Raw genomic sequence first — 144,179 nt, 5'->3', positions numbered from 1 at the left:
TAGTAGTAGTAATCTTTAATGAGGATACCAACATCACAGTAGAGTGGTTGTTGAGATCCGCCTTCTTGGTTTTTGTGAGTTTTGTAAAATCTCAGAAAAACACTAAAAGCTGATAAGAAAGATAGAGTCTAAAGGAGTAAAAGCTACAGCAAGAAAGTTAATATATTGAGTTTTGTTTTAAAAGCTGAACAAAAAACGAGTGACACAAAACTCCCAGATGCATTTTAGGAAAATTCATCAAATTTGGGGTTCATTGATTCAACAACATTAAAGTTACAAGCGGTGAAAGTTGCGAAGGGTCTAAAACGACTTTCTCACCCGCATTCCGGTCTGAATAGGGTTAAAATAAAACTGGATCCAAACACGTGCTTTACTTCTTACAATACCTCTTCCTGTTGAATCAGATAATGGTATAATTAATACCCCAAGCAACGAACAACGTTTAATTTAGTCACACCTGGGAAAAACTAATGCATCTACTGGAAAGCCCGATTTCCTTGGTCTGAAGAATTTCAAAGTATTGTTAGTTTTTCTGGATGAGATGCTTGTCCACTGCACGTAATCCTCAAGCATTTTTGTGTGCTACCCTTCAGTATGCCCGTTCTCATTTACACCCTTAACAAGTTGCAGAAAGGAGACGTAATGTATTATTGTCTTGCTATAGAGTGTTCTCATTGTCACGCAGTAAAAGGTAAAATCAAAAACCATTCAATGGATAAAGTCAAGAAATTGAGATATTATAGACGATAAATAAACAAGACAGGTCTCCAAGTTTAAGGTGTGTGCGTTGTTCCAAAGTTGAGATATTCGTCGAAATGTTCCGCGCAAAATGGAGCCGCCATGTTGGTGGACCTCCTTAGTCCTCCAATATGGCGGCCGGAAAATAGTGTAAACATCTGGAACTTACTTTGGCTACCTAGTCGACTGATTATCTGAACCGAACCAGAAAACATTTACACGAGCACTTTTCCTAATACATTAAAAACTCGCGTGTAAGAACCTAGGGATTTAAGAACCTTCAGGCAGAAATTTGCTTTTTTAATACCCCAAAATATAAGAACCTGTTTAGCCAAACAAATTCCAACAGGTTCTTATATGTGGGGTTTAACTATTTAATTTATATATTTTTTTTACCAAAAACAAAAAGGTGATCGAGAGTTTAGAAAATTGAATTGTTAAATGAAACTCAAAATGCACAATGTATGTTAAATTTGAACTGTTGTTATGAAACAATTATTGCTACAATTTACAGAATGTATCATTTCTATGTAATCTTGGTCTTGGTTCAAATGCTCCATGCATGTATCCTCTTGCAGTTTGATCATTGTTTTAATATAACAATATAATATCAATTAATGTTGTTGGACTTTTGGCAACATGGGTATATTAATGAATATTTATAATGAAGAACAGACCAGATTTTATACTATTTTCTGATAATCAACAACAATGTCAACTCTGTAGAAATTAAGAAGCTAATTAAGAACCTACTTAGCCTAAACTTTTCAATAAGTACCCCATAATACAAGAACCTGTTTTGCCAAACTCTGAAAAAAGTAGGTTCTTACACGCGGGTTTTTAATGTACTTTAACTCCTAAAATGGCTAAAAACCACGGGATAAGTGTATATTTTTCGACAAACGCGATCTTAGCTTCATGTCACGCACCGCCATAACTCCCAAATTCAAAATGCGCTGGTTTCCAAACGAAGGACGCTATTGAGCTGGAAAGTTATAAACAGATGTAAGGATAAAACCTTTAGTGGCTCTTTAGTTTTGGATTTGAGAATTTGATGACACACTCTATTACTACCATTTTTACAAGTCTTTTTTCCAGTAGTGTTATGGCTGCATTCGCATCTTTCATTGTGTCTACATTAAATTGGTACTGTTGGACAGTTATCACCACGGAACACTCTATTACTGTTTTGCTCAAGATAAAACACAGTACCCTCAACGACTCAAACTCAGACCGCTTAGCCGACTCAAGTGACCAGACAACGAGCAACCTGTAAGTCGATCGAGTCTTCCTTGTGTCATAGTTGACGGTGAACTAACTTAAGTTTACTGACGCTATCCTAAGCGCGCGGGAGTTTCATAATGACCTCAAGGAGGCTAAGAGGCTAGCCGTTTCACTTGACAACAGAACATCTATGTAGGTGTTAGCGTAGTTTAAGTAAGAAAATTAATAGCGCTTTTGATGCATATATCAACTGCAACATATCAACTGCAACATATCAACTGCAACATATCAACTGCTTTAATTGATAACTTTATCAGCGATTTTCTGTTTGTGGACACAAAATTTGTGAGAGAGAGAATTGTTATTATTTACAGCGAGAAGCAAGAGTTAGGACGGCTTAGGATGAAACATATTTTTCCAAGTAAATCCCTTGTTTATTATTTATTAATCAACCCGCGGCAAAATTTTCATTTTTTTCACTGAAGTTTCTATCCATTTATAATTTCACAAATAATCAACTCCCAATATTACTTTTATTCTGATTTTCTACTGCTAAAGTTCCCCTAAGGTCAATTCGTGACAATTCTAGTGATGCCGATTACATTAATTGTGCTGCGTTTCAAGACTTCTCCCTCTAAGCATCTCGCTTGATGGCGACCTTGACGTACTTGATTCCAACTTTCTCTCCTTTACCACTTTTATAGACTTCAAGGGAGAGTCCCTTACTAAACATTAGCCGGTTGTTGTAGCCAGCGGTCCTCACAAAGCGTCCGTCATGCGCAAGGTAGCACGAGCCCCAGCGTTCATCCAGCTTGAGAGTGAAGACAAACTGACCGGGGTAGAAAGAGTCGCTGGGTTTAGGGAAAACCGGTTCACGTCGAGCAGATGTCAAAGTAGGGCCAGAAAACCCTTCCAATCCGTAGCATGATTGATGATGTAATTCCCCTTGTCAGTTGTTTTAAACCCAATAAATCTGGTACCGTCTGACACGCCATATCTGATATCGCTGTCATGCCCTTGTCCAATGCTGACGTCATGTGCAACTGTGATTTCTACGGTCAGCGGAGTTGAATCCTTACAGACACCGGCGGGAATCATGGGAACCTTGAGAAGAGCGGCGTTTACTATTGAGCTTGCGTTGAATGTAAGTTGGTGAGCGGCAATTGTACGAGAACTGTCAATGTAGGATGCATGCGCTTCCAACCAAGAAGGAGTCATGGTTTGACGGTAAATCAGTTTTTCCAAAAATACGTCATTAAAAAAGTAATCAAGACTCTTAAAACTAGTTATAGCCTAGCTCCAGTGCGCCCAACGAAGCACCATGGGTGAGAGTTCTTTTTTTTTCCTGTAGATAAGTATTTTAAATGGCGTATGACGTGCAAGTAGTTTTCCATCAGACATAACTAAAATAGGTAATATTGAAATCACTAGCCTCCGAGGAAATCACGTGACTCACCTGTACATTACAGGAATCCGCTGAACATACTGATTGAACACAACATGAAAGAGCGACCTAAGCGACAAGAAAGTAAACAATTAGTCATTTAATATTGAGAGCTGGATAGTAAACGAAAGTTTGGGTGACGGTGTGCGACCCACTTCTTGAAACCTTCGCCTTTGGTTTCACACTAAAAGATGTCATTTTCTTTCCCTGTTTGAAGCTAAGCCTAGTAATTGTTACCTATTATTGACCAAATTCTACCCAGGAATTACGGTCGAACCTCTATTGATTGATTCTGTTTTGTTTTATTCCTCTATTAAAAGGCCACGAAGATTTGAAGTTGAACGTTTTTGGCCAGATGAAGGTAAAAGAATGGCAATGTGAAATACTTTAAAAACACATTTTCAGCAGTATTTAATTGAAGCAATCACAAAACAAAGTCTTGAAGCGTTTTAGTTTGTTTGTGCAGCACACAAGCCAGTGTTGGGTTGACAGACTCGTCGAGTCTGTACACGTAATTGTTTCTTTGGCTTTTGCTAACGTTATGGACAAAAAACCATCACTGTTCTACTTTTTCTCCTCTTGCATTTGTTTGCACGTATATTTGATAAACTGAAAACTGGACCACGCCCAACGTTGTTTTCGGGTGAACCTCTATTAAACGGCCACCCCTATTAAGCAGCCAGTTGTCTCATCCCCGAGAGTGGCCGCTTTAAAACAGAGGCTTAAATGTATGTCCTTTTGCGCAATTATTTAAGCAGGGCCTTTAATGAGATTAATGAAACCAAACTTTTCAATAGACGAATAGTAACAAGGATAAAAATATCTTCTTCTGAGACAAACCTATAAAAGTCCAAATGTTGATTCAATGACTGTACTAGTTCGTACCAAAATGTCTGCTAGGCTAAGTGCTCAGCTTGCTGCTAAAATCTCATTCTTAGTTTCAGTGTTCTCCTGACAACTCATAGCAAAGGTTCTTAAATGAAAGAGGAAACTGGTATTGACATTAACTCACATTGCACATCACCAGGCAAAGGGACAGCATATTCACACGATATTGAGCCATCTTTCAAGATCGATATTCTCTGACCTGTGAGGGATGAACATCGAAAATGCGGCATGGATGTATCACAGACGCTTGCAGTAAACATGAATGCTTTGGCATGACTGGTTATTATCCCAAATTTCTCGTATGCATGTTTTCACGGCATGTCCTAACGGGAAGTGTTCAAAAAACTGCGAGGCAAATATTTCTGATGAAAAAGGTCCCACAAAACAGTAATCTTCACCTACGCATTCGCAGGAATTTTTATGGAATAAAACTGAGATTTCTGTTAGATGTCTAAATCACTTACCGTTCAGTGTCTTCAATACGCCTGTGCCTTGTTCGAAAGAGCAGGAAATCAACAGCTAAATGTTAAAAAAGAAGATGATAATCAAAAACAATAATAAGCGTTATTAGAAACATATAGGGCACTGCAAGCTTACAACAGAGACTTCTGCAAAGCCTACTTGTGTCTGTTAGCGCCAGTTGATCTGTGTTACGAGGATTTTTGCAAGGAAATGATTAATAATAGACTAACATTCCTATTTTATTTTGTCTGTGAACTCACAGTCGTGTTTACTCAGTCTAGTTTACTGAGGCATAACTGCAATTGAGTGTGATTCTCCCTGACTAAACAAACGCGACTGCTATCACATCAAAACTAATGGGTAACAAGGTACGATTTGTTTATTTAAGACTAAGTTCAGTCAAATAATTCCTTTTTGCATATTCAAAAATATATGAAGTAGGTCGAACTGGAGAAAAATAATCAAAATTAAAACGTTTCCAAACTTTGTTGTTTACACGGAAGATTAAATGTTGTTGTCATAAGTTAAGCAACAAATTAAACTGCAGAACATTTTTGACATCTCTGGAAACTTTGCTCCTGTATTTAAACCTTCATAATTGCTTTTAAGGATGAGTTTAAAACTGACAAAGTGTGTTTATAAACCTGAATCTACACTGACCAAATTGTTCAAAGCCATGGAAGATCGCTTGCTTAACCTTATTCCGGTTGGGCTTTTCTTCTAACTTATACGACCCGAAGTTCTGGTAAATTTTTCCCCCGTTTTATTTTAATTTTTATCTATAGATACCCAGACGAGAGATAAAGATTGTGTTCTTCATTCCGTTAGACAATTTTCAATTCATGAAGAAACAAATAGAAATCAAAGACAAAGGGCTTTTAAAAGTCCGAACTGGCCGCTAGTTCATTCCTTTTGTGTCGTGGGGTAGGTATTTGATCAATTCCTTTTGGATGTTCTAATTGGATATATATATATTTTATTCACGAAAACGTTTTTGCAAATGCAGAAAGTATCCTTAGACCAATGTAAAAGCTTTTATAATGAGTTAACAGAAAATGGTCTAATTATTAGGGATATTGATTTTTTGGAATGGTTTGTTTCGTTACTAATGGCGTATGAATTCAGCTGACCTTCCTCTCAAAGTAAACACTATTCTAAGCACGTCCGCCCCAGCCGAGCTTCAGGGAGAATACGAATATTGTAGTATCCCTGTAAATTTTGGATAATAGTAGGAGTTATAATTGTGATTTCTTTCCCTGATCCTCTAGCCCTCGGACGTACAAGCTGTCGTGAAGACGACATCTGATCAGCAGTCTTGGATCCGCCATCTTAATTGGGTCCGCCATCTTAAATTTCACTAATTTCTTAAAAAGTCCAGAAATAACGGAAATCAGCAATCAAAAATTTAGCCAAAATGCTTATAAAATTTAGACATTTAAGAATTTCTGCAATTTAATGAAGAGAACTGGAAAAAAATAGAGAATTATGTCAAAAAAAGTTGATTTTTGGGCAGACCTACATCATGTTTGAGATTACCATGGCAATGTCATAAATAGTAGACACAAAAAATGACAGATCATAATGTCTGCGAAGGATGAATAAACAGCTACTGAAAATTTCAGCGTCTTAGAGTGAATCGACTTTTCACAACTCGGAACAAACCTTATTGGGGTGGAGGGTTGGTATCCAGAACTTTTCTCCCCTTGTACGTCCAAGGGCTAAAAGAACAAAATGACGAGATTTTCTTTCTTTCCGTTATTAACCTTAATTGAATATGTGTGCTTTCTCAGCGTTCTTCCAATTATAAGATGAAGCTTCAACTGGACAGAGCAAAACAAGGGATATATGTCTAAAGTACTGCACGAGTGTACCTCGAACTCGGAAACTGTCATCAATGTAGAGCAGTCAGACGGGAAAGTTATAAAGAGATAAATTTAATTGCAACTTGCTGAACAATCAATGCAATACTTTGGACATAGAGCCCTTTTTTCCCCTGAAGAGTTAAAGCCTCATCTTATTTTTGAAAGGCCGTTGAGAAAACACAAATATTCGTTAATATAAAAGTTGAGAATAGACAAAAGAAAAGAGGAAATCTCGTCATTTTGGTCCTTTTAGCCCTTGCACTACATGGGAAGCAGGGGTGGATGCCCGCCCCCCCCCCTCCCCCCTCACCCCCATAAGGTTTTTATTGAAGTTGTGAAAAGGCGACTTACTCTAAGATGATGAAACTTTCCGTAGATGTTCATTCATTCTTGAAGGACATTTTGATATGTCATTAGTGTGTCTACGATTTTTGACGTTTCCATGGTAACTGCATACTTCATGTAGGTCTGGTCAAACATCAACTTTCTTCACATGATTCTCTTTCTTTTTCAATTATAACAATCATAATAATAATAAAGATCTTTCAACAGGGAGCCCACTTCACATACATGTGGTTTTCAGTGGGGCCCGGCAAAAATAAGTTCTCTTCATTAAATGCAGAAATTCTTAAATTTCTACATTCAAAAAGCATTTTGGCTTGATTCTTAAGTACTGATTTCCCGTATCTCTTGACATTTTAAGAAAATAGTGAAATATCAAGATGGCTGATCTAAGATGGCGGATCCAAGACTGCGGATCAAATGACGTCTTCACGACAGCTTGTACGTGCGAGGATTATAGGGTAGGGAAAGAAATCACAAGTATAACCTCTGCTATTTTTTAACATTTTTTAGGTATGACATATTATTCATATTCTCCCTGAAGCTCAGCTGGTGCGGACGTGCTTAGTATAATGTTTACAGGAGAAGGGATACGTCGAGAAGAAGTGTAGCTGAATTCATACACCATGAGCAACAAAACAAACCATTCCAGCAATTCAATGTCCCTAATAATTGAAAAAAGTTTGTCTTAACTCATTTTAAAAGCTTTCCTATTGGTCTAAACATACTTTCCAGATTTGCAAAACCGTCTTCCTGAAAAAGAATCTATATATCCAAAAAGTACATCCAAAATTGATCAAATACACCACAAGACAAAAGGAACTAATGCTACCAGGCTTTGAAAAATTTGTTCAGTGTAGATTCAGGTTTATAAACACACTTTGTAAGTTTCAAATCCATCCCTAAAAGCAATTATGAATGTTTAAATACAGGCGCAAAGTTCTCAAAGATGTCAGAAAAAGTTCTGGCAGTTTAATTTGCTGCTTAACTTATGACAATAACAGTTAATTTTCCGTATATACAACAAAGTTTGGAAACGTTTTAGTTTTGATTATTTTTCTTCAGTTCGACCTACCACGTATAGTTTTCAATGAACAAATAAAGGAATCATTTAACTGAACTTAATATTAAATAACCAAATTGTTCCCTGTTACCCATTGATTTCGAAGAGATAGCAGTCTCGTTTGTTAATTTATTGAGCGAGAATCACACTCAGTTGCAGTTATACTACAGTAAACTAGACTGAGCAAACACAACTGAGCGGTGATAGACAAATTAAAAAACGAGTGTTAGTCCGGCTATTGTGAATCATTTCCTTGCAAAAATCCGCGTAACACAGATTAACTGGTGCTCGACGATAAATTCACTTCTTTTCTTACAGACACAAGTAGGTTTTGCGAATCGAAAGTTTCTGTTTTTACCCTTTTAACGACCCATTTAGCTGTTGTCTTCTTGCTCTTTCGAATAAGCCGTTGACGTATTGAAGACACTGAAAGATAAGTGATTTAGACATCTAAACAGCAGCCTCAAGTTTTTTCCAGTAAAAAATTCCGGCGAATGCGTAGGTAAAGGGTACTGTTCCATGGGACCTTTAGCATCAGGAATTACTTGCCTCCGAGTTTGTTTGTTTGTTTGTTTGTTTTACCACACTTGCCATTAAGACCTGCAGAGAACACTGGCGTAAGAGAACTCGGGACAATAACACGCAAAAGTGTTCTTGTTAACTGGTAGCGTCTATGATATATTCATGTAGCAATTATACTTTCTGTTTGTCCCTCGCAGTTCGGACTATATCGACAGATTGCTCAATATCGTGTGAATATGCAGATTTTACTGCTGCTGTTTCAATGCCTGCGGATTAGCAGCCGCGTCTTAAAAATTTTTAAAAACGTTTGTTATGTGTCAGCTGCAGGAGCACCCAACGTCGGTTTGTCTCAAATTGTTCATACTAAAACGCTGTTTTAGTACTTTTAAAGCTCTGTGGGTTAATTTAAAGCCGAGATACATTAGTTTTTATTTATTTAGTCATATTAGAGCTTGTCCTGTCGAATTTATTAGGACTTTTAAGTCAATTTCCCGAAAGCCTTAGGTCGTATTGCCTTGCCGAAAACATCACTCACTCACTAACTCAATCCTCCTTGTTCCTGATGGAAAATAGGTCGTCAACTAGTGCCCGCCACCTGACCCTATTTTGAGCAGTGCGCTTTACTTCCTGCTTGCAGGAAACAACACATGAGCGGTACCCGAACCGTCTCTCTTCTTACCAATCCCAAAACAAAATGCATCAATTGTCTCATATCACGAAAGTACGAGGTAAGAGCTCCCCAGAGAAAATCCGAGAGGTTATTAACTAAATCAAAAGACCTACCGAACAGATATTTTACCGAAACGATCGATCCGCTGGGTACCTCTGATGAGTTGGTATTAGAACACTGGAACTAAGAAAGAACAAGATTCCAAAAACTAGCTTAGAACTTAGTCTAGGCAGGAATTTTGGATGATCTGGTACAGTGATGGAATCAACCTTTGGTCATTCATTGAAAGAAAACTACGCTATACTAAGGACGATCGTGATGAATGTCCGGGGGTCTTGCCTTGTATTTGAACCCTCGGACGTACAAGCCAATTCATACCCCCAACATGGTACCAAGGGGGATGGGTGGATGGAACCCCTCCCCTGGGTTTTCGTTCAGCGAGATAAGGTAATTACATTGATTCCGGATAGCCCTGAGATTGCTCTACAAGATGATACCAGCTTTGTTGATTATGACGTCATTTGACTAGCCATCTTAGATCCGCTATCTTGGATTTCACTATTAGCTACTATTTTCCTTAAAAATTCAAGAAATAACGGAACTTAATACAAAATCAAGCCAGAATAGTTATGAAATGTACAAATTCTTAAATATTTGCAATTTGATGAAGAAAGCTGGAGGAAAAAATACAGAAGGATTAATGAACAGCTACTGAAAGTTTCAACCCCTTAGAGTAAATAGTCTTTTCAAAACTCTGAAATTAACTTATGGGGGGTGGCATCTACCCTTCCCCCCTAAACAGTTATGTGCGGCGCCAAAGCGCCTGGCTTTTTAGCCGTTTTGGTCTGAAATAGGGTATCGATTTTTAACATTTTGAAATAGAGTATGGTTTGTACGCCTTAGTCAGCTTTATGTGTAAGTCTCGGAAGAAGATATTTGTATCCTTGTTGATATTCGTCTTATGAAAGATGCGTTTTTATCAATCTTATTTGAGGGCCTTCTAAAATAATTACGCAAAAGGTTCCTGAGTAGAATTTGGTCTGAAATAGGTATCAATTACTAGGTTAAGCCAGAGATAGGGTAATTAAAATAGCATCTTTTAGTCTGAAACTGAAGGCAAATGTTTCAAGAAGCGGCTCACACTCCCCTAAGTAAATGTTTGTGGAGTATCCCCTGTCATTATTCAACGACTAATTGTTTACTTTCTTTTTATTTAGGTCGCTCTTTCCTGTTGTGAGCAGTCGGTACGTTCAGCGGATTTCTGTAATGTAAAGGTGAGTCAAGTGCTCGGACACTCGTGATTTCAATTACCTATTCTAGTTATGTCTGATGGAAAACTACCTGCAAGTTTTCGCTATTAATTTTTACCCATGATACTCCGCTAAGCGAGCTGAAGCTCCGCTATAGCTTAACTCTAAGAGTCGATCTTGATTACTTTTTTAATAACGTTTTCAGGAAAACTTGATTTACCATCAAACCATGACTCCTTCTTGGTTGGAGACGCATGCGTCCTACATTGACAGTTCTCGTACAGTTACCGCTGACCAACTTACATTCAACACAGGCTCAATAAGAAACGCCGCTCTTCTCAAAGTTTCCATGATTCCCGCCGGCGCCTGTAAGGATGACAGTAGAAATCACTGTTGCAAATGACGTCAGTATTGAACAAGGGCCTGACAGTGATATCAGATATGGTGTGTCAGACGGTACCAGATTTTTCGGGTTTCACACGACTGACAAGGGGAATTACGGTGATCATTCTCCATGTTATGGAATGGAACGTGTGTCTGGCTCTACTTTGACCCCAACAAGATACGAACCGAATAAACCTAAACCCAGCGACTCTTTATACCCCGGTCAGTTTGTCTTCACTCTCAAGCTGGATGAACGCTAGGGCTCCTGCTACACAGCGCATGACGGAGTGGCGTCCATTAATCTATTATCAGCCAATGAAATACAGGATATGTCTGCCTTGAAATGGGTTTTTTTTTTGCGACTTTTGTGTACTTGCGAGGAAACTTGCGTGTCCGTTTGGCCACCCAACGCAATTATCTACCTCCTAAGTTCAACTTGCAGCTACTTGCGACCGCTTGCGAGTCCGTTTGGCTCGGGTTTTATGGTAAAAAATAGGACGATTGACAACTGTAAAAACAAGGTATTCCCTGACCAGTATTACCTGATCATATCATGGGCTCAAGCTTTAAGCTTATCTAGGTCACATGTTTTTTTTTTTAGTTGACCTATGACCGAGTGCTGGTTTTCGACTGGATGGCGAGCTCATGTCAGGTTAGCTGGTTGTAAACAGGGCCGGGTTGTTCGGAAGCGGGTTAACGCTAACCTAGGATTAAAAGTTAACCGAAGTATAGATTTTTCTTCAATACAAATGCTTTTCACTACTTTTGTTTTGTGTATTATAAGATTATTCAACTCAAAACAAAAGGCCAAACAACATACAGAAAACCTCACCGCAACTTACAAACTGAAATCAAAATTTTCGCTTATCCTGGGTTAACATAATCGGGCTTTGAGCAACTTGGCCCGAAAGTTCCGCTTTTAGGCTTGGCTAAATTGGACTACGAGTAGTACTTCTTTCGCTTAGTCCGTCGAGCGAGACCGTAAATAAACCGCGAGGAGATATTGCCGCGTGAAATCCTGGGGGCGAGGTGCGAATTTATATTATGAATGATCATATATTAGAGCTGCGGAGATTTTTTCAGGCTTTAATTTCACAACTACTTGAGTTGTGTGCATAACTGCGGTGATCAATCATGCCTTCGTTTCTTTTTGGGTTAATTAATAAATTGATTTCACATGGCGTCATTCCCGTTTTCACCTTCCGTCCGCTAATACAGTGTCGGAAGCTCCAGCGGAAATAACCCCGAGGGCTTCCGGAGTGCTCATGGAATGCCCTTAGGAGTTTACGAGTTTTAATCGGAAAGCTCGAGAGCTTTACGGAGATTTCATGAAAACAAGTCCCCAAACGAGGAAGTAGGCATTCCACCGACTTGAGAGTGATTACATGATTCCAGGATGACATTTTATACCGCTCAGAGATCATCACTATTTTCTCTAAAGGCTTGTCATTCAAGTACACCATACTGGCGTATTTTTGTTTGGAAGTCAATCACACATCTAGTTTAGTCTGTGCGCACACAGAAAAAATCTCTTTGGACATTCTCTAGCATTTATCATTTGGAGGCAAACCAAAAGGTGGTACTCTGAACGGTCTAAATTAAGATGGACAGCTCAAGAAATTAGCTTCGGCAAACACAACAATAATAGATTTTATTCAAGCCAAGCTGGACAATGACATACATCTTAATTTTTCCCTAAACGAGTACGGTAATCCCTACTTTTTTGAATCAGTACCTTAAAATAAAAATTAAAATAATTAAAAAAAAAAAAACCATGTAAATAAACGTTAAAAACTCTGGTTGATATATACTATTTTTTTTTTTAAGCTTTCGAATTGACACCATTGAATATCACTAGATTCACTTTTTCTCTCTGAATAAAAATCAGCCTTTAGGTAAGTGTTCATAATGCGAATAGTATTTTTGTTCCCAACTAACAAAAATAAAGACAATAGTGGAGTTGCTTGGGCTTCTTCTGATACTTAACTCGAGAATTTTGGGCTTAATATGATGAGGCACAGAATATTTTGTTCGATATGAGACAACTATTATCGTACTTGGTGACAGCCATCGAAGAGTAATTTGTCAGACGCGAGCGACCTATTTTCAGTCCAAAATTAAAAGCTTGGATTCACAAAGTGTTTTATATTTCATGTTCCGATCTTTGAATTGTAACTCAATTTTCGTGAATATTTACTGTCTTCTCCAGTAGTGAGAAACGTTGTTCGACTTCATTGCCTTTCCTGTTAACAAGCATTTCATTTCAGGACAGTACAGTTTTCCCTCCCGCTGAATCCTGATTGGCCAATTCAAATTTCAGGCGCATCGGCTGTATGCAAAGTTGCCAAGGTTGGCCCGTCAGCTCAAAAGCGGTTCTCAACATGGCACCGTGTAGGCGTTCAATTTTATACAAAGGCATCCATCTAAATCTTCGGCAAAATGATGACCGAGATGAGGGGGGCTTTAGGTCAACATTCTCCTACAAAATAAGTACTTTATTTACACCGTTTTTTACAGTCTGAGATATTTCAATAGCTTTGGTCAACATTGAGCTGGTTAACTCAGAAATGGTGAAAATTCTACGAGAAAACGTTTAAGACCTCAAGTTCCAAGAAATCAAACGACAAAAGAGAACTCAGGTTAAAAAAATTCGTATCAGACTGGCCAGAATTTTACTACAACAGCGTTATCTTGAAAAGAAAAGTTACTTCCGGTTTACCGGGGAACCGGAAAGCCGGAAAGAACTGTCGTGACAGTCTTACTCCGCGTCACGTATTTTGCGAAGCGAACCTCGGCCTCATGCAACAAACCTAGATCAGCTGGAATATTTCTGGTCTTTTTGTTCTGCGATTTTCTCGGCTACAGTGTGATGAGCAGTTTCGAAATGCACGTGAACTTTACATATGGTGAAGTGAACCAGCTCAGAGAGGAAGCAACTTCAATGCATCAACAGAGAACATAACTCGACATCGCCAGGACGAGATCTGTTCTCTGTTGATGCATTGGAATCTGTAAACTCTGCGAGTTCCTTGTGCGTTTAGTGATGCTAGCTGTTTATGTATATCTAGAAAACATGGCGTCCAGCACGCACCCAGTTCTACATTTAAAAGTCGTCATCGCCAGATGGTAGTGTAAATACAGTGTAAATAGCGGAGCGGAGCTCCAAAGCTTGGGGAATTTGATACTTAAGTTATCAATAGTAATAGAATAGTGCCAAAATAAAATTATAAGTATCTAATTGGCAGACGTTTCGGGCCTTGCCCCTCTTCAGTTCGAAGTGTTGAATGTGACACGTCATCGAAGAAATAAACAATTAGACACGCGACTCTAAGGGATAGGTGAAAGCGTGCGCGCGTCTAGCTGTTTAAGGACCTTCGAGCTAATTGTTTCTGCGCATCCTTACTGCGCTCGGAAATTCACACGCCACCTCATGCATCAAGTGCGCCAAGTAATAAATTGGGCAATGATAGGGCAGATGCCCATTGCTATAGCTTTGCCTGGATTAAACGATCTTGGAAATTCGGTGACCTCTATTTTTCTAATGATGTATCGTTTTCTCTACCGATGAAAATTTATCGATTAGAAGTTTGAATTTTTTGTAAAATGCACCATCGAATTCCGTCTTTTAGCTCTTCGTTTATCTGTGAAGCGGTTTCATATGTCTCTTGAAGGGTTAAGTTTTGTGAAAACGTTGTTAACATTTGGAATTATTTACGCAAGACCCACTTGTACAAAATATGACCAAGATCGTTGGCCTCCGTGGACTCACCTTCGATGTTTTTAAATATAAACCCCTGTAGCTCATGCTTTTTGCATTTCTCACACAAGTTACTCATTATCTGACTGCGGTAAAATCTTAACAAAAAACACGATCGACTGGAAGATTTTCGCGCGAAATTCCTTAAAAAATGAATTCCACGTTTAGTCCGTGCGGCCTAAAGGTGTCAAGGCGAAAAATTAGCGAATTCCATCGAGGCGTCTGGCATTGTTTGTACCTCTGCTCTGTTTCCTCAATATAAAAAAATTCGACAACCGAGAAAAAAAAAAATGGAAATTTGTCATAACAATAGAAATTTTAGGAAACGTAAGGTGAACCTGAAAAAGTTTTCACTTTCTAAATTAGAATGGTTTGGTTTTTGAAAGTAAAGTACACAGGTATAAAATTAAGCTTCCCGGTGCAATGGTGACAACAGTTTCTTTTAAAATAACTACTAACAAAATCAGGGAGAGCAACATATCGTCTATCAAGGAAATGAATTATTTCGTCAATATTATGTTTATTCAAAATAAAATCGGTGTGTTCAGAAATATTTTGCGCCCTTTTGTTAACGGCAAACATCACCTTGGTTTGACATTCTGCGAGTTTAATTCAAAATACACTGAAATATATACTTTAAACAGTTTCTTGGAATGCATAGTGGTTATTTTAAATAAAACTAGTAAGTGATACCTTATTGTTTCGTGTAGAGAACATCTAATGATTAAGCATTAGACGAACACTCAAGCTTAAAGCTCAATTTTATGTTTTCCAAACGTTAGGATCAACAAATAAAAACAATTTAATACACCTTGATTGAAGTTATTTTTAAATTTATTATATTTTATTGTAACCATTGTTAGTTTGGAACTGGTTAACACCATTAAACAATGGACTGCAATTAAACACAATTTTGATAACATTTTACGTGTCAGGTCTAATCAACAGAATGCCTGGAGACAAAGAATAATTCCCTTAGCAACACATTACAAACTTGCCTAACCGACCTGATAAGGTAACCTTTTGTCCTCATTTGTTTAAAATCCTGGAGTCTTATCATAATTGTTGTGCTCAACATTAACCTTATAATTTGAATTTGGGTATGCAAAAACATTTGTTAGGTACGGATACTCTTTAAAGTTGATTTAAAGTTCCTTAAATTTCTTTTTTATGACGAATTTTCAGTGTTTCTCGTTCGATGAAAATTTTTTTATTAAGTTGATTGTTAGAGGCCTACCCAAGACAATTGTAGTTGGGCATGCACTGATTCAAAGCTTCACAGGTGCAAACAAGTTCTAGCAATTGTGAAATGAGTTTCAATTGCACTTGTTTTTTTGTTTTTTTGTTGTTTTTTTTATCGAAATTACAGCTGTCAATTTCAAATTTATTTGTTTCAAGTTTACGACTTCTTAAAAGGAAGCAATGTTACAGATAACATTTAGTTCTCACAGAGAGCTAGGCTGTTAGGAAGGTTTCGGTCATCGTGGAAGACTGTCAGCAAAAGACGATACATCCAAAGAGAAGACTCAGCCCAGTAAATTTATTGTTAGCTTCTATTTGTTATCATGATCTTTGTCTGTGATTTCATGCACCTACCCCAGACAAGTTTAGGTAAAAATTTTCTTTGTGAAAGTCCTTCCCTATTGTTTCCTAGAATAATAAGGCCTGAAATATTTTAGTTCTTGAGTAAGGATTTCGAGCCAAAACCGCTAGCCGCAAATTCCTTCCAGAAACTAAAGAAATTAATTCAAGAGAGCCTGTCGCGGAATTTAAATCCACCGCCGTTTTACCTTATGTCCAAGGAGTTTCGGAGTCTCTCCGCCGCTGCCTAGAACAGCAAGGCACTCGCGCCGTCTTTAATTCCAACACGACACTTCGGTCACACTTAGTGCGACCAAAGGACACCGTCAACTCGGCTAAGCAACATGGTGTTGTCTATAGGATTCCCTGTGAGTGCGGCAAAGTCTACATCGGGGAAACAGGGGGATCTATGCAGGAGAGGATCAGAGAACACGACAGGGCTATACGACTCACCCGTACCCAAACCTCCGCCGTTTCTGAACACACCCACGAGACCGGCCACTATCCTATCTGCAATGAGGTCAAGTTTATTGATCGCGATCCTCACTGGTACACACGTAGGGTCAAGGAAGCTATTCACATAAGACTTCACCCTAATAACATCAACAGGGATAGTGGAATTGAGATTCCTGAAGCATGGATACCCACGATCAAGAAACACAACAACAGGAGAACGGTACAACAGCGGACCACTGAGGGAACAGCTACTTGCCAGAACAATGGAACAATAGGAGGATCGAAATGCACCAATTACAGCCGACCTTTGTGATATAAATGATACCGTGCAATCAGTCCACCTTATCGCCTGAAGAAGACTAGCAGTAAGCAGTCGAAACGTCGCGATCTACATCTCAAGTGACTACATCGTGAGACAAACGATAATACACTTTATTATTGTATCTACTACGATGAATAACAACAACCTTTTCCTCGAAATTAATTCAGTGTTTCTAAGTGAAGTTTTCTCAAGCACAGAGCAAACAAAAGAATGCATACAAATTTAACTTTATTCAAACTTATAAAATTTTTAAGAACAAGGTTAAGTAACAGAGCGCGAACTAGCGATTGCGCTAATCACAAACCGACCACTTTGAATAGTTTAGAACAATTGCATTTCATCGTCTATGGCAAATTCCCTTTGCTTTAATTAGCTCGTGGAGATAAACTGATTGTGCAGTAAAAGTTGTCTGAACTCTGCAAGTGGCCAGAAGTAAAAGAGTTCATTTCAGTGCCATTGTCATTTTCAGTTTTAGAACCAGTCACGTGCAGCAAAGAAGAGAGAAGGCAAGGATCGCCAAACATTCTAACATGAAGACTACAAAATAGCGTAGTCATCAATGTTTCTCTAATAGGCATTGCCTATAGTGGAACCCCGTTGATAGGGTCACCAACAGGCCATGAAAATATGGTCGTATTAACAGGGTACGGCCAAATTAAGTTTCATGGTTGGTCTAAACCGAGCGAAGTCTTAACAAATGTACTACAATTGCGCTTCTAGACAACAGTCCTTTTATAAGCATACGGAATGCAGATATACTTTTTAAAAATCGAAACTTCACTCACTACATGTAATATTAACATTGGAAAGGTGAACATAACTGGCTTTAATTGCCGTATAAACTGGATAAAATTATGAACGATTATACAGGTTGGGATTTCAGGATGTGGCTTTTGGTCTTATTAACGTCGTGGCCGCATTAATGGGGTTTTGTTATTAGAAAATGTATGGGCGTTTCGCTGGAAGAAAAAAAGTGGCCATAATAACGACGTAACTGTGTTAACGCGGTGATCGTAAGGCGGGTGTAAACAATGTGTGAATGTCTGGGCTGGCCTTGTCCAGCCACATTTATTCTTTTGCTTTTCGAGACACCAATCTTGCCACTTTGTGTCCTTGCGCTCCGAAACACGTGATGTGGCCACGCGTGTTTCGGGGCGCAAGTGAGTTCAAAGTACGGAACTTGATATAGTGAACTGGGGTCATTTTGCAATTTATGTGCGTTGGCTGTTGGGCTGACGTTACATATCTTCGCTACACAGTGCTGACGAGCCCCAAGAAGGGCGAAACAGCTGTCCACTGTTGCGATCCTTCTTTATCGGTTCTTGTCATGTTGGTGTCTCGAAACATTTTTGACGAGGTATCAGTCTTGCAGTCTATTGTTTGTCTTCATACATTTTTTTGGCTGATCAGATCTCCTGTAGATCCTACGTTGGCAGCGTTTATCGTATGCAGTTTCTGGTTTCTCAAAGAATAGAGTTGACGAGGTTACGTAATTAACAATGAGCGATTACATAACACGACGTGAAAAAAACTAATCTACATTTAATCTGCACGGAAAAAGTACGCAAAAATGAACTAATAAATGCAGAAACTAAACCGAACGCGGCTAGAAATGTTTTGATTTGATAGAAACAAAGGCAAAGCAAACAATAGGCGACGAAATAGAAAACAATTAACTCTCGTGGGTATAGCGGGGTTCCACGGTATATAGGAACCTGTTCAGAGCGATTTCACGTAAAGGCGTGTCAGGTTACGCAGAGATAGATACATATACAGCGTGGAAAACAGTAAGTCAGTTTTTTGGTATTTTCTATATTAAAACTGCCTCTTTAACAATCATCAGTTTGTTTCCAACATAAACCGAAATCGTTGTTGAAACAACTTTCGGTAAGTTTGTTGAACTTCATGTCATTTGTAATGAATGTTCTGTGGTCTTATTATTGTTGTCTAGGATGAACATGGACCGCCTCAGTTTTATCTTCTCCTTGCTGCTAATCGTTTCCGCGGTTACTACTACCACCTTTGGATCTGTGATCAAACCAAACAACCCAAATGGAGAGGTAAAGAAAGAATTGACTGATGTTATTGCCATTGATCAAACTTTCTGATGTGAAGTTTATATGAAATAAATCATATATGAACTGCGGTTGTAGATGAAAGTGAAGACTGATCATCGCAGTAAATTTTCCAATTTAAGCAATTGGAAAGAAGAAGCCTGAAAAAAATCAGGGCTTCTACGGGATTCGAACCCGTGACCTCCGCGATACCGGTGCGATGCTCTACCAACTGAGCTATGAAGCCACACATTGGGAGCGAGCTCAGTTGGTAGAGCATCGCACCGGTATCGCGGAGGTCACGGGTTCGAATCCCGTAGAAGCCCTGATTTTTTTCAGGCTTCTTCTTTCCAATTGCTTAAATTGGAAAATTTACTGCGATGATCAGTCTTCACTTTGATTAAACTTTCTGTTTGCAACCGTAAATGGCGTCTATCGTAAAATTGCTGTGACATTTGTGGTCCGGTTTACGCCAGGAATAAAATTCGATTTTTAACGCGAACATGAAAAATGGAAAAGCGCATGAAAATTAGCTTTTGCAACTCGAGGTGCCTTTTAGAATCCAATATTTATGCTGAGACCTAGCCTATCAACAGGCTTCCGGCGAGCGAGCGTCCCGCCCCGATCGCCTTGCTCTCCAGATTCTTCAGTTTTGCGCTCGCCCGCTCGCATTGCTCGTCGAATTTGTTTTTCTGTACTTGCCGGGAGCCTGTTTGTAAGCTAGCTGAGACCCTGCCATACCTAAACACTTTTGCAAGCAAGTCAAATTGAAACGGCCAAAATTTCATTGAAAAACGCCTTTGCATGTGTTAGACACTAAGAATTAGCCGCAGAAAGTCCTTGGATATATTTCGCTCCACATGGGAACTAGAAGAACTGCCCGGCGGCCGCGAAAGCAAGATACATAATAACAACTTTTATTGGATATTTGTAGCTGTCCATTAGAAAAGAAGAATAAAGTAAACAAATACATTGTAAATATTAAATCAGAAAGTGAAAACTTGAATTCAGGTTACTAAAAATGATAATTGATTATAATAATGTTGGCATTAGTATTTATGACAACACCATTGATAAATATAATAATTGCAACAATAACAATAATTACGATGACGGTGATGATGTTGTTGCTGATGTTTTTTGTGCATTGTAAACTGATTCAACTATGTTGTCATGATAAGGTGAGAATTAACCATACAAGCCAGAGGACGGTTAAATTTTGGCATAAAACATTCCTAAATAACAATGTGTCAAGAGACCGTTTTGAAACATTGCTGATTGTTGTTGTAACATTTTAGCTTTTTTTTTTCTTTACAAAGCGGGAAGCTGAGGCATTGTTGGCAGATGCTGGTTTGACCGACTTCCCTGAAATGGTTCCCAATCGCCAGGTAAAAAGAAATTATTGTTTTTTTTTTTTTTCTGTAAAATCCAACTGAATAATAATAATAGTAACAACAACAATAATAATAATAGTAATAGTAATTTATATATATAAAAAAAGTAAAACATGTTTCCGTATCTAATCATGATATCATGGTTACTACAACTAATATTAATACTACTATCATCATCATAACATTAATTAACATATTCCATACAAATTGGTATATACAAGGTAAAAGTAAGTAAAAGAAATAAACTATTAAAACCTATTTCAACAGTGTTTACATAATGGCTCCCTGGGTTTCAACGTCAATATCGGTATATTACAAGGTAAAAGTAAATAAAAGAAATATTAAGACCTATTTCAACAGTGTTTACATAATGGTTCCCTCCTGGGTTTCAACGTCAATATCAATGTTCTTAAACTCACAAAAGGCTTTCCTTCTAGCTCTTGAACCTCTTTGGCAGATTAGTGCGGATCTTAGTAAAGCAAAGGATGTCCTTGCTCTTATCCAGGAGATTGTTTTAGCATAATGTTCTCCTTTCTTGATGGAGATCAGCTGCGCCAGTCTGGAATGGTATTGCAAGCACTCGTTTCCCATGCCGCCTGTTGACGTGAAAATAAGGGGAGTTAAAGTTCCTTGTTCGATATCCAAGACCCTCCTCGCATAAAGGCGCTTCTTCTCGTTCTCATGATTGCGGTATATCTGTTGGAACTCTAGGTCCCTATACGAATCAGCATTAGGGTGACAAACCCTAATGCTAATATAATAATAATAATAATAATAATAATAATAATAATACTGATAATAATACTTCATTTATATAGCGCACACATACATTTTTTTCCCCACGCCCTTTACAAAACTATCCCTAAAAACTACAATTTTACTCTAAGAAACTTAAAAACTAAACAAAAAACCCTCTCCCTTTGGGTTGTTTGGTTTGTTTTCCTTTTTCCTACATAGGAACTGGAGGCCCTTTTGGAGCGATCTCATAACACTGAAGTTAAACTGCCAAAGGACTTGGAAGACCAAGACAGCGAAAAGTCTAAGCGCAAAGGTAAATCATCTTTAGGAATCGGTCTTAGAAAAAAACAAAAACAAATCAAAAACAAACAAACAGAACATATCAAAACGTAAAGCATATACACAGAACATTATAGGAATTAAAACTTTACTAGTTGGTGCAACTCTAGTTGAGTTAGCCCTCTAAAGATGGCAAACGTTTGCCGCCACTCGTCAAAATCAGGAGCTGTTGGTATAGCAAGTAGATCTTTAGATCGGTGACTTCAGTGGTAAGGTTTTAAAAACATTTCGGTTGTGAGACTAACTTGCTTATTTCATTTCAGTTGCTGCAGGAACGGTTATTGAAGGTGCTCAGCTTACAATCAATCTGTTGAAAGACGTCTTAAATGTCCTCGCTAACGTGAAACGCAAATGCGCGATTGGCGTTGACAACGAAAGTGGACTTCGTTGGCAGCAAGGCTCTTTCTACTTCTATTCTGGCACTGCGAATGAAAACTTGCCTTATTCTGTGGATAACGGTGAGAAGTGAATCTAGCATTTAGGGAGGCTCGCTTAGGCCTTGCCACAAATATTTGGATATGTTTTTGGATATTTAGAATTTTCCTAGATTTCTAGAAACATTAAGATATTTAGAAAAGTTAGGCCAATTTAAAAATATTGATACCTATTTTGGCTTAGCCCTGTGTTTTCCTCGCTTTTCCATTGAAACAAGACTAAATTTTATGCCAGAAACAATACAGCTTAGCGATTTCCCAGTTGAAAAATGTTTTCCATATCACTAAAAGCGCTAAAGGAACAAATTTTAAAAATGGCGGAAGCTGGTAACATCGAAGCACCTGAATCTTCTTCTTTAACTCCTTCCACTTAAAGAGATTTTAGAAATTTCGGCCGGCCTAAGAGATTTAAAATCGGAATGTTTTTTTTTACGATAAAAAATAGATTTTTTAGAGGAGTTTTCAAGATATTTAGAAAATGTTTGATATTTAGAAGATTTTTTGAGAATTTCTGGGAAGATATTTAGTCGATTTTCTGCTTAGTTTTTGTTTCACTGAGAAGATATATCAAACACTCGAGACAGTGTTTCATCGGCTATCCAAACACCTCGAATTTCGTCAAAAATACTCCGCTGCGCGTCGTATTTTCGACTGTCTTCTCGGTGTTTGAATAACCCGATGAAACACTGTTTCTCGTGTTTGATATATTACTTGAACTTCAACACAATATGACCAGCAAGAACGTTTCACCTTGTTAAACATATACGTATATTTTTTTTCTGAGAAGACTCTTGCGCAAACATCCTTCACCATTTCGCACCATGCTTAATGTGTGATGTAATTTTCTAAGTAATATCCCCATTTTTCAGAATTGGAGTCTCTCTAAAAGGGCCCAGATTCATAACTAAGAAAGAAATTAAGACGGATTCCGCTCAAAGTTCAAGCAATAAGTGCAAAATTTATTGACTAAAAATCTACCCATAGCACGGTAACTTTTTGAATACTATTTAAAACATCTCACTGTAATTCATTTCTCTAGATGACCCCGCGATTAAATCTTCAAGCATTCTCGAGAAATTTAATGTCGAACCTCGTAAAAATACTTAAAGCGCGTGTTATTGCGTTTTAAACTAACGCGAAACGTCCGTTTTAATTGAAATATGGATAATTAACTTCAAGTCCAGTTTTGTCTTGCGGGGTCAACTTGAGAGCTATTACCATGCCATGAAGTTTTTTTGGTAACTTAATTTTTGCCATTATTGCTTGATTGTTCTGCGGAAATCACCTTAAAACCCTTGTCAGGAAAGCGCTGATCAAAAACAAATAACTCGGCACATAGTTTTTCGTTCAGGGGTCTTAATATTAATTTTCTATTTAAAAATGCGTTCAAAATTTCAAAAGGAAGACGCAAGTTTGACTTAAGAAAACATGTTTCGGACACTTCAGTATTCATAATTAGCTTTTTTTTGTTAACATCTTTACATTAGGTCTTACAAAGTTGCAAACGCCTTTGGAAAACATGTTTTCTAAATATTAAATTGAATTGTGTGTCGTGATTTTTAAATGTTTACATTTTTTCTAATACTACGAAATTTCAAATATTTTCAAATGTACGAGTACTGGAGCATCGATAAAGTTTGTACTTGTCATGTGTGGCTTGCAGAAGGCCTAGGGCTATATTTTCTAGGGTGGTGGTTTATTATCTTATAATTGATCTCACAGGTCAGTTATTTGCCTCGGCCTTCGGCGTTGGCAAATAATCGATCTGCTTGCCACTCGCAGATCACGATGTTTTGCGATAGCCGAGTTTAAAACGTGTAAAATTGTTTGTCTGTTTCTTTTATTCTATTTTCCATAGCGTGCGCTGTTGTTTACGGACCTCGCAAAACGTCTGGACCAGTCGCAACGGGAGCTGTCGGAGTCCTTGCCTACTACATTCCAAGCATCGACAAAACACTTGCTGTGATGTTCTCTGTTCCGTTTGATTATAACTTTTACCAGAACTGGTGGAATGCTAAGCTGTACCCTGGAAACCAAAGGGCCAACTATGATCAGTACTATGATTTGTATTATGATGCAAACCCCTTCAAGGCAAATGGTTGGCATGACAGATCCCTCGGTTCTGATCTGAAATTTCGCGGCTCTATGTCCAATTCTGGTAAAGCTACCTTGGAAATTCATGTTCTTAAAAAATGAGCAACTGGCATGTAAACTAAGAATGCGTGCACAACTTAATCGCATGACCGGTTTTTTTTTTTTTCCTGTGGTGCTTAGTATTGAAGATTTGAAATGAAAAATAAACGAGTGGGAAAAAGAAACTGTTTTATTGTTTTTCAAAAGTTGACCTACACTAAGGAGCTCAATGAGCTAGTCAGGAGAATTCCTCTTAAAGGGCTGATGGCCTCCTCCTTTTAACATGTCAACCCTGTTTGCTACGTAAGGTATTATGGTAGGTGGATTTTTACCAAAAATGCGAAAAATCTCTGTTTGGCTGTTCAAATTGAGAAGACTGAGATAAATATTTTGCAAAAAGAATTGAATGGGGGAAAACGCTTTTTTCACTTTTTGAGTTAAAGCAAAAACTATCTTTTAATATCATTAACCCCTTACAGCGCGTCGACACCTCTAATTAAAATTCATCGCCAGTTGTCACATATAATGCGAATCCTCCGTAGGAAAAAGATGGCGACTGCTAAATTTACCCATAGTTCTTAGCGCACGAAAATGTTGACAAAGCTCATAAAAACGTACAGAAACGTTATAAAATCTTCAAGCATAGGCTACTTAATATCCTTCGTACAGAGACAAATATTGTAAAAATTTGGCTCTCTTTGTGCCCTTGAGGCTGTGTTAGGTTCGCAGGGCATTGTGGTAAAATGTACAGCCGCCATCTTTCTTCCTACGCTGGATTGCGGTGTGGTATTTCATTTGTGCACGCGAAATGTTCTCAATCTGGTTGTTTCATCACAAGTTGGCTTTCGTTCTTGTCAAATTTTCTTTATGTCAGGATGAAAAATTCTTGCCCATTTTCGTCTTCGAAGAAGCTGAAGAGACGAAAATCTGGTGGAACCCACAGGTTCAGCGTCGAACAAGATCTTTGGCTCCGAGCGACCGTACTGTAACCAAGAAGAACGGTTGAAGGACCTCGAGGACACTAGTCTTGCCAATGAAGCTAAAGGACAAAGTACAACAAGTGCTAGCGGCACGAAATTGTTTTAGAACGGACGCGATTCCGAAACTTCCACAACGATAGAGTAGAGCGCAGATGTAGATGTAGACAATGTAGACCTCGAGATTTCCTCTTTTTCATGCTTTTTGGCTTCACGAGGCATGGTTTCAAAAAATGTCTGGAGAACGAAGGAGCCTAAACTTAAGCAACATAATACCAATGCCGCCGACGAAATCTTTTAAGTAAAAGTAATCACGGCAGTTTAACTTTTAGTAGGTCGCTTCTCGGACGATTTCACTGCGACGGGTTTCCGCACCAGAATATTAGTCGTCTGTTTATTTCAAGTTGTCATAACTCATTGTTGTGGTAAACTGACCCATGTCGACATCTGTCAGTGCGGAGGGGATTTTTAACACCTATTCATATCAATCTCATAAAAGGTTTTTCGTATTTTTCTCGATGAAATAAAACTGCATATAAGGATGAACATTTTTAGTTCGTTTACGCGCGTCTTCCGATGGAATTGGCTGAAAATCGACAGGTATGTTCTAGGATACCTCCTTCGAAAAAGGGTGTCGGGCTTTGTGTAATTTAGCTTCCGTTTCAAAGTTATGCCTCTTAAGTAGAAGGAAACGTCCGCATTGAAAATATCAAAGTTTAGGAGGGTGTAGGAAAAAAACCAAACCACATCTGGAAAATCGCAGACACCTTTTTGAGGGTGATGTGTGAGAAAACATTTCCGATGTAAATCGCGCCGCTCCGATCATTCACGCGCGGAAGCGAACCAGTTTAAGCGAAGCAATGTTTCTGGGTATTTCTTTTAATGTCACTGCGACAAAAACTTTTTAGAAAATTTCAAAGATACGATTTTATACCATAACTATTAAGCTTTCAGAAAATGTATAGGTTGATGGAGTTTTCTTTCATTCAAGCGCCAGCGTAAGAGTGCGATTTCCAAACACTATCAATCCACCTACCATGATACCTTAATTTCCATATCATGTGTTAGGTATAATATTTTGGTTTGATTTTATTTCTTTTGCCAAAGTTCTTTAATTTCCTTTCTTCTCTCTAATTCTTTTAACCCTCGGAGGTAATACTCTTTACCCTCGGACGTACAAGGCGGAGGAGGGGGGGGGCTGGCATCAACCCCCCCCCTGTAAGGCTTTACCAAAGTTTTGAAAACACAATTTACTCTAAAGGGCTGAAACGTTCAGTAGCTGTTCCTTCATTCACTACAGAAATTTTGATGTGTCATTTGTGTGTCCATCATTTTTGGGCGAGGAAATGTAAAAGGAACAGGGATGCTCGTCGTACCTTTTGAGAGTTAAAAAAGCAGTTTTGGTATTTCTTAGAGTGTTTGGCCTTAAAAGGTCCAGAGTGAAAGCTTTTGCGGCACTTTTTAGGGAATTGAGCCGAGATACGTCGGTGCCAATTATGTGTTGTTTTAGAATTGGCACCTCTTAGGGGTGAAATAATTTCAAGCAGTCTCCTGAAACCCCTTAGGCGTTCTTTTTGAAATTTCTGTAACCAGCGAACAGGCTCCCGGTGAGTCCGAACGAAACGAGGGAGCCTGTAGACATTCTATTGATGCCGCCGTTTTATGATACCAGCTCCTGGTATCATGATATAATTGGTTAAATCTCTGATTGTTGACATCTCTGAGATGAATATTTGACAGATCTTTGTAAAATTATACGACTCCAACGGTTCCTTACAATAGTGCGTTTGCCGTTCTCTTTTAAGTTTCGGTCTCTCGACCTCTCGTTATTTGACAACTGATTTTGAAGGATACCTTATAGACCCTTTTCATAAATGGCTGCCAATTATAAATTCTTTTGTAAGTATTAAAATTAGCCTGACCAACCTCGTTTTTGAGTTGCTAATTCAAAAGAATTTTTACTCCCAAACGAGTTTAGTGAGGCTAATTTAAATGCATACAAAATAATTTTAAATTGGCAGCCATTTATGAAAAGGGTCTATGCTCTGTTACGAGGAGGAATTTTAAGTAAAAGCTAGTGGAGTGGAACCGTTTGGCGAAACGACTTCGGTGGTATAGGCGAAACGACTTCGACATAGGCGAATCGACTTGTAGGCGAAACGACCGGTTACTGGTCAAAGGCATGGTTTCCGGACTTTCCACTGTTATCGGCACGTCGCTTCGTAGAGTTTGACACCTCTATCATGCGCTTATAATTAGCTTAGCCTCATTTCAGTTTTGGAAAATATGTTTTAAGCTCTCTAAGTATTGGCTGTAGAGGGACAAAGATAAGTTTGAAATATTCCGTGAACATGTTGCTTACTTGCACTCTATATTATGACGCCCCGCCCGGCTGTTTGATTAGGTCGATTAGAACTGTTTCCAAGTACTGAAACTGTAGCTTCTTGACAGGTCTAATTGTCTCATTGGCTGAATTGTCACAGGCTAATCACCAAGGGCGGATAGGCACATCAAAAAGAAAGTCTACAGGCTCCCCTGTCCCCGCCCCGATCGCTTTGCTCGCCGAGCTTTTTTTTTCGTCCTCGCCGGGAGCCTGTTCGCAGGCTAAAATTTCCGACGAACAGCCCCGTCTTTTTTATATGGGAGTCTCCCACCCAGGCTTTGATCCTTTGATTGCGAGGTCAATTTTAATTACATCCAGGAGCCATAATCGGTGACGGAGACCGTAAGCGCGCGCTATTTCTAGTATTGGGGCTGTCTCTATGATATGGGACAATTTTTCTAGTTTTAGAACAAATTACGCCATCATGTGCGACACACGCGTGTACAATGCTACGAGGATTTTTGCGGATGTAGCACTGGGAGATGGTGTCCGAAATTCCCGAAATGTTTGATACTTTTGGCCCACAAATCAATACGTTCATGTCTGTTGAATTTTTGCCTCAGTATTTTCGTCGTAAGCTGCTCCAGTTTGAGTGAAGTAAGACAGTGTCGAATTTAGTTATGTTCCACTCAAAAAGTTGTGTTCCGCTGCTTCTTTTACAAGAGCTCCACATTACTCCATTCTAAGTTTCACATATGTTGAAGATTAACAGCTTGTCCATAAGACAGCAAAAAACCGATTGGATATATTTGGATATAGCACCGTTTCAGGACTTCAAAGTTTCTCTCCTCTTGCCACACGCTTGCGAGGATTTCGCCAGAGTCTATCGCGTCTATCTCTAGTTTTGAAATATGTTTAAGGTTGATAAATGTTTGAGAACATATTAAAACTTAGCTCAAAATATGCGAATACAGCAGAAATAATCAGCAAAGTTACGATGACGCTTTCTTTAATCAACTCGAATAACGATTTCGATTTCGTTGGTTGAGTTATCAAAACTCCTTGTCTATTTTATTTTGGCAGTGTAAAATTTCACTAGGTTGTAAAAGAAATGCACATAATGTTAGGAGCCTTTTGGCGTTGGTGAAAATTGTTGCAACTTCTCAGCACAAAAGACAACGAAAGAAATCTTTGTCAAGATTTGTTGACAATTGAAAACACCGACTCGGATTTGGAAGTACACGAGCTGCACTATGCAAATTAGCTACTTATGTAGGCGTCTGACTTTCCTTTCAAAACCTTTTGCAAACTCGCCATACAAACAGAACAATAAGAAACTATCAAAACCAGGGTTTGGTTATGATTAAGCATTGTTTGGGAAACTCACAAATTAACTCGATACCAGAGTAAAGTGTTTTCTTGCATGACTTTTCTTTCCAGAACCAAACGCAAAATCTTACTCGTACAACTAGCGCGAGCAGATATTGTTCATTCGCAGCGCGAAATTGAAGTCATGCTTTCGACCCTGAAAAACTCACCTTTTTCATTAGCTCAGAGCATAAAAATACATCTAAGAGCCCTGGTTCTTATTCCCTGCCTTATTTCCTGCCATCGCTGTGATAAATCTGCGGGAGAATCTCGCAACTCTCACCATTCAGTTGATCACACAACGTGACAACACCCACGCGAGAGCCCTCGACATGTGCGTGGATCCGCGCAGATATATGACGTCAGGATGGCGCAATTTGTTCTGAAAATAAAAAAAAATTGACCGGTATCATAGGTGCGCGCGGATCCTAAGACTTACGGTCTCCGTCCCCGATTATGGCTCCTGTTACATCCTGATGCTAACGATAAACACAGACAAACAGCAAACAAAGGTTTCTTTTCCTTTAGCGATGCTTAGCGAAGGGCAAACACAGCGAAATAACCAATACGCTGGAGAAAACTGTTCTGGATCGAAGTTTTGCCGCGAAAAATTAAAACAAAAATAGTGACACAAAAAAAATTTTGAGATTGTCTTAAATTTTACTAAATTCCACACATGGAAACTTATTTTTATATGGATCACGCAAGAAAGGCTTGCGTTACACCTTGTCCAAATTTGGTAACTGAGTCACAAAAGTATTGAAAATCACGTGATTTCTGAGAAAAATGAGTCATATTTGGAGTGTTGTTTTGCGAAGAAACTCTTTATGTGCCGGTGGATCTTTTTGTCACGATTTTGACAAGAAAGCGTGAGAAAGACTTTTAAAACTTATGTGGCCACTGAAATACAATATGATCTTAGAACTCTGAATTCTTAAAACTGTTCTTGCCACTAGATCGGTCTTGCGCCTGTTTTGAAGATGGCTGTCTTTTATTGCGCCTCGTACAAGCCACAATTTGCTCAAAATACTGCTGTGTTAAGGCGTTGTATGCCAATGACATCAGGCACTGCTATTTGAGCTTTTAGAAATGTTTACGGACTTGTTTCTGGGCCCATCTACCAGTAGCTTGCCATTTTTTTTGGATTTTCTTGCATAACAGCTTGAAATAACTTTGTTGGGTTGCTTTGTGGCCCTTCAGTAATAGCATCACAAAGTGAATCTTTGATTCTCTAAACCGCTGATGTATCACGGGATTATAGTGCTGTTTAAATGGATTATCGCTCCTTCCTCATGCCATCTCGTTGAATTCATGAAAATATCCACAAACATGCAACGATATTCTTCGCACAACAACACTAGTCTAACACTACGTTGTCGATGTAAGCCATAACAATTTTTATCTTAGAAATCGCGCAATTTTCCATACTTTTGCGATTCAGTCCGCAAATTTAGATACGCTTTAACGCAAGCCTTCTTTGCGTGATCTATATGAAAATAATTTTCCATGTGTGGAATTTAATAAGGTTTAAGACAACCAAAAAATTATTTGCATCGCTTTGCTTGTTTTAATTTTTTATTGTAAAACGGCGATCCAGAACAATTTTGTGCAGCGTACTAGGTTATTTACCGTTTACACGGATAAAACGGTTCGTCATCTGTTTGCGCAAATGGTAAGCAAAAATCCCCTAATTTTGAATTCCGTACGTATTGGGTATTTACAGGAGCCATAATCGGGGACGGAGACCGTAAGCGCTCGCCATTTCTAGTATTGGGGTTGTCCCTATGATATGGGACAATAATTCTATTTTTAGAACAAATTGCGCGTACATGCTGCGAGAATTTTTGCGGATGTCGCGCGGGGGAAATGGCGTCCGAAATTCCCGAAATTTTTCATGTTTTTGGCCCACAACTCAACACGTTTACGTCCGTTGGAATTTTGCTTAAGTATTTTCGTCGTAAGCTGCTCCAGTTTGAGTGAAGTAAGACAGTGTCGAATTTAGGTATGTTCCGCTGTAAGCTTATATATATCGCCGACCTAGTTGTGTTCCGACGGATGCTTCTTTTACATGAGCTGTATATTACTCCACTTTAAATTTCACATATGTTGAAGGTTAACCGCTTTTCCATTACACAGCAAAAAACTAGGTGGTTATATTTAGATATAGCAGAGCTTCAGGACTTCATAGTTTCCTAGTTCCTCTTGCCACACGCTTGCGAGGAATTTGTCAGTCTATCGCGACCGAAAAGTAGAACAAAATAATTGCTAGTTTGAGTTTCGCTTGAATTGTAAGCAACGCTTGATGTTTCATCAAGGCCCAATAACTTTACGCCCGTAGATACTGCTCAGTTTTATTCGTGTAAAAATCCAGTAAATTCTCTGTTGTCGATGAATGAGAGCGCCCGCCGATGCGTGTTTTGTACAGTCAGTAAACATGACAAATTGTACTTCCGCCGCACTTTCGTGTGAAAGCGTACATCGAACTCAAACAATAACTCTACAGTTTTTAAATATGTTTAAGATTGATAAATGTTTGAGAACATATTAAAAGCTAAGCTGAAAATGTGTGAATAAAGCAGAAATAATCAGCAAAGTTACGATGACGCTTTCTTTAATCAACTTGGAATAACGATTTCGATTTGGTTGATCGAGTTATCAAAACTCCTTGTCTATTTTCATTTTCGCAGTGTAAAACTTCACCATGCTTATGTTAAAGAAACAAGCCTTTTTTACGTTCGTGAAATTTGTTACAGCATCTCAGCACAAAAGATAACGAAAGAAATCTTTGTCAAGATTTGTTGACAATTGAAAACACCGACTTGGACTTGAAAGTGCACGAGCTGCACTATGCAAATGAGCTAATTGTACGCGTCAGACTTTCCTTTCGGTCAAAAACTTTTGCAAACTCACCAAACAAGCGGAAACAATAAACCATCAAAACAGGTTTTTGTTATGACGAACCATTGTCTGAGAAGCTCACAAATTAACTCGATACCAGAGTAGAGAGTTTTCTTGTTATATTCTTAAGCCAGAAAAAACGCAAAAACATACGCGTAAGCTTACAACTAGCGTGAGCAGATCTTATTATTCATTCCCAGCGCGAGATTGAAGTCTTGTTTTCGACCCTGAAAAACCCACCTTTTCCGTTAGCTCAGAGCATAAAACTACATATAAGTGCCCTGGTTCGTATTCCCTGCCTTATTCCCTGCCATCGCTGTGAAAAATACGCAAGAGAATCTCTCAACTCTCACCATTTGATCACGCAAGGTGACAACATCCACGCGAGAGCCCCCGACATGTGCGTGAATCCGCGCGGATATATGACGTCAGGATGGCGCAATTTGTTCTAAAAATAGAAAAATTGTCCCATATCATAGGTGCGCGCGAATCCCGAGACTTACGGTCTCCGTCCCCGATCATGGCTCCTGGTATTTACCATTAACTCGGCAAGTCTTAATTTACCAAGAGAGTCTAGACTGGTTCGACCTGCTCATCACAATTCCACAACTTGTAAATGGTAAGCACATTTTTCATTCGGACATTTCGTTTGGAAATTTTGAACTAGTAACTTTCGAAATGTTTTGCTTATTTGGAAAATTTTCCGGTCGGTAGAGCCAAATTTGTGTTACGTACCACTTACATTCTGACCGAAATTTTCGGAAGTTTTTGTTAAATGGTATACAATCATAATTAGACTGTATTGATATAAAATCAATTAGCATTTTTTGAATCAATTTTTGCGGAATAAACATGAAATAAAATCGTTTTAATTTAGCAAGAGATTAAACACAATATGAATCAAGCTGTTTGCACGCTGCTCTGTAGTGTGTGTACTTTAGCTTATTGTAAACATTTTGCTCGAGAATAAATTGAGCAAGTTTATTATTCTTTTTCTTTGTTTCCTGACTCTATTGCGATCCTCTGGCAATCGGGTTTTTGGTTGGCTCTTTAAGAATCAAGCGGAATCAGGCAATTTTTGCCCTTCAGTTCGATCCTGAACCTGGTTCTATTGCTCGGCGTGGTAAGCCAATTAAGATGAAGACAGTCATAAGACAACAGCAATTGGTCTTAAAAGTTGTACATTATCAAATACAATCTGGTGCTAATTATAAACACAGTTATCTAAAAAAAAATTGCGAACACATGATATGGTTTTGATTTAGGAATCAGTAGGCTAAAGGGATGAAAACAAAACATTAGATTTTATATGGAAGGAACCGGTTCGGTGCAACTGTTGATTCAAATGACCGCCCACAAATTCACTACGAATAATATTATAAACTATAGGTACAACTGCTAAAAAGAATGATAAAGTTGTTCCGTCGAAAAACAAAACTTGTTGCTGTCGAATATTCGGGCCCGAAGTCGCCCGAAAATGGCCTGTCGTATCCGACTATCCCGAAGTATTCTGTAAGTCTATTCACGACGGCTTGCGGAGAAGTATTCAATTTCTGCAGCCATGGCTCTGATTGGAGTTTAATTTTTTCTTGTTTTTAGATCGCTAATTCCCGTTGTCTGCATACCTCATGCTCACCAGACTACTGTGAACCACAGGTAGGTTACGTTGGCTTGCCAGACAAATGTTTCTTGAACTCAGCTGACAGCTAAACATTTAAAAAAAAAAATGTATTAAAGTTTTGTTGTCTGTACTGGGCGGCATATCTGGATTTTGTATTTGACACTCTCCCACCCAGAAAATAAGTCTTCATTGTGAATTGATGAGTTTTTTCACAAGCTTGTTTTGTAGGAGAAATTGATTTACCATCAGACTATGACTCCATCGTGGCTGGAGGCGCATGCGTCCTACATTGACAGTTCTCGCACAGTTACCGCTCATCAATTAACATTCAACGCTGGCTCAGTAAGTGACGCAGCTCTCCTAAAGATTCCCATGATTCCAGCTGGTGTGATGAGAAATTCATTTCCGCTGACCGTAGACATCAAAGTCGCGCATGACGTCAGCATTGGCCAAGGAACTGACAGCGATATCAAATATGGCGTGTCAGACGGTACCAGATTTATCGGCTTTGGAACATGTGACAAAGGAAATTATGGAATTAATTCTCCATGCTATGGATTGGAAGGCTTGTCTGGCTCTACTTTGACCTCTCTTCGATAGGAGTCAGTTACCCCTAAACCCAGCGAGTCCTTCTACCCCGGTCAGTTTGTCTTCACTCTCAAGTTGGATGAACGCTGGCATGGGGCTCCTGCTACACTGCGCATGATGGAGGTTTCGTGAGGAGCGCTGGCTACAACAACCGACTGATGCTCAGCAAGGGACTCACTCTCGAGGTTTACAAGGGTAGTGCAGGAGAGAGGGTTGGGATCAGGTACATCAAGGTCGCTGTCAAGCAAGACGCCTAGGGGGAGAAATCCTCAAACACAGCGCACTTAAGGGAACCGTAACAGTAGAAAAAGGAAACACGAGCAATACTGGGAGTTTCAAAGAAATTTCAATCATTGTATGTTTTTAGTTGGTTACTAAATAAAAACGGGACTAAGAGAAATTTGTTGGTCATTTTATGTATTATCTATGATCAAACATTGTCAGTCCACAAACTCAAAACCAATATTTTGCAATACACAATAAAGAGAAATTTGTTGGTCATTTTATGTATTATCTATGATCAAACATTGTCAGTCCACAAACTCAAAACCAATATTTTGCAATACACCATAAAGAGAAATTTCTTGGTCATTGTTTTTTTACGCTGTATATAATCGATCAGTATCAGACGCAAATCGTCCCATTTCTTTTGATGTGCACGCATCGTCATTTTACAGTTATCAGCTAGCGAAAAAATCTTTCCAATCTGGACAAACATGCTCTTGCGTCTTCTTGGTCAAAAAAAGCACCGTTAAAAGTTAAGCAGCGGAAAATAGGAGCAAAGTCGATATCACTCGTTTATGGAATCGAACACCCGCGGTATTGGGATAAGTTTTAGGAAGAACACTGCCTAGTTTTGAATTTTAAAAAGCCAGGTTTTTTGACAGTTCACACTTTCATCTTTAGCTGCAAAATAATTTACGGACTGAGTTGATTATGAAGTGAAATCATGGATTCAGTGAACTCCTTACATAAGGCCAGTGCGCCTGAAATTTGAATTGAGCAATCAGGATTCAGCAGTTGCTAAAAATTTACTGTCTTGACGTCAAAAGCATGTTATAAGATAGGCGTTGAAGTCGGGCAACTTTTCTCACTGGAGACGGCATTTAATAACCACGAAACGCAGCTAAGGGATATATATATAATTTACATCCGATTGTAACAAGTACAAAAACACACACACAAGAAAAAGGTAAAAAAATATAAACAAAACATTTTGTGTCTTCAAGTTTTTTGTTTGGCGCCAAAATTCGATATTCCGCGGTTCCCCAACTCGCTCTTCGAAAACTGTTACCAGGTAGGATATATAACTTGCAAAAATCTTGGACGATTTTAATTTCGAAGAAAAACGATGTCCCCCCCTCCCCTCCCCCCAAAAAAACTCTGTCTGAAACTTTTAAGCGCCCGAAATTTCAAGCGTCCGAGATACTTACAGTACAGTATAAAACTATGAAGTAGCTCCAAGGCTATAATTACGGCGTCGTCGTTACTAAAGCCGTAAATTCCTTCCATTATCTAGGCTAAATTTTCCCGTAAAAAAATAATTTTAACGTCACGTTACATGGAAAAGCGAAGTGAATCCTTAGTTCGCTGGCCTTTTGTGCTCTTAAGAAGAACAAGAAGTTCAACGCTAAAAGATTTAAAACGCATTTAAAAAAGCGAACGAGGTTTCGGCGCTACCTTGCGCCATTATCAAGTCAAAAAGTGACTTAAAAGATATTTATTGAGTGTTTTTAAGTGAAGTTTTCTAAAGTACAGAGCAAACGAAAGAACGCAAACAAATTTAACTTTATTCAAGCCTCAAGGTTAAGTTACAAAGCGCGAACTAGCGTTGGCACTAGTCACGAACCGACCACTTTGAATAATTTAGAACAATTGCATTTTATCGCCTACGTCAAGTTTCCTTTGCATTAATTAGCTCGCGGAGATAAACTAGTGTTCAACAAACGTTGTTTGAACTGTGCAAATAGCCAGAAGTAAAACATTTCATTTCAGTGCCGGGATGTCATTTTCAGTTTCAGAACCAGTCCCGTGCGAGAAGGCAAGGATCGCCAAGCATTCTAACATGAAGACTACAAAATAGCGTAGCCGTCAATTTTCCTATAATTGACTTTGCCTATGTTGGAACCCCATTAATACGGTCACCAGCTGGGACAACAACGGCTGAAAACAATTCAAAAAACTACGACGCTATATACGGAATTTTGAGCAAAAGAAGAGACTTGATGAGGTGACGTAATTAACAATAAGGGATTACATAACACGACGTGAAAAAAATTAATCTACATTTAATCTGCACGGAAAAAGTACGCAAAAATGAACTAACAAATGCAGAAACTGAACCGAACGCAGCTAGAAATATTTTGAATTGATAGAAACAAAGGCAAAGCAAAAAATAGGCGACGAAATAGAAAACAATTAACTCTCGTGGGTATAGCGAGGTTCCGCGGTATATAAAAACCTGTTTAGAGCGATTTCACGTAAAGGCGTATCAGGTTACGCGGAGATAGATACATATACAGCGCGGAAAACAGTAAGTCAGTTTTTTGTTATTTTCCACGTTTAAACTGCCTCTTTAACAATCATCACTTTGTTTCCAACATAAACCGAAATCGTTGTTGAAACAACTTTCGGTAAGTTTGTTGAACTTCTTGTCATTGGTAATGAATGTTCTGTGGTCTTATTATTGTTTTCTAGGTTGAACATGGACCACCTCATCAGTTTTATCTTCTCCTTGCTGTTAATCGTTTCGGTTACTACTACTAGCTTTGGATCTGCGATCAAACCAAACAACCCAAATGGAGAGGTAAAGAAAGAGTTGACTTATGTTATTGCCTCTGATCAAACTTTCTGTTTGCAACCCTGAATGGCGTTTCTCTTAAAATTGCTATGGCATTTGAAGTCCGTTTTACGCCTTGAATAAAATTAGAATTTAAAAGCGAGCATGAAAAACGGAAAAGCGCATGAAAATTAGCTTTTGCAACTCGAAGTGCCATTTAGAATCTGAAGTTTATGCCGAGACCTAGCCTGCGAGCAGGCTCCCGGCGACCGAGCGTCCCGCCCCGATCGCCTTGCTCTCCGAATTCTCCAGTTTCGCACTCGTCCGCTCGCTTTGCTCGCAGAATATTTTTTCCGTCCCCGCCGGGAGCCTGTTGGCAGACGAGCTGAGACCTTGTCATACCTATACACTTTTCCAAGAAAGTTGAATTGAAACGTCCACAATTTCATTCAAATACACTAAGTTTACATGTCGAATGAATTTATTTATATTTTTAACACTTGACAGAGGGTGAAAAACGTCTTTGTGTGTGTTAAACACTAAAAAGGCCTTGGAAATATGTTTTCTTTACATAGCAACTAATAGAACTGCACAAAAGCAAGGTAGTAACAACTTTTATTGGATATTTGTCGCTGTCCATTAGAAAAAAAAAAAAAGAATAAAGTGAACAAATACATCGTAAATATTAAATCAGAGAGTTAAAACGAAAATCCAGGTTACTGAAAACAATAAACGATTATAATAATGTTGACATTGTTATTCATGACAACACCATTGATAATTATAATAATTATAACAATAACAATAATTACGATGATGTTGCTGCTGATGTTTTTTGTGCATTGTAAACTGATTCAACTATGTTGTCATGATAAGGTGTGAATTAACCATACCAGCCAGAGGACGGTTAAATTTTGGCATAAAACATTCCTAAATAACAATGTGTCAAGCGACAGTTTTGAAACATTGCTGATTGTTGTTCTAACATTTTAGCTTTTTTCTTCTTTACAAAGCGGGAAGTTGAGGCATTGTTGGCAGATGCTGGTTTAAGCGACTTCCCTGAAATGGTTCCCAATCGCCAGGTAAAAAGAAATTATTGTTTTTTTTTTTCTGTAAAATCCAACTGAATGATAATAATAGTAACAACAACAACAACAACAACAACAATAATAATAATAATAATAATGATAATAATAGTTCATTTATATAGCGCAGACATCCATTTATTGGCCGACGCCCTTTACAAAACTATCCCTAAAAACTACACTGTTACTCTTAGAAACTTAAAAACTAAAAAAATCCCTCTCCCTTTGGGTTGTTTGGTTTGTTTTCCTTTTTCCGGCATAGGAACTGGAGGCCCTTTTGGAGCGATCTCATAACACTGAAGTTAAACTGCCGAAGGACTTGGAAGACCAAGACAGCGAAAAGTCTAAGCGCAAAGGTAAATCATCTTTAGGAATCGGTCTTAGAAAAACAAAACAAAACAAAACAAAACAAAAACAAACAAACAAACAAAACATATCAAAACGTTAAGCATATACACAGAACATTACAGGAGTAAAAACTTTACCAGTTGGTACAATTCTAGTTGAGTTAGCCCTCTAAAGATGGCAAAGGTTTGCCGCCACTCGTCAAAATCAGGAACTGTTGGTATAGCAAGTAGATCTCTAGATCGGTGACTTCAGTGGTAAGGTTTTAAAAACATTTCGGTTGTGAAACTAACTTGCTAATTTCATTTCAGTTGCTGCAGGAACGGTTATTGAAGGTGCTCAACTTACAATCAATCTGTTGAAAGACGTCCTAAATGTTCTCGCTAACGTGAAACGTAAGTGCGCCATTGGCGTTGACAACGAAAGTGGACTTCCTTGGCAGCAAGGCTCTTTCTACTTCTATTCTGGCACTGCGGATGAAAACTTGCCTTATTCTGTGGATAACGGTAAGAAGTGAATCTAGCATTTACAGAGGCTCGCTTAGGCCTTGCCACAAATATCTGGATATGTTTTTGGATATTTAGAATTTTCCGAGATTTTAGAAACATTAAGATATTTAGAAAAGTTAGGCAAATTTAAAAATATTGATACCTATTTTGGCTTAGCCCTGTGTTTTCCTCGCTTTCCCATTGAAACAAGACCAAATTTTATGCCAGAAACAATACAGTTCAGCGATTTACCCCTTGAAAAATGTATTCCATATCACAAAAGCGCTAAAGGAACAAATTTTAAAAATGGCGGAAGCTGGTAACATCGAAGCACCTGAATCTTCTCCTTCAACTCCGTCCACTGAAAGAGATTTTAGAAAGTTTGGCTGGGCTAAGGGATTTAAAATCGGAATTTTTTTTACGATAAAAAATGAGAGATTTTTCAGAGGAGTTTTCAAGATATTTAAAAAGCGTTTGATATTTAGGAGATTTTTTGAGAATTTCTGGGAAGATATTTAGGCGATTTTTCTGCTTAGTTTTTGTTTCACTGAGAAGATATATCAAACACTCGAGACAGTGTTTCATCGGCTATCCAAACACCTCGAATTTCGTCAAAAATACTCCGCTGCGCGTCGTATTTCAACTCTCTTCTCGGTGTTTCAATATCCCGATGAAACACTGTTTCTCGTGTTTGATATATTACTTGAACTTGACTAACACAATATGAGCAACACCAACGTTTCACCTTGTTAAACATATATGTATATTTTTTTTTCTGAGAAGACTCTTGCGCAAACATCCTTCACCATTTCGCGCCATGCTTAATGTGTGATGTAACTTTCTAAGTAATATCCCCATTTTTCAGAATTGGAGTCTCTTTAAAAGGGCCCAGATTCATAACTAAGAAAGAAATTAAGACGGATTCCGCTCAAAGTTCAAGCAATAAGTGCAAAATTTATTTACTAAAAATCTACCCATAGCACGGTAACTTTTTGAATACTATTTACAACATCTCGCTGTAATTCATTTCTCTAGATGACCCCGCGATTAAATCTTCAAGCATTCTCGAGAAATTTAATGTCGAACCTCGTAAAAATGCTTAAAGCGCGTGTTATTGCGTTTTAAACTAACGCGAAACGTCCGTTTTAATTGAAATATGGATAATTAACTTCAAGTCCAGTTTTGTCTTGCGGGGTCAACTTGAGAGCTAAGGTTTCGATAAGATCTTCCTACCTTTATTCAAAATATTGCCATTATTGCTTGAATGTTCTGCGGAAATCACCTTAAAACCCTTGTCAGGAAAGCGCAGATCAAAAACAAATAACTCGGCACATAGTTTTTCGTTCAGGGGTCTTAATATTAATTTTCTATTTAAAAATGCGTTCAAAATTTCAAAAGGAAGACGCAAGTTTGACTTAAGAAAACATGTTTCGGACACTTCAATATTCATAATTAGCTTTTTTTGTTAACATCTTTACATTAGGGCTTAGAAAGTTGCAAACGCCTTTGGAAAACATGTTTTCTAAATATTAAATTGAATTGTGTCGTGATTTTTAAATGTTTACATTTTTTCTAATACTACGAAATTTCAAATATTTTCAAATGTACGAGTACTGCAGCATCGATAAAGTTTGTACTTGTCATGTGTGGCTTGCAGAAGTCCTAGGGCTATATTTTCTAGGGTGGTGGTTTATTATCTTATAATTGATCTCACAGGTCAGTTATTTGCCTCGGCCTTCGGCGTTGGCAAATAATCAATCTGCTTGCCACTCGCAGATCACGATGTTTTGCGATAGCCGAGTTTAAAACCTGTAAATTGTTTGTCTGTTTCTTTTATTCTATTTTCCATAACGCGCGCTGTTGTTTACGGACCTCGCAAAACGTCTGGACCAGTCGCAACGGGAGCTGTCGGAGTCTTTGCCTACTACATTCCAAGCATCGACAAAACACTTGCTGTGATGTTCTCTGTTCCGTTTGATTATAACTTTTACCAGAACTGGTGGAATGCTAAGCTGTACCCTGGAAACCAAAGGGCCAACTATGATCAGTACTATGATTTGTATTATGATGCAAATCCCTTCAAAGCAAATGGTTGGCATGACAGATCCCTCGGTTCTGGTCTGAAATTTCGCGGCTCTATGTCCAATTCTGGTAAAGCTACCTTGGAAATTCATGTTCTTAAAAAATGAGCAACTGGCATGTAAACTAAAAATGCGTGCACAACTTAATCGCATGACCGATTTTTTTTTTTTTTTTTTCCTGTGGTGCTTAGTATTGAAGATTTGAAATGAAAAATAAACGAGTGGGAAAAAGAAACTGTTTTATTGTTTTTCATAAGTTGACCTACACTAAGGAGCTCAATGAGCTAGTCAGGAGCATTCCTCTTAAAGGGCTGATGGCCTCCTCCTTTTAACATGTCAACCCTGTTTGCTACGTAAGGTATTATGGTAGGTGGATTTTTACCAAAAATGCGAAAAATCTCTGTTTGGCTGTTCAAATTGAGAAGACTGAGATAAATATTTTGCAAAAAGAATTGAATGGGGGAAAACGCTTTTTTCACTTTTTGAGTTAAAGCAAAAACTATCTTTGAATATCATTAACCCCTTACAGCGCGTCGACACCTCTAATTAAAATTCACCGCCAGTTGTCACATATAATGCGAATCCTCCATAGGAAAAAGATGGCGACTGCTAAATTTACCCATAGCTCTTAGCGCACGAAAATGTTGACAAAGCTCATAAAAACGTACAGAAACGTTATAAAATCTTCAAGCATAGGCTACTTAATATCCTTCGTACAGAGACAAATATTGTAAAAATTTGGCTTTCTTTGTGCCCTTAAGGCTGTGGTAGGTTCGCAGGGCATTGTGGTGAAATGTACAGCCGCCATCTTTTTTCCTACGGTGGATTGCGGTGTGGTATTTCATTTGTGCACGCGAAATGTTCTCAATCTGGTTGTTTCATCACAAGTTGGCTTTCGTTCTTGTCAAATTTTCTTTATGTCAGGATGAAAAATTCTTGCCCATTTTCGTCTTCGAGGAAGCTGAAGAGACGAAAATCTGGTGGAACCCACAGGTTCAGCGTCGAACAAGATCTTTGGCTCCGAGCGACCGTACCGTAACCAAGAAGAACGGTTGAAGGAACTCGAGGACACTAGTCTTGCCAATGAAGCTAAAGGACAAAGTACAACAAGTGCTAGCGGCACGAAATTGTTTTAGAACGGACGCGATTCCGAAACTTCCACAACGATAGAGTAGAGCGCAGATGTAGATGTAGACAATGTAGACCTCGAGATTTCCTCTTTTTCATGCTTTTTGGCTTCACGAGTCATGGTTTCAAAAAATGTCTGGAGAACGAAGGAGCCTAAACTTAAGCAACATAATACCAATGCCGCCGACGAAATCTTTTAAGTAAAAGTAATCACGGCAGTTTAACTTTTAGTAGGTCGCTTCTCGGACGATTTCACTGCGACGGGTTTCCGCCCCAGAATATTAGTCGTCTGTTTATTTCAAGTTGTCATAACTCATTGTTGTGGTAAACTGACCCATGTCGACATCTGTCAGTGCGGAGGGGATTTTTAACACCTATTCACATCAATCTCATAAAAGGTTTTTCGTATTTTTCTCGATGAAATAAAACTGCATATAAGGATGAACATTTTTAGTTCGTTTACGCGCGTCTTCCGATGGAATTGGCTGAAAATAGGCAGGTATGTTCTAGGATACCTCCTTCGAAAAAGGGTGTCGGGCTTTGTGTAATTTCGCTTCCGTTTCAAAGTTATGCCTCTTAAGTAGAAGGAAACGTCCGCATTGAAAATATCAAAGTTTAGGAGGGTGTAGGAAAAAGCCAAACCACATCTGGAAAATCGCAGACACCTTTTTGAGGGTGATGTGTGAGAAAACATTTCCGATGTAAATCGCGCCGCTCCGATCATTCACGCGCGGAAGCGAACCAGTTTAAGCGAAGCAATGTTTCTGGGTATTTCTTTTAATGTCACTGCGACAAAAACTTTTTAGAAAATTTCAAAGATACGATTTTATACCATAACTATTAAACTTTCAGAAAATGTATAGGTTGATGGAGTTTTCTTTCATTCAAGCGCCAGCGTAAGAGCGCGATTTCCAAACACTATCAATCCACCTACCATGATACCTTAATTTTCACATCATGTGTTAGGTATAATATTTTGGTTTGATTTTGTTTCTTTTGCCAAAGTTCTTTAATTTCCTTTCTTCTCTCTAATTCTTTTAACCCTCGGAGGTAATACTCTTTACCCTCGGACGTACAAGGGGGGGGGGGGCTGACATCAACCACACCCCCCCCCCCCATAGAGGGCTTTACCAAAGTTTTTAAAACACAATTTACTCTAAAGGGCTGAAACGTTCAGTAGCTGTTCCTTCATTCACTGCAGAAATTTTGATGTGTCAATTGTGTGTCCATCATTTTTGGGCGAGGAAATGTAAAAGGAACAGGGATGGTCGTCGTAGCTTTTGGGAGTTAAAAAAGCAGTTTTGGTATTTCTTAGGGTGTTTGGCCTTAAAAGGTCCAGAGTGAAAGCTTTTGCGGCACCTTTTAGGGAATTGAGCCGAAAAACGTCGGTGCCAGTTATGTGTTGTTTTAGAATTGGCACCTCTTAGGGGTGAAATAATTTCAAGCCACATCCACAAAACAGGATCCTGAAACCCCTTAGGCGTTCTTTTTGAAATTTCCGTAACCTGCGAACAGGCTCCCGGTGAGTCCGAACGAAACGAGGGAGCCTGTAGACATTCTATTGATGCCGCCGTTTTATGGTACCAGCTCCTGGTATCATGATATGATTGGTTAAATCGCTGATTGTTGAAATCTTTGAGATGAATATTTGACAGATCTTTGTAAAATTACACGACTCCAACGGTTCCTTACAATAGTGCGTTTGCCGTTCTCTTTTAAGTTTCGGTCTCTCGACCTCTCGTTATTTCACAAGTGATTTTGAAGGATGAGGAGGAATTTTAAGTAAAAGCTAGTGGAGTGGAGCCGTTTGGCGAAACGACTTCGGTGGTGTAGGCGAAACGACTTCGACACAAGCGAATCGACTTCTAGGCGAAACGACCGGTTACTGGTCAAAGGCATGGTTTCCGGACTTTCCACTGTTATTGGCACGTCGCTTCGTAGAGTTTGACACCTCTATCATGTGCTTATAATTTCCTTAGGCTCATTTCAGTTTTGGAAAATGTGTTTTAAGCTCTCTAAGTATTGGCTCTAGAGGGACAAAGATAAGTTTGAAATATTCCGTGAACATGTTGCTTACTTGCACTCTATATTATGACGCCCCGCCCGGCTATTTGATTAGGTCGATTAGAACTGTTTCCAAGTACTGAAACTGTAGCTTCTTGACAGGTCTAATTGCCTCATTGACTGAATTGTCACAGGCTAATCACCAAGGGCGGATAGGCACATCAAAAAGAAAGTCTACAGGCTCCCCTGTCCCCGCCCCGATCGCTTCCCTCTCCGAATTCTTAAGTTTCGCGCTCGTCGAGCTTTCTTTTCGACCTCGCCGGGAGCCTGTTCGCAGGCTAAAATTTCCGACGAACAGCCCCGTCTTTTTTATATGGGAGTCTCCCACCCAGGCTTTGATCCTTTGATTGTGAGGTCAATTTTAATTACATCCAGGAGCCATAATCGGGGACGGAGACCGTAAGCGCGTGCTACTTCTAGTATTGGGGCTGTCTCTATGATATGGGACAATTTTTCTATTTTTAGAACAAATTACGCCATCATGTGCGACACACGCGTGTACAATGCTACGAGGATTTTTGCGGATGTAGCGCGGGGAAATGGTGTCCGAAATTCCCGAAATGTTTGATGCTTTTGGCCCACAAATCAATACGTTCATGTCTGTTGGATTTTTGCTTAAGTATTTTCGTCGTAAGCTGCTCCAGTTTGAGTGAAGTAAGACAGTGTCGAATTTAGTTATGTCCCACTCAAAAAGTTGTGTTCCGCTGCTTCTTTTACAAGAGCTCCACATTACTCCATTCTAAGTTTCACATATGTTGAAGATTAACAGCTTGTCCATAAGACAGCAAAAAACCGGTTGGATATATTTGGATATAGCACCGTTTCAGGACTTCAAAGTTTCCCTCCTCTTGCCACACGCTTGCGAGGATTTCGCCAGAGTCTATCGCGACCGAAAAGTAAAAAAAAATAATGTCAAGTTTGAGTTTCGCCTGACTTGTAAGCAACGCTTGATGTTTTATCAAGGCCCAATAAGTGACAATAACGTTTACGTCTGTAGATGCTGCTCAGTTTTGTTTGTGTAAAAATCCAATTGTCTATTGTCGATCAATAAGAGCGCCCGCCGATGCGTGTTTTGTACAGTCGGTAAAACATGACAAATTGGACTTCCGCACTTTCGTGTGAAAACGTACATCGAACTCATATAATATCTCTAGTTTTGAAATATGTTTAAGGTGATAAATGTTTGAGAACATATTAAAAGCTTAGCTCAAAATATGCGAATACAGCAGAAATAATCAGCAAAGTGACGATGACGCTTTCTTTAATCAACTCGAATAACGATTTCGATTTCGTTGGTTGAGTTATCAAAACTCCTTGTCTATTTTATTTTGGCAGTGTAAAATTTCACTAGGTTGTAAAAGAAATGCACATAATGTTAGGAGCCTTTTGGCGTCGGTGAAAATTGTTGTAACTTCTCAGCACAAAAGACAACGAAAGAAATCTTTGTCAAGATTTGTTGACAATTGAAAACACCGACTCGGATTTGGAAGTACACGAGCTGCACTATGCAAATTAGCTACTTATGTACGCGTCTGACTTTCCTTTCAAAAACTTTTGCAAACTCGCCATACAAACAGAACAATAAGAAACTATCAAAAACAGGGTTTGGTTATGATTAAGCATTGTTTGGGAAACTCACAAATTAACTCGATACCAGAGTAAAGTGTTTTCTTGCATAACTTTTCTTCCCAGAACCAAACGCAAAATCTTACTCGTACAACTAGCGCGAGCAGATATTGTTCATTCGCAGCGCGAAATTGAAGTCATGCTTTCGAGCCTGAAAAACTCACCTTTTTCATTAGCTCAGAGCATAAAAATACATCTAAGAGCCCTGGTTCTTATTCCCTGCCTTATTTCCTGCCATCGCTGTGATAAATCTGCAGGAGAATCTCGCAACTCTCACCATTCAGTTGATCACACAACGTGACAACACCCACGCGAGAGCCCTCGACATGTGCGTGGATCCGCGCAGATATATGACGTCAGGATGGCGCAATTTGTTCTAAAAATAAAAAAAAATTAACCGGTATCATAGGTGCGCGCGGATCCTAAGACTTACGGTCTCCGTCCCCGATTATGGCTCCTGTTACATCCTGATATTAACGATAAACACAGAAAAACAGCAAACAAAGGTTTCTTTTCCTTTAGCGATGGTTAGCGAAGAGCAAACACAGCGAAATAACCAGTACGCTGGACAAAACTGTTCTGGATCGACGTTTTGCCGCGAAAAATTAAAACAAACATAGTGACACAAAAAAAATTTGAGATTGTCTTAAACTTTACTAAATTCCACACATGGAAACTTATTTTTATATGGATCACGCACGAAAGGCTTGCGTTACACCTTGTCCAAATTTGGTAACTGAGTCACAAAAGTATTGAAAATCACGTGATTTCTGAGAAAAATGAGTCATATTTGGAGTGTTGTTTTGCGAAGAAACTCTTTATGTGCCGGTGGATCTTTTTGTCACGATTTTGACAAGAAAGCATGAGAAAGACTCTTAAAACTTATTTGGCCACTGAAATACAATATGATCTTAGAACTCTGAAACTGTTCTTGCCACTAGATCGGTCTTGCGCCTGTTTTGACGATGGCTGTCTTTTATTGCGCTTCGTACAAGCCACAATTTGCTCAAAATTATGCCGTGTTAAGGCGTTGTCGGCCAATAACAATAGGCACTGCTATTTGAGCTTTTAGAAATGTTTACGGGCTTGTTTCTGGGCCCATCTACCAGTAGCTTGCCATTTGTTCGGATTTTCCTGCATAACAGCTTGAAATAACTTTGTTGGGTTGCTTTGTGGCCCTTCAGTAATAGCATCGCAAAGTGAATCTTTGATTCTCTATACCGCTGATGTATCACCGGGTTATAGTGCTGTTTAAATGGATTATCGCTCCTTCCTCATGCCATCTCGTCGAATTCATGAAAATATCCACAAACACGCAACGATATTCTTCGCATAACAACACTACGACGTCGATGTAAACCATAACAATTTTTATCTTAGAAATCACGCAATTTTCCATGCTTTTGTGATTCAGTCCGCAAATTTAGATACGCTTTAAATAAACGCAAGCCTCCCTTGAGTGATCTATGTGAAAATAATTTTCCGTGTGTGGAATTTAATAAGGTTTAAGACAACCAAAACAGTTTTGTCCAGCGTACTAGGTTATTTAGGTACTAGGTTATTTACCGTTTACACGGATAAAACGGTTCGTCATCTGTTTGCGCAAATGGTAAGCAAAAATCCCCTAATTTTGAATTCCGTACGTGTTGGGTATTTACCATTAACTCGGCAAGTCTTAATTTACCAAGAGAGTCTAGACTAGTTCAACCTGCTCATCACAATTCCACAACTTGTAAATGGTGAGCACATTTTTCATTCGGGCATTTCGTTTGGAAATTTTGAACTAGGAACTTTCGAAATGTTTCGCTTATTTGGAAAATTTTCCAGTCGGTAGAGCCAAATTTGTGTTACGCAGCATTTACATTCTGACCGAAATTTCCGGAAGTTTTTGTTAAATGGTATACAATCATAATTAGACTGTATTGATATAAAATCAATTAGCATGTTTTGAATCAATTTTTGCGGAATAAATATGAAATAAAATCGTTTTAATTTAGTAAGAGATTAAACACAATATGAATCAAGCTGTTTGCACGCTGCTCTGTAGTGTGTGTACTTTAGCTTATTGTAAACATTTTGCTCGAGAATAAATTGAGCAAGTTTATTATTCCTTTTCTTTGTTTCCTGACTCTATTGCGATCTACTGGCAATCGGGTTTTTGGTTGGCTCTTTAAGAATCAAGCGGAATCATGCAATTTTCACCCTTCAGTTCGATCCTGAACCTGGTTCTATTGCTCGGCGTGGTAAGTCAATTAAGATGAAGACAGTCACAAGACAACTGCAATTAGTCTTAAAAGTTGTACATTATCAAATACAATCTGGTGCTAATTATAAACACAGTTATCTAAAAAAAAATTGCGAACACATGATATGGTTTTGATTTAGGAATCAGTAGGCTAAAGGGATGAAAACGAAACATTAGATTTTAAATGGAAGGAACCGATTCGGTACTGACTGTTGATTTCAAACGACTGCCCACAAATTCACTACGAATAATATTATAAACTATAGGTACAACTGCTAAAAAGAATGATAACGTTGTTCCGTTGAAAAACAAAACTTGTTGCTGTCGAATATTCGGGAAAGAAGTCGCCCGAAAATGGCCTGGCGTATCCGACTATCCCGAATTATTAAATTCTCAGCCTCGGATAATGCAATTCTAGCTTTCTGATTGGTTCACTGGATCTCGGTTACCAGCCATTATACCTGCGTTTGACCTTATATGGAAATGAAAGCGGCAAATGTCGCTCGGCATGAGCTTTTTCGCGTGAAGCGAAGTTCGTCGACAAAAAAAATGGATGAAAAAAAAGCACATTCGGTGAGCTATCTACACAGGAAATACGGGAAATTATGGACAATGCCGTCCCAGTAACAACAAAAAAGCCACAAAGCTCGAGATAAGATTATTTAACGGTACGTATACGTTAAGTTTCCCTTAAAGTTGCAAAATTAAAATACGACCGGCGAGATTTTACGCATTCATGAAGATTATGTAACAAAAACAAATTTTACCTGAACAGAATGGCTTGCTAGTCCTGGTGACACCAAATTTTCGGAACCGATATAAGAAATGTCAAAAGAAGAACTGAATGTTGAGTTGAAGTGTTTTTACTCGTCTGCGAGGAAGAAAGATGACACGTATTGCAAAAGTTCATTGATTAAATCCATTAAAGCCGCCAGTTGATCATTTCCTTCGCACGCCGTCGCACAACAAACCGTTTTCCATTATCTCTGACCAGGTAAATAAATTATTAGAGCATATGCATTTGTAAAAGGCCGCAGGAAAACAGGTATAATTGCCGGCGTAGTCCATAAGAAACCAGTTTCCAATGAGCAGATGAGGAAACTGTTCCACTAAGCAAGCTCGGATCGGCCGAGAGCAAGAATCCCGAACAGCTACAGAGGACGACCTAGTTTTATCTCAGTCTCTTTTTTGGCCGACGACGACGAGAGAATCAACGACAGCTAGCGCCAACAATTCTGTCCTTGCGAAAAACACCTCAAGGAGTTGAGTGTTTTGAGCTGAACCGAAGTAAGCCCGGTTCTTTACCAGCCACGAAAAACCACCAGGGTGGCCTCGGAGATTCTGAAGATGAATCTGACGCTAAGATAGTTTCTGTCCTTGATTCTAAAACTGACCAACAGTGAGCTCCACACATACAGCTCGAAATGCCAAGGCTTTTAAAGCAAGGGAATCCTGAGAGAGATCTTGTCTAGAATAATTTTGGCACAACGTCTGTGTCACATGGCGATCAAAGTTTTCCGCAGCATTATTACAATGGCAATGTGCAAGTGCACAATTATTTGGCTCTTCTCCATGACTCGAACTTGAACGCTTTTCAAACTTTCTGACCAAGGTTATATCTCCTTCATTTGATAGACGTTTCTTGAATTCTACTTGATTGTAATTTCATTCAGCAAATTCGCTTGCTTCGCTCTCAAATTTTTCATTCAACTAATTTTACAAACGGCGCGCATGTCATGTGATTTCCCACTTGTTGTTGTTTTTGTCACATCGACTTCCGGTCGTTTTGTAAAATTAAAATCCAATAAAATTAAGCTATATTTCCAAGAATACAAACGCACCGAATTTAATAAAACAATTATTCCATTCGCGCTTGTTGGATATGAGATTGGTTATGGCCAACTCAGCCCTACGGGCCTCGTTGGCTATTTACCATCTCATATCCAACGCGCGCTCATGGAATAATTGTTAAGTATTCTGTCAGTCTATTCACGAAGGCTTGCGGCGAAGTATTCAATTTCTGTAGCCATGGCTCTGATTGGAGTTTAATTTTTTCTTGTTTTTAGATCGCTAATTCCTGTTGTCTGCATACCTCATGCTCACCAGACTACTGTGAGCCACAGGTAGGTTACGTTGGCTTGCCAGACAAATGTTTCTTGAACTCAGCTGACAGCTAAACATTTAAAAAATATATATTAAAGTTTTGTTCTCTCTACTGGACGGCATATCTGGATTTTGTATTTGACACTCTCCCACAAAGAAAATAAGTCTTCATTGTGAATTGATGAGTATTTTCACAAACTTGTTTTTAGGAGAAATTGATTTACCATCAGACTATGACTCCATCATGGCTGGAGGCGCATGCGTCCTACATTGACAGTTCTCGCACAATTACCGCTCATCAATTAAGATTCAACGCTGGCTCAGTAAGTGACGCAGCTCTCCTAAAGGTTCCCATGATTCCAGCTGGTGTGATGAGAGATTCATTTCCGCTGACCGTAGACATCACAGTCGGGCATGACGTCAGCATTGGCCAAAGAACTGATAGCGATATCAAATATGGCGTGTCAGACGGTACCAGATTTATCGGCTTTGGAACATGTGACAAGGGAAATTATGGAACTAATTCTCCATGCTATGGATTGGAAGGCTTGTCTGGCTCTACTTTGACCTCTCCCTAAACCCAGCGACTCCTTCTACCCCGGTCAGTATGTCTTCACTATCAAGTTGGATGAACGCTGGGGCTCCTGCTACACTGCGCATGACGGAGGTTCCGTGAGGACCGCTGGCTACAACAACCGACTGATGCTCAGCAAGGGACTCACTCTCGAGGTTTACAAGAGTGATGCAGGAGAGAGGGTTGGGATCAGGTACATCAAGGTCGCTGTCAAGCAAGACGCCTAGGAAGAGAAATCCTCAAACACAGCGCACTTAAGGGAACCATGGCAGTAGAAAAAGGAAAGACGAGCAATACTGGGAGTTTCAAAGAAATTTCAATCATTGCATGTTTTTAGTTGGTTAGTAAATAAAAACGGGACTAAGAGAAATTTGTTGGTCATTTTCTGTGTTATATATGATCAATCATTGTCAGTCTAAAAACTTAAGACCGACATTTTACAATGCACAATAAATAAAAAGCCTTTCAATCTGGACAAACACGTTCTTAAGAATTGGGCAGCTGAAAAAACACAGCAAAGTCGATGCCACTTGTTTATGGAACGCCCGTCGGGAATAAGGACTAATTTATGGAGGAATAATACTGTGTTACTGAGTTTCAAGCAAGCCATGTTTTTTCACAGTCTACACCAGTCAGTGTCAGTTTAACAAATGGATTGCATGAGGTAAAAATGTGGTAAGAACAAAACAATGACACATGAGCCATTAGACGAGTGTGTAACTGATGTTTCCAAGCCCGTTTTGACCCCTAGTGTGATCTATTACTAAATCGGCCGAGCGTAAGGCAAATGGAATCTACTGGTCTTACATGATAAAGAAAAAATGTTAATGACGTCATCTTTACGTCTGTCCTGTAATAGCTTATAAGTACTGAGAACCAGTCAAAATGTGAGCGTTATTTGACTTTTTATATAATTCAAGATAAGTTATAGACTGAGTTGTTTGTGCCGGAATACATAGACTCAGTTAATTGGAATTGCTACCAAGAAAGTGTGACAAGACGCGGTGAAAGGCGGTTGTCTTAGCAAACTAGTGTTTTGACAGCCTGTGTTACTCGGCGTGGTAAGTCAATTAAGATGAAGGTCGCAAGACAACTGCGATTGCTATTAAAAGATCTACATTATCACATACAATCTGGTGCTAATTATAAACACAGTTATCTAAAAAAGAAATTTTGCGAACATATGAGTTTTGATTTAGGAATGAGTAGGCTACAGAAATAAAAACGAAACATTAGGTTTCAAATGGAAGGAACCGATTCGGTACAACTGTTGATTCAAATGACCGCCCACAAATTCACTACGAATAATATTATAAACCATAGGTACAACTGCTAAAAAGAATGATAACGTTGTTCCGTTGAAAAACAAAACTTGTTGCTGTCGAATATTCGGGCCCGAAGTCGCCCGAAAATGGCCTGGGGTATCCGACTATCTCGAAGTATTCTGTCAGTCTATTCACGACGGCTTGCGGCGAAGTATTCAATTTCTGCAGCCCTGGCTCTGATTGGAGTTTAATTTTTTCTTGTTTTTAGATCGCTAATTCCCGTTGTCTGCATACCTCATGCTCACCAGACTACTGTGAGCCACAGGTAGGTTACGTTGGCTTGCCAGACAAATGTTTCTTGAACTCAGCTGACAGCTAAACATTTAAAAAGAATATATTAAAGTTTTGTTCTCTCTACTGGGCGGCATATCTGGATTTTGTATTTGACACTCTCCCACAAAGAAAATAAGTCTTCATTGTGAATTGATGAGTATTTTCACAAACTTGTTTTGTAGGAGAAATTGATTTACCATCAGACTATGCCTCCATCATGGCTGGAGGCGCATGCGTCCTACGTTGACAGTTCTCGCACAATTACCGCTCATCAATTAAGATTCAACGCTGGCTCAGTAAGTGACGCAGCTCTCCTAAAGGTTCCCATGATTCCAGCTGGTGTGATGAGAGATTCATTTTCGCTGACCGTAGACATCACAGTCGGGCATGACGTCAGCATTGGCCAAAGAACTGACAGCGATATCAAATATGGCGTGTCAGACGGTACCAGATTTATCGGCTTTGGAACATGTGACAAGGGAAATTATGGAACTAATTCTCCATGCTATGGATTGGAAGGCTTGTCCGGCTCTACTTTGACCTCTCTTCGATACGAGTCAGTTATCCCTAAACCCAGTGACTCCTTCTACCCCGGTCAGTATGTCTTCACTATCAAGTTGGATGAACGCTGGGGCTCCTGCTACACTGCGCATGACGGAGGCTACGTGAGGACCGCTGGCTACAACAACCGACTGATGCTCGGCCAGGGACTCACTCTCGAGGTTTACAAGAGTAATGCGGGAGAGAGGGTTGGGATCAGGTACATCAAGGTCGCTGTCAAGCAAGACGCCTAGGAAGAGAAGTCCTCAAACACAGCACACATAAGGGAACCATAGCAGTAGAAAAAGGAAACACGAGCAATACTGGGAGTTTCAAAGAAATTTCAATCATTGCATGTTTTTAGTTGGTTACTAAATAAAAACGGGACTAAGAGAAATTTGTTGGTCATTTTATGTATTATACATGATCAATCATTGTCAGTCCACAAACTCAAAACCAATATTTTGCAATACACAATAAAGAAAAATTTGTTGGTCATTTTTTTTTAACGCTCTATATAATCGATCAGTATCAGACGCAAATCGTCCCATTTCTTTTGATGTGCACGCATCGTCATTTTACAGTTATCAGTTAGCAAAAAAATCTTTCCAATCTGGACAAACATGCTCTTACGTCTTCTTGGTCAAAAAAAGCACCGTTAAAAGTTAAGCAGCGGAAAATAGGAGGAAAGTCGATATCACTCGTTTATGGAATCGAACACCCGCGGTATTACGATAAGTTTTAGGAAGAACACTGGCTATTTTTGAATTTTAAAAAGCCAGGTTTTTGACAGTTTACACTTTCATCTTTAGCTACAAAATAATTTACAGACTGAGTTGATGATGAAGTGAAATCATGGATTCAGTGAACTCCTTACATACGTCCAGTGCGCCTGAAATTTGAATTGACCAATCAGGATTCAGCAGTTGCTAAAAATTTACTGTTATGACGTCAAAAGCATGTTATAAGATAGGCGTTGAAGTCGGGCAACTTTTCTCACTGGAGACGGCATTTAATAACCACGAAACGCAGCTAAGGGATATATATATAATTCACATCCGATTGTAAAAAGTACAAACACACACACACACACAAAAAGTAAAAAAAAAAAAAAAATGAAACATTCTGTGTCTTCAAGTTTTTTGTTTGGCGCCAAAATCCAATCTTCCGCGGTTCCCCAACTCGCTCTTCGAAAACTGTTACCAGGTAGGATATATTACTTGCAAAAATCTTGGACGATTTTAATTTCGAAGAAAGCGATGTCCCCCCCCAAAAAAATAAACTCCTTCTGAAACTTTTAAGCGTCCGAAATTTCAAGCGTCCGAAATACTTACAGTACAGTATAAAACTATGAAGTAGCTCCAAGGCTATAATTACGGCGTCGTCGTTACTAAAGCCGTAAATTCCTTCCATTATCTAGGCTAAATTTTCCCGTAAAAAAAAAAAAAATTTAACGTCACGTTACACGGAAAAGCGAAGTGAATCCTCAGTTCGCTGGCGTTTTGTGCTCTTAAGAAGAACAAGAAGTTCAACGCTAAAAGATTTAAAACGCATTTAAAAAAGCGAATGAGGTTTCGGCGCTACCTTGCGGCATTATCAAGTTAAAAAGTGACTTGAAAAATATTCATTCATTGTTTTTAAGTGAAGTTTTCTAAAGTACAGAGCAAACGAAAGAACGCAAACAGATTTAACTTTATTCAAGCCTCAAGGTTAAGTTACAAAGCGCGAACTAGCGTTGGTACTAATCACAAACCGACCACTTTGAATAATTTAGAACAATTGCATTACATCGCCTACGTCAAGTTTCCTTTGCATTAATTAGCTCATGGAGATAAACTAGTGTGCAATAAACGTTTTTTGAACTGTGCAAATAGCCAGAAGTAAAACATTTCATTTCAGTGCCGGGATGTCATTTTCAGTTTTAGAACCTTTCACGTGCGAGAAGGCAAGGATCGCCGAGCATTCTAATATGAAGACTACAAAATAGCGTAGCCGTCAATTTTTCTCTAATGGACTTTGCCTATGTTGGAACGCCATTAATACGGTCACCAGCTGGGATAACAACGACTGAAAACAATTCAAAAAACTACAACGCTATAAACAGAATTTTTAGCAAAACAAGAGACTTGATGAGGTTACGTAATTAACAATAAGGGATTACATAACACGACGTGAAAAAAACTAATCTACATTTAATCTGCACGAAAAAAGTACGCAAAAATGAACTAATAAATGCAGAAACTGAACCGAACGTAGCTAGCAATATTTTGAATTGACAGAAACAAAGGCAAAGCAAGAAATAGGCGACGAAATAGAAAACAATTAACTCTCGTATAGCGGGGTTCCACGGTATATAGGAACCTGTTCAGAGCGATTTCACGTAAAGGGGTATCAGGTTATGCAGAGATAGATACATATACAGCGTGGAAAACAGTAAGTCAGTTTTTCGGTATTTTCTACATTTAAACTGGCTCTTTAACAATCATCAGTTTGTTTCCAGCATAAACCGAAATCGTTGTTGAAGCAACTTTCGGTAAGTTTGTTGAACTTCTTGTCATTGGTAATGAATGTTCTGTGGTCTTATTATTGTTGTCTAGGTTGAACATGGACCACCTCAGTTTTATCTTCTCCTTGCTGTTAATTGTTTCGGTTACTACTACTAGCTTTGGATCTGCGATCAAACCAAACAACCCAAATGGAGAGGTAAAGAAAGAATTGACTTATGTTATTGCCTTTGATCAAACTTTCTGTTTGCAACCCTAAATGGCGTCTATCGTAAAATTGCTATGGCATTTGTGGTCCGTTTTACGCCATGAATGAAATTCGAATTTTAACACGAGCATGGAAAATGGAAAAGCGCATGAAAATGAGCTTTTGCAACTAGAGGAGCCATTCACAATCCAAAATTTATGCTAGGACCTAGCCTGTGAACAGGCTCCCGGCGACCGAGCGTCGCGTCCCGATCACCTTGCTCTCCAAATTCTTCAGTTTTGCGCTTGTCCGCTGGACTTGCTCGTCGAATTTGTTTTTCTGTCCTTGCCGGGAACCTGTTGGTAGGCTAGCTGAGACCCTGCCATACGTAAACACTTTTGCAAGAAAGTCAAATTAAAACGGCCACAATTTCATTGAAACACACCTTTGCATGTGTTAGCCACTAAGAAATAGCCGCAGTAAGTCGTTGGATATATTTCGCTCCACATAGGAACTAGAAGAACTGCCCGGCGGCCGCGAAAGCAAGGTACGTAATGAAAACTTTTATTGGATATTTGTAGCTGTCCATTAGAAAAGAAGAATAAATTAAACAAATACATTGTAAATATTGAATAAGAAAGTGAAAACTTGAATTCAGGTTACTTAAAATGATAATCGATTATAATAATGTTGACATTAGTATCCATGACAACACCATTGATAATTATAATTGTAACACTAACAATAATTACGATTATGGTGATGATGTCGTTGCTGATGTTTTTTGTGCATTGCAAACTGATTCAACTATGTCGTCATGATAAGGTGAGAATTAGAACATACAGGCCAGAGGACGGTTAAATTTTGGCATAAAACATTCCTAAATAACAATGTGTCAAAAGACCGTTTTGAAACATTGCTGATTGTTGTTCGAAAATTTTAGCTTTTGTTTTTTTCTTTACAAAGCGGAAAGCTGAGGCATTGTTGGGAGACGCTGGTTTGACCGACTTCCCTGAAATGGTTCCCAACCGCCAGGTAAAAAGAAATTATTGTTTTTTTTTCTGTAAAATCCAGCTTAATAATAATAATAGTAACAACAACAACAACAACAACAACAGCAATAATGATAGTAATAGTAATAGTAATGGTAATAATAATAATAATAATGATAATGATAATAATAATAATAGTTCATTTATATAGCGCACACATCCATTTTTTGTCCGACGCCCTTTACAAAACTATCCCTAAAAACTACAATTTTACTTTAAGAAACTTAAAAACTGAAAATAAAACCTCTCCCTTTGGGTTTTTTGGTTTGTTTTCCTTTTTCCTACATAGGAACTGGATGCCCTTTTGGAGCGATCTTATAACACTGAAGTTAAACTGCAGAAGGACTTGGAAGACCAAGACAGCGAAAAGTCCAAGCGCAAAGGTAAAGGATCTTTAGGAATCGCTCTTAGAAAACAAAACAAAACAAAACAAAACAAAACAAAACAAAACAAAAACAAACAAACAAACAAAACATATCAAAACGTAAAGCATATACACAGAACATTACAGGAATTAAAACTTTACCAGTTGGTGCAACTCTGGTTTGACTTAGCCCTCTAAACATAGCAAAGGTTTGCCGCCACTCGTCAAAATCAGGAGCTGTTGCTATAGCAAGTAGATCTCTAGATCGGTGACTTCAGTGATAAGGTTTTAAAAACATTTCGGTTGTCAAACTAACTTGCTTATTTCATTTCAGTTGCTGCAGGAACGGTTATTGAAGGTGCTCAGCTTACAATCAATCTGTTGAAAGACGTCCTAAATGTCCTCGCTAACGTGAAACGCGATTGGCGTTGACAACGAAAGTGGACTTCGTTGGCAGCAAGGCTCTTCCTACTTCTATTCTGGCACTGCGGATGAAAACTTGCCTTATTCTGTGGATAACGGTAAGAAGTGAATATAGCATGTAAAGAGGCTCGCTTAGGCCTTGCCACAAATATCTGGATATGTTTTTGGATGTTTAGAACTTTGCGAGATTTTTAGAAACATTAAGATATTTAGAAAAGCTAGGCATATCTAAAAATACTCATACCTATTTTTGGCTTAGCCTTATGTTTTCCTCGCTTTTCCATTGAAACAAGACTAAATTTTATGCCGGAAACAATACAGTTCAGCTATTTTCCACTTGAAAAACGTATTCCATACCACTAAAAGCGCTAAAGGGACAAATTTTAAACTGAAATGGCGGAAGCTGGTAACATCGAGGAACCTGAATCTTCTTTTTCAACTCCTTCCACTGAAAGAGATTTGAGAAACTTCGGCCGGCCTAAGGGATTCAAGATCGGTGCGTTTTTCATGATAAAAAATAAGAGATTTTTTAGAGTAGTTTTCAAGATATTTAGAAAATGTTTGATATTAGGAGATTTTTGAGAATTTCTGGGAAGATATTTAGGCGATTTTACGTGTTATTTGTAGAAAGGCCTATAGGCTCTCTTGTGAAGTAGTAACCATGCTTGAACTTGACCAACACAATATGACCAACATGAACGTGTCACCTTGTTACACATATCTATCTATCTATCGATCGATCGATCGATTTTTTTTGAGAATATTCTTGCGCAAACATCCTTCGCCTTTTCGAGCCATGCTTATTGTGTGATGTAATTTTCGAAGTGATATCCCCATTTTCCAGAATTGGGGTCTCTTTAAAAGGGCCGAGAGTCATAACTAAGAAAGAAATTAAGGCGGATTCCGCTCAAAGTTCAAGCAATAAGTGCAAAAATGATTTACTAAAAATCTACTTACAGCACGGTAACTTTTTCAATACTATTTAAAACATCTCACCGTAATTCATTTCTCTAGGTCACCCCGCGATTAAACCTCCAAGCATTCTCGAGAAATTTAATGTCAAACCTCGTAAGAATGCTTAAAGCGTGTGTTATTGTGTTTTACACTAACGCGAAACGTCCGTTTTAATTGAAATACGTTTATTCAAAATATTACAATTTCATGAGGTTTTTTTGGTAACTTAATTTTTGCCATTATTGCTCGAATGTTCTGCAGAAATCATCTTAAAACCCTTGTCAGTAAAGCGAAGATCAAAAACAAATAACTCGGCACAGAGTTTTTCGTTCAGGGGTATTAATATTAATTTTCTGTTTAAAAATGCGGTCAACATTTGAAAAACAAGACACAACGTGTGACTTAAGAAAACACGTTTCGGACACTTAAGTATTCATAATTAGCATTTTTCTTTATTAACATCTTTACATTAGGGCTTACAAAGTTGCAAACGTCTTTGAATTGACGATGGAAAACATGTTTTCTAAATTTTAAATCGAATTGTGTCGTGATTTTTAAATGTTTAACATTTTTTCTAATACCACGAAATTTCAAATATTCTCAAATGTTTGAATACTGGAGTATCGATAAAGTTTGCACGTGTCTTGTGTAGCTTGCAGAAGGCGTAAGGTTATATTTTCTAGGGTCGTGGCCTATTATCTTATAATTGATCTCACAGATCAATCATTTGCCTCGGCCTTTGGCGTTGGCAAATAATCGATCTGCTTGCCACTCACAAATCGCGATATTTTGCGATAGCCGAGTTTAAAATGTGTAAATTGTTTGTCTGTTTCTTTTATTCTATTTTCCACAGCGCGCGCTGTTGTTTACGGACCTCGCAAAACGTCCGGACCAGTCGCAACGGGAGCTGTCGGAGTCCTTGCCTACTACATTCCAAGCATCGACAAAACACTTGCTGTGATGTTCTCTGTTCCGTTTGATTATAACTTTTACCAGAACTGGTGGAATGCTAAGTTGTACTCTGGAAACCAAAGGGCCAACTATGATCAGTACTATGATTTGTATTATGATGCAAACCCCTTCAAGGCAAATGGTTGGCATGACAGATCCCTCGGTTCTGGTCTGAAATTTCGCGGCTCTATGTCCAACTCTGGTAAAGCTACCTTGGAAATTCATGTCCTTAAAGAATGAGCAACTGCCATGTAAACCAAGCATGCTTGCACAACTTAATCGCATAACCGATTTTTTTTCCTGTGGTGCTTAGTATTGAAGAGTTGAAATGAAAAATAAACGTGTGGGAAAAAGAAACTGTTTTATTGTTTTTCACAATTGAACCTACACTAAGGAGCTTAATGGCTAGTCGGGAACTCCTCTCAAAGGGTCGATGGCTTCCTTCTTTTAACATGTCAACCCTGTTCGCTACTTAATTTCCATATCATGTGTTAGGTATAATATTTTGGTTTGATTTTGTTTATTTTCCCGAATTTATTTAATTTCCTTTTTTTCACTAATTCTCTTAACCATCGGAGGTAATACTCTTAACCCTCGGACGTACAAGGCGAATGGCATCCACCCCTCCCCCCATAAGATTTTTTCAAAGTTCTGAAAAGAGGATTTACTCTAAAGAGCTAAAACTTTCAGCAGCTGTTTCATCATTCTATGGAGGAATTTTGATGTGCCATGGCAACCAACAAATCTCATGTACGTCGGGCCAAAAATCAAATTTTGAGATAAATCTGTATTTTTCCCCTTTTCCTCACCAAATAGCAGAAATTCATGAATTTGCACATTTCATGAGCATTCTAGCTTGATTTTGTGTTAATTTTCGTTATTTCTTTACCTTTTAAGAAAATAGTGAAATCCAAGATGGCGGACCCAAGATGGCGGTTCAAATGACGTCAGATGACGTTATAACCAGTAAAAATGGTGTCGTCTTGTAGAACAAGCTTAGGGCTATCTAATCATTGTAAAGTCAGTTTGCTCTCTCTTAACAAACCGAAAACCCAGAGGAAGGTTCTCTCTAACCCACCCCCCTCCCTCCCCTGTCCCAACCCCTTATACCACGCTGAGTGTATGAGTTAGTTTGTACGTCCGAGGGTTTAAGTAATAGTAGCTCGCCCAGAACAAAGGTGAAGAATACAAACTTTGGTTCATGTCTGGGTATTAGTGAATCAGAACTTAAATTTAAATAAGAAAGGGACAGAATATGACACTATATTGCGCGACACTATATATCATAATATACATGTATAATATAAACTCACCAGCTCTAAAAACGTTTCCATATCTCGACTGCAGGATTATGATAGAATTGTGACGTACACTGTTCGGGGGATTCACTGCGGTATGTTTTTGTGACTTTTCGAGAGTTTACTGAAGAAGACATGTAGAACTGTTGCGGAAGTTCGATTTGAGTCTTCGGAGGCTGTCAAAATAATAGCTTGTGAATACACACAACTCCCAGATACATTTTAGGAAAATTCATCAAATTTGAGGTTCATTGATTCAACAACATTAAAGTTACAAGGGGTGAAAGTTGCAGAGGGTCTAAAAAGATTTTCCCACCCGCACTCCGGTCTGAATACGGTTAAAATAAAACTGGACCCAAACACGTGCTTTACTTCTTACAATATCTCTTCCTGTTGAATCAGATAATGGTATAATTAATACCCCAAGCAACGTACAACGTTTAATTTAGTCATACCTGGGAAAAACTAATGCATGTATTTGATAGCCCGATCTCTTTGGTCTAAAGAATCTCAAAGTATTGTTAGTTTTTCTGGATGAGATGCTTGTCCACTGCACGTAATCCTCAAGCATTTTGGTGTGCTACCCTTCAGTATGCCTGTTCTCATTTGCACCCTTAACAAGTGGCAGAAAGGAGACGTAATGTATTATTGTCTTGCTATAGAGTGTGTTCATTGTCACGCAATAAAAAGTAAAATCAAAAACCATTCAATGGATAAAGTCAAGAAAATGAGATATTATAGACGATAAATAAACAAGACAGTTCTCCAAGTTTAAGGTGTGTGCGTTGTTCCAAAGTTGAGATATTCGTCGAGATGTTCCGCGCAAAATGGAGCCGCCATGTTGGTGGACCTCCTTAGTCCTCCAATATGGCGGCCGGAAAATAGTGTAAACATCTGGAACTTACTTTGGCTACCTAGTCGACTGATTATCTGAACCGAACCAGAAAACATTTACACGAGCACTTTCCTAATACTTTAACTCCTAAAATGGCTAAAAATCACGAGATAAGTGTATATTTTTCGACAAACGCGTGCTTCATGTCACGCACCGCCATAACTCCGAACCCCCAAAATGCGCTGGTTTCCAAACGAAGGACGCTATTAAGCTGGAAAGTTGTAAACAGATATAAATTTAGTACCTCTTATGCCTGATGAGGATAAAACCTTTAGTGGCTCTTTAGTTTTGGATTTGAGAATGTGATGACACACTCTATTACTACCATTTTTACAGGTCCTTTTTTCAGTAGTGTTATGGCTGCATTCGCATCTTTCATCGTGTCTACATTAAATTGCTATTGTTGGACACTTATTACCACGGAACACTCTATTACTGTTTTGCTCAAGATAAAACACAGTACCTTCAACGACGCAAACTCAGACCGCTTAGTCGACTCACGTTACCATACAACGAGCAACCTGTAAGTCTACCGAGTCTTCCTTGTGTCATAGTTGACAGTGAACTAACTTAATTTTACTGAGCTATCCTAAGCGCGCGGGAGTTTCATAATGATCTCAAGGAGGCTAAGAGGCTAGCCGTTTCACTTAACAACAGAAAATCTATGTAGGTGTTAGCGTAGTTTTAGTAAGAAAATTAATAGCGCTTTTGATACATATATCAACTGCAACATATCAACTCCTTTTTATAACTTTATCAGTGATTTTCTGTTTGTGGACACAAAATTTTCCTGCTCGTGGTCGTGGTTGTGATCTCCCCAGTCAAAACATCGCTTTCTAGTATTGTTATTAAACTGAACGGAGAGAGAGAGAGAGAGAGAGAGAGAGAGAGAGAGAGATGTTATTATTTACAGTGAGAAGCAAGAGTTAGGACGGCTTAGGATGAAACATATTTTTCCAAGTAAATCCCTTGTTTATTATTTATCAATCAACCCGGGGCGAAATTTTCATTTTTTTCACTGAAGTTTCCATCAATTTATAATTTCACAAATAATCAACTCCCAATATTACTTTTATTCTGACTTTCTACTGCTAAAGTTCCCTTAAGGTCAATTCGTGACAATTCTAGTGATGCCGATTACATTAATTGTGCTGCTTTTCAAGATTTCTCCCTCTAAGCATCTCGCTTGATTGCGACCTTGACGTACTTGATTCCAACTTTCTCTTCTTTATCACTTTTATAGACTTCAAGGGAGAGTCCCTTACTAAACATTAGCCGGTTGTTGTAGCCAGCGGTCCTCACAAAGCCTCCGTCATGCGCAAGGTAGCACGAGCCCCAGCGTTCATCCAGCTTGAGAGTGAAGACAAACTGACCGGGGTAGAAAGAGTCGCTGGGTTTAGGGAGAACCGGTTCACGTCGAGCAGATGTCAAAGTAGGGCCAGAAAACCCTTCCAATCCGTAGCATGGAGAATGATTGATGTAATTCCCCTTGTCAGTTGTTTCAAACCCAATAAATCTAGTACCGTCTGACACGCCATATCTGATATCGCTGTCATGCCCTTGTCCAATGCTGACGTCATGTGCAACTGTGATTTCTACGGTCAGCGGAATTGAATCCTTACAGGCACCGGCGGGAATCATAGGAACCTTGAGAAGAGCGGCTTCTGCTATTGAGCCTGCGTTGAATGTAAGTTGGTGAGCGGCAATTGTACGAGAACTGTCAATGTAGGACGCATGCGCTTCCAACCAAGAAGGAGTCATGGTTTGATGGTAAATCAGTTTTTCCTAAAATACGTCATTAAAAAAGTAATCAAGACTCTTAAAATTTAGTTATAGCCGAGCTCCAGTGCGCCCAACGAAGCACCATGGGGAGAGTTTTTTTTGTTTTTTGCTATAGATAAGTATTTTAAATGGCGTATGACGTGCAAGTAGTTTTCCATCAGACATAACTAAAATAGGTAATGTTGAAATTACTAGCCTCCGAGGAAACCACGTGACTCACCTGTACATTACAGGAATCCGCTGAACATACTGATTGAACACAACAAGAAAGAGCGACCTAAGCGACAAGAAAGTAAACAATTAGTCATTTAATATTGAGAGCTGGGTAATACACAAAAGTTTGGGTGGCTGTGTGCGACCCACTTCTTGAAACCTTCGCCTTTGGTTTCACACCAAAAGATGTCATTTTCTTTCCCTGTTTGACGCTTAGCTTAGTAATTGTTATCTATTATAGACCAAATTCTATCCAGGAATTATGGTCGAACCTCTATTAATTGATTCTGTTTTGTTTTATTCCTCTATTAAACGGCCAGGAAAATTTGAAGTTGGACGTTCTTGGCCAGATGAAGGTAAAAGAATGGCAATCTGAAATACCGTAAAAACACATTTTCAGCAGTATTTAATTGAAGCAATCACAAAACAAAGTCTTGAAGCGTTTTAGTTTGTTTGTGCAGCACACAAGCCAGTGTTGGGTTGACAGACTCGTCGAGTCTGTACACGTAATTGTTTCTTTGGCTTTTGCTAACGTTATGGACAAAACACCATCATTGTTCTACTTTTTCTCCTCTTGCATTTGTTTGCACTTATATTTGATAAACTGAAAACTGACCACGCCCAACGTTGTTTTCGGGTGAACCTCTATTAAACGGCCACCTCTATTAAGCAGCCAGTTGTCTGATCCCCGAGAGTGGCCGCTTTAAAACAGAGGCTTAAATGTATGCCCTTTTGCGCAATTATTTGAGCAGGGCCTTTAATGAGATTAATGAAACCAAACTTTTCAAGAGACGAATGGTAACAAGGATAAAAATATCTTCTTCTGAGACAAACCTATAAAAGTCCAAATGTTGATTCAATGACTGAACTAGTTCGTACCAAAATGTCTGCTCAGCTTGCTGCTAAAATCTCGTTCTTAGTTTCAGTGTTCTCCTGACAACTCATAGCAAAGGTTCTTAAATGAAAGAGGAAGCTGGTATTGAAATTAACTCACATTGCACATCACCAGGCAAAGAGACAGCAGCAGTAACATCTGCATATTCACACGATATTGAGCCATCTTTCAAGATCGATATTCTTTGACCGCTAGTTCATTCCTTTTGTGTCGTGGGGTAGGTATTTGATCAATTCCTTTTGGTTGTTCTAATTGGATATATATATTTTTTATTCACGAAAACGTTTTTGCAAATGCAGAAAGTATCCTTAGACCAATGTAAAAGCTTTTATAATGAGTTAACAGAAAATGGTCTAATTATCAGGGATATTGATTTTTTGGAATGGTTTGTTTCGTTACTAATGGCGTATGAATTCAGCTGACCTTCCTCTCAAAGTAAACACTATTCTAAGCACGTCCGCCCCAGCCGAGCTTCAGCGAGAATATGAATATTGCAGTATCCCTGTAAATTTTGGATAATAGTAGGAGTTATAATTGTGATTTCTTTCCCTGATCCTCTAGCCCTCGGACGTACAAGCTGTCGTGAAGACGACATCTGATCAGCAGTCTTGGATCCGCCATCTTAATTGGGTCCGCCATCTTAAATTTCACTAATTTCTTAAAAAGTCCAGAAATAACGGAAATCAGCAATCAAAAATTTAGCCAAAATGCTTATAAAATTTAGACATTTAAGAATTTCTGCAATTTAATGAAGAGAACTGGAAAAAAATAGAGAATTATGTCAAAAAAAGTTGATTTTTGGGCAGACCTACATCATGTTTGAGATTACCATGGCAATGTCATAAATCGTAGACACAAAAAATGACAGATCATAATGTCTGCGAAGGATGAATGAGCAGCTACTGAAAATTTCAGCGTCTTAGAGTGAATCGACTTTTCACAACTCGGAACAAACCTTATTGGGGTGGAGGGTTGGTATCCAGAACTTTTCTCCCCTTGTACGTCCAAGGGCTAAAAGAACAAAATGACGAGATTTTCTTTCTTTCCGTTATTAACCTTAATTGAATATGTGTGCTTTCTCAGCGTTCTTCCAATTATAAGATGAAGCTTCAACTGGACAGGGCAAAACAAGGGATATATGTCTAAAGTACTGCATGAGTGTACCTCGACCTCGGAAACTGTCATCAATGTAGAGCAGTCAGTCGGGAAAGTTATAAAGAGATAAATTTAATTGCAACTTGCTGAACAATCAATGCAGTACTTTGGACATAGAGCCCTTTTTTCCCCTGAAGAGTTAAAGCTTCATCTTATTTTTGGAAGGCCGTTGAGAAAACACAAATATTCGTTAATATAAAAGTTGAGAATAGACAAAAGAAAAGAGGAAATCTCGTCATTTTGGTCTTTTTAGCCCTTGCACTACATGGGAAGCAGGGGTGGATGTCCCCGCGGCCCCCCCCCCCCCACCTCCCCCCTCACCCCCATAAGGTTTTTATTGAAGTTGTGAAAAGACGATTTACTCTAAGATGATGAAACTTTCCGTAGATGTCCATTCATTCTTGAAGGACATTTTGATATGTCATTAGTGTGTCTACGATTTTTGACGTTTCCATGGTAACTGCATACTTCATGTAGGTCTGGTCAAACATCAACTTTCTTCACATGATTCTCTTTCTTTTTCAATTATAACAATCATAATAATAATAAAGATCTTTCAACAGGGAGCCCACTTCACATACATGTGGTTTTCAGTAGGGCCCTGCAAAAATAAGTTCTCTTCATTAAATGCAGAAATTCTTAAATTTCTACATTCAAAAAGCGTTTTGGCTTGATTCTTAAGTACTGATTTCCCGTATCTCTTGAAATTTTAAGAAAATAGTGAAATTCAAGATGGCTGATCTAAGATGGCGGATCCAAGACTGCGGATCAAATGACGTCTTCACGACAGCTTGTACGTGCGAGGATTACAGGGTAGGGAAAGAAATCACAAGTATAACCTCTGCTATTTTTTAACATTTTTTAGGTATGATATATTATTCATATTCTCCTTGAAGCTCAGCTGGGGCGGACGTGCTTAGTATAATGTTTACAGGAGAAGGGATACGTTGAGAAGAAGTGTTGCTGAATTCATACACCATGAGCAACAAAACAAACCATTCCAGCAATTCAATGTCCCTAATAATTGAAAACATTTTGTCTTAACTCATTTTAAAAGCTTTCCTATTGGTCTAAACATACTTTCCAGATTTGCAAAACCATCTTACTCAAAAAGAATCTATATATCCAAAAAGTACATCCAAAATTGATCAAATACACCACAAGACAAAAGGAACTAATGCTAACAGGCTTTGAAAAATTTGTTTAGTGTAGATTCAGGTTTATAAACACACTTTGTAAGTTTCAAGTTCATCCCTAAAAGCAATTTTGAATGTTTAAATACAGACGCAAAGTTCTGAAAGATGTCAGAAAAATTTCTGGCAGTTTAATTTGCTGCTTAACTTATGACAATAACAGTTAATTTTCCGTATATACAACAAAGTTTGGAAACGTTTTAGTTTTGGTTATTTTTCTTCAGTTCGACCTACCACGTATAGTTTTCAATGAACAAATAAAGCAATCATTTAACTGAACTTAATATTAAATAAACAAATTGTTCCCTGTTACCCATTGATTTCGAAGAGATAGCAGTCTCGTTTGTTAATTTATTCAGCGAGAATCACACTCAGTTGCAGTTATACCACAGTAAACTAGACTGAGCAAACACAACTGAGCGGTGATAGACAAATTAAAAAACGAATGTTAGTCCGGCTATTGTGAATCATTTCCTTGCAAAGGTCCGCGTAACACAGATTAACTGGCGCTCGACGATAAATTCACTTCTTTTCTTACAGACACAAGTAGGTTTTGCGAATCGAAAGTTTCTGTTTTTACCCTTTTAACGACCCATTTAGCTGTTGTCTTCTTGCTCTTTCGAATAAGCCGTTGACGTATTGAAGACACTGAAAGGTAAGTGATTTAGACATCTAAACAGCAGCCTCAAGTTTTTTCCAGTAAAAAATTCCGGCGAATGCGTAGGTAAAGGGTACTGTTCCATGGGACCTTTTGCATCAGGAATTACTTGCCTCCGAGTTTGTTTGTTTGTTTGTTTGTTTTACCACACTTGCCATTAAGACCTGCTGAGAACACTGGCGTAAGAGAACTCGGGACAATAACACGCAAAAGTGTTCTTGTTAACTGGTCGCGTCTATGATATATTCATGTAGCAATTATACTTTCTGTTTGTCCCTCGCAGTTCGGACTATATCGACTGATCGCTCAATATCGTGTGAATATGCAGATTTTACTGCTGCTGTTTCAATGCCTGCGGATTAGCAGCCGCGTCTTAAAAATTTTTAAAAACGTTTGTTATGTGTCAGCTGCAGGAGCACCCAACGTCGGTTTGTCTCAAATTGTTCATACTAAAACGCTGTTTTAGTACTTTTAAAGCTCTGTGGGTTAATTTAAGGCCGAGATACATTAGTTTTTATTTGTTTAGTCATATTAGAGCTTGTCCTGTCGAATTTATTAGGACTTTTAAGTCAATTTCCCGAAAGCCTTAGGTCGTATTGCCTTGCCGAAAACATGACTCACTCACTAACTCAATCCTCCTTGTTCCTGATGGAAAATAGGTCGTCAACTAGCGCCCGCCACCTGACCCTATTTTGAGCAGTGCGCTTCACTTTCTGCTTGCAGAAAACAACAGATGAGCGGTACCCGAACCGTCTCTTTTCTTACCAGTCCCAAAACAAAATGCATCAATTGTCTCAAATCACGAAAGTACGAGGTAAGAGCTCCCCAGAGAAAATCCGAGAGGTTATTAACTAAATCAAAAGACCTACCGAACAGATATTTTACCGAAACGATCGATCCGCTGGGTACCTCTGATGAGTTGGTATTAGAACACTGGAACTAAGAAAGAACAAGATTCCAAAAACTAGCTTAGAACTTAGTCTAGGCAGGAATTTTGGATGATCTGGTACAGTGACGGAATCAACCTTTGGTCATTCATTGAAAGAAAACTACGCTATACTAGGGACGATCGTGATGAATGTCTGGGGGTCTTGCCTTGTATGTGGACCCTCGGACGTACAAGCCAATTCATACCCCCAACATGGTACCAAGGGGGATGGGTGGATGGAACCCCTCCCCTGGGTTTTCGTTCAGCGAGATAAGGTAATTACATTGATTCCGGATAGCCCTGAGATTGCTCTACAAGATGATACCAGCTTTGTTGATTATGACGTCATTTGACTAGCCATCTTAGATCCACTATCTTGGATTTCACTATTAGCCACTATTTTCCTTAAAAATTCAAGAAAAAACGGAACTTAATACAAAATCAAGCCAGAATAGTTACGAAATGTACAAATTCGTAAATATTTGCAATTTGATGAAGAAAGCTGGAGGAAAAAATACAGAAGGATTAATGAACAGCTACTGAAAGTTTCAACCCCTTAGAGTAAATAGTCTTTTCAAAACTCTGAAATTAACTTATGGAGGGTGGCATCTACCCTTCCCCCCTAAACAGTTATGTGCGGCGCCAAAGCGCCTGGCTTTTTAGCCGTTTTGGTCTGAAATAGGGTATCGATTTTTAACATTTTGAAATAGAGTATGGTTTGTACGCCTTAGTCAGCTTTATGTGTAAGTCTTGGAAGAAGATATTTTTATCCTTGTTGATATTCGTCTTATGAAAGATGCGTTTTTATCAATCTTATTTGAGGGCCTTCTAAAATAATTACGCAAAAGGTTCCTGAGTAGAATTTGGTCTGAAATAGGTATCAATTACTAGGTTAAGCCAGAGATAGGGTAATTAAAATAGCATCTTTTAGTCTGAAACTGAAGGCAAATGTTTCAAGAAGCGGCTCACACTCCCCTAAGTAAATGTTTGTGGAGTATCCCCTGTCATTATTCAACGACTAATTGTTTACTTTCTTTTTATTTAGGTCGCTCTTTCCTGTTGTGAGCAGTCGGTACGTTCAGCGAATTTCTGTAATGTAAAGGTGAGTCGAGTGGTTTGCTCGGACGCTCGTGATTTCAATTACCTATTCTAGTTATGTCTGATGGAAAACTACCTGCAAGTTATTCGCTATTAATTTTTACCCGTGGTACTCCGCTGAGCGAACTGAAGCTCCGCTATAGCTTAACTTTAGGAGTCGATCTTGATTACTTTGTTAATGACGTTTTCAGGAAAACTTGATTTACCATCAAACCATGACTCCTTCTTTGTTGGAGACGCATGCGTCCTACATTGACAGTTCTCGTACAGTTACCGCTGATCAACTTACATTCAACGCAGGCTCAATAAGAAACGCCGCTCTTCTCAAAGTTTCTATGATTCCCGCCGGCGCCTGTAAGGATGACCGTAGAAATCACTGTTGCAAATGACGTCAGTATTGGACAAGGGCCCGACAGTGATATCAGATATGGTGTGTCAGACGGTACCAGATTTTTCGGGTTTCACACAACTGACAAGGGGAATTATGGCGATCATTCTCCATGTTATGGAATGGAAGGTGTGTCTGGCTCTACTTTGACTCCAACAAGATACGAACCGAATAAACCTAAGCCCAGCGACTCTTTCTACCCCGGTCAGTTTGTTTTCACTCTCAAGCTGGATGAACGCCGGGGCTCCTGCTACACAGCGCATGACGGAGTGGCGTCCATTAATCTATTATCAGCCAATGAAATACAGGATATGTCTGCCTTGAAATGGGTTTTTTTTTTTTGCGACTTTTGTGTACTTGCGAGGAAACTTGCGTGTCCGTTTGGCCACCCAACGCAATTATCTACCTCCTAAGTTCAACTTGCAGCTACTTGCGACCGCTTGCGAGTCCGTTTGGCTCGGGTTTTATGGTAAAAAATAGGACGATTGACAACTGTAAAAACAAGGTATTCCCTGACCAGTATTACCTGATCATATCATGGGCTCAAGCTTTAAGCTTATCTAGGTCACACGTTTTTTTTTTTAGTTGACCTATGACCGAGTGCTGGTTTTCGACTGGATGGCGAGCTCATGTCAGGTTAGCTGGTTGTAAACAGGGCCGGGTTGTTCGGAAGCGGGTTAACGCTAACCTAGGATTAAAAGTTAACCGAAGTATAGATTTTTCTTCAATACAAATGCTTTTCACTACTTTTGTTTTGTGTATTATAAGATTATTCAACTCAAAACAAAAGGCCAAACAACATACAGAAAACCTCACCACAACTTACAAACTGAAATCAAAATTTTCGCTTATCCTGGGTTAACATAATCGGGCTTTGAGCAACTTGGCCCGAAAGTTCCGCTTTTAGGCTTGGCTAAATTGGACTACGAGTAGTACTTCTTTCGCTTAGTCCGTCGAGCGAGACCGTAAATAAACCGCGAGGAGATATTGCCGCGTGAAATCCTGGGGGCGAGGTGCGAATTTATATTATGAATGATCATATATTAGAGCTGCGGAGATTTTTTCAGGCTTTAATTTCACAACTACTTGAGTTGTGTGCATAACTGCGGTGATCAATCATGCCTTCGTTTCTTTTTGGGTTAATTAATAAATTGATTTCACATGGCGTCATTCCCGTTTTCACCTTCCGTCCGCTAATACAGTGTCGGAAGCTCCAGCGGAAATAACCCCGAGGGCTTCCGGAGTGCTCATGGAATGCCCTTAGGAGTTTACGAGTTTTAATCGGAAAGCTCGAGAGCTTTACGGAGATTTCATGAAAACAAGTCCCCAAACGAGGAAGTAGGCATTCCACCGACTTGAGAGTGATTACATGATTCCAGGATGACATTTTATACCGCTCAGAGATCATCACTATTTTCTCTAAAGGCTTGTCATTCAAGTACACCATACTGGCGTATTTTTGTTTGGATGTCAATCACACATCTAGTTTAGTCTGTGCGCACACAGAAAAAATCTCTTTGGACATTCTCTAGCATTTATTATTTGGAGGCAAACCAAAAGGTGGTACTCTGAACGGTCTAAATTAAGATGGACAGCTCAAGAAATTAGCTTCGGCAAACACAACAATAATAGATTTTATTCAAGCCAAGCTGGACAATGACATACATCTTAATTTTTCCCTAAACGAGTACGGTAATCCCTACTTTTTTGAATCAGTAACTTAAAATAAAAATTAAAATTAAAAAAAAAAAAAAAAAGCCATGTAAATAAACGTTAAAAACTCTGGTTGATATATACTATTTTTTTGTTTTAAGCTTTCGAATTGACACCATTGAATATCACTAGATTCACTTTTTCTCTCTGAATAAAAATCAGCCTTTAGGTAAGTGTTCATAATGCGAATAGTATTTTTGTTCCCAACTAACAAAAATAAAGACAATACTGGAGTTGCTTGGGCCTCTTCTGATACTTAACTCGAGAATTTTGGGCTTAATATGATGAGGCACAGAATATTTTGTTCGATATGAGACAACTATTATCGTACTTGGTGACAGCCATCGAAGAGTAATTTGTCAGACGCGAGCGACCTATTTTCAGTCCAAAATTAAAAGCTTGGATTCACAAAGTGTTTTATATTTCATGTTCCGATCTTTGAATTGTAACTCAATTTTCGTGAATATTTACTGTCTTCTCCAGTAGTGAGAAACGTTGCTCGACTTCATTGCCTTTCCTGTTAACAAGCATTTCATTTCAGGACAGTACAGTTTTCCCTCCCGCTGAATCCTGATTGGCCAATTCAAATTTCAGGCGCATCGGCTGTATGCAAGGTTGCCAAGGTTGGCCCGTCAGCTCAAAAGCGGTTCTCAACATGGCACCGTGTAGGCGTTCAATTTTATACAAAGGCATCCATCTAAATCTTCGGCAAAATGATGACCGAGATGAGGGGGGCTTTAGGTCAACATTCTCCTACAAAATAAGTACTTTATTTACACCGTTTTTTACAGTCTGAGATATTTCAATAGCTTTGGTCAACATTGAGCTGGTTAACTCAGAAATGGTGAAAATTCTACGAGAAAACGTTTAAGACCTCAAGTTCCAAGAAATCAAACGACAAAAGAGAACTCAGGTTAAAAAAATTCATATCAGACTGGCCAGAATTTTACTACAACAGCGTTATCTTGAAAAGAAAAGTTACTTCCGGTTTACCGGGGAACCGGAAAGCCGGAAAGAACTGTCGTGACAGTCTTACTCCGCGTCACGTATTTTGCGAAGCGAACCTCGGCCTCATGCAACAAACCTAGATCAGCTGGAATATTTCAGGTCTTTTTGTTCTGCGATTTTCTCGGCTACAGTGTGATGAGCAGTTTCGAAATGCACGTGAACTTTACATATGGTGAAGTGAACCAGCTCAGAGAGGAAGCAACTTCAATGCATCAACAGAGAACATAACTCGACATCGCCAGGACGAGATGTGTTCTCTGTTGATGCATTGGAATCTGTAAACTCTGCGAGTTCCTTGTGCGTTTAGTGATGCTAGCTGTTTATGTATATCTAGAAAACATGGCGTCCAGCACGCACCCAGTTCTACATTTAAAAGTCGTCATCGCCAGATGGTAGTGTAAATACAGTGTAAATAGCGGAGCGGAGCTCCAAAGCTTGGGGAATTTGATACTTAAGTTATCAATAGTAATAGAATAGTGCCAAAATAAAATTATAAGTATCTAATTGGCAGACGTTTCGGGCCTTGCCCCTCTTCAGTTCGAAGTGTTGAATGTGACACGTCATCGAAGAAATAAACAATTAGACACGCGACTCTAAGGGATAGGTGAAAGCGTGCGCGCGTCTAGCTGTTTAAGGACCTTCGAGCTAATTGTTTCTGCGCATCCTTACTGCGCTCGGAAATTCACACGCCACCTCATGCATCAAGTGCGCCAAGTAATAAATTGGGCAATGATAGGGCAGATGCCCATTGCTATAGCTTTGCCTGGATTAAACGATCTTGGAAATTCGGTGACCCCTATTTTTCTAATGATGTATCGTTTTCTCTACCGATTAAAATTTATCGATTAGAAGTTTGAATTTTTTGTAAAATGCACCATCGAATTCCGTCTTTTAGCTCTTCGTTTATCTGTGAAGCGGTTTCATATGTCTCTTGAAGGGTTAAGTTTTGTGAAAACGTTGTTAACATTTGGAATTATTTACGCAAGACCCACTTGTACAAAATATGACCAAGATCGTTGGCCTCCGTGGACTCACCTTCGATGTTTTTAAATATAAACCCCTGTAGCTCATGCTTTTTGCATTTCTCACACAAGTTACTCATTATCTGACTGCGGTAAAATCTTAACAAAAAACACGATCGACTGGAAGATTTTCGCGCGAAATTCCTTAAAAAATGAATTCCACGTTTAGTCCGTGCGGCCTAAAGGTGTCAAGGCGAAAAATTAGCGAATTCCGTCGAGGCGTCTGGCATTGTTTGTACCTCTGCTCTGTTTCCTCAATATAAAAAAATTCGACAACCGAGAAAAAAAAAATGGAAATTTGTCATAACAATAGAAATTTTAGGAAACGTAAGGTGAACCTGAAAAAGTTTTCACTTTCTAAATTAGAATGGTTTGGTTTTTGAAAGTAAAGTACACAGGTATAAAATTAAGCTTCCCGGTGCAATGGTGACAACAGTTTCTTTTAAAATAACTACTAACAAAATCAGGGAGAGCAACATATCGTCTATCAAGGAAATGAATTATTTCGTCAATATTATGTTGATTCAAAATAAAGTCGGTGTGTTCAGAAATATTTTGCGCCCTTTTGTTAACGGCAAACATCACCTTGGTTTGACATTCTGCGAGTTTAATTCAAAATACACTGAAATATATACTTTAAATAGTTTCTTGGAATGCATAGTGGTTATTTTAAATAAAACTAGTAAGTGATAACTTATTGTTTCGTGTAGAGAACATCTAATGATTAAGCATTAGACGAACACTCAAGCTTAAAGCTCAATTTTATGTTTTCCAAACGTTAGGATCAACAAATAAAAACAATTTAATACACCTTGATTGAAGTTATTTTTAAATTTATTATATTTTATTGTAACCATTGTTAGTTTGGAACTGGTTAACACCATTAAACAATGGACTGCAATTAAACACAATTTTGATAACATTTTACGTGTCAGGTCTAATCAACAGAATGCCTGGAGACAAAGAATAATTCCCTTAGCAACACATTACAAACTTGCCTAACCGACCTGATAAGGTAACCTTTTGTCCTCATTTGTTTAAAATCCTGGAGTCTTATCATAATTGTTGTGCTCAACATTAACCTTATAATTTGAATTTGGGTATGCAAAAACGTTTGTTAGGTACGGATACTCTTTAAAGTTGATTTAAAGTTCCTTAAATTTCTTTTTTATGACGAATTTTCAGTGTTTCTCGTTCGATGAAAATTTTTTTATTAAGTTGATTCTTAGAGGCCTACCCAAGACAATTGTAGTTGGGCATGCACTGATTCAAAGCTTCACAGGTGCAAACAAGTTCTAGCAATTGTGAAATGAGTTTCAATTGCACTTGTTTTTTTGTTTTTTTGTTGTTTTTTTTTTATCGAAATTACAGCTGTCAATTTCAAATTTATTTGTTTCAAGTTTACGACTTCTTAAAAGGAAGCAATGTTACAGATAACATTTAGTTCTCACAGAGAGCTAGGCTGTTAGGAAGGTTTCGGTCATCGTGGAAGACTGTCAGCAAAAGACGATACATCCAAAGAGAAGACTCAGCCCAGTAAATTTATTGTTAGCTTCTATTTGTTATCATGATCTTTGTCTGTGATTTCATGCACCCACCCCAGACAAGTTTAGGTAAAAATTTTCTTTGTGAAAGTCCTTCCCTATTGTTTCCTAGAATAATAAGGCCTAAAATATTTTAGTTCTTGAGTAAGGATTTCGAGCCAAAACCGCTAGCCGCAAATTCCTTCCAGAAACTAAAGAAATTAATTCAAGAGAGCCTGTCGCGGAATTTAAATCCACCGCCGTTTTACCTTATGTCCAAGGAGTTTCGGAGTCTCTCCGCCGCTGCCTAGAACAGCAAGGCACTCGCACCGTCTTTAATTCCAACACGACACTTCGGTCACACTTAGTGCGACCAAAGGACACCGTCAACTCGGCTAAGCAACATGGTGTTGTCTATAGGATTCCCTGTGAGTGCGGCAAAGTCTACATCGGGGAAACAGGGGGATCTATGCAGGAGAGGATCAGAGAACACGACAGGGCTATACGACTCACCCGTACCCAAACCTCCGCCGTTTCTGAACACACCCACGAGACCGGCCACTATCCTATCTGCAATGAGGTCAAGTTTATTGATCGCGATCCTCACTGGTACACACGTAGGGTCAAGGAAGCTATTCACATAAGACTTCACCCTAATAACATCAACAGGGATAGTGGAATTGAGATTCCTGAAGCATGGATACCCACGATCAAGAAACACAACAACAGGAGAACGGTACAACAGCGGACCACTGAGGGAACAGCTACTTGCCAGAACAATGGAACAATAGGAGGATCGAAATGCACCAATTACAGCCGACCTTTGTGATATAAATGATACCGTGCAATCAGTCCACCTTATCGCCTGAAGAAGACTAGCAGTAAGCAGTCGAAACGTCGCGATCTACATCTCAAGTGACTACATCGTGAGACAAACGATAATACACTTTATTATTGTATCTACTACGATGAATAACAACAACCTTTTCCTCGAAATTAATTCAGTGTTTCTAAGTGAAGTTTTCTCAAGCACAGAGCAAACAAAAGAATGCATACAAATTTAACTTTATTCAAACTTATAAAATTTTTAAGAACAAGGTTAAGTAACAGAGCGCGAACTAGCGATTGCGCTAATCACAAACCGACCACTTTGAATAGTTTAGAACAATTGCATTTCATCGTCTATGGCAAATTCCCTTTGCTTTAATTAGCTCGTGGAGATAAACTGATTGTGCAGTAAAAGTTGTCTGAACTCTGCAAGTGGCCAGAAGTAAAAGAGTTCATTTCAGTGCCATTGTCATTTTCAGTTTTAGAACCAGTCACGTGCAGCAAAGAAGAGAGAAGGCAAGGATCGCCAAACATTCTAACATGAAGACTACAAAATAGCGTAGTCATCAATGTTTCTCTAATAGGCATTGCCTATAGTGGAACCCCGTTGATAGGGTCACCAACAGGCCATGAAAATATGGTCGTATTAACAGGGTACGGCCAAATTAAGTTTCATGGTTGGTCTAAACCGAGCGAAGTCTTAACAAATGTACTACAATTGCGCTTCTAGACAACAGTCCTTTTATAAGCATACGGAATGCAGATATACTTTTTAAAAATCGAAACTTCACTCACTACATGTAATATTAACATTGGAAAGGTGAACATAACTGGCTTTAATTGCCGTATAAACTGGATAAAATTATGAACGATTATACAGGTTGGGATTTCAGGATGTGGCTTTTCGTCTTATTAACGTCGTGGCCGCATTAATGGGGTTTTGTTATTAGAAAATGTATGGGCGTTTCGCTGGAAGAAAAAAAGTGGCCATAATAACGACGTAACTGTGTTAACGCGGTGATCGTAAGGCGGGTGTAAACAATGTGTGAATGTCTGGGCTGGCCTTGTCCAGCCACATTTATTCTTTTGCTTTTCGAGACACCAATCTTGCCACTTTGTGTCCTTGCGCTCCGAAACACGTGATGTGGCCACGCGTGTTTCGGGGCGCAAGTGAGTTCAAAGTACGGAACTTGATATAGTGAACTGGGGTCATTTTGCAATTTATGTGCGTTGGCTGTTGGGCTGACGTTACATATCTTCGCTACACAGTGCTGACGAGCCCCAAGAAGGGCGAAACAGCTGTCCACTGTTGCGATCCTTCTTTATCGGTTCTTGTCATGTTGGTGTCTCGAAACATTTTTGACGAGGTATCAGTCTTGCAGTCTATTGTTTGTCTTCATACATTTTTTTGGCTGATCAGATCTCCTGTAGATCCTACGTTGGCAGCGTTTATCGTATGCAGTTTCTGGTTTCTCAAAGAATAGAGTTGACGAGGTTACGTAATTAACAATGAGCGATTACATAACACGACGTGAAAAAAACTAATCTGCATTTAATCTGCACGGAAAAAGTACGCAAAAATGAACTAATAAATGCAGAAACTAAACCGAACGCGGCTAGAAATGTTTTGATTTGATAGAAACAAAGGCAAAGCAAACAATAGGCGACGAAATAGAAAACAATTAACTCTCGTGGGTATAGCGGGGTTCCACGGTATATAGGAACCTGTTCAGAGCGATTTCACGTAAAGGCGTATCAGGTTACGCAGAGATAGATACATACACAGCGTGGAAAACAGTAAGTCAGTTTTTTGGTATTTTCTATATTAAAACTGCCTCTTTAACAATCATCAGTTTGTTTCCAACATAAACCGAAATCGTTGTTGAAACAACTTTCGGTAAGTTTGTTGAACTTCATGTCATTGGTAATGAATGTTCTGTGGTCTTATTATTGTTGTCTAGGATGAACATGGACCGCCTCAGTTTTATCTTCTCCTTGCTGCTAATCGTTTCCGCGGTTACTACTACCACCTTTGGATCTGTGATCAAACCAAACAACCCAAATGGAGAGGTAAAGAAAGAATTGACTGATGTTATTGCCATTGATCAAACTTTCTGATGTGAAGTTTATATGAAATAAATCATATATGAACTGCGGTTGTAGATGAAAGTGAAGACTGATCATCGCAGTAAATTTTCCAATTTAAGCAATTGGAAAGAAGAAGCCTGAAATAAAATAAGGGCTTCTACGGGATTCGAACCCGTGACCTCCGCGATACCGGTGCGATGCTCTACCAACTGAGCTATGAAGCCACACATTGGGAGCGAGGTCAATTTATTGAGTTCATATCTTCCCGTGAGGAGTGAAATGATGTGAAGTTTATATGAAATAAATCATATATGAACTGCGGTTGTAGATGAAAGTGAAGACTGATCATCGCAGTAAATTTTCCAATTTAAGCAATTGGAAAGAAGAAGCCTGAAATAAAATAAGGGCTTCTACGGGATTCGAACCCGTGACCTCCGCGATACCGGTGCGATGCTCTACCAACTGAGCTATGAAGCCACACATTGGGAGCGAGCTCAGTTGGTAGAGCATCGCACCGGTATCGCGGAGGTCACGGGTTCGAATCCCGTAGAAGCCCTGATTTTTTTCAGGCTTCTTCTTTCCAATTGCTTAAATTGGAAAATTTACTGCGATGATCAGTCTTCACTTTGATTAAACTTTCTGTTTGCAACCGTAAATGGCGTCTATCGTAAAATTGCTGTGACATTTGTGGTCCGGTTTACGCCAGGAATAAAATTCGATTTTTAACGCGAACATGAAAAATGGAAAAGCGCATGAAAATTAGCTTTTGCAACTCGAGGTGCCTTTTAGAATCCAATATTTATGCTGAGACCTAGCCTATCAACAGGCTTCCGGCGAGCGAGCGTCCCGCCCCGATCGCCTTGCTCTCCAGATTCTTCAGTTTTGCGCTCGCCCGCTCGCATTGCTCGTCGAATTTGTTTTTCTGTACTTGCCGGGAGCCTGTTTGTAAGCTAGCTGAGACCCTGCCATACCTAAACACTTTTGCAAGCAAGTCAAATTGAAACGGCCAAAATTTCATTGAAAAACGCCTTTGCATGTGTTAGACACTAAGAATTAGCCGCAGAAAATCCTTGGATATATTTCGCTCCACATGGGAACTAGAAGAACTGCCCGGCGGCCGCGAAAGCAAGATACATAATAACAACTTTTATTGGATATTTGTAGCTGTCCATTAGAAAAGAAGAATAAAGTAAACAAATACATTGTAAATATTAAATCAGAAAGTGAAAACTTGAATTCAGGTTACTAAAAATGATAATTGATTATAATAATGTTGGCATTAGTATTTATGACAACACCATTGATAAATATAATAATTGCAACAATAACAATAATTACGATGACGGTGATGATGTTGTTGCTGATGTTTTTTGTGCATTGTAAACTGATTCAACTATGTTGTCATGATAAGGTGAGAATTAACCATACAAGCCAGAGGACGGTTAAATTTTGGCATAAAACATTCCTAAATAACAATGTGTCAAGAGACCGTTTTGAAACATTGCTGATTGTTGTTGTAACATTTTAGCTTTTTTTTTTCTTTACAAAGCGGGAAGCTGAGGCATTGTTGGCAGATGCTGGTTTGACCGACTTCCCTGAAATGGTTCCCAATCGCCAGGTAAAAAGAAATTATTATTATTTTTTTTTTTCTGTAAAATCCAACTGAATAATAATAATAGTAACAACAACAATAATAATAATTGTAATAGTAATTTATATATATAAAAAAAGTAAAACATGTTTCCGTATCTAATCATGATATCATGGTTACTACAACTAATATTAATACTACTATCATCATCATAACATTAATTAACATATTCCATACAAATTGGTATATACAAGGTAAAAGTAAGTAAAAGAAATAAACTATTAAAACCTATTTCAACAGTGTTTACATAATGGCTCCCTGGGTTTCAACGTCAATATCGGTATATTACAAGGTAAAAGTAAATAAAAGAAATAAACTATTAAGACCTATTTCAACAGTGTTTACATAATGGTTCCCTCCTGGGTTTCAACGTCAATATCAATGTTCTTAAACTCACAAAAGGCTTTCCTTCTAGCTCTTGAACCTCTTTGGCAGATTAGTGCGGATCTTAGTAAAGCAAAGGATGTCCTTGCTCTTATCCAGGAGATTGTTTTAGCATAATGTTCTCCTTTCTTGATGGAGATCAGCTGCGCCAGTCTGGAATGGTATTGCAAGCACTCGTTTCCCATGCCGCCTGTTGACGTGAAAATAAGGGGAGTTAAAGTTCCTTGTTCGATATCCAAGACCCTCCGCGCATAAAGGCGCTTCTTCTCGTTCTCATGATTGCGGTATATCTGTTGGAACTCTAGGTCCCTATACGAATCAGCATTAGGGTGACAAACCCTAATGCTAATATAATAATAATAATAATAATAATAATAATAATAATAATACTGATAATAATACTTCATTTATATAGCGCACACATACATTTTTTTCCCCACGCCCTTTACAAAACTATCCCTAAAAACTACAATTTTACTCTAAGAAACTTAAAAACTAAACAAAAAACCCTCTCCCTTTGGGTTGTTTGGTTTGTTTTCCTTTTTCCTACATAGGAACTGGAGGCCCTTTTGGAGCGATCTCATAACACTGAAGTTAAACTGCCAAAGGACTTGGAAGACCAAGACAGCGAAAAGTCTAAGCGCAAAGGTAAATCATCTTTAGGAATCGGTCTTAGAAAAAAACAAAAACAAATCAAAAACAAACAAACAGAACATATCAAAACGTAAAGCATATACACAGAACATTACAGGAATTAAAACTTTACTAGTTGGTGCAACTCTAGTTGAGTTAGCCCTCTAAAGATGGCAAAGGTTTACCGCCACTCGTCAAAATCAGGAGCTGTTGGTATAGCAAGTAGATCTTTAGATCGGTGACTTCAGTGGTAAGGTTTTAAAAACATTTCGGTTGTGAGACTAACTTGCTTATTTCATTTCAGTTGCTGCAGGAACGGTTATTGAAGGTGCTCAGCTTACAATCAATCTGTTGAAAGACGTCTTAAATGTCCTCGCTAACGTGAAACGCAAATGCGCGATTGGCGTTGACAACGAAAGTGGACTTCCTTGGCAGCAAGGCTCTTTCTACTTCTATTCTGGCACTGCGGATGAAAACTTGCCTTATTCTGTGGATAACGGTGAGAAGTGAATCTAGCATTTAGGGAGGCTCGCTTAGGCCTTGCCACAAATATTTGGATATGTTTTTGGATATTTAGAATTTTCCTAGATTTCTAGAAACATTAAGATATTTAGAAAAGTTAGGCCAATTTAAAAATATTGATACCTATTTTGGCTTAGCGCTGTGTTTTCCTCGCTTTTCCATTGAAACAAGACTAAATTTTATGCCAGAAACAATACAGCTTAGCGATTTCCCAGTTGAAAAATGTTTTCCATATCACTAAAAGCGCTAAAGGAACAAATTTTAAAAATGGCGGAAGCTGGTAACATCGAAGCACCTGAATCTTCTTCTTTAACTCCTTCCACTTAAAGAGATTTTAGAAATTTCGGCCGGCCTAAGAGATTTAAAATCGGAATGTTTTTTTTTACGATAAAAAATAGATTTTTTAGAGGAGTTTTCAAGATATTTAGAAAATGTTTGATATTTAGAAGATTTTTTGAGAATTTCTGGGAAGATATTTAGTCGATTTTCTGCTTAGTTTTTGTTTCACTGAGAAGATATATCAAACACTCGAGACAGTGTTTCATCGGCTATCCAAACACCTCGAATTTCGTCAAAAATACTCCGCTGCGCGTCGTATTTTCGACTGTCTTCTCGGTGTTTGAATAACCCGATGAAACACTGTTTCTCGTGTTTGATATATTACTTGAACTTCAACACAATATGACCAGCAAGAACGTTTCACCTTGTTAAACATATACGTATATTTTTTTCTTAGAGGATTCTTGCGCAAACATCCTTCACCTTTTCGCGCCATGCTTAATGTGTGATGTAATTTTCTGTGATATCCCCATTTTTCAGAATTGGGGTCTCTTTAAAAGGGCCCAGATTCATAACTAAGAAAGAAATTAAGACGGATTCCGCTCAAAGTTCAAGCAATAAGTGCAAAATTTATTTACTAAAACTCTACCTATAGCACGGTAACTTTTTGAATACTATTTAAAACATCTCACTGTAATTCATTTCTCTAGATGACCCCGCGATTAAATCTTCAAACATTTTCGAGAAATTGAATGTCAAACCTCGTAAAAATGCTTAAAGCGCGTGTTATTGCGTTTTAAACTAACGCGAAACGTCCGTTTTAATTGAAATATGGATAATTAACTTCAAGTCCAGTTTTGTCTTGCGGGGTCAGCTTGAAAGCTAAGGTCTCGATAAGATCTTCCTACCTTTATTCAAAATATTACCATGCCATGAAGTGTTTTTGGTAACTTAATTTTTGCCATTATTGCTTGAATGTTCTGCGGAAATCATCTTGAAACCCTTGTCGGGAAAGCGCAGATCAAAAACAAATAACTCGGCACATAGTTTTTCGTTCAGGGGTCTTAATATTAATTTTCTATTTAAAAATGCGTTCAAAACTTCAAAAGGAAGACGCAACGTTTGACTTAAGAAAACATGTTTCGGACACTTCAGTATTCATAATTAGCTTTTTTTTGTTAACATCTTTACATTAGGGCTTACAAAGTTGCAAACGCCTTTGGAAAACATGTTTTCTAAATATTAAATTGAATTGTGTCGTGATTTTTAAATGTTTACTTTTTTTCTAATACTGCGAAATTTCAAATATTTTCAAATGTATAAGTACTGGAGCATCGATAAAGTTGGTACGTGTCTTGTGTGGCTTGCAGAAGGCGTAGGGTTATATTTTCTAGGGTGGTGGTTTATTTTCTTACAACTGATCTCAAAGATCAATTATTTGCCTCGGCCTTCGGTGTTGGCAAATAATCGATCTGCTTGCCACTCACAAATCGCGATATTTTGCGATAGCCGAGTTTAAAATGTGTAAATTGCTTGTCTGTTTCTTTTATTCTATTTTCCACAGCATGCGCTGTTGTTTACGGACCTCGCAAAACGTCTGGACCAGTCGCAACGGGAGCTGTCGGAGTCCTTGCCTACTACATTCCAAGCATCGACAAAACACTTGCTGTGATGTTCTCTGTTCCGTTTGATTATAACTTTTACCAGAACTGGTGGAATGCTAAGCTGTACCCTGGAAACCAAAGGGCCAACTATGATCAGTACTATGATTTGTATTATGATGCAAACCCCTTCAAAGCAAATGGTTGGCATGACAGATCCCTCGGTTCTGGTCTGAAATTTCGCGACTCTATGTCCAATTCTGGTAAAGCTACCTTGGAAATTCATGTTCTTAAAAAATGAGCAACTGGCATGTAAACTAAGAATGCGTGCACAACTTAATCGCATGACCGATTTTTTTTTTTTTTCCTGTGGTGCTTAGTATTGAAGATTTGAAATGAAAAATAAACGAGTGGGAAAAAGAAACTGTTTTATTGTTTTTCATAAGTTGACCTACACTAAGGAGCTCAATGAGCTAGTCAGGAGAATTCCTCTTAAAGGGCTGATGGCCTCCTCCTTTTAACATGTCAACCCTGTTTGCTACGTAAAGTATTATGGTAGGTGGATTTTTACGAAAAATGCGAAAAATCTCTGTTTGGCTGTTCAAATTGAGAAGACTGAGATAAATATTTTGCGAAAAGAATTGAATGGGGGAAAACGCTTTTTTCACTTTTTGAGTTAAAGCAAAAACTATCTTTGAATATCATTAACCCCTTACAGCGCGTCGACACCTCTAATTAAAATTCACCGCCAGTTGTCACATATAATGCGAATCCTCCGTAGGAAAAAGATGGCGACTGCTAAATTTACCCATAGTTCTTAGCGCACGAAAATGTTGACAAAGCTCATAAAAACGTACAGAAACATTATAAAATCTTCAAGCATAGGCTACTTAATATCCTTCGTACAGAGACAAATATTGTAAAAATTTGGCTTTCTTTGTGCCCTTAAGGCTGTGTTAGGTTCGCAGGGCATTGTGGTAAAATGTACAGCCGCCATCTTTTTTCCTACGGTGGATTGCGGTGTGGTATTTCATTTGTGCACGCGAAATGTTCTCAATCTGGTTGTTTCATCACAAGTTGGCTTTCGTTCTTGTCAAATTTTCTTTATGTCAGGATGAAAAATTCTTGCCCATTTTCGTCTTCGAGGAAGCTGAAGAGACGAAAATCTGGTGGAACCCACAGGTTCAGCGTCGAACAAGATCTTTGGCTCCGAGCGACCGTACTGTAACCAAGAAGAACGGTTGAAGGAACTCGAGGACACTAGTCTTGCCAATGAAGCTAAAGGACAAAGTACAACAAGTGCTAGCGGCACGAAATTGTTTTAGAACGGACGCGATTCCGAAACTTCCACAACGATAGAGTAGAGCGCAGATGTAGATGTAGACAATGTAGACCTCGAGATTTCCTCTTTTTCATGCTTTTTGGCTTCACGAGGCATGGTTTCAAAAAATGTCTGGAGAACGAAGGAGCCTAAACTTAAGCAACATAATACCAATGCCGCCGACGAAATCTTTTAAGTAAAAGTAATCACGGCAGTTTAACTTTTAGTAGGTCGCTTCTCGGACGATTTCACTGCGACGGGTTTCCGCACCAGAATATTAGTCGTCTGTTTATTTCAAGTTGTCATAACTCATTGTTGTGGTAAACTGACCCATGTCGACATCTGTCAGTGCGGAGGGGATTTTTAACACCTATTCATATCAATCTCATAAAAGGTTTTTCGTATTTTTCTCGATGAAATAAAACTGCATGTAAGGATGAACATTTTTAGTTCGTTTACGCGCGTCTTCCGATGGAATTGGCTGAAAATCGGCAGGTATGTTCTAGGATACCTCCTTCGAAAAAGGGTGTCGGGCTTTGTGTAATTTCGCTTCCGTTTCAAAGTTATGCCTCTTAAGTAGAAGGAAACGTCCGCATTGAAAATATCAAAGTTTAGGAGGGTGTAGGAAAAAAACCAAACCACATCTGGAAAATCGCAGACACATTTTGGAGGGTGATGTGTGAGAAAACATTTCCGATGTAAATCGCGCCGCTCCGATCATTCACGCGCGGAAGCGAACCAGTTTAAGCGAAGCAATGTTTCTGGGTATTTCTTTTAATGTCACTGCGACAAAAACTTTTTAGAAAATTTCAAAGATACGATTTTATACCATAACTATTAAGCTTTCAGAAAATGTATAGGTTGATGGAGTTTTCTTTCATTCAAGCGCCAGCGTAAGAGCGCGATTTCCAAACACTATCAATCCACCTACCATGATACCTTAATTTCCATATCATGTGTTAGGTATAATATTTTGGTTTGATTTTGTTTCTTTTGCCAAAGTTCTTTAATTTCCTTTCTTCTCTCTAATTCTTTTAACTCTCGGAGGTAATACTCTTTACCCTCGGACGTACAAGGCGGAGGAGGAGGGGGGGGGGGGGGGCTGGCATCAACCCCCCCCCCCTTGTAAGGCTTTACCAAAGTTTTGAAAACACAATTTACTCTAAAGGGCTGAAACGTTCAGTAGCTGTTCCTTCATTCACTACAGAAATTTTGATGTGTCAATTGTGTGTCCATCATTTTTGGGCGGGGAAATGTAAAAGGAACAGGGATGCTCGTCGTACCTTTTGGGAGTTAAAAGAGCAGTTTTGGTATTTCTTAGGGTGTTTGGCCTTAAAAGGTCCAGAGTGAAAGCTTTTGCGGCACCTTTTAGGGAATTGAGCCGAAAAACGTCGGTGTCAGTTATGTGTTTTAGAATTGGTACCTCTTAGGGGTGAAATAATTTCAAGCAGGATCCTGAAACCCCTTAGGCGTTCTTTTTGAAATTTCTGTAGCCAGCGAACAGGCTCCCGGTCAGGCCGAACGAAACGAGGGAGCCTGTAGACATTCTATTGATGCCGCCGTTTTATGATACCAGCTCCTGGTATCATGATATAATTGGTTAAATCGCTGGTTGTTGACATCTCTGAGATGAATATTTGACAGATCTTTGTAAAATTATACGACTCCAACGGTTCCTTACAATAGTGCGTTTGCCGTTCTCTTTTAAGTTTCGGTCTCTCGACCTCTCGTTATTTCACAAGTGATTTTGAAGGATGAGGAGGAATTTTAAGTAAAAGCTAGTGGAGTGGAGCCGTTTGGCGAAACGACTTCGGTGGTGTAGGCGAAACGACTTCGACACAAGCGAATCGACTTCTAGGCGAAACGACCGGTTACTGGTCAAAGGCATGGTTTCCGGACTTTCCACTGTTATCGGCACGTCGCTTCGTAGAGTTTGACACCTCTATCATGCGCTTATAATTAGCTTAGCCTCATTTCAGTTTTGGAAAATATGTTTTAAGCTCTCTAAGTATTGGCTCTAGAGGGACAAAGATAAGTTTGAAATATTCCGTGAACATGTTGCTTACTTGCACTCTATATTATGACGCCCGGCCCGGCTGTTTGATTAGGTCGATTAGAACTGTTTCCAAGTACTGAAACTGTAGCTTCTCGACAGGTCTAATTGCCTCATTGGCTGAATTGTCACAGGCTAATCACCAAGGGCGGATAGGCACATCAAAAAGAAAGTCTACAGGCTCCCCTGTCCCCGCCCCGATCGCTTTGCTCGCCGAGCTTTTTTTTTCGTCCTCGCCGGGAGCCTGTTCGCAGGCTAAAATTTCCGACGAACAGCCCCGTCTTTTTTATATGGGAGTCTCCCACCCAGGCTTTGATCCTTTGATTGCGAGGTCAATTTTAATTACATCCAGGAGCCATAATCGGGGACGGAGACCGTAAGCGCGCGCTATTTCTAGTATTGGGGCTGTCTCTATGATATGGGACAATTTTACTAGTTTTAGAACAAATTACGCCATCATGTGCGACACACGCGTGTACAATGCTACGAGGATTTTTGCGGATGTAGCGCTGGGAGATGGTGTCCGAAATTCCCGAAATGCTTGATACTTTTGGCCCACAAATCAATACGTTCATGTCTGTTGAATTTTTGCCTCAGTATTTTCGTCGTAAGCTGCTCCAGTTTGAGTAAAGTAAGACAGTGTCGAATTTAGTTATGTCCCACTCAAAAAGTTGTGTTCCGCTGCTTCTTTTACAAAAGCTCCACATTACTCCATTCTAAGTTTCACATATGTTGAAGATTAACAGCTTGTCCATAAGACAGCAAAAAACCAGTTGGATATATTTGGATATAGCACCGTTTCAGGACTTCAAAGTTTCTCTCCTCTTGCCACACGCTTGCGAGGATTTCGCCAGAGTCTATCGCGTCTATCTCTAGTTTTGAAATATGTTTAAGGTTGATAAATGTTTGAGAACATATTAAAAGCTTAGCTCAAAATATGCGAATACAGCAGAAATAATCAGCAAAGTTACGATGACGCTTTCTTTAATCAACTCGAATAACGATTTCGATTTCGTTGGTTGAGTTATCAAAACTCCTTGTCTATTTTATTTTGGCAGTGTAAAATTTCACTAGGTTGTAAAAGAAATGCACATAATGTTAGGAGCCTTTTGGCGTCGGTGAAAATTGTTGCAACTTCTCAGCACAAAAGACAACGAAAGAAATCTTTGTCAAGATTTGTTGACAATTGAAAACACCGACTCGGATTTGGAAGTACACGAGCTGCACTATGCAAATTAGCTACTTATGTACGCGTCTGACTTTCCTTTCAAAAACTTTTGCAAACTCGCCATACAAACAGAACAATAAGAAACTATCAAAAACAGGGTTTGGTTATGATTAAGCATTGTTTGGGAAACTCACAAATTAACTCGATACCAGAGTAAAGTGTTTTCTTGCATGACTTTTCTTTCCAGAACCAAACGCAAAATCTTACTCGTACAACTAGCGCGAGCAGATATTGTTCATTCGCAGCGCGAAATTGAAGTCATGCTTTCGACCCTGAAAAACTCACCTTTTTCATTAGCTCAGAGCATAAAAATACATCTAAGAGCCCTGGTTCTTATTCCCTGCCTTATTTCCTGCCATCGCTGTGATAAATCTGCAGGAGAATCTCGCAACTCTCACCATTCAGTTGATCACACAACGTGACAACACCCACGCGAGAGCCCTCGACATGTGCGTGGATCCGCGCAGATATATGACGTCAGGATGGCGCAATTTGTTCTAAAAATAAAAAAAAATTGACCGGTATCATAGGTGCGCGCGGATCCTAAGACTTACGGTCTCCGTCCCCGATTATGGCTCCTGTTACATCCTGATATTAACGATAAACACAGACAAACAGCAAACAAATGTTTCTTTTCCTTTAGCGATGGTTAGCGAAGGGCAAACACAGCGAAATAACCAGTACGCTGGACAAAACTGTTCTGGATCGACGTTTTGCCGCAAAAAAATTGAAACAAACATAGTGACACACACAAAAAAAATTGAGATTGTCTTAAACTTTACTAAATTCCACACATGGAAACTTATTTTTATATGGATCACGCAAGAAAGGCTTGCGTTACACCTTGTCCAAATTTGGTAACTGAGTCACAAAAGTATTGAAAATCACGTGATTTCTGACAAAAATGAGTCATATTTGGAGTGTTGTTTTGCGAAGAAACTCTTTATGTGCCGGTGGATCTTTTTGTCACGATTTTGACAAGAAAGCATGAGAAAGACTCTTAAAACTTATTTGGCCACTGAAATACAATATGATCTTAGAACTCTGAAACTGTTCTTGCCACTAGATCGGTCTTGCGCCTGTTTTGACGATGGCTGTCTTTTATTGCGCTTCGTACAAGCCACAATTTGCTCAAAATTATGCCGTGTTAAGGCGTTGTCAGCCAATAACAATAGGCACTGCTATTTGAGCTTTTAGAAATGTTTACGGGCTTGTTTCTGGGCCCATCTACCAGTAGCTTGCCATTTTTTCGGATTTTCCTGCATAACAGCTTGAAATAACTTTGTTGGGTTGCTTTGTGGCCCTTCAGTAATAGCATCGCAAAGTGAATCTTTGATTCTCTATACCGCTGATGTATCACCGGGTTATAGTGCTGTTTAAATGGATTATCGCTCCTTCCTCATGCCATCTCGTTGAATTCATGAAAATATCCACAAACACGCAACGATATTCTTCGCACAACAACACTAGTCTAACACTACGATGTCGATGTAAACCATAACAATTTTTATCTTAGAAATCGCGCAGTTTTCCATACTTTTGCGATTCAGTCCGCAAATTTAGATACGCTTTAACCCAAACCTTCCTTGCGTGATCTATATGAAAATAATTTTCCATGTGTGGAATTTAATAAGGTTTAAGACAACCAAAAAATTATTTGCATCGCTTTGCTTGTTTTAATTTTTTATTGTAAAACGGCGATCCAGAACAGTTTTGTGCAGCGTACTAGGTTATTTACCGTCTACACGGATAAAACGGTTCGTCATCTGTTTGCGCAAATGGTAAGCAAAAATCCCCTAATTTTGAATTCCGTACGTATTGGGTATTTACAGGAGCCATAATCGGGGACGGAGACCGTAAGCGCTCGCCATTTCTAGTATTGGGGTTGTCCCTATGATATGGGACAATAATTCTATTTTTAGAACAAATTGCGCCATCGCCTGCGGCACACGCGCGTACATGCTGCGGGAATTTTTGCGGATGTCGCGCGGGGGAAATGGCGTCCGAAATTCCCGAAATTTTTCATGTTTTTGGCCCACAACTCAACGCGTTTACGTCCGTTGAAATTTTGCTCAAGTATTTTCGTCGTAAGCTGCTCCAGTTTGAGTGAAGTAAGACAGTGTCGAATTTAGGTATGTTCCGCTGTAAGCTTATATATATCGCTGACCTAGTTGTGTTCCGACGGATGCTTCTTTTACATGAGCTGTATATTATTCCACTTTAAATTTCACATATGTTGAAGGTTAACCGCTTTTCCATTACACAGCAAAAAACTAGGTGGATATATTTAGATATAGCAGAGCTTCAGGACTTCATAGTTTCCTAGTTCCTCTTGCCACACGCTTGCGAGGAATTTGTCAGTCTATCGCGACCGAAAAGTAAAACAAAATAATTGCTAGTTTGAGTTTCGCTTGAATTGTAAGCAACGCTTGATGTTTCATCAAGGCCCAATAACTTTACGTCCGTAGATACTGCTCAGTTTTATTCGTGTAAAAATCCAGTAAATTCTCTGTTCTCGATGAATGAGAGCGCCCGCCGATGCGTGTTTTGCACAGTCAGTAAACATGACAAATTGTACTTCCGCCGCACTTTCGTGTGAAAGCGTACATCGAACTCAAACAATAACTCTACAGTTTTTAAATATGTTTAAGATTGATAAATGTTTGAGAACATATTAAAAGCTAAGCTGAAAATGTGTGAATAAAGCAGAAATAATCAGCAAAGTTACGATGACGCTTTCTTTAATCAACTTGGAATAACGATTGCGATTTGGTTGATCGAGTTATCGAAACTCCTTGTCTATTTTCATTTTCGCAGTGTAAAACTTCACCATGCTTATGTTAAAGAAACAAGCCTTTTTGCGTTCGTGAAATTTGTTACAGCATCTCAGCACAAAAGATAACGAAAGAAATCTTTGTCAAGATTTGTTGACAATTGAAAACACCGACTTGGACTTGAAAGTGCACGAGCTGCACTATGCAAATGAGCTAATTGTACGCGTCAGACTTTCCTTTCGGTCAAAAACTTTTGCAAACTCACCAAACAAGCGGAAACAATAAACCATCAAAACAGGTTTTTGTTATGACGAACCATTGTCTGAGAAGCTCACAAATTAACTCGATACCAGAGTAGAGAGTTTTCTTGCTATATTCTTAAGCCAGAAAAAACGCAAAAACATACGCGTAAGCTTACAACTAGCGTGAGCAGATCTTATTATTCATTCCCAGCGCGAGATTGAAGTCTTGTTTTCGACCCTGAAAAACCCACCCTTTCCGTTAGCTCAGAGCATAAAACTACATATAAGTGCCCTGGTTCGTATTCCCTGCCTTATTCCCTGCCATCGCTGTGAAAAATACGCAAGAGAATCTCTCAACTCTCACCATTTGATCACGCAACGTGACAACATCCACGCGAGAGCCCCCGACATGTGCGTGAATCCGCGCGGATATATGACGTCAGGATGGCGCAATTTGTTCTAAAAATAGAAAAATTGTCCCATATCGTAGGTGCGCGCGAATCCCGAGACTTACGGTCTCCGTCCCCGATTATGGCTCCTGGTATTTACCATTAACTCGGCAAGTCTTAATTTACCAAGAGAGTCTAGACTAGTTCGACCTGCTCATCACAATTCCACAACTTGTAAATGGTAAGCACATTTTTCATTCGGACATTTCGTTTGGAAATTTTGAACTAGTAACTTTCGAAATGTTTTGCTTATTTGGAAAATTTTCCGGTCGGTAGAGCCAAATTTGTGTTACGTACCACTTACATTCTGACCGAAATTTTCGGAAGTTTTTGTTAAATGGTATACAATCATAATTAGACTGTATTGATATAAAATCAATTAGCATTTTTTGAATCAATTTTTGCGGAATAAATATGAAATAAAATCGTTTTAATTTAGCAAGAGATTAAACACAATATGAATCAAGCTGTTTGCACGCTGCTCTCTAGTGTGTGTACTTTAGCTTATTGTAAACATTTTGCTCGAGAATAAATTGAGCAAGTTTATTATTCCTTTTCTTTGTTTCCTGACTCTATTGCGATCTACTGGCAATCGGGTTTTTGGTTGGCTCTTTAAGAATCAAGCGGAATCAGGCAATTTTTGCCCTTCAGTTCGATCCTGAACCTGGTTCTATTGCTCGGCGTGGTAAGTCAATTAAGATGAAGACAGTCATAAGACAACTGCAATTGGTCTTAAAAGTTGTACATTATCAAATACAATCTGGTGCTAATTATAAACACAGTTATCTAAAAAAACATTGCGAACACATGATATGGTTTTGATTTAGGAATCAGTAGGCTAAAGGGATTAAGGTTACTTCCCACCTTCGCAGGTGCCCTTCGGGAAAAAAATCGTGCGCACGCCAGTTTCAATAAAACCCCAACAAACTATATATCATAAGAAACCTTAATAAATGTACTTTACGAAAAAAATACAATTTCAGCAATGTTTTCTTTTAGGAAATGTCAGGAGGCGGTAAGGCCTTAAACGACCGAGGCTTCTTCTATTGAATTTATCGGGTATCGGAGTCCGCAGTGCGAGCAAAATGGCTGCACAGTCTTATTCACAAGGCATCAATCAACGAAAGTGTGTCGGGCTTTTTCCATATTCTGATTAGTTGTCTAGATATCCACTTCTAAAGTTGGAGTAGCTAAAAATATGCGAGACTTGTTGCGTAAATGGACGCCACGGGAAAAATGTGTTAAATATCAAAATTTCCCGACACACTTTGGTTTGTCATTATCTCTGGAATGTTCTGGCAAAATTTCAAGAAAATCCGTCAAATCTACATACCCTATAAATTCGCTCAAAGTGGATGTATTCCTCCAAAAATCAAATGCGAGATTTTAGCTTGTAAAGGTTCGTAAACAACTTGCGCCACGCCCGGAGATTATCCCGCCTGATAAAACCGAAAACCAATGGAACAACAGGACCTCCTAGTGCCTATGACAATAGATCAAGATTTCCCGGGAAAAGCATCGCATTGCAACATGTTTTTTTTATCTCGCTCAGTGGAGTTCAATTTAGGACGGCGACGTAATATAATGGGCAAAGACGCCGAAGGCAAAGGCAAAGGCAAAACCCGCGTTAAAAAGGTTAAAGGCGGAAAATGTGCCGCTGAAAACCAAGACGTTAAGGAATCGACGGACAGCTTAAGAAATACCCTTATTGCTGAAATGAGTTCCCTTGGGTAGGTTTCATTTTCTTTATCACTTCCGCCAGATTCCAACGAAGAATCTTGTTCGCAGCCTGCACTGACGTTAACTTTGATTTTTAAGCTACTTGCTCCAAGGATATTCGAACGCTACGGATCTTCTGCAGACGCCGAGATTGTCGAAGGCGTCTGGCCAAACCAAGAGCCTTTGTCGCTTTCAGCTAGGTTTTTTTTTTCTTTCCTTGATAATATGGAGGTTTTTCTTTCTTCTTTGAGCCGGGTTTTTTCGTTTTCTTTACCCAAGGCCTTTTTTCTTCTTTTGATTTTTCCATAGGAGTTAGCGTAAAGAGCTTCCACGTGGGAATTTTTGTCAAGTGCGTGATGTAAATAAAAATATGCAAATGACATGAAATACGAGCGATGAGCGTTTGCCGCGAAAATTTCTCCAGGGTTCTCGCCCGTTGACAAGATTGTGACACCTTCCTAGTTTATTAACTTTATTTGAAAATACGTTTTTTCTAAATAACTCGGCCGCTTTTTGAGATTTTTAATGTTTCTCTTTTGGAAACACTAGATAAAATGACGAACTTAAATTTTGTCAAATAAAAGAAAAAAACGATTTTTTTTGCCTCTGAAGGTGGGAAGTAACCTTAAAACGAAACATTAGATTTTATATGGAAGGAACCGATTCGGTGCAACTGTTCATTCAAATGACCGCCCACAAATTCACTACGAATAATATTATAAACTATTTGTACAACTGCTAAAAAGAATGATAAAGTTGTTCCGTCGAAAAACAAAACTTGTTGCTGTCGAATATTCGGGCCCGAAGTCGCCCGAAAATGGCCTGTCGTATCCGACTATCCCGAAGTATTCTGTAAGTCTATTCACGACGGCTTGCGGCAAAGTATTCAATTTCTGTAGCCATGGCTCTGATTGGAGTTTAATTTTTTCTTGTTTTTAGATCGCTAATTCCTGTTGTCTGCATACCTCATGCTCACCAGACTACTGTGAACCACAGGCAGGTTACGTTGGCTGGCCAGACAAATGTTTCTTGAACTCAGCTGACAGCTAAACATTTAAAAAGAATATATTAAAGTTTTGTTCTCTGTACTGGGCGGCATATCTGGATTTTGTATTTGACACTCTCCCACCTAGAAAATAAGTCTTCATTGTGAATTGATGAGTTTTTTCACAAGCTTGTTTTGTAGGAGAAATTGATCTACCATCAGACTATGACTCCATCATGGCTGGAGGCGCATGCGTCCTACATTGACAGTTCTCGCACAATTACCGCTCATCAATTAAGATTCAACGCTGGCTCAGTAAGTGACGCAGCTCTCCTAAAGGTTCCCACGATTCCAGCTGGTGTGATGAGAGATTCATTTTCGCTGATCTTAGACATCACAGTCGCGCATGACGTCAGCATTGGCCAAGGAACTGACAGCGATATCAAATATGGCGTGTCAGACGGTACCAGATTTATCGGCTTTGGAACATGTGACAAGGGAAATTATGGAACTAATTCTCCATGCTAAGGATCGGAAGGCTTGTCTGGCTCTACTTTGACCTCTCTTCGATACGAGTCAGTAACCCCTAAACCCAGCGACTCCTTCTACCCCGGTCAGTTTGTCTTCACTATCAAGTTGGATGAACGCTGGGGCTCCTGCTACACTGCGCATGACGGAGGCTTCTTGAGGACCGCTGGCTACAACAACCGACTGATGCTCGGCAAGGGACTCACTCTCGAGGTTTACAGGAGTAATGCGGGAGAGAGGGTTGGGATCAGGTACATCAAGGTCGCTGTCAAGCAAGACGCCTAGGAAGAGAAATCCTCAAACACAGCGCACATAAGGGAACCATAACAGTAGAAAAAGGAAACACCAGCAATACTGGGAGTATCAAAGAAGTTTCAATCATTGTATGTTTTTAGTTGGTTACTAAATAAAAACGGGACTAAGAGAAATTCGTTGGTCATTTTATGTATTATACATGATCAAACATTGTCAGTCCACAAACTCAAACCAATATTTTGCAATACACAATAAAGAGAAATTTGTTGGTCATTTTATGTATTATATATGATCAAACATTGTCAGTCCACAAACTCAAAACCAATATTTTGCAACACACAATAAAGAGAAATTTGTTGGTTATTTCTTTTTTACGCTGTATATAATCGATCAGTACCAGACGCAAATCGTCCCATTTCTTTTGATGTGCACGCATCGTCATTTTACAGTTATCAGTTAGCGAAAAAATCTTTCCAATCGGGACAAACATGCTCTTACGTCTTCTTGGTCAAAAAAAGCACCGTTAAAAGTTAAGCAGCGGAAAATAGGAGCAAAGTCGATGTCACTCGTTTATGGAATCGAACACCTGCGGTATTGGGATAAGTTTTAGGAAGAACACTGGCTAGTTTTGAATTTTAAAAAGCCAGGTTTTTTGACAGTTCACACTTTCATCTTTAGCTACAAAATAATTTACGGACTGAGTTGATTATGAAGTGAAATCATGGATTCAGTGAACTCCTTACATAAGGCCAGTGCGCCTGAAATTTGAATTGACCAATCAGGATTCAGCAGTTGTTAAAAATTTACTGTCTTGACGTCAAAAGCATGTTATAAGATAGGCGTTGAAGTCGGGCAACTTTTCTCACTGGAGACGGCATTTAATAACCACGAAACGCAGCTAAGGGATATATATATATAATTCACATCCGATTGTAATAAGTACAAAAACACACACAGAAGAAAAAGGTAAAAAAATATAAATAAAACATTTTGTGTCTTCAAGTTTTTTGTTTGGCGCCAAAATTCGATCTTCCGCGGTTCCCCAACTCGCTCTTCGAAAACTGTTACCAGGTAGGATATATAACTTGCAAAAATCTTGGACGATTTTAATTTCGAAGAAAAACGATGTCCCCCCCCCCCCCCCCAAAAAAACTCTGTCTGAAACTTTTAAGCGCCCGAAATTTCAAGCGTCCGAGATACTTACAGTACAGTATAAAACTATGAAGTAGCTCCAAGGCTATAATTACGGCGTCGTCGTTACTAAAGCCGTAAATTCCTTCCATTATCTAGGCTAAATTTTCCCGTAAAAAAATAATTTTAACGTCACGTTACATGGAAAAGCGAAGTGAATCCTTAGTTCGCTGGCCTTTTGTGCTCTTAAGAAGAACAAGAAGTTCAACGCTAAAAGATTTAAAACGCATTTAAAAAGGCGAACGAGGTTTCGGCGCTACCTTGCGCCATTATCAAGTCAAAAAGTGACTTAAAAGATATTTATTGAGTGTTTTTAAGTGAAGTTTTCTAAAGTACAGAGCAAACGAAAGAACGCAAACAAATTTAACTTTATTCAAGCCTCAAGGTTAAGTTACAAAGCGCGAACTAGCGTTGGCACTAGTCACGAACCGACCACTTTGAATAATTTAGAACAATTGCATTTCATCGCCTACGTCAAGTTTCCTTTGCATTAATTAGCTCGCGGAGATAAACTAGTGTTCAACAAACGTTGTTTGAACTGTGCAAATAGCCAGAAGTAAAACATTTCATTTCAGTGCCGGGATGTCATTTTCAGTTTCAGAACCAGTCCCGTGCGAGAAGGCAAGGATCGCCAAGCATTCTAACATGAAGACTACAAAATAGCGTAGCCGTCAAGTTTCCTATAATTGACTTTGCCTATGTTGGAACCCCATTAATACGGTCACCAGCTGGGACAACAACGACTGAAAACAATTCAAAAAACTACGACGCTATATACGGAATTTTGAGCAAAAGAAGAGACTTGATGAGGTTACGTAATTAACAATAAGGGATTACATAACACGACGTGAAAAAAACTAATCTACATTTAATCTGCACGGAAAAAGTACGCAAAAATGAACTAATAAATGCAGAAACTGAACCGAACGCAGCTAGAAATATTTTGAATTGATAGAAACAAAGGCACAGCAAAAAATAGGCGACGAAATAGAAAACAATTAACCCTCGTGGGTATAGCGAGGTTCCACGGTATATAAAACCTGTTTAGAGCGATTTCACGTAAAGGCGTATCAGGCTACGCAGAGATAGATACATATACACCGCGGAAAACAGTAAGTCAGTTTTTTGGTATTTTCTACGTTTAAACTGCCTCTTTAACAATCATCAGTTTGTTTCCAACATAAACCGAAATCGTTGTTGAAGCAACTTTCGGTAAGTTTGTTGAACTTCTTGTCATTGGTAATGAATGTTCTGTGGTCTTATTATTGTTTTCTAGGTTGAACATGGACCACCTCAGTTTTATCTTCTCCTTGCTGTTAATCGTTTCGGTTACTACTACTAGCTTTGGATCTGCGATCAAACCAAACAACCCAAATGGAGAGGTAAAGAAAGAGTTGACTTATGTTATTGCCTCTGATCAAACTTTCTGTTTGCAACCCTGAATGGCGTTTCTCTTAAAATTGCTATGGCATTTGAAGTCCGTTTTACGCCTTGAATAAAATTAGAATTTAAAAGCGAGCATGAAAAACGGAAAAGCGCATGAAAATTAGCTTTTGCAACTCGACGTGCCATTTAGAATCTGAAGTTTATGCCGAGACCTAGCCTGCGAGCAGGCTCCCAGCGAGCGAGCGTCCCGCCCCGATCGCCTTGCTCTCCGAATTCTCCAGTTTCGCACTCGTCCGCTCGCTTTGCTCGCAGAATATTTTTTCCGTCCCCGCCGGGAGCCTCTTGGCAGACGAGCTGAGACCTTGTCATACCTATACACTTTTCCAAGAAAGTTGAATTGAAACGTCCACAATTTCATTCAAATACACTAAGTTTACATGTCGAATGAATTTATTTATATTTTTAACACTTGACAGAGGGTGAAAAACGTCTTTGTGTGTGTTAAACACTAAAAAGGCCTTGGAAATATCTTTTCTTTACATAGCAACTAATAGAACTGCACAAAAGCAAGGTAGTAACAACTTTTATTGGATATTTGTCGCTGTCCATTAGAAAAAAAAAAAGAATAAAGTGAACAAATACATCGTAAATATTAAATCAGAGAGTTAAAATGAAAATCCAGGTTACTGAAAACAATAAACGATTATAATAATGTTGACATTGTTATTCATGACAGCACCATTGATAATTATAATAATTATAACAATAACAATAATTACGATGATGTTGCTGCTGATGTTTTTTGTGCATTGTAAACTGATTCAACTATGTTGTCATGATAACCATACCAGCCAGAGGACAGTTAAATTTTGGCATAAAACATTCCTAAATAACAATGTGTCAAGGGACAGTTTTGAAACATTGCTGATTGTTGTTCTAACATTTTAGCTTTTTTCTTCTTTACAAAGCGGGAAGTTGAGGCATTGTTGGCAGATGCTGGTTTAACCGACTTCCCTGAAATGGTTCCCAATCGCCAGGTAAAAAGAAATTATTGTTTTTTTTTTCTGTAAAATCCAACTGAATGATAATAATAGTAACAACAACAACAACAAGAACAATAATAATGATAATAATAATAATAATAATAATAAGGATAATAATAGTTCATTTATATAGCGCACACATCCATTTATTGGCCGACGTCCTTTACTATCCCTAAAAACTACAATGTTACTCTTAGAAACTTAAAAACTAAAAAAATCCCTCTCCCTTTGGGTTGTTTGGTTTGTTTTCCTTTTTCCGGCATAGGAACTGGAGGCCCTTTTGGAGCGATCTCATAACACTGAAGTTAAACTGCCGAAGGACTTGGAAGACCAAGACAGCGAAACGTCTAAGCGCAAAGGTAAATCATCTTTAGGAATCGGTCTTAGAAAAAACAAAACAAAACAAAACAAAACAAAACAAAAACAAACAAACAAACAAAACATATCAAAACGTTAAGCATATACACAGAACATTACAGGAGTAAAAACTTTACCAGTTGGTACAATTCTAGTTGAGTTAGCCCTCTAAAGATGGCACAGGTTTGCCGCCACTCGTCAAAATCAGGAGCTGTTGGTATAGCAAGTAGATCTCTAGATCGGTGACTTCAGTGCGAAGGTTTTAAAAACATTTCGGTTGTGAAACTAACTTGCTTATTTCATTTCAGTTGCTGCAGGAACGGTTATTGAAGGTGCTCAGCTTACAATCAATCTGTTGAAAGACGTCCTAAATGTCCTCGCTAACGTGAAACGCAAATGCGCGATTGGCGTTGACAACGAAAGTGGACTTCCTTGGCAGCAAGGCTCTTTCTACTTCTATTCTGGCACTGCGGATGAAAACTTGCCTTATTCTGTGGATAACGGTAAGAAGTGAATCTAGCATTTACAGAGGCTCGCTTAGGCCTTGCCACAAATATCTGGATATGTTTTTGGATATTTAGAATTTTCCGAGATTTTAGAAACATTAAGATATTTAGAAAAGTTAGGCAAATTTAAAAATATTCATACCTATTTTGGCTTAGCCCTGTGTTTTCCTCGCTTTCCCATTGAAACAAGACTAAATTTTATGCCAGAAACAATACAGTTTAGCGATTTCCCACTTGAAAAATGTATTCCATATCACAAAAGCGCTAAAGGAACAAATTTTAAAAATGGCGGAAGCTGGTAACATCGAAGCACCTGAATCTTCTCCTTCAACTCCGTCCACTGAAAGAGATTTTAGAAAGTTTGGCTGGGCTAAGGGATTTAAAATCGGAATTTTTTTTTACGATAAAAAATGAGAGATTTTTCAGAGGAGTTTTCAAGATATTTAAAAAGCGTTTGATATTTAGGAGATTTTTTGAGAATTTCTGGGGAGATATTTAGGCGATTTTTCTGCTTAGTTTTTGTTTCACTGAGAAGATATATCAAACACTCGAGACAGTGTTTCATCGGCTATCCAAACACCTCGAATTTCGTCAAAAATACTCCGCTGCGCGTCGTATTTCAACTCTCTTCTCGGTGTTTCAATATCCCGATGAAACACTGTTTCTCGTGTTTGATATATTACTTGAACTTGACTAACACAATATGAGCAACACCAACGTTTCACCTTGTTAAACATACATGTATATTTTTTTTCTGAGAAGACTCTTGCGCAAACATCCTTCACCATTTCGCACCATGCTTAATGTGTGATGTAATTTTCTAAGTAATATCCCCATTTTTCAGAATTGGAGTCTCTTTAAAAGGGCCCAGATTCATAACTAGGAAAAAAATTAAGACGGATTCCGCTCAAAGTTCAAGGAATAAGTGCAAAATTTATTTACTAAAACTCTACCTATAGCACGGTAACGTTTTGAATACTATTTAAAACATCTCACTGTAATTCATTTCTCTAGATGACCCCGCGATTAAATCTTCAAGCATTCTCGAGAAATTTAATGTCGAACCTCGTAAAAATGCTTAAAGCGCGTGTTATTGCGTTTTAAACTAACGCGAAACGTCCGTTTTAATTGAAATATGGATAATTAACTTCAAGTCCAGTTTTGTCTTGCGGGGTCAACTTGAGAGCTAAGGTTTCGATAAGATCTTCCTACCTTTATTCAAAATATTACCATGCCATGAAGTTTTTTTGGTAACTTAATTTTTGCCATTATTGCTTGAATGTTCTGCGGAAATCACCTTAAAACCCTTGTCAGGAAAGCGCAGATCAAAAACAAATAACTCGGCACATAGTTTTTCGTTCAGGGGTCTTAATATTAATTTTCTATTTAAAAATGCGTTCAAAATTTCAAAAGGAAGACGCAACGTTTGACTTAAGAAAACATGTTTCGGACACTTCAGTATTCATAATTAGCTTTTTTTTGTTAACATCTTTACATTAGGGCTTACAAAGTTGCAAACGCCTTTGGAAAACATGTTTTCTAAATATTAAATTGAATTGTGTCGTGATTTTTAAATGTTTACTTTTTTTCTAATACTGCGAAATTTCAAATATTTTCAAATGTATAAGTACTGGAGCATCGATAAAGTTGGTACGTGTCTTGTGTGGCTTGCAGAAGGCGTAGAGTTATATTTTCTAGGGTGGTGGTTTATTTTCTTACGACTGATATCAAAGATCAATTATTTGCCTCGGCCTTCGGTGTTGGCAAATAATCGATCTGCTTGCCACTCACAAATCACGATATTTTGCGATAGCCGAGTTTAAAATGTGTAAATTGCTTGTCTGTTTCTTTTATTCTATTTTCCACAGCATGCGCTGTTGTTTACGGACCTCGCAAAACGTCTGGACCAGTCGCAACGGGAGCTGTCGGAGTCCTTGCCTACTACATTCCAAGCATCGACAAAACACTTGCTGTGATGTTCTCTGTTCCGTTTGATTATAACTTTTACCAGAACTGGTGGAATGCTAAGCTGTACCCTGGAAACCAAAGGGCCAACTATGATCAGTACTATGATTTGTATTATGATGCAAACCCCTTCAAGGCAAATGGTTGGCATGACAGATCCCTCGGTTCTGGTCTGAAATTTCGCGGCTCTATGTCCAATTCTGGTAAAGCTACCTTGGAAATTCATGTTCTTAAAAAATGAGCAACTGGCATGTAAACCAAGCATGCTTGCACAACTTAATCGCATAACCGTTTATTTTTTTCTGTGGTACTTAGTATTGAAGAGTTGAAATGAAAAATAAACGTGTGGGAAAAAGAAACTGTTTTATTGTTTTTCACAATTGAACCTACACTAAGGAGCTTAATGGGCTAGTCAGGAACTCCTCTCAAAGGACCGATGGCTTCCTTCTTTTAACGTGTCAACCCTGTTAGCTACTTAATTTCCATATCATGTGTTAGGTATAATATTTTGGTTTGATTTTGTTTATTTTCACAAATTTATTCAATTTCCTTTTTTTCTCTAATTCTCTTAACCATCGGAGGTAATACTCTTAACCCTCGGACGTACAAGGCGGGTGGCATCCACCCTTCCCCCCATAAGATTTTTTCAAAGTTCTGAAAAGACGATTTACTCTAAAGAGCTAAAACTTTCAGCAGCTTTTTCCTCATTCTCTGGAGAAATTTTGATGTGCCATGGCAACCAAGAAATCTCTTGTAGGTCGGGCCAAAAATCAACTTTTGAGATAAATCTGTATTTTCCCCTTTTCCTCACAAAATAGCAGAAAGTCATGAATTTGTACATTTCGTGGGCATTCTAGCTTGATTTTGGGTTAATTTCCGTTATTTCTTGACCTTTTAAGAAAATAGTGAAATCCAAGATGGAGGACCCAAGATGGCGGTTCAAATGACGTCAGATGACGTCGTAACCAGTAAAAATGGTGTCGTCCTGTAGAACAAGCTCAGGGATATATAATCATTGTAAATTCATTTTGCTCTCTCTTAACAAACCGAAAGCCTAGGGGAAGGTTCTCTCTAACGCAGCCGTCCCAACCCCTTATACCACCGTGAGTGTATGAGTTAGCTTTCACGTCCGAGGGTTTAAGTAATAGTAGCTCGCCCAGAATAGCTTTGCTAGCTGCGAGCTACTAAGGCTTATAAACCTATTATACACCCGGTAATAAAAGTTGCTGTTACCCCTAACTGCATGTTTGCAGGAAATTTAAACTCCCACAGTATCTCTTGTACAACACGGAGATAAATGACAAAACTATCACCAGTAGGATGGCTCCCTGCAGTATTTTTCCAAAAAATGAAATTTATTGAACTACATGTAAGTGCAAGCTAATTTATAGGGGAGCTCCTGCGCGCTGAAGGCACGCAACCGCAGCCCCATATCTTAGAAAAATTTGGTAACTCACTGACCGAAAAAAAAAATGGCAGTTACAAGATTGTCCTTCCGTGCATCCGTCCATCCGTCCTCACGTCCTTACGTCCTTACGACATTTGCCCTGCGAGTGCGCAAGCCGAGTCCTATGATTTAGTTTTATCACACATTGTGTACACATACCAAGCAGGACGCCGTTAGACATTTGCATTTTTATCTTTGCTGAAGAAGGCAACAGTAGTAGGCGAAACGTCCAGTGCATATTTTTAGCCAGTGTCAACTTTTATTTCTTTTTACCAAAAACGTCTTTGTGTTAGTTGCATCTAGTTCACCAGTTAAGTTCTCCAAAGTTGCTTTTCTGGTGTGAAATTTCGTGCAAAGTTCGAAGTTGGAGTACAAAAACAATCTCTGTCAGTCGTTGCGAATCACTTGAAATCAGACTTTTCTACCGTAAATTGAATAGCAGAAAGCGAGGAAATTCGTTAAGCGTATTCCACATAAATTCTCTTATTTACAGCAACGATCAGAAGGTAAACTCGACTGAAATTAACTTACCTTTTTACTTAACATTTTACGGTGAGAGAAATGAAGAATTAAGCGCCATAATCGCGCCAAGCTACTAACAACCAAACAAAACACTCAATTGAATTTACTTACAGTGACTTTCCTCGCCATTTAAAAGTAAATACAGATCCACTTGCATTGATTAATCGTCGATGGAAGTGTAAAAGAACGTACTAGACTGAGGATTACTGCAATTTCGTTCATGAAAATAGATCAACACGACGATTCCGCTCACCGTGATTTCAGGATTTGTTGAATTCCGCTCGCTCACGAACTGAGAAAAAAGTAATTTGCGTTTACATAATTTCTACAATCTTGGAAAATTGGGTACGCTTTATTTGATAGTAACCTTATTGTTAAGTAGTTAACTAGAAAAAGAAGTGAAACCACATGCCGAACAATTAGAGGAGTATCTGATCCAAGAAAAACAAATCATTTTCTTCCTGTATGGCTATCGCTTATTGTAATCAAGAGCTCCGCTTTTAGTCTTGGCTAAATCTATATATCAAAGTGAATACATAGATTCAGTGAACTAGAATTTCTTCTAAAAAATTGAGACAAGACAGAAAAGCAACGCAGTAAGAGGCGGCTGTATTCACAAGCTATTATTTTGAGAGCCTCCGCTGAGTTTGGCTTGGAAAGACATTGGACATTTTCCGATAAAGCACAAAGACTCAAACCGAATTTCCGCAACAGTTCTACTTGTCTTCCATAGTAAACTCTCGAAAAGTCACCAAAAGTACACTGCAGTGGATCCCCCGAACAGTATATGCCACAATTCTGCGCTAATCCTGCAGTCGAGATATGGAAACGTTTTTAGAGCCAGTGAGTTTATATTATACATGTATATTATGATATATAGTGTCGCGCAATATAGTGTCATATTCTGTCCCTATCTTATTTGAATTTAAGTTCTGGTTGATTAATACCCAGAGATGAAGAAAAAAACTTCGTATTCTTCACCTTTGTTTCATTTCCAACACAAGAAAAAAACAAAAAAAAACAAAAAAAACAGTTAAACAATAGAAAATAAAACTTAAAAAAGGAATTTCCTAGAGGCTATTTGTTGAAATGACGTATTACGCTGACAAAAACTTGAACCAAAAGAAAAAACCGTGAAATTTTAAGAAAAGAGCAGAGAAGCCATGCAAGCTCGCTCGCTTAAACATATTGAGATCGAGCTTTTTTTCTAACTTTCACGACCCGAAAATCTGGTGGATTTTGCTCCCGTCTTATTTTATATTTTATCTATTGATACCAAGACGTGAAGTAAAGATTGTGTTCTTTTCCGCTATACATTTTCAATTCTCGAAGAAACAAATAGGAAATCAAAGACAAAGGGCTTTTAAGAGTCCGTTTGTTGAAGTGGTGTACAGAACTGGCCGCGGAGTGTACCTCGAACGTGGAACTGTCATCAATGTATAGCAGTCAGTTAGGAAAGTTATAAAGAGATAAATCGAAACTTTTTTTAATAAGAAATACACCACTTAAGACATAGAGCCCCTTGTTTTTCTCTGTCCAGTTAAAGCTTCATCTTATAATTGGAAGGCCGTTAAGAAAACGCACATATTCAATAAAGGTTAATAACGGAAAAGAGAAAGGAGAAAATTTCGTCATTTTGCTCTTTTAACCCTTGGACGTACAAGGGGAGGGGTTGGATGCCACCCCCCCTCCCTTTAAAAAGGTATTTTCCAAGTTGTCAGCCTTCGCGAACATCATAATATGTCATTTGTGTGTCTGCGATTTTTGACGTTGCCACAGTAACCACAACATCATGTAGGTCTGCCCAAACTTTGCAATGCTTTAATGTTGCAAGAAGAACTCGTGCTTCTGCCAAGGTGAACAACGAAAGTGACTTCTCAATGGTAATTCTGAGGCAAACGTCTGAAAGCGGTTGCCCGTGGCTTGTCCGTGCATCATTAAATACATTTTTCAGAAAACCGCTTAACATGCAACTAATCACTTTCCTTGAGTAGACTTGTCAAAACTGCAAATGAGAAAGGTGAGATTTTTGCCCTTCACAAGAATTTGATGCCTTTCAATCTCTGTAACATCGTCTACTTTCCGTCTGTTTCATTAATTAGTTAAACTTTGGCACAAGCATTTTCTAGCTGGTATTCTGCTTAAGTAATTACCACGTATGAACTGATTATCAGCGACCTATTCCTAGTGGGTTTTTGTACATCAAGTATTTCTGTCAGGGACACTCGCACGGACTTCAAAACGGGATGAACCTTTACTGGTGGTGTAAATAGACTAGATTGCTAATCGGGCCCAGGCTTTTTGGGGTCTTGTGGGGTCGAGGGGATGGATTTTTTGGCCCTCACCCTGTAACTATTAGCTATGGCCATGAAACCTGGGAGATTTATGGTACGTTCATTAATATATCCTTTTGGGCGCAAAATATGAAGAATTGGCGTCATTCTCAAACTGCCACTTTATTAGATAGTAGTAGTAGTAGTAATCTTTAATGAGGATACCAACATCACAGTAGAGTGGTTGTTGAGATCCGCCTTCTTGGTTTTTGTGATTTTTGTAAAATCTCAGAAAAACACTAAAAGCTGATAAGAAAGATAGAGTCTAAAGGAGTAAAAGCTACAGCAAGAAAGTTAATATATTGAGTTTTGTTTTAAAAGCTGAACAAAAAACGAGTGACACAAAACTCCCAGATGCATTTTAGGAAAATTCATCAAATTTGGGGTTCATTGATTCAACAACATTAAAGTTACAAGCGGTGAAAGTTGCGAAGGGTCTAAAACGACTTTCTCACCCGCATTCCGGTCTGAATAGGGTTAAAATAAAACTGGATCCAAACACGTGCTTTACTTCTTACAATACCTCTTCCTGTTGAATCAAATAATGGTATAATTAATACCCCAAGCAACGAACAACGTTTAATTTAGTCACACCTGGGAAAAACTAATGCATCTACTGGAAAGCCCGATTTCCTTGGTCTGAAGAATTTCAAAGTATTGTTAGTTTTTCTGGATGAGATGCTTGTCCACTGCACGTAATCCTCAAGCATTTTTGTGTGCTACCCTTCAGTATGCCCGTTCTCATTTACACCCTTAACAAGTTGCAGAAAGGAGACGTAATGTATTATTGTCTTGCTATAGAGTGTTCTCATTGTCACGCAATAAAAGGTAAAATCAAAAACCATTCAATGGATAAAGTCAAGAAATTGAGATATTATAGACGATAAATAAACAAGACAGGTCTCCAAGTTTAAGGTGTGTGCGTTGTTCCAAAGTTGAGATATTCGTCGAAATGTTCCGCGCAAAATGGAGCCGCCATGTTGGTGGACCTCCTTAGTCCTCCAATATGGCGGCCGGAAAATAGTGTAAACATCTGGAACTTACTTTGGCTACCTAGTCGACTGATTATCTGAACCGAACCAGAAAACATTTACACGAGCACTTTTCCTAATACATTAAAAACTCGCGTGTAAGAACCTAGGGATTTAAGAACCTTCAGGCAGAAATTTGCTTTTTTAATACCCCAAAATATAAGAACCTGTTTAGCCAAACAAATTCCAACAGGTTCTTATATGTGGGGTTTAACTATTTAATTTATATATTTTTTTTACCAAAAACAAAAAGGTGATCGAGAGTTTAGAAAATTGAATTGTTAAATGAAACTCAAAATGCACAATGTATGTTAAATTTGAACTGTTGTTATGAAACAATTATTGCTACAATTTACAGAATGTATCATTTCTATGTAATCTTGGTCTTGGTTCAAATGCTCCATGCATGTATCCTCTTACAGTTTGATCATTGTTTTAATATAACAATATAATATCAATTAATGTTGTTGGACTTTTGGCAACATGGGTATATTAATGAATATTTATAATGAAGAACAGACCAGATTTTATACTATTTTCTGATAATCAACAACAATGTCAACTCTGTAGAAATTAAGAAGCTAATTAAGAACCTACTTAGCCTAAACTTTTCAATAAGTACCCCATAATACAAGAACCTGTTTTGCCAAACTCTGAAAAAAGTAGGTTCTTACACGCGGGTTTTTAATGTACTTTAACTCCTAAAATGGCTAAAAACCACGGGATAAGTGTATATTTTTCGACAAACGCGATCTTAGCTTCATGTCACGCACCGCCATAACTCCCAAATTCAAAATGCGCTGGTTTCCAAACGAAGGACGCTATTGAGCTGGAAAGTTATAAACAGATGTAAGGATAAAACCTTTAGTGGCTCTTTAGTTTTGGATTTGAGAATTTGATGACACACTCTATTACTACCATTTTTACAAGTCTTTTTTCCAGTAGTCTTATGGCTGCATTCGCATCTTTCATTGTGTCTACATTAAATTGGTACTGTCGGACAGTTATCACCACGGAACACTCTATTACTGTTTTGCTCAAGATAAAACACAGTACCCTCAACGACTCAAACTCAGACCGCTCAGCCGACTCAAGTGACCAGACAACGAGCAACCTGTAAGTCGATCGAGTCTTCCTTGTGTCATAGTTGACGGTGAACTAACTTAAGTTTACTGACGCTATCCTAAGCGCGCGGGAGTTTCATAATGACCTCAAGGAGGCTAAGAGGCTAGCCGTTTCACTTGACAACAGAACATCTATGTAGGTGTTAGCGTAGTTTAAGTAAGAAAATTAATAGCGCTTTTGATGCATATATCAACTGCAACATATCAACTGCAACATATCAACTGCTTTAATTGATAACTTTATCAGCGATTTTCTGTTTGTGGACACAAAATTTGTGAGAGAGAGAATTGTTATTATTTACAGCGAGAAGCAAGAGTTAGGACGGCTTAGGATGAAACATATTTTTCCAAGTAAATCCCTTGTTTATTATTTATTAATCAACCCGCGGCAAAATTTTCATTTTTTTCACTGAAGTTTCTATCAATTTATAATTTCACAAATAATCAACTCCCAATATTACTTTTATTCTGATTTTCTACTGCTAAAGTTCCCCTAAGGTCAATTCGTGACAATTCTAGTGATGCCGATTACATTAATTGTGCTGCGTTTCAAGACTTCTCCCTCTAAGCATCTCGCTTGATGGCGACCTTGACGTACTTGATTCCAACTTTCTCTCCTTTACCACTTTTATAGACTTCAAGGGAGAGTCCCTTACTAAACATTAGCCGGTTGTTGTAGCCAGCGGTCCTCACAAAGCGTCCGTCATGCGCAAGGTAGCACGAGCCCCAGCGTTCATCCAGCTTGAGAGTGAAGACAAACTGACCGGGGTAGAAAGAGTCGCTGGGTTTAGGGAAAACCGGTTCACGTCGAGCAGACGTCAAAGTAGGGCCAGAAAACCCTTCCAATCCGTAGCATGATTGATGATGTAATTCCCCTTGTCAGTTGTTTTAAACCCAATAAATCTGGTACCGTCTGACACGCCATATCTGATATCGCTGTCATGCCCTTGTCCAATGCTGACGTCATGTGCAACTGTGATTTCTACGGTCAGCGGAGTTGAATCCTTACAGACACCGGCGGGAATCATGGGAACCTTGAGAAGAGCGGCGTTTACTATTGAGCTTGCGTTCAATGTAAGTTGGTGAGCGGCAATTGTACGAGAACTGTCAATGTAGGATGCATGCGCTTCCAACCAAGAAGGAGTCATGGTTTGACGGTAAATCAGTTTTTCCAAAAATACGTCATTAAAAAAGTAATCAAGACTCTTAAAACTAGTTATAGCCTAGCTCCAGTGCGCCCAACGAAGCACCATGGGTGAGAGTTCTTTTTTTTTTCTGTAGATAAGTATTTTAAATGGCGTATGACGTGCAAGTAGTTTTCCATCAGACATAACTAAAATAGGTAATATTGAAATCACTAGCCTCCGAGGAAATCACGTGACTCACCTGTACATTACAGGAATCCGCTGAACATACTGATTGAACACAACATGAAAGAGCGACCTAAGCGACAAGAAAGTAAACAATTAGTCATTTAATATTGAGAGCTGGATAGTAAACGAAAGTTTGGGTGACGGTGTGCGACCCACTTCTTGAAACCTTCGCCTTTGGTTTCACACTAAAAGATGTCATTTTCTTTCCCTGTTTGACGCTAAGCCTAGTAATTGTTACCTATTATTGACCAAATTCTACCCAGGAATTACGGTCGAACCTCTATTGATTGATTCTGTTTTGTTTTATTCCTCTATTAAAAGGCCACGAAGATTTGAAGTTGAACGTTTTTGGCCAGATGAAGGTAAAAGAATGGCAATGTGAAATACTTTAAAAACACATTTTCAGCAGTATTTAATTGAAGCAATCACAAAACAAAGTCTTGAAGCGTTTTAGTTTGTTTGTGCAGCACACAAGCCAGTGTTGGGTTGACAGACTCGTCGAGTCTGTACACGTAATTGTTTCTTTGGCTTTTGCTAACGTTATGGACAAAAAACCATCACTGTTCTACTTTTTCTCCTCTTGCATTTGTTTGCACGTATATTTGATAAACTGAAAACTGGACCACGCCCAACGTTGTTTTCGGGTGAACCTCTATTAAACGGCCACCCCTATTAAGCAGCCAGTTGTCTCATCCCCGAGAGTGGCCGCTTTAAAACAGAGGCTTAAATGTATGTCCTTTTGCGCAATTATTTAAGCAGGGCCTTTAATGAGATTAATGAAACCAAACTTTTCAAGAGACGAATAGTAACAAGGATAAAAATATCTTCTTCTGAGACAAACCTATAAAAGTCCAAATGTTGATTCAATGACTGTACTAGTTCGTACCAAAATGTCTGCTAGGCTAAGTGCTCAGCTTGCTGCTAAAATCTCATTCTTAGTTTCAGTGTTCTCCTGACAACTCATAGCAAAGGTTCTTAAATGAAAGAGGAAGCTGGTATTGACATTAACTCACATTGCACATCACCAGGCAAAGGGACAGCATATTCACACGATATTGAGCCATCTTTCAAGATCGATATTCTCTGACCTGTGAGGGATGAACATCGAAAATGCGGCATGGATGTATCACAGACGCTTGCAGTAAACATGAATGCTTTGGCATGACTGGTTATTATCCCAAATTTCTCGTATGCATGTTTTCGCGGCATGTCCTAACGGGAAGTGTTCAAAAAACTGCGAGGCAAATATTTCTGATGAAAAAGGTCCCACAAAACAGTAATCTTCACCTACGCATTCGCAGGAATTTTTATAGAATAAAACTGAGATTTCTGTTAGATGTCTAAATCACTTACCGTTCAGTGTCTTCAATACGCCTGTGCCTTGTTCGAAAGAGCAGGAAATCAACAGCTAAATGTTAAAAAAGAAGATGATAATCAAAAACAATAATAAGCGTTATTAGAAACATATAGGGCACTGCAAGCTTACAACAGAGACTTCTGCAAAGCCTACTTGTGTCTGTTAGCGCCAGTTGATCTGTGTTACGAGGATTTTTGCAAGGAAATGATTAATAATAGACTAACATTCCTATTTTATTTTGTCTGTGAACTCACAGTCGTGTTTACTCAGTCTAGTTTACTGAGGCATAACTGCAATTGAGTGTGATTCTCCCTGACTAAACAAACGCGACTGCTATCACATCAAAACTAATGGGTAACAAGGTACGATTTGTTTATTTAAGACTAAGTTCAGTCAAATAATTCCTTTTTGCATATTCAAAAATATATGAAGTAGGTCGAACTGGAGAAAAATAATCAAAATTAAAACGTTTCCAAACTTTGTTGTTTACACGGAAGATTAAATGTTGTTGTCATAAGTTAAGCAACAAATTGAACTGCAGAACATTTTTGACATCTCTGGAAACTTTGCTCCTGTATTTAAACCTTCATAATTGCTTTTAAGGATGAGTTTAAAACTGACAAAGTGTGTTTATAAACCTGAATCTACACTGACCAAATTGTTCAAAGCCATGGAAGATCGCTTGCTTAACCTTATTCCGGTTGGGCTTTTCTTCTAACTTATACGACCCGAAGTTCTGGTAAATTTTTCCCCCGTTTTATTTTAATTTTTATCTATAGATACCCAGACGAGAGATAAAGATTGTGTTCTTCATTCCGTTAGACAATTTTCAATTCATGAAGAAACAAATAGAAATCAAAGACAAAGGGCTTTTAAAAGTCCGAACTGGCCGCTAGTTCATTCCTTTTGTGTCGTGGGGTAGGTATTTGATCAATTCCTTTTGGATGTTCTAATTGGATATATATATATTTTATTCACGAAAACGTTTTTGCAAATGCAGAAAGTATCCTTAGACCAATGTAAAAGCTTTTATAATGAGTTAACAGAAAATGGTCTAATTATTAGGGATATTGATTTTTTGGAATGGTTTGTTTCGTTACTAATGGCGTATGAATTCAGCTGACCTTCCTCTCAAAGTAAACACTATTCTAAGCACGTCCGCCCCAGCCGAGCTTCAGGGAGAATATGAATATTGTAGTATCCCTGTAAATTTTGGATAATAGGAGGAGTTATAATTGTGATTTCTTTCCCTGATCCTCTAGCCCTCGGACGTACAAGCTGTCGTGAAGACGACATCTGATCAGCAGTCTTGGATCCGCCATCTTAATTGGGTCCGCCATCTTAAATTTCACTAATTTCTTAAAAAGTCCAGAAATAACGGAAATCAGCAATCAAAAATTTAGCCAAAATGCTTATAAAATTTAGACATTTAAGAATTTCTGCAATTTAATGAAGAGAACTGGAAAAAAATAGAGAATTATGTCAAAAAAAGTTGATTTTTGGGCAGACCTACATCATGTTTGAGATTACCATGGCAATGTCATAAATAGTAGACACAAAAAATGACAGATCATAATGTCTGCGAAGGATGAATAAACAGCTACTGAAAATTTCAGCGTCTTAGAGTGAATCGACTTTTCACAACTCGGAACAAACCTTATTGGGGTGGAGGGTTGGTATCCAGAACTTTTCTCCCCTTGTACGTCCAAGGGCTAAAAGAACAAAATGACGAGATTTTCTTTCTTTCCGTTATTAACCTTAATTGAATATGTGTGCTTTCTCAGCGTTCTTCCAATTATAAGATGAAGCTTCAACTGGACAGAGTAAAACAAGGGATATATGTCTAAAGTACTGCACGAGTGTACCTCGAACTCGGAAACTGTCATCAATGTAGAGCAGTCAGACGGGAAAGTTATAAAGAGATAAATTTAATTGCAACTTGCTGAACAATCAATGCAATACTTTGGACATAGAGCCCTTTTTTCCCCTGAAGAGTTAAAGCCTCATCTTATTTTTGAAAGGCCGTTGAGAAAACACAAATATTCGTTAATATAAAAGTTGAGAATAGACAAAAGAAAAGAGGAAATCTCGTCATTTTGGTCTTTTTAGCCCTTGCACTACATGGGAAGCAGGGGTGGATGCCCGCCCCCCCCCCTCCCCCCTCACCCCCATAAGGTTTTTATTGAAGTTGTGAAAAGGCGACTTACTCTAAGATGATGAAACTTTCCGTAGATGTTCATTCATTCTTGAAGGACATTTTGATATGTCATTAGTGTGTCTACGATTTTTGACGTTTCCATGGTAACTGCATACTTCATGTAGGTCTGGTCAAACATCAACTTTCTTCACATGATTCTCTTTCTTTTTCAATTATAACAATCATAATAATAATAAAGATCTTTCAACAGGGAGCCCACTTCACATACATGTGGTTTTCAGTGGGGCCCGGCAAAAATAAGTTCTCTTCATTAAATGCAGAAATTCTTAAATTTCTACATTCAAAAAGCATTTTGGCTTGATTCTTAAGTACTGATTTCCCGTATCTCTTGACATTTTAAGAAAATAGTGAAATATCAAGATGGCTGATCTAAGATGGCGGATCCAAGACTGCGGATCAAATGACGTCTTCACGACAGCTTGTACGTGCGAGGATTATAGGGTAGGGAAAGAAATCACAAGTATAACCTCTGCTATTTTTTAACATTTTTTAGGTATGACATATTATTCATATTCTCCCTGAAGCTCAGCTGGTGCGGACGTGCTTAGTATAATGTTTATAGGAGAAGGGATACGTCGAGAAGAAGTGTAGCTGAATTCATACACCATGAGCAACAAAACAAACCATTCCAGCAATTCAATGTCCCTAATAATTGAAAAAAGTTTGTCTTAACTCATTTTAAAAGCTTTCCTATTGGTCTAAACATACTTTCCAGATTTGCAAAACCGTCTTCCTGAAAAAGAATCTATATATCCAAAAAGTACATCCAAAATTGATCAAATACACCACAAGACAAAAGGAACTAATGCTACCAGGCTTTGAAAAATTTGTTCAGTGTAGATTCAGGTTTATAAACACACTTTGTAAGTTTCAAATCCATCCCTAAAAGCAATTATGAATGTTTAAATACAGGCGCAAAGTTCTCAAAGATGTCAGAAAAAGTTCTGGCAGTTTAATTTGCTGCTTAACTTATGACAATAACAGTTAATTTTCCGTATATACAACAAAGTTTGGAAACGTTTTAGTTTTGATTATTTTTCTTCAGTTCGACCTACCACGTATAGTTTTCAATGAACAAATAAAGGAATCATTTAACTGAACTTAATATTAAATAACCAAATTGTTCCCTGTTACCCATTGATTTCGAAGAGATAGCAGTCTCGTTTGTTAATTTATTGAGCGAGAATCACACTCAGTTGCAGTTATACTACAGTAAACTAGACTGAGCAAACACAACTGAGCGGTGATAGACAAATTAAAAAACGAGTGTTAGTCCGGCTATTGTGAATCATTTCCTTGCAAAAATCCGCGTAACACAGATTAACTGGCGCTCGACGATAAATTCACTTCTTTTCTTACAGACACAAGTAGGTTTTGCGAATCGAAAGTTTCTGTTTTTACCCTTTTAACGACCCATTTAGCTGTTGTCTTCTTGCTCTTTCGAATAAGCCGTTGACGTATTGAAGACACTGAAAGATAAGTGATTTAGACATCTAAACAGCAGCCTCAAGTTTTTTCCAGTAAAAAATTCCGGCGAATGCGTAGGTAAAGGGTACTGTTCCATGGGACCTTTAGCATCAGGAATTACTTGCCTCCGAGTTTGTTTGTTTGTTTGTTTGTTTTACCACACTTGCCATTAAGACCTGCTGAGAACACTGGCGTAAGAGAACTCGGGACAATAACACGCAAAAGTGTTCTTGTTAACTGGCAGCGTCTATGATATATTCATGTAGCAATTATACTTTCTGTTTGTCCCTCGCAGTTCGGACTATATCGACAGATTGCTCAATATCGTGTGAATATGCAGATTTTACTGCTGCTGTTTCAATGCCTGCGGATTAGCAGCCGCGTCTTAAAAATTTTTAAAAACGTTTGTTATGTGTCAGCTGCAGGAGCACCCAACGTCGGTTTGTCTCAAATTGTTCATACTAAAACGCTGTTTTAGTACTTTTAAAGCTCTGTGGGTTAATTTAAAGCCGAGATACATTAGTTTTTATTTATTTAGTCATATTAGAGCTTGTCCTGTCGAATTTATTAGGACTTTTAAGTCAATTTCCCGAAAGCCTTAGGTCGTATTGCCTTGCCGAAAACATCACTCACTCACTAACTCAATCCTCCTTGTTCCTGATGGAAAATAGGTCGTCAACTAGTGCCCGCCACCTGACCCTATTTTGAGCAGTGCGCTTCACTTCTTGCTTGCAGGAAACAACACATGAGCGGTACCCGAACCGTCTCTTTTCTTACCAATCCCAAAACAAAATGCATCAATTGTCTCATATCACGAAAGTACGAGGTAAGAGCTCCCCAGAGAAAATCCGAGAGGTTATTAACTAAATCAAAAGACCTACCGAACAGATATTTTACCGAAACGATCGATCCGCTGGGTACCTCTGATGAGTTGGTATTAGAACACTGGAACTAAGAAAGAACAAGATTCCAAAAACTAGCTTAGAACTTAGTCTAGGCAGGAATTTTGGATGATCTGGTACAGTGATGGAATCAACCTTTGGTCATTCATTGAAAGAAAACTACGCTATACTAGGGACGATCGTGATGAATGTCCGGGGGTCTTGCCTTGTATTTGAACCCTCGGACGTACAAGCCAATTCATACCCCCAACATGGTACCAAGGGGGATGGGTGGATGGAACCCCTCCCCTGGGTTTTCGTTCAGCGAGATAAGGTAATTACATTGATTCCGGATAGCCCTGAGATTGCTCTACAAGATGATACCAGCTTTGTTGATTATGACGTCATTTGACTAGCCATCTTAGATCCGCTATCTTGGATTTCACTATTAGCCACTATTTTCCTTAAAAATTCAAGAAATAACGGAACTTAATACAAAATCAAGCCAGAATAGTTATGAAATGTACAAATTCTTAAATATTTGCAATTTGATGAAGAAAGCTGGAGGAAAAAATACAGAAGGATTAATGAACAGCTACTGAAAGTTTCAACCCCTTAGAGTAAATAGTCTTTTCAAAACTCTGAAATTAACTTATGGGGGGTGGCATCTACCCTTCCCCCCTAAACAGTTATGTGCGGCGCCAAAGCGCCTGGCTTTTTAGCCGTTTTGGTCTGAAATAGGGTATCGATTTTTAACATTTTGAAATAGAGTATGGTTTGTACGCCTTAGTCAGCTTTATGTGTAAGTCTCGGAAGAAGATATTTGTATCCTTGTTGATATTCGTCTTATGAAAGATGCGTTTTTATCAATCTTATTTGAGGGCCTTCTAAAATAATTACGCAAAAGGTTCCTGAGTAGAATTTGGTCTGAAATAGGTATCAATTACTAGGTTAAGCCAGAGATAGGGTAATTAAAATAGCATCTTTTAGTCTGAAACTGAAGGCAAATGTTTCAAGAAGCGGCTCACACTCCCCTAAGTAAATGTTTGTGGAGTATCCCCTGTCATTATTCAACGACTAATTGTTTACTTTCTTTTTATTTAGGTCGCTCTTTCCTGTTGTGAGCAGTCGGTACGTTCAGCGGATTTCTGTAATGTAAAGGTGAGTCAAGTGCTCGGACACTCGTGATTTCAATTACCTATTCTAGTTATGTCTGATGGAAAACTACCTGCAAGTTTTCGCTATTAATTTTTACCCATGATACTCCGCTAAGCGAGCTGAAGCTCCGCTATAGCTTAACTCTAAGAGTCGATCTTGATTACTTTTTTAATGACGTTTTCAGGAAAACTTGATTTACCATCAAACCATGACTCCTTCTTGGTTGGAGACGCATGCGTCCTACATTGACAGTTCTCGTACAGTTACCGCTGACCAACTTACATTCAACGCAGGCTCAATAAGAAACGCCGCTCTTCTCAAAGTTTCCATGATTCCCGCCGGCGCCTGTAAGGATGACAGTAGAAATCACTGTTGCAAATGACGTCAGTATTGAACAAGGGCCTGACAGTGATATCAGATATGGTGTGTCAGACGGTACCAGATTTTTCGGGTTTCACACGACTGACAAGGGGAATTACGGTGATCATTCTCCATGTTATGGAATGGAACGTGTGTCTGGCTCTACTTTGACCCCAACAAGATACGAACCGAATAAACCTAAACCCAGCGACTCTTTATACCCCGGTCAGTTTGTCTTCACTCTCAAGCTGGATGAACGCTACGGCTCCTGCTACACAGCGCATGACGGAGTGGCGTCCATTAATCTATTATCAGCCGATGAAATACAGGATATGTCTGCCTTGAAATGGATTTTTTTTTGCGACTTTTGTGTACTTGCGAGGAAACTTGCGTGTCCGTTTGGCCACCCAACGCAATTATCTACCTCCTAAGTTCGACTTGCAGCTACTTGCGACCGCTTGCGAGTCCGTTTGGCTCGGGTTTTATGGTAAAAAATAGGACGATTGACAACTGTAAAAACAAGGTATTCCCTGACCAGTATTACCTGATCATATCATGGGCTCAAGCTTTAAGCTTATCAAGGTCACATGTTTTTTTTTTTAGTTGACCTATGACCGAGTGCTGGTTTTCGACTGGATGGCGAGCTCATGTCAGGTTAGCTGGTTGTAAACAGGGCCGGGTTGTTCGGAAGCGGGTTAACGCTAACCTAGGATTAAAAGTTAACCGAAGTATAGCTTTTTCTTCAATACAAATGCTTTTCACTACTTTTGTTTTGTGTATTATAAGATTATTCAACTCAAAACAAAAGGCCAAACAACATACAGAAAACCTCACCGCAACGTTACAAACTGAAATCAAAATTCTCGCTTATCCTGGGTTAACATAATCGGGCTTTGAGCAACTTGGCCCGAAAGTTCCGCTTTTAGGCTTGGCTAAATTGGACTACGAGTAGTACTTCTTTCGCTTAGTCCGTCGAGCGAGACCGTAAATAAACCGCGAGGAGATATTGCCGCGTGAAATCCTGGGGGCGAGGTGCGAATTTATATTATGAATGATCATATATTTGAGCTGCGGAGATTTTTTTAGGCTTTAATTTCACAACTACTTGAGTTGTGTGCATAACTGCGGTGATCAATCATGCCCTCGCTTCTTTTTGGGTTAATTAATAAATTGATTTCACATGGCGTCATTCCCGTTTTCGCCTTCCGTCCGCTAATACAGTGTCGGAAGCTCCAGCGGAAATAACCCCGAAGGCTTCCGGAGTGCTCATGGAATGCCTTTAGGAGTTTACGAGTTTTAATCGGAAAGCTCGAGAGCTTTACGGAGATTTCATGAAAACAAGTCCCCAAACGAGGAAGTAGGCATTTCACCGACTTGAGAGTGATTACATGATTCCAGGATGACATTTTATACCGCTCAGAGATCATCACTATTTTCTCTAAAGGCTTGTCATTCATGTACACCATACTGGCGTATTTTTGTTTGGAAGTCAATCGCACATCTAGTTTAGTCTGTGCGCACACAGAAAAAATCTCTTTGGACATTCTCTAGCATTTATTATTTGGAGGCAAACCAAAAGGTGGTACTCTGAACGGTCTAAATTAAGATGGACAGCTCAAGAAATTAGCTTTGGCAAACACAACAATAATAGATTTTATTCAAGCCAAGCTGGACAATGACATACATCTTAATTTTTCCCTAAACGAATACGGTAATCCCTATTTTTTTGAATCAGTAACTTAAAATAAAAATAAAAATTAAAAAAAAAAAAACCGATGTAAATAAACGTTAAAAACTCTGGTTGATATATACTATTTTTTTTTTTAAGCTTTCGAATTGACACCATTGAATATCACTAGATTCACTTTTTCTCTCTGAATAAAAATCAGCCTTTAGGTAAGTGTTCATAATGCGAATAGTATTTTTGTTCCCAACTAACAAAAATAAAGACAATACTGGAGTTGCTTGGGCCTCTTCTGATACTTAACTCGAGAATTTTGGGCTTAATATGATGACGCACAGAATATTTTGTTCGATATGACACAACTATTATCGTACTTGGTGACAGCCATCGAAGAGTAATTTGTCAGACGCGAGCGACCTATTTTCAGTCCAAAATTAAAAGCTTGAATTCACAAAGTGTTTTATATTTCATGTTCCGATCTTTGAATTGTAACTCAATTTTCGTGAATATTTACTGTCTTCTCCAGTAGTGAGAAACGTTGCTCGACTTCACTGCCTATCCTGTTAACAAGCATTTCATTTCAGGACAGTACAGTTTTCCCTCCTGCTGAATCCTGATTGGCCAATTCAAATTTCAGGCGCATCGGCTGTATGCAAGGTTGCCAAGGTTGGCCCGTCAGCTCAAAAGCGGTTTCTCAACATGGCACCGTGTAGGCGTTCAATTTTATACAAAGGCATCCATCTAAATCTTCGGCAAAATGATGACCGAGATGAGGGGGGCTTTAGGTCAACATTCTCCTACAAAATAAGTACTTTATTTACACCGTTTTTTACAGTCTGGGATATTTCAATAGCTTTGGTCAACATTGAGCTGGTTAACTCAGAAAAGGTGAAAATTCTATGAGAAAACGTTTAAGACCTCAAGTTCCAAGAAATCAAACGACAAAAGAGAACTCAGGTTAAAAAAATTCGTATCAGACTGGCCAGAATTTTACTACAACAGCGTTATCTTGAAAAGAAAAGTTACTTCCGGTTTACCGGGGAACCGGAAAGCCGGAAAGAACTGTCGTGACAGTCTTACTCCGCGTCACTTATTTTGCGAAGCGAACCTCGGCCTCATGCAACAAACCTAGATCAGCTGGAATATTTCTGGTCTTTTTGTTCTGCGATTTTCTCGGCTACAGTGTGATGAGCAGTTTCGAAATGCAGGTAAACTTTACATATGGTGAAGTGAACCAGCTCAGAGAGGAAGCAACTTCAATGCATCAACAGAGAACACAACTCGACATTGCCAGGGCGAGATCTGTTCTCTGTTGATGCATTGGAATCTGTAAACTCTGCGAGTTCCTTGTGCGTTTAGTGATGCTAACTGTTTATGTATATCTAGAAAACATGGCGTCCAGCACGCACCCAGTTATACATTTAAAAGTCGTCATCGCCAGATGGTAGTGTAAATACAGTGCAAAAAGCGGAGCGGAGCTCCAAAGCTTGGGGAATTTGATACTTAAGTTATAAATAGTACTAGAATAGTGCCAAAATAAAATTATAAGTATCTAATTGGCAGACGTTTCGGGCCTTGCCCCTCTTCAGTTCGAAGTGTTGAATGGGACACGTCATCGAAGAAATAAACAATTAGACACGCGACTCTAAGGGATAGGTAAAAGCGTGCGCGCGTCAAGCTGTTTAAGGACGTTTGAGCTAATTGTTTCTGCGCATCCTTACTGCGCTCCGAAATTCACATGTCACCTCATGCATCAAGTGCGCGAAGTAATAAATTGGGCAATGATAGGGCAAATGCCCATTGCTATAGCCGTTGCCTGGATTGAACGATCTTGGACATTCGGTGACCCCTATTTTTCTTTTGATGTATCGTTTTCTCTACCGATGAAAATTTATCGATTAGAAGTTTGAATTTTTTGCAAAATGCACCATCGAATTCCGTCATTTTAGCTCTTCGTTTACCTGTGAAGCGGTTTCAAATGTCTCTTGAAGGGTTAAGTTTTGTGAAAACGTTGTTAAAATTTGGAATTATTTACGCAAGACCCACTTCTACAAAATATGACCAAGATCGTTTGCCTTCGTGGACTCACCTTCGATGTTTTTAAATATAAACCTCTGTAGACCATGCTGAGTTACGTGCGCCAATTTTTCAAAATCAGGGTACTTTTCCACACGTTTTATCTCTGAAACGGAGTCGATGACCCCCATTTTTCTTTTTTTCTTTTTTTTATTTATTTCTTTCTTTCTTTCTTTCTTTTTTTTTTTTGCATTTCTTACACAAGTTACTCATCATCTGAATGCGGTAAAATCTTAAAAAAAAACACGATCGACTGGAAGATTTTCGCGCGAAATTCCTTTAAAAATGAACTGCACGTTTAGCGAATTCCGTCAAGGCGTCTGGCATTGTTTGTACCTCTGCCCTGTTTCCTCAATATAAAAAAACTCGACAACCGAGAAAAAAAAAATGAAAATTTCTCCTAACAATAGAAATTTTAGGAAACGTAAGGTGAACCTGAAAAAGTTTTCACTTTCTAAATTAGAATGGTTTGGTTTTTGAAAGTAAAGTACACAGATATAAAATTAAGCTTCCCGGTGCAATGGTGACAACAGTTTCTTTTGAAATAACTACTAGCAAAATCAGGGAGAGCAACATATCGTCTATCAAGGAAATGAATTATTTCGTCAATATTATGTTGATTCAAAATAAAATCGGTTGTTCAGAAATATTTTGCGCCCTTTTGTTAACGGCAAACATCACCTTGGTTCGACATTCTGCGAGTTTAATTCAAAATACACTGAGATATCCACTTTAAATAGTTTCTTGGAATGCATAGTGGTTATTTTATATAAAACTAGTGAGTGATACCTTATTGTTTCGTGTAGAGAACATCTAATGATTAAGCATTGGACGAACACTCAAGCTTACAGCTCAATTTTATGTTTTCCAAAAGTTAGAATCAACAAATAAAAACAATTTAATACACCTTGATTGAAGTTATTTTTAAATTTATTATATTTTATTGTAACCATTGTTAGTTTGGAACTGGTTAACACCATTAAACAATGGACTGCAATTAAACACAATTTTGATAACATTTTACGTGTCAGGTCTAATCAACAGAATGCCTGGAGACAAAGAATAATTCCCTTAGCAACACATTACAAACTTGCCTAACCGACCTGATAAGGTAACCTTTTGTCCTCATTTGTTTAAAATCCTGGAGTCTTATCATAATTGTTGTGCTCAACATTAACCTTATAATTTGAATTTGGGTATGCAAAAACGTTTGTTAGGTACGGATACTCTTTAAAGTTGATTTAAAGTTCCTTAAATTTCTTTTTTATGACGAATTTTCAGTGTTTCTCGTTCGATGAAAATTTTTTTATTAAGTTGATTCTTAGAGGCCTACCCAAGACAATTGTAGTTGGGCATGCACTGATTCAAAGCTTCACAGGTGCAAACAAGTTCTAGCAATTGTGAAATGAGTTTCAATTGCACTTGTGTTTTTGTTTTTGTTTTTTATCGAAATTACAGCTGTCAATTTCAAATTTATTTGTTTCAAGTTTACGACTTCTTAAAAGGAAGCAATGTTACAGATAACATTCAGTTCTCACAGAGAGCTAGGCTGTTAGGAAGGTTTCGGTCATCGTGGAAGACTGTCAGCAAAAGACGATACATCCAAAGAGAAGACTCAGCCCAGTAAATTTATTGTTAGCTTCTATTTGTTATCATGATCTTTGTCTGTGATTTCATGCACCCACCCCAGACAAGTTTAGGTAAAAATTTTCTTTGTGAAAGTCCTTCCCTATTGTTTCCTAGAATAATAAGGCCTGAAATATTTTAGTTCTTGAGTAAGGATTTCGAGCCAAAACCGCTAGCCGCAAATTCCTTCCAGAAACTAAAGAAATTAATTCAAGAGAGCCTGTCGCGGAATTTAAATCCACCGCCATTTTACCTTATGTCCAAGGAGTTTCGGAGTCTCTCCGCCGCTGCCTAGAACAGCAAGGCACTCGCACCGTCTTTAAGTCCAACACGACACTTCGGTCACACTTAGTGCGACCAAAGGACACCGTCAACCCGGCTAAGCAACATGGTGTTGTCTATAGGATTCCCTGTGAGTGCGGCAAAGTCTACATCGGGGAAACAGGGGGATCTATGCAGGAGAGGATCAGAGAACACGACAGGGCTATACGACTCACCCGTACCCAAACCTCCGCCGTTTCTGAACACACCCACGAGACCGGCCACTATCCTATCTGCAATGAGGTCAAGTGTATTGATCGCGATCCTCACTGGTACACACGTAGGGTCAAGGAAGCTATTCACATAAGACTTCACCCTAATAACATCAACAGGGATAGTGGAATTGAGATTCCTGAAGCATGGATACCCACGATCAAGAAACACAACAACAGGAGAACGGTACAACAGCGGACCACTGAGGGAACAGCTACTCGCCAGAACAATGGAACAATAGGAGGATCGAAATGCACCAATTACAGCCGACCTTTGTGATATAAATGATACCGTGCAATCAGTCGACCTTATCGCCTGAAGAAGACTAGCAGTAAGCAGTCGAAACGTCGCGATCTACATCTCAAGTGACTACATCGTGAGACAAACGATAATACACTTTATTATTGTATCTACCACGATGAATAACAACAACCTTTTCCTCGAAATTAATTCAGTGTTTCTAAGTGAAGTTTTCTCAAGCACAGAGCAAACAAAAGAATGCATACAAATTTAACTTTATTCAAACTTATAAATTTTTTAAGAATAAGGTTAAGTAACAGAGCGCGAACTAGCGATTGCGCTAATCACAAACCGACCACTTTGAATAGTTTAGAACAATTGCATTTCATCGCCTATGGCAAATTCCCTTTGCTTTAATTAGCTCGTGGAGATAAACTGATTGTGCAGTAAAAGTTGTCTGAACTCTGCAAGTGGCCAGAAGTAAAAGAGTTCATTTCAGTGCCATTGTCATTTTCAGTTTTAGAACCAGTCACGTGCAGCAAAGAAGAGAGAAGGCAAGGATCGCCAAACATTCTAACATGAAGACTACAAAATAGCGTAGTCATCAATGTTTCTCTAATAGGCATTGCCTGTAGTGCAACCCCGTTGATAGGGTCACCAACAGGCCATGAAAATATGGTCGTATTAACAGGGTACGGCCAAATTAAGTTTCATGGTTGGTCTAAATCGAGCGAAGTCTTAACAAATGTATTACAATTGCACTTCTAGACAACAGTCCTTTTATAAGCATCCGGAATGCAGATATACTTTACTCACTACATGTAATATTAACATTGGAAAGGTGAACATAACTGGCTTTAATTGCCGTATAAACTGGATAAAATTATGAACGATTATACAGGTTGGGATTTCAGGATGTGGCTTTTGGTCTTATTAACGTGGTGGCCGCATTAATGGGGTTTTGTTATTAGAAAATGTATGGGCGTTTCGCTGGAAGAAAAAAAGTGGCCATAATAACGACGTGACTGTGTTAACGCGGTGATCGTAAGGCGGGTGTAAACAATGTGTGAATGTCTGGGCTGGCCTTGTCCAGCCACATTTATTCTTTTGCTTTTCGAGACACCAATCTTGCCACTTTGTGTCCTTGCGCTCCGAAACACGTGATGTAGCCACGCGTGTTTCGGGGCGCAAGTGAGTTCAAAGTACGGAACTTGATATAGTGAACTGGGGTCATTTTGCAATTTATGTGCGTTGGCTGTTGGGCTGACGTTACATATCTTCGCTACACAGTGCTGACGAGCCCCAAGAAGGGCGAAACAGCTGTCCACTGTTGCGATCCTTCTTTATCGGTTCTTGTCATGTTGGTGTCTCGAAACATTTTTGACGAAGTATCAGTCTTGCAGTCTATTATTTGTCTTCATACATTTTTTTTGGCTGATCAGATCTCCTGTAGATCCTACGTTGGCAGCGTTTATCGTATGCAGTTTCTGGTTTCTCAAAGAATAGAGTTGACGAGGTTACGTAATTAACAATGAGCGATTACATAACACGACGTGAAAAAAACTAATCTACATTTAATCTGCACGGAAAAAGTACGCAAAAATGAACTAATAAATGCAGAAACTAAACCGAACGCGGCTAGAAATATTTTGGTTTGATAGAAACAAAGGCAAAGCAAACAATAGGCGACGAAATAGAAAACAATTAACTCTCGTGGGTATAGCGGGGTTCCACGGTATATAGGAACCTGTTCAGAGCGATTTCACGTAAAGGCGTATCAGGTTACGCAGAGATAGATACATATACAGCGTGGAAAACAGTAAGTCAGTTTTTTGGTATTTTCTATATTAAAACTGCCTCTTTAACAATCATCAGTTTGTTTCCAACATAAACCGAAATCGTTGTTGAAACAACTTTCGGTAAGTTTGTTGAACTTCATGTCATTGGTAATGAATGTTCTGTGGTCTTATTATTGTTGTCTAGGATGAACATGGACCGCCTCAGTTTTATCTTCTCCTTGCTGCTAATCGTTTCCGCGGTTACTACTACCACCTTTGGATCTGTGATCAAACCAAACAACCCAAATGGAGAGGTAAAGAAAGATTTGACTGATGTTATTGCCATTGATCAAACTTTCTGATGTGAAGTTTATATGAAATAAATCATATATGAACTGCGGTTGTAGATGAAAGTGAAGACTGATCATCGCAGTAAATTTTCCAATTTAAGCAATTGGAAAGAAGAAGCCTGAAAAAAATCAGGGCTTCTACGGGATTCGAACCCGTGACCTCCGCGATACCGGTGCGATGCTCTACCAACTGAGCTATGAAGCCACACATTGGGAGCGAGGTCAATTTATTGAGTTCATGTCTTCCCGTGAGGAGTGAAATGATGTGAAGTTTATATGAAATAAATCATATATGAACTGCGGTTGTAGATGAAAGTGAAGACTGATCATCGCAGTAAATTTTCCAATTTAAGCAATTGGAAAGAAGAAGCCTGAAAAAAAATCAGGGCTTCTACGGGATTCGAACTCGTGACCTCCGCGATACCGGTGCGATGCTCTACCAACTGAGCTATGAAGCCACACATTGGGAGCGAGCTCAGTTGGTAGAGCATCGCACCGGTATCGCGGAGGTCACGGGTTCGAATCCCGTAGAAGCCCTGATTTTTTTTCAGGCTTCTTCTTTCCAATTGCTTAAATTGGAAAATTTACTGCGATGATCAGTCTTCACTTTGATTAAACTTTCTGTTTGCAACCGTAAATGGCGTCTATCGTAAAATTGCTGTGACATTTGTGGTCCGGTTTACGCCAGGAATAAAATTCGATTTTTAACGCGAACATGAAAAATGGAAAAGCGCATGAAAATTAGCTTTTGCAACTCGAGGTGCCTTTTAGAATCCAATATTTATGCTGAGACCTAGCCTATCAACGGGCTTCCGGCCAGCGAGCGTCCCGCCCCGATCGCCTTGCTCTCCAGATTCTTCAGTTTTGCGCTCGCCCGCTCGCATTGCTCGTCGAATTTGTTTTTCTGTACTTGCCGGGAGCCTGTTTGTAAGCTAGCTGAGACCCTGCCATACCTAAACACTTTTGCAAGCAAGTCAAATTGAAACGGCCAGAATTTCATTGAAAAACGCCTTTGCATGTGTTAGACACTAAGAATTAGCCGCAGAAAGTCCTTGGATATATTTCGCTCCACATGCGAACTAGAAGAACTGCCCGGCAGCCGCGAAAGCAAGATACGTAATAACAACTTTTATTGGATATTTGTAGCTGTCCAGTAGAAAAGAAGAATAAAGTAAACAAATACATTGTAAATATTAAATCAGAAAGTGAAAACTTGAATTCAGGTTACTAAAAATGATAATTGATTATAATAATGTTGGCATTAGTATTTATGACAACACCATTGATAAATATAATAATTGTAACAATAACAATAATTACGATGATGGTGATGATGTTGCTGCTGATGTTTTTTGTGCATTGTAAACTGATTCAGCTATGTTGTCATGATAAGGTGAGAATTAACCATACAAGCCAGAGGACGGTTAAATTTTGGCATAAAACATTCCTAAATAACAATGTGTCAAGAGACCGTTTTGAAACACTGCTGATTGTTGTTGTAACATTTTAGCTTTTTTTTTTCTTTACAAAGCGGGAAGCTGAGGCATTGTTGGCAGATGCTGGTTTGACCGACTTCCCTGAAATGGTTCCCAATCGCCAGGTAAAAAGAAATTATTGTTTTTTTTTTTCTGTAAAATCCAACTGAATAATAATAATAGTAACAACAACAATAACAATAATAGTAATAGTAATTTATAAAAAAAAAAAGAAGTAAAACATGTTTCCGTATCTAATCATGATATCATGGTTACTACAACTAATATTAATACTACTATCATCATCATAACATTAATTAACATATTCCATACAAATTGGTATATACAAGGTAAAAGTAAGTAAAAGAAATAAACTATTAAAACCTATTTCAACAGTGTTTACACAATGGCTCCCTGGGTTTCAACGTCAATATCGGTATATTACAAGGTAAAAGTAAATAAAAGAAATAAACTATTAAGACCTATTTCAACAGTGTTTACATAATGGTTCCCTCCTGGGTTTCAACGTCAATATCAATGTTCTTAAACTCACAAGAGGCTTTCCTTCTAACTCTTGAACCTCTTTGGCAGATTAGTGCGGATCTTAGTAAAGCAAAGGATGTCCTTGCTCTTATCCAGGAGATTGTTTTAGCATAATGTTCTCCTTTCTTGATGGAGATCAGCTGCGCCAGTCTGGAATGGTATTGCAAGCACTCGTTTCCCATGCCGCCTGTTGACATGAAAATAAGGGGTGTTAAAGTTCCTTGTTCGATATCCAAGACCCTCCTCGCATAAAGGCGCTTCTTCTCGTTCTCATGATTGCGGTATATCTGTTGGAACTCTAGGTCCCTATACGAATCAGCATTAGGGTGACAAACCCTAATGCTAATATAATAATAATAATAATAATAATACTGATAATAATACTTCATTTATATAGCGCACACATACATTTTTTTCCCCACGCCCTTTACAAAACTATCCCTAAAAACTACAATGTTACTCTTAGAAACTTAAAAACTAAAAAAATCCCTCTCCCTTTGGGTTGTTTGGTTTGTTTTCCTTTTTCCTACATAGGAACTGGAGGCCCTTTTGGAGCGATCTCATAACACTGAAGTTAAACTGCCAAAGGACTTGGAAGACCAAGACAGCGAAAAGTCTAAGCGCAAAGGTAAATCATCTTTAGGAATCGGTCTTAGAAAAAAAAAAAAAAAAATCAAAAACAAACAAACAGAACATATCAAAACGTAAAGCATATACACAGAACATTACAGGAATTAAAACTTTACTAGTTGGTGCAACTCTAGTTGAGTTAGCCCTCTAAAGATGGCAAACGTTTGCCGCCACTCGTCAAAATCAGGAGCTGTTGGTATAGCAAGTAGATCTTTAGATCAGTGACTTCAGTGGTAAGGTTTTAAAAACATTTCGGTTGTGAGACTAACTTGCTTATTTCATTTCAGTTGCTGCAGGAACGGTTATTGAAGGTGCTCAGCTTACAATCAATCTGTTGAAAGACGTCTTAAATGTCCTCGCTAACGTGAAACGCAAATGCGCGATTGGCGTTGACAACGAAAGTGGACTTCCTTGGCAGCAAGGCTCTTTCTACTTCTATTCTGGCACTGCGGATGAAAACTTGCCTTATTCTGTGGATAACGGTGAGAAGTGAATCTCGCATTTACGGAGGCTCGCTTAGGCCTTGCCACAAATATTTGGATATGTTTTTGGATATTTAGAATTTTCCTAGATTTCTAGAAACATTAAGATATTTAGAAAAGTTAGGCCGATTTAAAAATATTGATACCTATTTTGGCTTAGCGCTGTGTTTTCCTCGCTTTTCCATTGAAACAAGACTAAATTTTATGCCAGAAACAATACAGCTTAGCGATTTCCCACTTGAAAAATGTTTTCCATATCACTAAAAGCGCTAAAGGAACAAATTTTAAAAATGGCGGAAGCTGGTAACATCGAAGCACCTGAATCTTCTTCTTTAACTCCTTCCACTTAAAGAGATTTTAGAAATTTCGGCCGGCCTAAGAGATTTAAAATCGGAATGTTTTTTTTTACGATAAAAAATAGATTTTTTTAGAGGAGTTTTCAAGATATTTAGAAAATGTTTGATATTAAGGAGATTTTTTGAGAATTTCTGGGAAGATATTTAGGCGATTTTTCTGCTTAGTTTTTGTTTCACTGAGAAGATATATCAAACACTCGAGACAGTGTTTCATCGGCTATCCAAACACCTCGAATTTCGTCAAAAATACTCCGCTGCGCGTCGTATTTCAACTCTCTTCTCGGTGTTTCAATATCCCGATGAAACACTGTTTCTCGTGTTTGATATATTACTTGAACTTGACTAACACAATATGAGCAACACCAACGTTTCACCTTGTTAAACATACATGTATATTTTTTTTTCTGAGAAGACTCTTGCGCAAACATCCTTCACCATTTCGCGCCATGCTTAATGTGTGATGTAATTTTCTAAGTAATATCCCCATTTTTCAGAATTGGAGCCTCTCTAAAAGGGCCCAGATTCATAACTAAGAAAAAAATTAAGACGGATTCCGCTCCAAGTTCAAGGAATAAGTGCAAAATTTATTTACTAAAAATCTACCTATAGCATGGTAACTTTTTGAATACTATTTAAAACATCTCACTGTAATTCATTTCTCTAGATGACCCCGCGATTAAATCTTCAAGCATTTTCGAGAAATTTAATGTCAAACCTCGTAAAAATGCTTAAAGCGCGTGTTATTGCGTTTTAAACTAACGCGAAACGTCCGTTTTAATTGAAATATGGATAATTAACTTCAAGTCCAGTTTTGTCTTGCGGGGTCAGCTTGAAAGCTAAGGTTTCGATAAGATCTTCCTACCTTTATTCAAAATATTACCATGCCATGAAGTGTTTTTGGTAACTTAATTTTTGCCATTATTGCTTGAATGTTCTGCGGAAATCATCTTGAAACCCTTGTCGGGAAAGCGCAGATCAAAAACAAATAACTCGGCACATAGTTTTTCGTTCAGGGGTCTTAATATTAATTTTCTATTTAAAAATGCGTTCAAAACTTCAAAAGGAAGACGCAACGTTTGACTTAAGAAAACATGTTTCGGACACTTCAGTATTCATAATTAGCTTTTTTTTGTTAACATCTTTACATTAGGGCTTACAAAGTTGCAAACGCCTTTGGAAAACATGTTTTCTAAATATTAAATTGAATTGTGTCGTGATTTTTAAATGTTTACTTTTTTTCTAATACTGCGAAATTTCAAATATTTTCAAATGTATAAGTACTGGAGCATCGATAAAGTTGGTACGTGTCTTGTGTGGCTTGCAGAAGGCCTAGGGCTATATTTTCTAGGGTGGTGGTTTATTTTCTTACAACTGATCTCAAAGATCAATTATTTGCCTCGGCCTTCGGTGTTGGCAAATAATCGATCTGCTTGCCACTCACAAATCACGATATTTTGCGATAGCCGAGTTTAAAATGTGTAAATTGCTTGTCTGTTTCTTTTATTCTATTTTCCACAGCATGCGCTGTTGTTTACGGACCTCGCAAAACGTCTGGACCAGTCGCAACGGGAGCTGTCGGAGTCCTTGCCTACTACATTCCAAGCATCGACAAAACACTTGCTGTGATGTTCTCTGTTCCGTTTGATTATAACTTTTACCAGAACTGGTGGAATGCTAAGCTGTACCCTGGAAACCAAAGGGCCAACTATGATCAGTACTATGATTTGTATTATGATGCAAACCCCTTCAAGGCAAATGGTTGGCATGACAGATCCCTCGGTTCTGGTCTGAAATTTCGCGGCTCTATGTCCAATTCTGGTAAAGCTACCTTGGAAATTCATGTTCTTAAAAAATGAGCAACTGGCATGTAAACCAAGCATGCTTGCACAACTTAATCGCATAACCGTTTATTTTTTTCTGTGGTGCTTAGTATTGAAGAGTTGAAATGAAAAATAAACGTGTGGGAAAAAGAAACTGTTTTATTGTTTTTCACAATTGAACCTACACTAAGGAGCTTAATGGGCTAGTCAGGAACTCCTCTCAAAGGACCGATGGCTTCCTTCTTTTAACGTGTCAACCCTGTTAGCTACTTAATTTCCATATCATGTGTTAGGTATAATATTTTGGTTTGATTTTGTTTATTTTCACAAATTTATTCAATTTCCTTTTTTTCTCTAATTCTCTTAACCATCGGAGGTAATACTCTTAACCCTCGGACGTACAAGGCGGGTGGCATCCACCCCTCCCCCCATAAGATTTTTTCAAAGTTCTGAAAAGACGATTTACTCTAAAGAGCTAAAACTTTCAGCAGCTTTTTCCTCATTCTCTGGAGAAATTTTGATGTGCCATGGCAACCAAGAAATCTCTTGTAGGTCGGGCCAAAAATCAACTTTTGAGATAAATCTGTATTTTCCCCTTTTCCTCACAAAATAGCAGAAAGTCATGAATTTGTACATTTCGTGGGCATTCTAGCTTGATTTTGGGTTAATTTCCGTTATTTCTTGACCTTTTAAGAAAATAGTGAAATCCAAGATGGAGGACCCAAGATGGCGGTTCAAATGACGTCAGATGACGTCGTAACCAGTAAAAATGGTGTCGTCCTGTAGAACAAGCTCAGGGATATATAATCATTGTAAATTCATTTTGCTCTCTCTTAACAAACCGAAAGCCTAGGGGAAGGTTCTCTCTAACGCAGCCGTCCCAACCCCTTATACCACCGTGAGTGTATGAGTTAGCTTTCACGTCCGAGGGTTTAAGTAATAGTAGCTCGCCCAGAATAGCTTTGCTAGCTGCGAGCTACTAAGGCTTATAAACCTATTATACACCCGGTAATAAAAGTTGCTGTTACCCCTAACTGCATGTTTGCAGGAAATTTAAACTCCCACAGTATCTCTTGTACAACACGGAGATAAATGACAAAACTATCACCAGTAGGATGGCTCCCTGCAGTATTTTTCCAAAAAATGAAATTTATTGAACTACATGTAAGTGCAAGCTAATTTATAGGGGAGCTCCTGCGCGCTGAAGGCACGCAACCGCAGCCCCATATCTTAGAAAAATTTGGTAACTCACTGACCGAAAAAAAAAAATGGCAGTTACAAGATTGTCCTTCCGTGCATCCGTCCATACGTCCTCACGTCCTTACGTCCTCACGTCCTTACGTCCTTACGACATTTGCCCTGCGAGTGCGCAAGCCGAGTCCTATGATTTAGTTTTATCACACATTGTGTACACATACCAAGCAGGACGCCGTTAGACATTTGCATTTTTATCTTTGCTGAAGAAGGCAACAGTAGTAGGCGAAACGTCCAGTGCATATTTTTAGCCAGTGTCAACTTTTATTTCTTTTTACCAAAAACGTCTTTGTGTTAGTTGCATCTAGTTCACCAGTTAAGTTCTCCAAAGTTGCTTTTCCGGTGTGAAATTTCGTGCAAAGTTCGAAGTTGGAGTACAAAAACAATCTCTGTCAGTCGTTGCGAATCACTTGAAATCAGACTTTTCTACCGTAAATTGAATAGCAGAAAGCGAGGAAATTCGTTAAGCGTATTCCACATAAATTCTCTTATTTACAGCAACGATCAGAAGGTAAACTCGACTGAAATTAACTTACCTTTTTACTTAACATTTTACGGTGAGAGAAATGAAGAATTAAGCGCCATAATCGCGCCAAGCTACTAACAACCAAACAAAACACTCAATTGAATTTACTTACAGTGACTTTCCTCGCCATTTAAAAGTAAATACAGATCCACTTGCATTGACTAATCGTCGATGGAAGTGTAAAAGAACGTACTAGACTGAGGATTACTGCAATTTCGTTCATGAAAATAGATCAACACGACGATTCCGCTCACCGTGATTTCAGGATTTGTTGAATTCCGCTCGCTCACGAACTGAGAAAAAAGTAATTTGCGTTTACATAATTTCTACAATCTTGGAAAATTGGGTACGCTTTATTTGATAGTAACCTTATTGTTAAGTAGTTAACTAGAAAAAGAAGTGAAACCACATGCCGAACAATTAGAGGAGTATCTGATCCAAGAAAAACAAATCATTTTCTTCCTGCATGGCTATCGCTTATTGTAATCAAGAGCTCCGCTTTTAGTCTTGGCTAAATCTATATATCAAAGTGAATACATAGATTCAGTGAACTAGAATTTCTTCTAAAAAATTGAGACAAGACAGAAAAGCAACGCAGTAAGAGGCGGCTGTATTCACAAGCTATTATTTTGAGAGCCTCCGCTGAGTTTGGCTTGGAAAGACATTGGACATTTTCCGATAAAGCACAAAGACTCAAACCGAATTTCCGCAACAGTTCTACTTGTCTTCCATAGTAAACTCTCGAAAAGTCACCAAAAGTACACTGCAGTGGATCCCCCGAACAGTATATGCCACAATTCTGCGCTAATCCTGCAGTCGAGATATGGAAACGTTTTTAGAGCCAGTGAGTTTATATTATACATGTATATTATGATATATAGTGTCGCGCAATATAGTGTCATATTCTGTCCCTATTTTATTTGAATTTAAGTTCTGGTTGATTAATACCCAGAGATGAAGAAAAAAACTTCGTATTCTTCACCTTTGTTTCATTTCCAACACAAGAAAAAAACAAAACAAAACAAAAAAAAACAGTTAAACAATAGAAAATAAAACTTAAAAAAGGAATTTCCTAGAGGCTATTTGTTGAAATGACGTATTACGCTGACAAAAACTTGAACCAAAAGAAAAAACCGTGAAATTTTAAGAAAAGAGCAGAGAAGCCATGCAAGCTCGCTCGCTTAAACATATTGAGATCGAGCTTTTTTTCTAACTTTCACGACCCGAAAATCTGGTGGATTTTGCTCCCGTCTTATTTTATATTTTATCTATTGATACCAAGACGTGAAGTAAAGATTGTGTTCTTTTCCGCTATACATTTTCAATTCTCGAAGAAACAAATAGGAAATCAAAGACAAAGGGCTTTTAAGAGTCCGTTTGTTGAAGTGGTGTACAGAACTGGCCGCGGAGTGTACCTCGAACGTGGAACTGTCATCAATGTATAGCAGTCAGTTAGGAAAGTTATAAAGAGATAAATCGAAACTTTTTTTAATAAGAAATACACCACTTAAGACATAGAGCCCCTTGTTTTTCTCTGTCCAGTTAAAGCTTCATCTTATAATTGGAAGGCCGTTAAGAAAACGCACATATTCAATAAAGGTTAATAACGGAAAAGAGAAAGGAGAAAATTTCGTCATTTTGCTCTTTTAACCCTTGGACGTACAAGGGGAGGGGTTGGATGCCACCCCCCCTCCCTTTAAAAAGGTATTTTCCAAGTTGTCAGCCTTCGCGAACATCATAATATGTCATTTGTGTGTCTGCGATTTTTGACGTTGCCACAGTAACCACAACATCATGTAGGTCTGCCCAAACTTTGCAATGCTTTAATGTTGCAAGAAGAACTCGTGCTTCTGCCAAGGTGAACAACGAAAGTGACTTCTCAATGGTAATTCTGAGGCAAACGTCTGAAAGCGGTTGCCCGTGGCTTGTCCGTGCATCATTAAATACATTTTTCAGAAAACCGCTTAACATGCAACTAATCACTTTCCTTGAGTAGACTTGTCAAAACTGCAAATGAGAAAGGTGAGATTTTTGCCCTTCACAAGAATTTGATGCCTTTCAATCTCTGTAACATCGTCTACTTTCCGTCTGTTTCATTAATTAGTTAAACTTTGGCACAAGCATTTTCTAGCTGGTATTCTGCTTAAGTAATTACCACGTATGAACTGATTATCAGCGACCTATTCCTAGTGGGTTTTTGTACATCAAGTATTTCTGTCAGGGACACTCGCACGGACTTCAAAACGGGATGAACCTTTACTGGTGGTGTAAATAGACTAGATTGCTAATCGGGCCCAGGCTTTTTGGGGTCTTGTGGGGTCGAGGGGATGGATTTTTTGGCCCTCACCCTGTAACTATTAGCTATGGCCATGAAACCTGGGAGATTTATGGTACGTTCATTAATATATCCTTTTGGGCGCAAAATATGAAGAATTGGCGTCATTCTCAAACTGCCACTTTATTAGATAGTAGTAGTAGTAGTAATCTTTAATGAGGATACCAACATCACAGTAGAGTGGTTGTTGAGATCCGCCTTCTTGGTTTTTGTGATTTTTGTAAAATCTCAGAAAAACACTAAAAGCTGATAAGAAAGATAGAGTCTAAAGGAGTAAAAGCTACAGCAAGAAAGTTAATATATTGAGTTTTGTTTTAAAAGCTGAACAAAAAACGAGTGACACAAAACTCCCAGATGCATTTTAGGAAAATTCATCAAATTTGGGGTTCATTGATTCAACAACATTAAAGTTACAAGCGGTGAAAGTTGCGAAGGGTCTAAAACGACTTTCTCACCCGCATTCCGGTCTGAATAGGGTTAAAATAAAACTGGATCCAAACACGTGCTTTACTTCTTACAATACCTCTTCCTGTTGAATCAAATAATGGTATAATTAATACCCCAAGCAACGAACAACGTTTAATTTAGTCACACCTGGGAAAAACTAATGCATCTACTGGAAAGCCCGATTTCCTTGGTCTGAAGAATTTCAAAGTATTGTTAGTTTTTCTGGATGAGATGCTTGTCCACTGCACGTAATCCTCAAGCATTTTTGTGTGCTACCCTTCAGTATGCCCGTTCTCATTTACACCCTTAACAAGTTGCAGAAAGGAGACGTAATGTATTATTGTCTTGCTATAGAGTGTTCTCATTGTCACGCAATAAAAGGTAAAATCAAAAACCATTCAATGGATAAAGTCAAGAAATTGAGATATTATAGACGATAAATAAACAAGACAGGTCTCCAAGTTTAAGGTGTGTGCGTTGTTCCAAAGTTGAGATATTCGTCGAAATGTTCCGCGCAAAATGGAGCCGCCATGTTGGTGGACCTCCTTAGTCCTCCAATATGGCGGCCGGAAAATAGTGTAAACATCTGGAACTTACTTTGGCTACCTAGTCGACTGATTATCTGAACCGAACCAGAAAACATTTACACGAGCACTTTTCCTAATACATTAAAAACTCGCGTGTAAGAACCTAGGGATTTAAGAACCTTCAGGCAGAAATTTGCTTTTTTAATACCCCAAAATATAAGAACCTGTTTAGCCAAACAAATTCCAACAGGTTCTTATATGTGGGGTTTAACTATTTAATTTATATATTTTTTTTACCAAAAACAAAAAGGTGATCGAGAGTTTAGAAAATTGAATTGTTAAATGAAACTCAAAATGCACAATGTATGTTAAATTTGAACTGTTGTTATGAAACAATTATTGCTACAATTTACAGAATGTATCATTTCTATGTAATCTTGGTCTTGGTTCAAATGCTCCATGCATGTATCCTCTTACAGTTTGATCATTGTTTTAATATAACAATATAATATCAATTAATGTTGTTGGACTTTTGGCAACATGGGTATATTAATGAATATTTATAATGAAGAACAGACCAGATTTTATACTATTTTCTGATAATCAACAACAATGTCAACTCTGTAGAAATTAAGAAGCTAATTAAGAACCTACTTAGCCTAAACTTTTCAATAAGTACCCCATAATACAAGAACCTGTTTTGCCAAACTCTGAAAAAAGTAGGTTCTTACACGCGGGTTTTTAATGTACTTTAACTCCTAAAATGGCTAAAAACCACGGGATAAGTGTATATTTTTCGACAAACGCGATCTTAGCTTCATGTCACGCACCGCCATAACTCCCAAATTCAAAATGCGCTGGTTTCCAAACGAAGGACGCTATTGAGCTGGAAAGTTATAAACAGATGTAAGGATAAAACCTTTAGTGGCTCTTTAGTTTTGGATTTGAGAATTTGATGACACACTCTATTACTACCATTTTTACAAGTCTTTTTTCCAGTAGTCTTATGGCTGCATTCGCATCTTTCATTGTGTCTACATTAAATTGGTACTGTCGGACAGTTATCACCACGGAACACTCTATTACTGTTTTGCTCAAGATAAAACACAGTACCCTCAACGACTCAAACTCAGACCGCTCAGCCGACTCAAGTGACCAGACAACGAGCAACCTGTAAGTCGATCGAGTCTTCCTTGTGTCATAGTTGACGGTGAACTAACTTAAGTTTACTGACGCTATCCTAAGCGCGCGGGAGTTTCATAATGACCTCAAGGAGGCTAAGAGGCTAGCCGTTTCACTTGACAACAGAACATCTATGTAGGTGTTAGCGTAGTTTAAGTAAGAAAATTAATAGCGCTTTTGATGCATATATCAACTGCAACATATCAACTGCAACATATCAACTGCTTTAATTGATAACTTTATCAGCGATTTTCTGTTTGTGGACACAAAATTTGTGAGAGAGAGAATTGTTATTATTTACAGCGAGAAGCAAGAGTTAGGACGGCTTAGGATGAAACATATTTTTCCAAGTAAATCCCTTGTTTATTATTTATTAATCAACCCGCGGCAAAATTTTCATTTTTTTCACTGAAGTTTCTATCAATTTATAATTTCACAAATAATCAACTCCCAATATTACTTTTATTCTGATTTTCTACTGCTAAAGTTCCCCTAAGGTCAATTCGTGACAATTCTAGTGATGCCGATTACATTAATTGTGCTGCGTTTCAAGACTTCTCCCTCTAAGCATCTCGCTTGATGGCGACCTTGACGTACTTGATTCCAACTTTCTCTCCTTTACCACTTTTATAGACTTCAAGGGAGAGTCCCTTACTAAACATTAGCCGGTTGTTGTAGCCAGCGGTCCTCACAAAGCGTCCGTCATGCGCAAGGTAGCACGAGCCCCAGCGTTCATCCAGCTTGAGAGGGAAGACAAACTGACCGGGGTAGAAAGAGTCGCTGGGTTTAGGGAAAACCGGTTCACGTCGAGCAGATGTCAAAGTAGGGCCAGAAAACCCTTCCAATCCGTAGCATGATTGATGATGTAATTCCCCTTGTCAGTTGTTTTAAACCCAATAAATCTGGTACCGTCTGACACGCCATATCTGATATCGCTGTCATGCCCTTGTCCAATGCTGACGTCATGTGCAACTGTGATTTCTACGGTCAGCGGAGTTGAATCCTTACAGACACCGGCGGGAATCATGGGAACCTTGAGAAGAGCGGCGTTTACTATTGAGCCTGCGTTGAATGTAAGTTGGTGAGCGGCAATTGTACGAGAACTGTCAATGTAGGATGCATGCGCTTCCAACCAAGAAGGAGTCATGGTTTGACGGTAAATCAGTTTTTCCAAAAATACGTCATTAAAAAAGTAATCAAGACTCTTAAAACTAGTTATAGCCTAGCTCCAGTGCGCCCAACGAAGCACCATGGGTGAGAGTTCTTTTTTTTTCCTGTAGATAAGTATTTTAAATGGCGTATGACGTGCAAGTAGTTTTCCATCAGACATAACTAAAATAGGTAATATTGAAATCACTAGCCTCCGAGGAAATCACGTGACTCACCTGTACATTACAGGAATCCGCTGAACATACTGATTGAACACAACATGAAAGAGCGACCTAAGCGACAAGAAAGTAAACAATTAGTCATTTAATATTGAGAGCTGGATAGTAAACGAAAGTTTGGGTGACGGTGTGCGACCCACTTCTTGAAACCTTCGCCTTTGGTTTCACACTAAAAGATATCATTTTCTTTCCCTGTTTGAAGCTAAGCCTAGTAATTGTTACCTATTATTGACCAAATTCTACCCAGGAATTACGGTCGAACCTCTATCGATTGATTCTGTTTTGTTTTATTCCTCTATTAAAAGGCCACGAAGATTTGAAGTTGAACGTTTTTGGCCAGATGAAGGTAAAAGAATGGCAATGTGAAATACTTTAAAAACACATTTTCAGCAGTATTTAATTGAAGCAATCACAAAACAAAGTCTTGAAGCGTTTTAGTTTGTTTTTGCAGCACACAAGCCAGTGTTGGGTTGACAGACTCGTCGAGTCTGTACACGTAATTGTTTCTTTGGCTTTTGCTAACGTTATGGACAAAAAACCATCACTGTTCTACTTTTTCTCCTCTTGCATTTGTTTGCACGTATATTTGATAAACTGAAAACTGGACCACGCCCAACGTTGTTTTCGGGTGAACCTCTATTAAACGGCCAACCCTATTAAGCAGCCAGTTGTCTCATCCCCGAGAGTGGCCGCTTTAAAACAGAGGCTTAAATGTATGTCCTTTTGCGCAATTATTTAAGCAGAGCCTTTAATGAGATTAATGAAACCAAACTTTTCAATAGACGAATAGTAACAAGGATAAAAATATCTTCTTCTGAGACAAACCTATAAAAGTCCAAATGTTGATTCAATGACTGTCCTAGTTCGTACCAAAATGTCTGCTTGGCTAAGTGCTCAGCTTGCTGCTAAAATCTCATTCTTAGTTTCAGTGTTCTCCTGACAACTCATAGCAAAGGTTCTTAAATGAAAGAGGAAGCTGGTATTGACATTAACTCACATTGCACATCACCAGGCAAAGGGACAGCATATTCACACGATATTGAGCCATCTTTCAAGATCGATATTCTCTGACCTGTGAGGGATGAACATCGAAAATGCGGCATGGATGTATCACAGACGCTTGCAGTAAACATGAATGCTTTGGCATGACTGGTTATTATCCCAAATTTCTCGTATGCATGTTTTCGCGGCATGTCCTAACGGGAAGTGTTCAAAAAACTGCGAGGCAAATATTTCTGATGAAAAAGGTCCCACAAAACAGTAATCTTCACCTACGCATTCGCAGGAATTTTTATAGAATAAAACTGAGATTTCTGTTAGATGTCTAAATCACTTACCGTTCAGTGTCTTCAATACGCCTGTGCCTTGTTCGAAAGAGCAGGAAATCAACAGCTAAATGTTAAAAAAGAAGATGATAATCAAAAACAATAATAAGCGTTATTAGAAACATATAGGGCACTGCAAGCTTACAACAGAGACTTCTGCAAAGCCTACTTGTGTCTGTTAGCGCCAGTTGATCTGTGTTACGAGGATTTTTACAAGGAAATGATTAATAATAGACTAACATTCCTATTTTATTTTGTCTGTGAACTCACAGTCGTGTTTACTCAGTCTAGTTTACTGAGGCATAACTGCAATTGAGTGTGATTCTCCCTGACTAAACAAACGCGACTGCTATCACATCAAAACTAATGGGTAACAAGGTACGATTTGTTTATTTAAGACTAAGTTCAGTCAAATAATTCCTTTTTGCATATTCAAAAATATATGAAGTAGGTCGAACTGGAGAAAAATAATCAAAATTAAAACGTTTCCAAACTTTGTTGTTTACACGGAAGATTAAATGTTGTTGTCATAAGTTAAGCAACAAATTAAACTGCAGAACATTTTTGACATCTCTGGAAACTTTGCTCCTGTATTTAAACCTTCATAATTGCTTTTAAGGATGAGTTTAAAACTGACAAAGTGTGTTTATAAACCTGAATCTACACTGACCAAATTGTTCAAAGCCATGGAAGATCGCTTGCTTAACCTTATTCCGGTTGGGCTTTTCTTCTAACTTATACGACCCGAAGTTCTGGTAAATTTTTCCCCCGTTTTATTTTAATTTTTATCTATAGATACCCAGACGAGAGACAAAGATTATGTTCTTCATTCCGTTAGACAATTTTCAATTCATGAAGAAACAAATAGAAATCAAAGACAAAGGGCTTTTAAAAGTCCGAACTGGCCGCTAGTTCATTCCTTTTGTGTCGTGGGGTAGGTATTTGATCAATTCCTTTTGGATGTTCTAATTGGATATATATATATTTTATTCACGAAAACGTTTTTGCAAATGCAGAAAGTATCCTTAGACCAATGTAAAAGCTTTTATAATGAGTTAACAGAAAATGGTCTAATTATTAGGGATATTGATTTTTTGGAATGGTTTGTTTCGTTACTAATGGCGTATGAATTCAGCTGACCTTCCTCTCAAAGTAAACACTATTCTAAGCACGTCCGCCCCAGCCGAGCTTCAGGGAGAATATGAATATTGTAGTATCCCTGTAAATTTTGGATAATAGTAGGAGTTATAATTGTGATTTCTTTCCCTGATCCTCTAGCCCTCGGACGTACAAGCTGTCGTGAAGACGACATCTGATCAGCAGTCTTGGATCCGCCATCTTAAATTTCACTAATTTCTTAAAAAGTCCAGAAATAACGGAAATCAGCAATCAAAAATTTAGCCAAAATGCTTATAAAATTTAGACATTTAAGAATTTCTGCAATTTAATGAAGAGAACTGGAAAAAAATAGAGAATTATGTCAAAAAAAGTTGATTTTTGGGCAGACCTACATCATGTTTGAGATTACCATGGCAATGTCATAAATAGTAGACACAAAAAATGACAGATCATAATGTCTGCGAAGGATGAATAAACAGCTACTGAAAATTTCAGCGTCTTAGAGTGAATCGACTTTTCACAACTCGGAACAAACCTTATTGGGGTGGAGGGTTGGTATCCAGAACTTTTCTCCCCTTGTACGTCCAAGGGCTAAAAGAACAAAATGACGAGATTTTCTTTCTTTCCGTTATTAACCTTAATTGAATATGTGTGCTTTCTCAGCGTTCTTCCAATTATAAGATGAAGCTTCAACTGGACAGAGCAAAACAAGGGATATATGTCTAAAGTACTGCATGAGTGTACCTCGAACTCGGAAACTGTCATCAATGCAGAGCAGTCAGACGGGAAAGTTATAAAGAGATAAATTTAATTGCAACTTGCTGAACAATCAATGCAGTACTTTGGACATAGAGCCCTTTTTTCCCCTGAAGAGTTAAAGCCTCATCTTATTTTTGAAAGGCCGTTGAGAAAACACAAATATTCGTTAATATAAAAGTTGAGAATAGACAAAAGAAAAGAGGAAATCTCGTCATTTTGGTCTTTTTAGCCCTTGCACTACATGGGAAGCAGGGGTGGATGCCCGCCCCCCCCCCTCCCCCCTCACCCCCATAAGGTTTTTATTGAAGTTGTGAAAAGGCGACTTACTCTAAGATGATGAAACTTTCCGTAGATGTTCATTCATTCTTGAAGGACATTTTGATATGTCATTAGTGTGTCTACGATTTTTGACGTTTCCATGGTAACTGCATACTTCATGTAGGTCTGGTCAAACATCAACTTTCTTCACATGATTCTCTTTCTTTTTCAATTATAACAATCATAATAATAATAAAGATCTTTCAACAGGGAGCCCACTTCACATACATGTGGTTTTCAGTGGGGCCCGGCAAAAATAAGTTCTCTTCATTTAATGCAGAAATTCTTAAATTTCTACATTCAAAAAGCATTTTGGCTTGATTCTTAAGTACTGATTTCCCGTATCTCTTGACATTTTAAGAAAATAGTGAAATATCAAGATGGCTGATCTAAGATGGCGGATCCAAGACTGCGGATCAAATGACGTCTTCACGACAGCTTGTACGTGCGAGGATTATAGGGTAGGGAAAGAAATCACAAGTATAACCTCTGCTATTTTTTAACATTTTTTAGGTATGACATATTAATCATATTCTCCCTGAAGCTCAGCTGGTGCGGACGTGCTTAGTATAATGTTTACAGGAGAAGGGATACGTCGAGAAGAAGTGTAGCTGAATTCATACACCATGAGCAACAAAACAAACCATTCCAGCAATTCAATGTCCCTAATAATTGAAAAAAGTTTGTCTTAACTCATTTTAAAAGCTTTCCTATTGGTCTAAACATACTTTCCAGATTTGCAAAACCGTCTTCCTGAAAAAGAATCTATATATCCAAAAAGTACATCCAAAATTGATCAAATACACCACAAGACAAAAGGAACTAATGCTACCAGGCTTTGAAAAATTTGTTCAGTGTAGATTCAGGTTTATAAACACACTTTGTAAGTTTCAAATCCATCCCTAAAAGCAATTATGAATGTTTACATACAGGCGCAAAGTTCTCAAAGATGTCAGAAAAAGTTCTGGCAGTTTAATTTGCTGCTTAACTTATGACAATAACAGTTAATTTTCCGTATATACAACAAAGTTTGGAAACGTTTTAGTTTTGATTATTTTTCTTCAGTTCGACCTACCACGTATAGTTTTCAATGAACAAATAAAGGAATCATTTAACTGAACTTAATATTAAATAACCAAATTGTTCCCTGTTACCCATTGATTTCGAAGAGATAGCAGTCTCGTTTGTTAATTTATTGAGCGAGAATCACACTCAGTTGCAGTTATACTACAGTAAACTAGACTGAGCAAACACAACTGAGCGGTGATAGACAAATTAAAAAACGAGTGTTAGTCCGGCTATTGTGAATCATTTCCTTGCAAAAATCCGCGTAACACAGATTAACTGGCGCTCGACGATAAATTCACTTCTTTTCTTACAGACACAAGTAGGTTTTGCGAATCGAAAGTTTCTGTTTTTACCCTTTTAACGACCCATTTAGCTGTTGTCTTCTTGCTCTTTCGAATAAGCCGTTGACGTATTGAAGACACTGAAAGATAAGTGATTTAGACATCTAAACAGCAGCCTCAAGTTTTTTCCAGTAAAAAATTCCGGCGAATGCGTAGGTAAAGGGTACTGTTCCATGGGACCTTTAGCATCAGGAATTACTTGCCTCCGAGTTTGTTTGTTTGTTTGTTTGTTTTACCACACTTGCCATTAAGACCTGCTGAGAACACTGGCGTAAGAGAACTCGGGACAATAACACGCAAAAGTGTTCTTGTTAACTGGCAGCGTCTATGATATATTCATGTAGCAATTATACTTTCTGTTTGTCCCTCGCAGTTCGGACTATATCGACAGATTGCTCAATATCGTGTGAATATGCAGATTTTACTGCTGCTGTTTCAATGCCTGCGGATTAGCAGCCGCGTCTTAAAAATTTTTAAAAACGTTTGTTATGTGTCAGCTGCAGGAGCACCCAACGTCGGTTTGTCTCAAATTGTTCATACTAAAACGCTGTTTTAGTACTTTTAAAGCTCTGTGGGTTAATTTAAAGCCGAGATACATTAGTTTTTATTTATTTAGTCATATTAGAGCTTGTCCTGTCGAATTTATTAGGACTTTTAAGTCAATTTCCCGAAAGCCTTAGGTCGTATTGCCTTGCCGAAAACATCACTCACTCACTAACTCAATCCTCCTTGTTCCTGATGGAAAATAGGTCGTCAACTAGTGCCCGCCACCTGACCCTATTTTGAGCAGTGCGCTTCACTTCCTGCTTGCAGGAAACAACACATGAGCGGTACCCGAACCGTCTCTTTTCTTACCAATCCCAAAACAAAATGCATCAATTGTCTCATATCACGAAAGTACGAGGTAAGAGCTCCCCAGAGAAAATCCGAGAGGTTATTAACTAAATCAAAAGACCTACCGAACAGATATTTTACCGAAACGATCGATCCGCTGGGTACCTCTGATGAGTTGGTATTAGAACACTGGAACTAAGAAAGAACAAGATTCCAAAAACTAGCTTAGAACTTAGTCTAGGCAGGAATTTTGGATGATCTGGTACAGCGATGGAATCAACCTTTGGTCATTCATTGAAAGAAAACTACGCTATACTAGGGACGATCGTGATGAATGTCCGGGGGTCTTGCCTTGTATTTGAACCCTCGGACGTACAAGCCAATTCATACCCCCAACATGGTACCAAGGGGGATGGGTGGATGGAACCCCTCCCCTGGGTTTTCGTTCAGCGAGATAAGGTAATTACATTGATTCCGGATAGCCCTGAGATTGCTCTACAAGATGATACCAGCTTTGTTGATTATGACGTCATTTGACTAGCCATCTTAGATCCACTATCTTGGATTTCACTATTAGCCACTATTTTCCTTAAAAATTCAAGAAATAACGGAACTTAATACAAAATCAAGCCAGAATAGTTATGAAATGTACAAATTCGTAAATATTTGCAATTTGATGAAGAAAGCTGGAGGAAAAAATACAGAAGGATTAATGAACAGCTACTGAAAGTTTCAACCCCTTAGAGTAAAGTCTTTTCAAAACTCTGAAATTAACTTATGGGGGGTGGCATCTACCCTTCCCCCCTAAACAGTTATGTGCGGCGCCAAAGCGCCTGGCTTTTTAGCCGTTTTGGTCTGAAATAGGGTATCGATTTTTATCATTTTGAAATAGAGTATGGTTTGTATGCCTTCGTCAGCTTTATGTGTAAGTCTTGGAAGAAGATATTTTTATCCTTGTTGATATTCGTCTTATGAAAGATGCGTTTTTATCAATCTTATTTGAGGGCCTTCTAAAATAATTACGCAAAAGGTTCCTGAGTAGAATTTGGTCTGAAATAGGTATCAATTACTAGGTTAAGCCAGAGATAGGGTAATTAAAATAGCATCTTTTAGTCTGAAACTGAAGGCAAATGTTTCAAGAAGCGGCTCACACTCCCCTAAGTAAATGTTTGTGGAGTATCCCCTGTCATTATTCAACGACTAATTGTTTA

At 38.6% G+C, this 144,179-nt stretch overlaps 5 protein-coding genes and 8 pseudogenes across 7 annotated transcripts; 9 read left to right on the top strand and 4 right to left on the bottom strand.

Moving 5' to 3' along the window:
* Positions 1-2,486: 2,486 nt before the first annotated feature.
* On the bottom strand, positions 2,487-4,949 carry LOC145495159 (uncharacterized; annotated as a pseudogene).
* Positions 4,950-20,128: 15,179 nt separating this feature from the next.
* On the top strand, positions 20,129-24,241 carry LOC145494292 (DELTA-actitoxin-Afr1e-like). Its single transcript, XM_081473732.1, has 5 exons — positions 20,129-20,200; positions 20,339-20,407; positions 21,371-21,464; positions 21,754-21,948; positions 23,783-24,241. Exons 1-5 carry the CDS (start codon positions 20,129-20,131, stop codon positions 24,118-24,120), a joined length of 768 nt encoding a protein of 255 aa, XP_081329858.1. The 3' UTR covers positions 24,121-24,241.
* Positions 24,242-32,562: 8,321 nt separating this feature from the next.
* Positions 32,563-34,322, top strand: LOC145495073 (uncharacterized; annotated as a pseudogene).
* A 13,146-nt stretch (positions 34,323-47,468) lies between these two features.
* LOC145495096 (uncharacterized) lies at positions 47,469-50,697 on the top strand (annotated as a pseudogene).
* Positions 50,698-52,127: 1,430 nt separating this feature from the next.
* Positions 52,128-52,918, top strand: LOC145495166 (uncharacterized). The gene has a single exon (XM_081474743.1). The coding sequence runs from the start codon at positions 52,155-52,157 to the stop codon at positions 52,740-52,742; it is 588 nt and encodes a 195-aa protein (XP_081330869.1). The 5' UTR covers positions 52,128-52,154; the 3' UTR covers positions 52,743-52,918.
* A 3,277-nt stretch (positions 52,919-56,195) lies between these two features.
* On the top strand, positions 56,196-59,290 carry LOC145494453 (DELTA-actitoxin-Afr1e-like; annotated as a pseudogene). Its single transcript, XR_014050251.1, has 4 exons — positions 56,196-56,214; positions 56,521-56,614; positions 56,930-57,116; positions 58,826-59,290. The product of XR_014050251.1 is annotated as a DELTA-actitoxin-Afr1e-like (transcript).
* A 2,777-nt stretch (positions 59,291-62,067) lies between these two features.
* LOC145495265 (uncharacterized) lies at positions 62,068-65,477 on the bottom strand. The gene is made up of 3 exons (XM_081474858.1): positions 64,106-65,477; positions 63,119-63,175; positions 62,068-62,901 (listed from the first exon to the last, which is right to left on the bottom strand). Exons 1-3 carry the CDS (start codon positions 64,169-64,171, stop codon positions 62,290-62,292), a joined length of 735 nt encoding a protein of 244 aa, XP_081330984.1. The 5' UTR covers positions 64,172-65,477; the 3' UTR covers positions 62,068-62,289.
* Positions 65,478-78,947: 13,470 nt separating this feature from the next.
* Positions 78,948-83,102, top strand: LOC145494291 (DELTA-actitoxin-Afr1e-like). The gene is made up of 5 exons (XM_081473731.1): positions 78,948-79,019; positions 79,158-79,226; positions 80,198-80,291; positions 80,560-80,775; positions 82,642-83,102. The coding sequence occupies exons 1-5, from the start codon at positions 78,948-78,950 to the stop codon at positions 82,977-82,979; spliced, it is 789 nt and encodes a 262-aa protein (XP_081329857.1). The 3' UTR covers positions 82,980-83,102.
* A 10,572-nt stretch (positions 83,103-93,674) lies between these two features.
* LOC145495428 (uncharacterized) lies at positions 93,675-94,355 on the top strand (annotated as a pseudogene).
* Positions 94,356-98,117: 3,762 nt separating this feature from the next.
* LOC145494288 (DELTA-actitoxin-Afr1e pseudogene) lies at positions 98,118-101,275 on the top strand (annotated as a pseudogene). The gene is made up of 3 exons (XR_014050247.1): positions 98,118-98,211; positions 98,518-98,712; positions 100,584-101,275. The product of XR_014050247.1 is annotated as a DELTA-actitoxin-Afr1e pseudogene (transcript).
* Positions 101,276-107,524: 6,249 nt separating this feature from the next.
* On the bottom strand, positions 107,525-109,733 carry LOC145495021 (uncharacterized; annotated as a pseudogene).
* A 16,088-nt stretch (positions 109,734-125,821) lies between these two features.
* LOC145494287 (DELTA-actitoxin-Afr1e-like) lies at positions 125,822-129,699 on the top strand. The gene is made up of 4 exons (XM_081473730.1): positions 125,822-125,839; positions 126,792-126,885; positions 127,175-127,369; positions 129,244-129,699. Exons 1-4 carry the CDS (start codon positions 125,822-125,824, stop codon positions 129,579-129,581), a joined length of 645 nt encoding a protein of 214 aa, XP_081329856.1. The 3' UTR covers positions 129,582-129,699.
* A 6,503-nt stretch (positions 129,700-136,202) lies between these two features.
* On the bottom strand, positions 136,203-137,446 carry LOC145495022 (uncharacterized; annotated as a pseudogene).
* Positions 137,447-144,179: the final 6,733 nt, after the last annotated feature.

The sequence above is a fragment of the Orbicella franksi genome, chromosome 8 (assembly GCF_964199315.1).
Source record: "Orbicella franksi chromosome 8, jaOrbFran1.1, whole genome shotgun sequence".
NCBI classification, from domain to species: Eukaryota; Metazoa; Cnidaria; class Anthozoa; order Scleractinia; family Merulinidae; genus Orbicella; species Orbicella franksi.
This window is presented reverse-complemented; position numbering and strand designations above follow the sequence as displayed.

Excerpts from the sequence above, each read along its gene's own strand:
- LOC145494292 (XM_081473732.1), top strand. The coding sequence starts at position 20,129 with ATGACGGTGATGATGTTGTTGCTGATGTTTTTTGTGCATTGTAAACTG. Across the intron at positions 20,408-21,370 it reads AAATGGTTCCCAATCGCCAG|GAACTGGAGGCCCTTTTGGA; the intron begins GTAAAAAGAAAT and ends TTTCCTACATAG. Across the intron at positions 21,949-23,782 it reads GCCTTATTCTGTGGATAACG|CGTGCGCTGTTGTTTACGGA; the intron begins GTGAGAAGTGAA and ends TATTTTCCATAG.
- LOC145495166 (XM_081474743.1), top strand. The coding sequence starts at position 52,155 with ATGCCTCCATCATGGCTGGAGGCGCATGCGTCCTACGTTGACAGTTCT.
- LOC145495265 (XM_081474858.1), bottom strand. The coding sequence starts at position 64,171 with ATGGCTCAATATCGTGTGAATATGCAGATGTTACTGCTGCTGTCTCTT. Across the intron at positions 63,176-64,105 it reads TTTGCCTGGTGATGTGCAAT|GTCGCTCTTTCTTGTTGTGT; the intron begins GTGAGTTAATTT and ends CTTGTCGCTTAG. Across the intron at positions 62,902-63,118 it reads CGGATTCCTGTAATGTACAG|GAAAAACTGATTTACCATCA; the intron begins GTGAGTCACGTG and ends GACGTATTTTAG.
- LOC145494291 (XM_081473731.1), top strand. The coding sequence starts at position 78,948 with ATGACGGTGATGATGTTGTTGCTGATGTTTTTTGTGCATTGTAAACTG. Across the intron at positions 79,020-79,157 it reads AACTATGTTGTCATGATAAG|CGGGAAGCTGAGGCATTGTT; the intron begins GTGAGAATTAAC and ends TTCTTTACAAAG. Across the intron at positions 80,776-82,641 it reads GCCTTATTCTGTGGATAACG|CATGCGCTGTTGTTTACGGA; the intron begins GTGAGAAGTGAA and ends TATTTTCCACAG.
- LOC145494287 (XM_081473730.1), top strand. Across the intron at positions 126,886-127,174 it reads CGAAAAGTCTAAGCGCAAAG|TTGCTGCAGGAACGGTTATT; the intron begins GTAAATCATCTT and ends ATTTCATTTCAG. Across the intron at positions 127,370-129,243 it reads GCCTTATTCTGTGGATAACG|CATGCGCTGTTGTTTACGGA; the intron begins GTGAGAAGTGAA and ends TATTTTCCACAG.